General features: G+C 36.1%; 1 protein-coding gene across 1 annotated transcript; it reads left to right on the forward strand.

Annotated features, from left to right (window-relative positions):
* Positions 1-1,288: 1,288 nt before the first annotated feature.
* On the forward strand, positions 1,289-95,019 carry LOC105994397 (phosphorylase b kinase regulatory subunit beta). Its single transcript, XM_013027880.1, has 19 exons — positions 1,289-1,472; positions 13,523-13,617; positions 43,504-43,559; positions 44,049-44,142; positions 49,552-49,635; positions 50,062-50,166; positions 56,508-56,590; positions 56,786-56,876; positions 68,182-68,243; positions 68,334-68,496; positions 70,818-70,899; positions 72,650-72,707; positions 74,919-75,009; positions 77,990-78,192; positions 85,990-86,124; positions 89,381-89,510; positions 91,508-91,615; positions 93,463-93,603; positions 94,233-95,019. The coding sequence occupies exons 1-19, from the start codon at positions 1,289-1,291 to the stop codon at positions 94,368-94,370; spliced, it is 2,103 nt and encodes a 700-aa protein (XP_012883334.1). The 3' UTR covers positions 94,371-95,019.
* Positions 95,020-103,666: the final 8,647 nt, after the last annotated feature.

A 103,666-nucleotide genomic window follows, 5' to 3' on the forward strand; every position in this document is an offset into this window, starting at 1 on the left:
CACTGTTCAAAAGGAAATATACTCATTACTTGACTGATGTAACTGTATATTGCCATAACAGTAATTTGTTTAAATCATAAGAATTTATATCCATTTAAAAATGTGAATAAGAACTCAACTGAAATTAGAATGACAAATCTTTATAAATTTCTTTTAATGAAATGCGCTTTTGTAAAAGTTGCTAATTAGGTAAGACAAGAACAGAGATGGATTTAGACAGTTGTGGCTGCAGTAATACTGAGATAATTATGTAAGCAGAGGTTTTTTTTTAACTGTTACTGTGTAACACCTTTACTCTGTAGTGTGCCAGTATTAGAAAATGCCTTATTTTTTATCCAGGTCATCTAAACTTATGTGATCAGGTGAGTACTGCTTCATAACCCAGTAGGCTACTTGCAGAGGCTCTGCTCTCATCCAAAGGCAATAGCATTGCCATGAACTTTCTAGCCTTCTCTTCAGTGTTGCTTCTGTAGGATCATTAGCACTGTATATTGAATGTCTGCCATTGTGTTAAATTTCATCCTTTAAGGATGGATTTAATGTTTTTAAATGGTCAAAATGGATTTATTGGTTTCAGAACAAATATCAATGGGGACAGTAAAAGAATAAAAGTGATTTTTCTGAATAAATTAATCCTCAAAGAAATTCCATGTTCTAGGTATCTTGGGAGCTTGGAAGTAATTAATCAATACACAAAGAAGGAAGCAAATTTTGGGGGAAAATGCATGATTTTCTTAAGAAAATTAGGTTTGCTTTGAGTTGATATTGCAAAATGTCTTCAATAGATTCTATCCTCTACATAATAATTTCCTTTTTCCAAGAAATATTTTCTAATGGGTTGGTCACAAGGAAAGAAGGGCTTTTTCTTTCAGTGATCTTGACTGGCAGATGATGGGCTTAATATTTAAATAGGACTTTTTAGAAAATTTTTTGCTCCAAGGAATGACTTAGAGTTAGAATCACTCACTTAAGATTATACAGTATCCTTTCTGAAGCTTCAATAGATTAATCCTACTAAATATAGCTTGGTTTAAACTGCTAAATATTTGCATATTTGGTGATTCATTTACAGATGTTAAAATGAAATATTAAATAAGATGTGTACATTGCTGAGTAACGTTTAACAGTTAGCTGTTAAGTTTTAAAGACAATATTTATTACAGGAACCAGAAAGCCCATTTTTCAAAAGATTCTCAAATCTGCTAACTCTGGATCACTGTTCTGTGTTATTTAGTCATTGCAGATTTTTAAGGGATTTTTGGGAGGACATTGATGTGTTATATTTTATATGTGCTTATTTTTAAACTCTGTAGGATATCCTGTCGTACCAAAGTACTATTATGTGCCTGCTGACTTTGTAGAATATGAGAAAAGAGATCCTGGTAGTCAAAAACGATTTCCTAGCAACTGTGGTCGTGATGGAAAACTGTTTCTCTGGGGACAGGCTCTTTATATCATTGCACAACTCCTGGGTAAGTGGAGAAAATTGAGAATTTTTTATCTTCCTTTGTTATCAGGTGGTTAGAAGTAAGTATGTCTTTGGTAATGATTTTTTCTTGAATTTAGTTGGTATTTCATGCTGTAAAAAGTTCTTTAGAGAGTTTCGTAGAACTTAGAGGTAAATTAACATATCTATTTACTGAATGATGATGAATGGTTTCTGCTAGTCATATAGGTATGTATGGCCATTGAAAAAACTGCATTCCGCTTAATAGATGGGTTTCTAACATAAGCCTATAAGAATTTTGCGTTACTTTTATGTGCTATAAGACAATTTCTTATTTAATATAGCAGTTATCTTTGAACATTGCTTTAGAAAACTACTTGCCATAAGGAATTGTCATTTTGAAAGTTCTCTTTTTTCCAATCAGAACATGTTAGCAATTTTCTTGGTTAGCTGGGAGTTCAAAAGGGCTATTTATTCATAATTCTTTGAAGATTATTTTTTAGGTTTTTCTACAACTGTAGCTGAATCAGAGTATTCTTATATACATTAAAAATGGCAAATGTGTTAAGCACAAAAAAATTATTATGCATTTTCCTGGCCCATTCCTTGCTAAAAATTCAAGTATTACTAGGATTTTTATGAAGTGGACTATTAGTTTATAATAATCCCTGCATGATAAGTTGATTATTAAACAATCTATCTACCTGTCCTACAAAACAAAACAAAAAGCTGCTTACTGTGTGAGTTACTCTTACTATCTTCATTGTTTCTAGCATTTTATGTATAAATGCTCAAATAATTTTGTGTATTACCAAATCCTTTTTGGTTTCTTTGTACATTCTATTAGGTGAAACATGTTAAAGGCAAACATTTTTATTTAGTCTTTATACAAATGATATATAAGAGCAGACAGACACTAAACAAAGAAAATTAAAATTGTTTCAGTTTGCTCCTTATTATTTTCTAAGTCTCTTTATACATTTAGTGCTAATTATAAAACATATAGACAAGTTTTTTTTCTACAAAAGGATAGCTTTTTGACAAGGAATTAACATTGTATTTTTTAATGAATGGAGGAATAAATACATATGAAATAAAGCCAAATTGGAAAGATTATTACTTACTAGAGTATTATTTCCATCTTACTAACAAACTGTATTTTTGTGTTTTTGTGTGCTGGTACTAAGAGGTTGTCAGGGTTTCATGATTTTTCTGCTCAAGGCTGATGCTTTACCACTTGAGTGACAGGTCCACTTCTTGCTTTGTTGTTGTTGTTAATTTAGGATAAGAGTGTCTTGGATTTTCTTGCCTGGGATGACTTTGAATAGAGATCCTTCTGAGTAGACAGGATTATAGGTGTGAGCCTAGCTCTGTCCTGCTACCTAGCTAGCTAGCTAGATAGAATGTTTGTTATGCAAATAAAATGTATTTTATTTTATTTTTTTAACTAAAGTATAAATTTCTTTTTTATTGTGAAAATACCATACAGAGGGGTTACAATTACATGAGCAAGATAATGAGTACATTTCTTATCAAGCATTGTGGCCTCCTCCTTTGCTTCCCCTTACCATCCCTTCCCATCTCCCCCCTCCCAAAATGTATTTTAGTAGAGATATAGTTAACCTGTGTAAATATAAGAATTTTACTATTATTTTTATACAATTTGCATACATTTTCATACATATTATATACCTATATACATACATTTATATACATTTTATTCATATTTTATACATTTATATAAATTTATACAATTTTATACATTTCCTTTCACTTAGATATTATAAACCTGGAAACTTTTTCTTTGATTCTGGGAGTGAAAAACTGATATCTAGGACCTGAGCTTTGAAGTTGAAGCCTTTTCCTTCCTGTCTTTTGGTAACTATTCAGCCTAGGATTGATACAATCAGAAGAGTGCTGTTATATAAAGCCACTGCATAAAACTGACAAGGTTGATGAGTTAGGAATACACAATTGACTACATTCTCCATTGGCAAGTTGAGCTTTTAAAATAAGGAAGAAGGAATGAAGGATGGAAAGAAGAAAGGAGGAAAAGAAGAAAAAGTGAAGAAAAAGATATGGATGGAAGAAAGCAAGGGTGGAAGGAAGGAAGGAAGGAAGGAAGGAAGGAAGGAAGGAAGGAAGGAAGGAAGGAAGGGAGGGAGGGATAGCACCCAGGCCCAGAGTTCAGGCCCCATGACTGGAAAAAATAATAATAATAAACTTTCGGTTGAAATATTTTTGAATTTAAGGGACTAATGAGATTTAACAAAGTTAGTGATAATTTTACTCTAAAACTTCTCTAAATTAATTATATAACTGTTTTTATTCAGTGTACATATTAGTTGCCTCACTTTTAAGAAATATCACATTTATAGAGATAATCTCATTCAAATATTATTGAAAGATCACAAACCATTGAAGATTAGAACTTACATATTATATAATTTTTATGAAGAGAAACATGGATTTTTAGGGTGGATATTTTTTAAACATAATGAACATCAAGGGTTAAAATAAAACATAATCTGGCTTCCGTGGACTACAATTACAATGGCTCCTGAGTGTTTGGGTAACATACAACGAACTGAATTCAGGAGACCATGAACAGAACCCTTTGAAAATATGACTCCAAATAAGTTTATCCTTTCTTAAATTATATCTGTTAGTTTGTCAGTCATAAAGAAAGGAACTAACACACACGGTTACATGTTTATTGAGTATTAATAATCATTACACAAATCTACAGGAAAATAAATTTGGTCATTAATAATGACTTATCAAAGGTTTTAAGAATCTAGGATATAAAGCAGGGAAATCTCAATGTACATAACACTTGAATATTTTAAAGTATGTCTATATTTAATCACTTTTAAAGCCTCTTTTTAGTGCTCCAAAGAAACTGAATGATAATCATTCCCTAAAGAAAAAAAGATCTTTCATAAATTTAGGAACATTTTCATTTACCTGAATACTTTGCTAGTTTGTATGTTCTGGAATGAAAGCTTGAGTTAATTAGGATTGTTCAATAATTCAATGAAGACTACTTTTCTGACATTACTATGTTTTCTTTTACATCTTTTCCTCAACTTTCACTTCTTTACTTTTTCTTCCTTTTCATTCCTGAAAAATAGTGGGAAAATCAGTGGTTGGCCATCAATGTTTGAATATGAGTTCTACCGCCTACTATCTTTCCTTTGTGACTAGAAGAAGTTTTTAAACTTCCCTATTTTTATGTTATAAAGATTAATTATTAATAAAATAGTACACAAAGCATTCATTTTAGGAGAAATACAAACTGGTCCTCTGTTTCGTTCTCTCTACCCTCCTTCAACTTAATTACAATTTAAGAGATAATATATGAGAACCATTGTTGTACAGCACTTTTCAGGCAGGCAGTCCTGGATACTCCTAGGTTCACCTTGCAGCTATCACCATAACCAAAAAATTCACTACAATGAAAACAAAATTTATGAAAATGTTTTCTTTCTTACTGCTTAACGATTCTTTCCTTCCCTGATTCTATTTGTCTTTGTAGAAACCACCTCTTTTGTGGCCACTGTGATTTTTATTAGCTCTATATTGAAAACTAAAAGTCATACTTCTCTCTTTTTTTGAGAGAAGACTAATTGTTCTGATATAATACGTCCTAATTCCAGTACACCATGGTTCTTGCTGAACAGACCTTAAATATAGAAGCCACTTTTTTTGAAGTCTGGAAATGCTTCAAGTTAGTCATTGTTCAAATGCCTCCTAGCAGTATGAGTATATATGAAACAGAAGTCTTGATTTTCATTGGTCTTTTGACTTCAAATACAATTGACTCCTTACTCAAGATAGCACATGGTTTTGTTTCTACCCCGTTAAAGATAAAATGGGTAGATAAGAATGTACAGATATATTTCTATTTGGCTGTTCCTAAGAGATTTCCTATCTCCAGGCAACTTGAAACATGAAGACATCAATTTCTAAGCATTTTCATCATGTCTGTGTGATTGTTAAGTGACCTAAAGTGCACAGCAAATATTATCAGCATCATGAGAAAACATGTAGTTCTACTCTACAGGCTTCACCTAGGCAGAAATTCTTTCTTAAAGTTATCATACAAATAACTAGTTTTCTCAAAATGAAATATTTCCATTGTATTTTAATAGGGCTAGAAATTTTATGTAAAAACTGACTCCCCCCTCCAAATAAATTAGTAAATTTGAATGAGAAACTGTAATGTTTAATGTCTTAGTAGGTGGTTCTCTCTCTCACACACACACATACACATATATATATGATCATAAATGCTAATAATTAAAATCAAACTTTGTCAGATTCTGCCTGTGCTCTGCCTTTTACAAATATTATCATTAATAATACACCTAAGCTCTCTATGAGACAGTTATGATGTAATACATGTAAGGAACTAAAGCCTAAAAATTTTGTACTTCACCCATAGTCACAGTGCATTACAGTGTGTTGATTTATTCAGGAATATATAAAGTACTACATCATCATTAACATCCATGCCATTAAATATTCTGACCGAAAAAATATTGCTAACCTACTAAGATATTAAATTGCACCTTGCTTTTGTTTATATGCTGCTAAAAATAACTTTTCTGAGGCTTTTTTTCCTATAGTTAAATATGCTCTGCTCATTAAACTCTGGTTTTATGGCTTTTCTTATCAGTGTGTATGAATATTATATTAAAGTATATTAAAACCTCTCTCAAGCTCCATGGGCACACATTTATAATCTTAGCTACTCAGAAAGCTAACATTACAAGTATCAGAATTCAAGGCCAGCCCTGCCAACAAGTTTGTGAGTCTTTCTCAACCACTGGCTGCTGTGACACATAACTGTCATCCCAATTAAAGAGGGAAGCATAAAATAGGAAGATCACAGTGCAGGCTTGGGCCAGCAAAAAGTGAGACACTAGTAGCTCACGTCTGTATTCCTAGCTGCTCAAGAGTCTGAGATCTGAAGATCATGATTCAAAGTGAACCTGGGCAGGAAAAGCCCTAAGGTTCTTACCTCCAGTTAACCACTAAGAAGCCAGAGGAGAGGGAGAGGAAGAGGGGAGAGACAGGGAAGAAGGAAGAGAAATACTATCTGAAAAATATGTACTGTATGAAAAGTCTGGCGGCATTGATCAGCAGTAGAGTGCCTGCCTAAGTAAGTGTTCAAACTGCAAAAAAAAAATAAAACAAAAATGGATACTTTCTACCTTGTTTATGTTTGCTTATGCTACCTTTTAATGAATGAAATTAAAAACCGTTATGGATTCAGATCTTTCAGTGTTTTTCTAAGTAATTTTTGTCTTGGAATTTAATATTCATTCTCAGAATGTCTTTCTCTCTTAACCAACTGAGTCAAATATATCTATTTGTGTGTATGTGTGTGTGTGTTTGTGTGCATGTGTTTATGTATATATGATGCTTATAATTCTTTAGTATAATACATTAGGTTGAGGATCAACATTTTTTCTTCAAATGGCTCATTTTATATGTATTACTGAGTCAACCTAACTGGAAATTGGGTTGCAAAACTCATAATTTTGCTCTGTGAATTATCTACTTGAGACTATTTTATTTTGTGTAATTTTCCTAACAAATAAGAATTAGTTTCTTTTTGCAAATACTCTTGAAGTTTTTATGTTTGAAAAACCCAAATTCTTAATTCTTATTTTAATTTCTTTTTAAAAATATATTTATATTATAAAGATACAGTACAGAGGGGTTACAGTTACATGAGTAAGGTAATGAGTACATTTCCTATTGATCATTTACCCCCTCTTTGTTTTTCCCCTTCCATCCTCCCCACCTCCCCAACTCCTCCCTTCTCCCCAGGTTATAAAGTTCATTTTCAACATAGTGTCTTGTATATCTTATTGTTACAGTGTTTTTAATTTCTTTTGACAATATTGTACTGATTTGTGAGGTACAATACATGCATATATTGAAGACTATTCTAATTCTTTTAATTTTCTTTTGATTCTCAATATGAATCAAGGTAAACTGAGAGAATATTTACTGCTTACAAAATACAGATATTAACAATAACTTTTTTCAAGTTTTAAAGACAGCTACCCTGTTCATAGATCTTTTTAATTATCTTTGAACTTCAAACTAGGACCCTCATATCTCAGCTGAGTTGCTAAGATTACAGAAGTGAGGCACCAGCACCTGCCAGATCCACCAGCACCCAACCTTTAATTTTTTTAAAGATTATACATAGATATTTATATGGAGCTCAAAATAATGTTGAGGCTACATGTCCAGAGATCAAGAATGAAATGAAGATATTTTCATGGAGCCTAAGTGCAGAAAAAAATGCAAATGTGTGCTATCTCATTTTAAAAGAAGTCCATTGCTTTTTTCTTTTTTGTAGTTACCTTCCTACTAATTGGCATGTGCATTTACATACCTTGCTTTCTAGAAGTGGAATTGCTGGGTTGGAGAATATGTCTAGTATAAATTTGCATAGATACTGCTAACTTACACTACAGGATTGTGTGGAGTTACATTTCAGGAGGACTTCCCATCACCTTCTCTTCCAAGCATACTTCCCTCCAGGGCCTCAGAGAAACCCAGATACAATGGCTTCAATTGCCAATGTTTGTCACCCAGGTGTTGGAAAAGATAGCAGAGAACCACTGACTCAAGGCCTTCTCTCCTACCTTCACCCTCATCCTCCTATTTTAATTGACAATTGCTCTATCCTTGGATTTTTATCAAACGTTGCAAAAAGTATTACCACATTTTTTAAAAAAAACTTTTCTATGGGACTCCTCTCAGAAACCTTTTAGCGATTATTGTCAGGACACATCTCTCCTCAACTAACTGGCTTCTTTCCTTAACAGTATGTGCACCTTATTTTTTTAAATGGCTTATATATTTTGTAAAGCTTAAAATGCAATGGTTTTAGTTCATAGAGAATTACATCGCATTTAACATTTTCAATGTCTTTATGAAACTGCTACCCTAGCTGGGTGTGGTGATACACATTTGTAATATCAACACTCAGGAGGCTAAGGCAGGAGAATTGTGAATTTGAGACCACCCTGAGTTATAAGGTTTGACCATGTCAGAAAAGTTCTTAAAAGGAGGATGGGGCTGTTGGAATTGCTCAAGTGGTTGAGCACCTACGTAGCAAACATAAGGTCTTGAGTTCAAATGCCAGTCTTTCCCCATTTTCTTTTAATCCCTTTCTTAGTTCTGTTTTCTCCCCACCCCCACCCTGGCTCAGCACTAAACAGTCCCTGATCTACTTTCTTTTGCCTATGCTAGATGCCTATGCCTATTCCCCAAATCATGCTATGCTAAATACCTATGCCTATGCTCCAAATCAAATAACAAATAACCTTTTGTGTCTGACTTCTCACTTACAGTTTCAAGTGTTATCTACAGCAACTGTTTCATTTTGCCTTCACATCCATGCTAACACTAGTTCTTATCTATTATTTTTAATTATCCTAGTTATAATGGATTCAAATTAATCTCTCAATTGTGGTTTTAATTAGCATTTCCAAGAAATGAGTTGTGGAGCATCTTTTATTTATTTATTTATTTTTGACAGTCATTGGCTTGAACTGGGCATAAACTCTGTCCCTCAGCTCAAGGCTAAAGCGCACTGCCACTTGAGCCACTGTGCCACTTCCCATTTTCTGAGTGGTTTATTGGAGATAAGAGTCTAACAGACTTTCCTGATTTGAACTGCAGTCCTCAGATCACAGACTCCTGAGTATTTTATGTGCTTACTGATAATTTATTTAACTTCTTTGAATTAATATCTAGTCAGGTGGTTTTTGTTTTGTTGTTTGGTGCTATTCTGTGGCTTGAAATCAGGGCCTGTGCACTGTCCCTGAGCTTTTTTACTCATCTAGTGCTTTACCACTTGAGTCACATCTCTACTTCTGGCTCTGAGTGTGTGTGTTGGGGGGGGGGTTTCTATGTGAGTGTCTGTGTATCTGTGTGGGTGCGTGTGTCTGTGTGCTTAGTTGAAGAGTTTCAAGGACTTTTTGGAGTAGCTAGGATTAAAGGCATGAGCTTTTAGCACCCTCAATTGTGGTTATTTTTAAGTTGTTTAAATTAATTTAAATAGTGTACAAAGGCGTTGCCATTCAGCAGAGCAGTTTATGAATACTGTGCCTCTTGATCAATATCATCCCTTTTAAACATTCTTACCCACCCCTCCTGCCCCACCCCTTTCCTCACATCCCACCCTTTCCCTTACTTTTCTTTATTTTTGTTATATATTGAAATTTCTGCAATTTAATGAAGCATTTTCTGTAAACAATGCATCTTGATCTGTGCCATCCCTTCAACCCCTTCAGCCCACTCCTTCCCTTATTTTTCTAAGTTCTGTGGCATGTACAAGGCATTTTTGCCTGCATTCTATTCATTTCCCTTGTTCATTCTTCTCCCTTCTCCCTTTTCCCCCAATCCCTTATAGGTACCCATTTCCTGGCACTTGTTTTGTTGTACTTTTACTTAGTCTTTCTAAGGAATTACACAATTTTCGCTCTCTATAGAGTCTATTATGCTTCAGTTAATTTATAACTGCTTGATTACCACCCAGTGTGTTTACTTCTAGATGTATCAGCACATTCTAGCCCCCACAAAAGAGAGAAACCATGCAAACTGTGTTTCTCCGGCTTACTTCTCTTAATTGTTTCCAAGTCTTTTCCATTTATCTATGAATGGTACAGTAATGTATGTATCATTCTTTTTTGTGGATGAGAACGATACCACATTTTCTTGACCAATTGTCCATGGAGGGGTACCTGGGCTGATGCCGTATCTTGGCTACGGTAAATAATGCTGCAGTAAACATGTTTGTGGTGATGGCTTTAGTGTATCATTGTTTGTTGGGTCTTCATCCATCCCACAAAAGACAGATGGGGTCCGAGGAAAGGTAAGTGCGGGCGCTAGCCCGTTCCCTAGCCTCCCTCAGCCCAGGAGACAATCAGACACAGCAGGGAGCCAAATCCAGCAGGTAGAAAACTCGTTTATTAACAGAGAGCAGCCCCTTTTAAAGACAAAAAGGGTGGGTGGTATGGTAAGGGAGGAAGAGGAACCAATCACTGTCAAGGTCACACCTATCATTCACCTGAGCCTTCAGGGGCTGGTTAGGCACCAATGGGCCGATCAATTGGGCTCTGCCCACTCAACCCTCTCCCAGCGCCATCTTGGCTGCCCATGTGCTCTACAATTGTTTGTGCTCTATTGGATAAATGACAAGGAGTAGAATTGCTGGATCATAGTGTAGTTCTATGCTTCGTTTTTTTTGAGGGTTTTTTTCTTTTTATTTATTTTTATTATAGAGCTGTTAAGAGTTCTTTATGCTTACAAGTTCCTTACAAGATAATGATTTACCAATGTCTTCTCATTCTATAGGCTATCATTTTACTTTCTTGATAGTGACCTATAAGGAATAAAAAGTTGTGATTTGATGAGGACTAGTTGATATTATTTCTTTAGTTATCTATATTATGCTTGAATTTTTAATAAAATCAAATCACAAGATTTGAGGTGGGGAGGAGGAAAGGGATGGTAGGGGAAAAACAATGGGGGGAGTAACAATGCTCAATAGGAAATGGACTCATATTGCTCATGTAACTGTAACCACTCTGTACAGTATCTTTACAATAAAAATATACTTAAAAAGATTTCTCTTAACTCTAACATGTAGTTTTTTAACTAAGTTGTAGTTTCTCTACGCAGTACAACAAATTGATTCACTTAGAATCATTTGCTTTTGAATATACAGTTGTCTTAGTACTACTTTTCTAAAAAGTGTTCTTTTTGTTTTGCCATTCTTGTCAAAATCTATTAGTCATAAATGTACTGCTTTATTTCTGCATTTTCAAGTCAGTCCCATTGTTCTATATGTCTGACAGTAGTACACTATAACTGGTTCCTTTACAATCTGAATGCCTTTATTATTTTTTCTTGCTCAATTTCTCTAGCATCTCAATTACAATGTTGAAAGAAGTGATGGGTATGTCTTGTTTCTGACCTCTGGGGAAAATCATTCATTTTTTCACTATTGAGTTTGATATTAGCTTAGGGTTTTTTTTTTTTAAATAGATCAGATTGAGGAAGTTCTCCCTAGTTTGTAGGATATGCTTTTTGTTATGAAAAGACTTAAATCTTATCAAACACTTTTTCTGTCTGTTGATGTGCTTGTCATAGCTTTTACCTGGTAGACTGTGTTGTAATAATTGATTTAAGATTATTAAGCCATCCTTAACATTCATGGAAAAATCTTTCTTGGTCATGTTATATAATCCTTTTTATACATCACTGGATTTTGTTTGCTAATATTTTCTCAAGAACATATTTTGTCTTCTTTATCTTCAAAAAGTTTGTGAAAGCTTGATTTAAATTTTTTTCTTGGACTATTTGGTGGAATTTGCCAGTAAAGCCATGTGGTCCTGGGCCCTTTGTATGTATACACATGTGAAAAGTTTCAATCATTTTATTTTTACAAATCTGTTATAACTTTCTTTTCATCTTGAGTCAGTTTGGGTGGTCTGTGCCTTTCCAGGATTTTTTTTCTGTTTTTATATATGCTGTACAACATGGGACACTTATTTGTTGAAATTATCCTCTTATAATCCTTAGAAGCATAATAATGTTTCTTTCATTAATCATTTAACAATTTGAGTATTATCCTTCTTTCTCTGTGGTATTTTCCCCATGTGGTCGGTAGGTGGCTTGGGTCTAGCAACTGCGTTTCTAAGTTTAGTTAACTTTTCAAGATCTATTGTTGATTAATATTTTTGATATTTCTTTATATTCTGTTTTATCAACTTTTGCTCTATGTTATTTTTTCTCTTTTGATTTTTTTGTTCTTTTTGACCCACCACCCTAAGGTAGAAAGATAGAATGTTGATTTCGGATTTTTATTGTATTTAATATAGGCATATTTATAGCTATTGTTTACCTATCAGCATTGCTCTATCAAGTGATCATGATTTGATACATTGTTTCTTCATTTTCATTCATCTTATCAAAGTCACCTTCTTGTTCTCTCTCTCCCTCTTTCCCTCCAATTGCCCCCCTCCCTTCCCCAAGCAGAGATATAGGATCACATATATATTAGGCAACTGCTGTACCACTGAACTGTTCCTCTACTCCTGAAAGTCTTTTGTATTTTACTGTTAAATTTCTAACTTGATCTATTGGTTATTTAGGAGTATAGTATTTAATTTCTTTTTTTTTTTTTGAGTCCAGTCATGCCCTGAACTCTGGGTCTGGGCACTGTCCCTCAGCTCTTCAACTCAAGGCTAGCGCTCTACCACTTGAGCCATAGCGCCACTTCCAGCTTTTTTTTTCTGCTTATGTGGTGCTGAGGAATCGAACCCAGGGCCTCAAGCATGCAAGGCAAGCGCTCTACAACTGAGCCATCTTCCCAGCTATTAATTTCTATATATTTGTGAATCTCTGAAATTACTATTACTTCTCATTTTTATCACATAGTAAAACAATGTACTTTTCCTTATTTCAACATTCATTTATCTATTTATTGCTTTAGTTATTTTTTAAATAAGTAGCTGGACACATGACTCAAGAAGTAGAATATCTGTCTAGCAAACACAGAACCCTGAGTTCAAACCCCAGAACTAAAAAAATAGTTATGTTTAATGTTTTTAAAGTTATTTTTAATAATGTCTTTGTGGGTTTTTTTTTTGTGTTGGCCAGATTTGGGCCTTGATCCTCCTACCTAAATCTAGTGCATAGCTGTGTTTATAAATTTGAACCATGATGCCCAGCTTGTTGAGATGGTGTCTTGCTAACTTTTTGCCTGGGCTACCTAGAACTGCAAGTGTCCCAAATTCTATTTTCCAAGTTTCTGAGATTACAGGCATGAATGAACATTATGAGTGCCTCTTTATGTATTTATTCAGGGTTTTTCTGTGCTAGTATATACTGCATTCTGGAGGGTGTTCTATGGGCTCTAAGAATGGATATTCTGCTTTTGTACAGAGGTGTCCTATACATATCTCTTGTCTAATTTGTTTAGAGTATTGTGCTAATATATTTTTATAATGCATATTGCCTTCTTTTTCTTTTCAGCTGATGAGTTAATCAGTCCTAAAGATATTGATCCTATCCAGCGCTATGTCCCGCCACAGAATCAACGTAACGTGAGCATGAGGTACTCCAATCAGGTAAGGAGATACTGTACTTTTTAATTTAGACTAATTTAAAGACATATAGGCTTCATTAAAGAGAAAATTTTATTCTGAAAAAGTTTTCTTGTTCCTGAGGAAAATTTCTCCCTGGTTAGTTAAGATTTAGTTGTTTGTAAAGGGCTACTTGTTAGCTCAGCACCTGTGGTTCACACCTGTAATCCTAGCTACTCAAAAATCTAAGAACTAAGGATCACATTTCAAAGTTAGCTTGAGCTAGAGAATCTGTTACATAGTTATGTCCAGTTAACCTCCAAAAAACCAGAAGTAGAGCTCTGGCTCAAGTGGTAGAGCACTAACCTTGTGGAAAAAAACAACAAAACAAAACTCAGGGACATCATGTAGGTCGTCCTGAGTTCAAGCCTCAGGACCAGCACCACCACCACTACCCCTGCCCCCAAAAGACTTCTTGTTAGTGAGGAAATAAAAATGTGTCTAAATAAAGTGTTTTCCAGGTAAGCATTTTCATCTTCCGAATGATTAAATTTAAGGGGTCAATTATATTTGGGAGGATACAGTTCATGGGCCAAAAGGCTGGTGACAATAGAAGGGATTAGGATCACATGAAATACTTGGTATCTGTCCCCTGAGGAACTGACACACTGGCAAAGTTGCCCTTAGCAGTTGATAACAGGTTAGAGGAAGGAATAGTTTTTGAACATTTAGTAGCTGTGGATTTAGACTGTGTTGTGTCAACAAAATAAGTGTTTGCAGGATCAGCAAGATTGATGTAGACTAGAGTAGACACTCATGTATTAAATGATACCAGTAGCGAGGACTGTTAAAGTGAAAATGTTTTGGATTGTAGAAACTGCTTGAGGAGAAAGGAAATGAACCTGAATGTGTGCCTGGGATTCTAAGTAGTTGACATGCATTTAATAAAAATGGTGTCAGCACTTACAGGGGATATGCTTATAAATGGAATTGTTACTTCATGTGTGTGTGTGTGTGTTTGTGGATGGTCTCTCTCACATACACACGCACACACAGCAGTAAGTTATTTAATGAGAGAAAAAGAAAGACCTTGTATCCTCTATCACACTATTTCTCTGACTCTTGCTGGTCTTCAACAAAACATGTGATTCTTAGTGGTTTCTAGATTAGAAGTAGTTGAGAGACATGTTACTAACATAAAATCTTTTCATTAATATGTTACAGACATGTTCCATGAAAATTGTCCTTTACCTTAGGCCATTTTTAGATGCGCATATAACATTTACATATCATTTCTGTGCTTGTCCCAGTTCTCTAAGATGATGAAACCTCAATACTTTTTCTTAGAAAATTAAGTAATAGGTCACAGACTTGCATTATGGGGACAGATGAAAAGATCTTCAAAGGACTTCATGAGCAAAATTTTTATGAACAAATTTTAACAAAATTTTTATGAACAGTAATTAAGGCATGTGCAAACATCACAGAGAAAAGCTAGGTATTCACTGTAAATCACATTTTAAAAACAAACTGGCCAAAATGGTACCCTGTGACCTCTGGTCTTTAGTATACAAAAACATTCACAGTCCTATGTTGTGAGTCTCTTACATTTTCTTTAATGATTTCTATTTCTTTTATTCTTTTTCTATATTCATTTCTATAATTTTATTTTAATTAAAACTATAATTTTAATTATATTGTTTTAGAGTCATATCTTGCTATAATACAGATATTTATTATAAGAAGTAACATTTAGAGTATCTTCTTTGTGTGTGTGTGCATGTGTGGTACTGGGGATCAGGTGCATTATCATTTGCATTACAACTCTTCTTTAACTTATTGATCTACCTCTTCTGTTGATTTTGTAGTCATAGTTTAATTTCTATTCATTCTTATTTGCCACAGTTAGTTAAAATGTGAGCAGTCAAATATTTACTCAGGGTATATATGTGAAATGAAACTAGGTAACTTTTTTTTTTTTTGTCTGTCGTGGGTCTTGAAATCTGGGCCTGGGTGCTTTCTCTGCTCTCTTCAGCTCAAGGCAAGCACTCTACTGTTTGAGCCACAGCACCACTTCTGGTTTTCTAGTGGTTTACTGGAGATAAGAGTCACAGAGTTTCCTGCCCAGGCTGGCTTTGAACCATGATCCACAGATCTCAGCCTTCAGAGTATTTAAGATTACAGGCATGAGCCACCAGCACCCAGCAGAACTAGGTAACTTAAGGGAGTTGGTGGGGTCAGGATAGATGGGGAGAGAACAATAGAAGAAGCAACATTGACATGTTGAATTGAAATTCCTTTTTATAACTATTTAAAGAAAATTGGGGAGAAGGGAGGAAAGGGTTGGTAGGGGAAAAACAAAGGAGGGGGTAACTGCTCAATAGGAAATATACTCATTTACCTTACTCATGTAACTGTAGCACCTCTGTATAGTATCTTTACAATAAAATTATATCTTAAAAAAGCTTTAAATAAAGTATTATGCATACAAACATTAAAAGAGAAAATTTAAAAATGAATTTAATGGGCTGGGAATGTAGCAATGTTGCTTAGCATAGAGTGCTCGCCTAGCTTGCATGAAGCTCTGATTCAATTCCTCAATACCACATAAACAACAACCAAAAAAAGCCATCTGTGTCACTATTGCTCAATTGATATAGTGCTAGCTTTGCAAAAGAAGCTTAGGGACATTCCCAGGCCCTGAGTTCAAGCCCAAAAAATAAAAACAATGAATTTAATAAAATATATATAAGCCAGGTGCTGCTGGCTCATGCTTGTAATTTTTTCGACTCAGGAGGCTGAGATCTGAGGGTTGCAGTTCAAAGCCAGCCCAGGCAGAAAGTCCCCATGAGATTCATAGCTCCAGTTAACCACTCAAAAACCAGAAGTGGCTTGAATGATAGAGCCCTAGCCTTGAGCACAGGAGACTCAGGGACAGCATCCAGGCCCTGAGTTCCAGCCCCACAATTGACAAAAAAAGAAAAAAAAAATATATATATATATATACACACACATATGAAGTACAGATCAACAGGAAGTTGCAAATAAATGTCTAGGGCATACCCATGAGCCCTTCACTTAGCAAAGAAAATGGAAATTAACATTGGGATAATCCATCTACTTTACATTTTACATCTAATTTTACATAATACATCTAATTTACACATGCCCACAGTGTGTAATTGTGTGTGGGTCTGTACATTTTTGTCATGGGTAGCTTTGTATAGCCACTACCAGAGTCAAGTTACTTACCTGTACTATTACCATGTTACCATAAGTTTACCCTTACACAACCATGCCCACCCCTTCACAGTGTTATGACCTGGGAGCAAAACAATCACCTATTAGTCAGTCTGCAAACCCTCAAACCTCCAAAGGGGCAACCTTGATCTTTATTCTCCCTTCCTCCTTCTGGTCAGGCCTCTCCTAAGGCTTCTTGCCTTCCTGCAGGCCTCTTGCTGCTTCTCTCTCTTCTTTCTTGGACCGGGTCTCTCTTCTGTCTTCTCCACTACCACCACCCCCTTTCCGTGGAGCATGCAGCCTATATATATATATATATATATATAGGCTGTGCCCACGCCCCGACTCCAGCTATTCCTCCTATTGGCCTGCCTCAAGCCTCCCACTGTCCAACTGCTCCTTCCATTGGCCCTGCCCCAAGCCTAATGGCTCCTAAACCAAAGAAGGGGGCAGCCTGCACAATGATGTCAGTGGGGGTAGGCAGGTGGCTTTTGCCCCTGCTGGTTATTACAACCTCAATCATTAACCCCTGGCAGCCACTAATGCGTTTTGCACTTAGAATTCACTCATTTCAAAGTGTTATGTAAGTGGAACTATACAACTCTTTGAGATTAACTTTTAACATTTTTATTCAATATACTGTCTATAAATTTTCTCCAAGTTGTTATTTGTATACATACTCCATCTATTTTTATTGGTGAACTGTATACTCAGTGCTAGCCGAGTATACTATTTACAGTGAAGGACATCCTGCAGGTTAAATGAACATTAACTAGTTTCTATGTGTTCATTAGCAGCAGATTAGATTGTGTGATAATTTTGTTTCAACCATAAACTTTAATTAAAGAAATTCATTGAGGTCAAAGTAAATTTCCTCCAGTTGTTGTTTTTTGTTTTGTTTTAACCATACTATCATTTTTTTCCCTTCTGTATGTCCTAGCCTTCTTGGTTTTTTTTTTTTTTCTCTTTAGAGAACTTCTTTTTCACATTATTTCTTGGTAAGCATGGCAGAAACAAGTTTCTTTGTTTTTCTTTCTCAGAGAATGTCTGTATGTTGCCTTCATTCCTGAAGGGCATTTTTTTTTCTTGGATGTAGAATTCCTGGTTGACAGTTGGTTTTTCTCAGCACTAAGGATGTACCAATTCTGTTGGCCTCATACTTTCAGATAAAAAAATGGTCTATCAGGCTGGGAAGGTGGCTCAGTGGTAGAGCGCTTGCCTTGCATGCATGAGGCCCTGGGTTCGATTCCTCAGCACCACATAAGCAAAAAGAAAAAAGCCGGAAGTGGTGCTGTGGCTCAAGTGGTAGAGCGCTAGCCTTGAGCTGAAGAGCTGAGGGACAGTGGCCAGGCCCAGAGTTCAGGCCCTACAACTGGACCAAAAAAAAAAAATGGTCTATCAATTCAAATTTGTGTTTTACTATAGAGAGTTATACACAATTTCTGTATCTCCTGTGACTCTTGAGTAGGCCAGGAGACACCAAGATCAGCTGACAAGTAAATCTGCCCACTTGCTGGTTCCCCTGAAGAGCAGAAGTTGAGTATACTTGTCATTTCTTCACAGTCACTACAGGTACCAAAATTGTAAAGGACTGGGGGGGATCACAGCTTTTCTGACTAGGGTTGTAAAGCAGATAGTAGGTCAGTTCATTGGGACTTTGAAGTTGCTACCAAACTCAGATTGTCCAACTGGTATCCCAGCTGAAGAACTGGGACTGAAGCTTCCCCTGCAGTCTTTGTTCTGTTTCTATATCCCAGTTGTGTACCCAGAGAGAACTTAGACTTTATTTTATTTCCTTGTCTATGTCTACTTGTTTCATGCTGCAGGCCTTTGCAAGCCTGGCATATGCAGGATCTCAAAAATCTTATTTCAAAGCCATTCCTTAGATCCTGAACTCTATCCATCCCAGCCTACCTTATTTCTAGTTTCTAGTCCTGTCATAGTTATCTTGTGAGAACCTGAGGGGCAGGAAGCCCTTCCCCACACTGACATCATCACCACATACACACTCCAGGCTGTTTGGGGACAGGGTGTCAAAGGGTCACTTGTGGGGCCCCTCAGTCTTGAGGAGACCCGATAACAGCCTGAGGGGAGACTGGGGCTGACAGAGAGGACCAGGGAGGCCCGGGATGGCCTGACAGGGGACCTGAGCCTGCGGAGAGGCCTGTGCAGAGCAGAGAGGCCTACACAGAGCTGAGAGGGCTGTGGAAAGGCCTGTAGAGAGTTGGAGAGGTGTGCAGAGAAGCCTGTGGAGATCCGAGAGGCCTGCAGAGAGGTAGAGAGGCCTGAATAGAGCAGAGATGTCTTGGAGAACCAAGAGGTGAAGCTTGTAGGAAGGAGGAAAAAAACCCTTGCCTTCTTGGAGGTTGCAGTTGCTCTTAGTACTGAGGTAACCTAGGACAGTGTTGTAGACTGACTAATAAAATTCCTTTGTCACCTTTAACTGTGCCTCCGTGGATTTTTTTTTCCCTGGCGATTATTAAAATCTGTCTCAGCTATCTTGTTCCTATTTCTAGGTTTTTAGTTTTAATGGACAGTTTATCTTCAGAAGGCTTTTTATGAGTTGTTCCTTGGCTTTTCAGAGTAATTTTTATAAACAATAATGGCTAGCACTTTTTGAACATTTATTTTAATCAATTACTTTCAGTGTGTTTGCATCAATTTCGTATTTTATCATTCTCCCTTCCTCTCAGTTTTCCCTACTTTTATCTTAGCCCTAAACTTTAGTTTACTTTCTATCTATATAATTTTCTTTATTCTAAACATTTTATATAAATACGTAATTTCATATAGTATGTGGTATTTTTGTGACTGATTCACAATATATTTTCAGTGTTCACACAGAATGATTGTCATATTATTACTGGTTTGCTTTTTTTTTTTGATTTTTGTCAGTACTGGAGTTTAATTGCAGGGCCTTGTACATATATCTTTTCCTTTAGAAATGTGTTATCTAACATTTTGTTTTCTGATGACTTGTCTGTTTTCTTAATTGCTATGGACTTAATATTTTATTTATTTTTTAATCTATATAGTCATTTCCCTAGGATATGGAAAGGAATGAGAATCAAGTGACAATGGGCTCCCTCTTCTGTCTAGTACCAGAAGCCTAGGCTTCTGTATGGCTAGTGAAGATCTTTTCCCAGTCTGTGGGCTTTCTATTGATCTTGCTAACTATGTCCTTTGCCTTGCAGAAGCTCTGCAGTTTCATGCAACCCCATTTGTCCAACCTTTCTTTGATTTGTTTGTGTTTCTGGGACTCTATTAAGAAAATTTCTGCCTGTGCTAAGGAGCCCTAGAGTTTCTCCTATTCCTTCCTGTAGTGTTTTCAGGGAGTCTGCTTTTATTTCGAGGCCTTTGATCCATTTGGAGTTAATTCTAGTGCAGGATGATATATACAGATTTAGCTTTAGTTTTCTACAGGTGTTTAACCAATTTGGCCCGCACCATTTACTGAAAAGACTGTCTTTCTTCCATTCTATTTTTTTTAGCTCCCTTATCGAAGATTAGGTGGCTATAGGTCTATGGGTTCATTTCTGGGTCTTCAGTCCTATTCCATTCATCCTCAGGTATCTTCTGTGCCAGTACCAAGCTGTTTTGGTTACTATGGCTGTACTTTCTGCTAAGGATTGTTTTTGCTATTCTGGTACTTTTATTGTTCCATATGAATTTTAGGGTTACTGCTTCTATTTCATTGAAGAATGACGTTGGAATATTGGTAGGTATCACATTGAATCTGTATATAGCATTTGGCAGTACTACCATTTTTCACAGTGTTAATCCTGGCAATCCAGGAGCAGGAGAGGTTTTTTGCTATAGACTATTAGTGCTTCCTCAGAACTTTGGTTATTCAACACTGAATCAAAGAGGTTCGTTTGCCATTACACAGTTGTGATTACCCTTAATAGTTGCAAGCCTAGTAAATTGACCACCGAAATTATTCATGTTATCTGATAAAGTATTATTTGGAAAAATAGTTTACTCCAAACTGTTCACTGATCCATCTTTTTTCTTAGGAAACTATAACACTTTCCCATGTCACACTTGATAAGGGGAAAATGCAAGAGACCATATTAGCCCATCTTATAAATTATACCTAAAGAACAACTCATGTGGTTTTGGAAGTTGTATCGTTAAGTTTGCTTTCCCAAATCCCTTTGTATATGGCATTTTACAACATTCTTCTTACTGCTGTAGTATTGGTTATATAACTGACAAAAGATCCCAGTAGTAAATACACGTAATTTTTCTCTGTCTTCCCTTAACTTACTTTGATATTCGACACTACACAAGATAAATGAGAAATAAAATAACTGTTGTTAATTGCATTCCTACTTTTTATGCATACTTTATAAAATATTTTATATGCATTGTATCTAATTTTAATGCTTTCCCGAGGTAAATATTATACCCGCTTTACAGATGGATAATATGTGTTTCAGAGAAAATAGTTTCTCCAGCTTCATGTAGTTATCAGATGGCAGAACCAATATATATTCAAGGAAGGAATAGAGGAAGGAAGGGATGTCAAGCATTGGGAAGCATTTATTTTCATAGTTTTATGAAGCATTAACAAGAGAAATACCTGTTTCCTGAATGGCCTAACCCAGTGTCACACTACAGAAAGTATTTTCACATGTGCCTCAGGAAACTGATAGTCCTGAAAAAAATGTTCTGAAAATTTCAGTGCAAAAACATTGTTGTGTCAGTACAGAATATTTGACATTTTTCATATGAAAAGAATCTATTTCATACTGCATATTTGCCTGTTACCTTAGGGTTAGGCTGAATTCATATATTTAATAATTAGTAAATTTATTAGGGATTTTCTTTTTTCTTATCTGAAAAAAAGTACTTTCTGGAAGCTAGCTAGCATTTCTGAATGGTAACTCTCTCCTTTTCCATTCTAACTTCACCTCTTGGGGGTCCATCATTTGCTGTTGCCTAGGTAATTCTGCTGCTGGGTGCCCACTGATTATCTAGAATGAGTCTTCCATTGTTCACACTGCACTGCCTCTGCCATATTAATGTAAAGTAATGGATGCTTGCAAACGATTTCTAGCCTTTGCTGCTCTTTCATGCTTGGAAAAGGTCTGATTGCAGCAGAAACTATAAGCAGCTGACCATGGCATTTCACAAATTCATTATATTTTTGTATTGCAGTTGGTCACCAGGGACATGATGACTGTAGAAGACATACATTTATAGTAATTGGGAGAGAAGATGGGACTTCTTCTACAGGGAATAGACTTTTTGTGTAATATGTATTATCTTAATTAGATTACTGAAGATTTCTGGTTAAATGAAAAAAAATACTCTATACCTATACAATTATTTAGGGAATCTCATCTGAAATTTGTCATTTAACAGACATAAACTTATGTTTTTCTTAATTTTTTATTTTTAAATTACTTTGAGAAAATTTGATCTTTTTTTAAGTTTTTTTATTGTGAAAATACTGTACAGTGGGGTTATAATTACATGGGCAAGATAATGAGTACATTTCTTATCAAGCATTGTAACCTCCTCCTTTGTTTCCCCTCCCCATCCCTTCCCATCCTCCCCCTGTCCCCCCACCCTATACTCCTCCCCTCCCACCAAAGTTGTAAAGTTTGTTTTCAACGACTTGTACATCACATTTTTGCAATGGGTCCACCTGTATCCCTATTTAAAGGATTTGTTTTTTCCCTTCCCCTTCACAAATTATACCAACATCAAATACAGTGAAAGCAGGAGTTATACCGTGGGGGAGGGTGATCTTTTTTCTTGAAATAAATAACAACTTTTATATAAACAAACCATTCTACTATCTAAAACAAGAGTCACAGAAAAAATATGCACATATGAGCATGCTGTTTTAATATCAAGAGTATATGTAGGAGATGCCTTACATTTATGGGTGTTCTGCCTAGCAAAATAACCTTTGATGGCACATAGCATGCTTTTGAATCCACCTTGGGCACATTACCCAACCTCTATGCACCTTTGTTTCCTCAGTAACATCAGAATAGCCTCACAGAGTGTAAGAATTAAATTATTTGATACAGATAAAAAGTTTAGAAAATCCCCTTGCTTATAGTTAAGCTTTCACCAATGTTAGTGATATGATTATTTGTATTTTGGACATTCTAATGGAGATGTTAGAATTAACTGAGGTACATAGTCATTTATATTAAGAAATTGTGCTAGATCATGTGGCTATTGAAATAGATTTATGATCAAAGCTGAAGCTAGAGAGCAGACCATTCTCAAGAGGCCAGCCTTCAAATTAAGTCCTTTCTCAGGATGTCAGTAGTTAACGTGTAGAGAAAGTATTAATTTTGGACAGCAGTTCCCAAAGGCTGACTGTCTAGTTATCTAGGAGGAGGAGTAAACACATGCATAAATCCAGGTTCTCCTTCAGCATAATCTTGAGAAGGTCTCATATGATCTCTGGATTGAGTAAGACCTTGTTAAACCAACACTGCACTTCTGTCCATGGCTTCCATAATCTAGGTTATTAGTAACCTTTGTGTAATTTTTGTGGAATAGTGTACCCACAAACCAAATTGGAGAGAATGAAACAATCCTTTACGTTGGAAGGAGCTATGGGATCACCATTTGAAGCCATCTAATACAAAAGTTGATATGATACCAACTCAACCAATGTCTGGATGAGCCTATCATCCTAGGGATGTGGAGAAACACAAATAGGAAGATCCAAGTCCAAGCCTTCCTGGGCATAAAGAAGATCCTATTTCAAAAAATTATCAACACAAACAGGGATACCAGAATGGCTCAAGTGTTCAAGTGCTTACCTAGCAGATGGAAGACTAAGTTCCAACCCAGTAGCACCAAGAAAAAAAGAAAGGAAACATTATGAAAGAAAGAAAGGGGAAAAAAAGAAAAGTGAAGAGATAAGACCTATCTATTTTGGAAACCTGACTTAAGGTTATATGCCAATTCTACGTTAGTGGATACATTATATAACACTCCTATAATAGGGAACCCAGTAATCCCTTTATACATTCTTACTTCAAATCAATGCAGTTTAAAAAGTTAAAAAGGTTTGTTGAACTTACGTTATTAAAGAAAAATTTGTATGTGGCTTGGTTTTGTTTCAGTTAATCCGAATGTTCTGAAATAGATATCCAATTGGGATTTTTTTTACTTAAACAATTAAAAAAAAACAACAAGAAAACTCAACTCACTTGGCAAAGAAAGTGTTCCTGGGACCAAAAAGCCAAATTTATCAGCAATCCTGCAAGTGAGGTTGAATACGAAACTGGAGTTCTTATCATTGTAATAAAATAATCATGACCTAAAAACTGTGCCTGAAAGCCTAGCCTGAATATGCCACAGATCTGCAGAGGTTATCCTCAGGTAATGCTTTCTGTAATCGTTAAGGGATATGAGACTTTCTTATCTTCTGATATTTATACCATAACCAATTAAAATTAGTGCCTGATCAAAAAAAAAAAATCTCAGAACTGAGAAAAGTTAAAAGTTAAAAAAAAAAGTTTAAGCACATTTTGGAACATCATTATAATTAACCCTTTAACTTAGTAAAATTAAAAGTTCCAATAATAGGCACAATATATAATGAAATATTTCAACTATAAAATGAAAACTTCTTTCAGTCATGGATGAAGTGCAACGTGGAGGAAACAGATCCAAATATGATCAAGGTTTATATTCTAAAAGGGGCATAATATTATGGTAAAGTATAGTTTTAATACATTTATATTCCTGGTGTTTCACTCAGGGTAAATATATATTCAGAAATATAATTAAATTTATTAACCTGGAACCTACTTCTTATTTTTCTTATTTTGAATCTATTTAGTTTTTAAATGTCTATTAATATTCAAAGAAAAACCATCTAGTAAGTATCATTTTAAGCACACGTTGTTTATCAGTCCATAAGGAGCTGCTCTTTTGTTTTTGTTTCTGTATGTATTTTTAATTGTAAACTACTGTAGAGAAGGATTGCAGTTACATGAGTAAGGTGATGAGTATATTTCCTATGGAGTGTTCTTACCTCCTCCTTTGTTTTTCCCTGACCATCCCTTTCCTCCCCAACTCCTCCCTCCACCCTCCTGCAAAGTTGTAAAGTTCATTTTCAACATAATGTCTTGTACATCTCATTGTTACAATGAGTTTATCCTATCCTAGAGCTTATCCTATTCCTTACTGTAATTTTTTCAGTGTGCCTGCTTTGACTTCGAGGTCTTTGATCCATTTGGAATTGATTCTGGTGCAGGGTGATAAGGATCTAGCTTTAGTTTTCTACAGGTGTTTAACCAATTTTGCCAACACCATTTACTGGAAAGGCTGTCTTCCATTCTATTTTTTTAGCTCCCTTATCGAACATTAGGTGACTATAGGTCTGTAGGTTCATTTCTGTGTCTTCAGCCCTATTCCATTCATCCTGTGGTCTCTTCTTGTGCCAATACCAAGCTGTTTTGATTACTATGGCTTTGTAGCAGAGTTTGAAATTTGGAATTGATATTCCTCCTACACTGTTCTTTCTGCTGATTGTTTTTTGCTATTCTGGTTCTTTTATTGTTTCATATGATTTTTTGAGTTGCTTCTTCTATTTCATTGAAGAATGAGGTTGGAATATTGGTAGATATCACATTGAATTTGTATATAGGCTTTCGCAGTATTGCCATTTTCCCAATGTTAATCCTCTTAATCCAGGAGCCTTAGTTCTGTTTTAATTTCTTTTTCAGATTTTTAATGTTTCATTGTAGAGGTCCTTCATTTCTTTTTTTGTTTTTTTAATATATTTTTATTATAAAGATTCTGTACAGAGGGGTTACAGTTACATGTACAAGGTAATGAGTATATTTCCTGTAGAGCATTGTTACCTCCTTCTTTGTTTTTCCCCTACCATCCCTTTCCTCTCTACCTCCCCAAGTCCTCCCTCCACACTCCCACATAGTTGCAAAGTTCATTTTCTTCAACATAGTGTCTTGTACATCTTGTTTGTTACAATGGGTCATCAGTATCCTTATTTCCGCATTTTGTTATTTCCCTTTCTCTCCCCAAATTAGAAAAATATATATACCCAATGCAGGACACCAGAATCAAATACAATGAAAACAGAGGTTATACCATGGGGGAAGAACATACAAAGAAACAAAAAAAAAAATCACATAGTACATTATAAGTACATTAAAAAGAACAAGAAAGATAAAATCTCTTGTGTCACTATCTTGGGGTTCATTTCGACTAGCATCAGGTTATATGGTCATATAACCTGAGGTTATTACAAAAGGAGTTTCTTTCCTGATTTCAGTTTTGCTCTTCTCATTATTTTTATACAGGAAAGCCATTGATTGGGGTGGGGGTTAATTTTATATCCTACTTGCTACTTTGCCAAAGTTTGGAATCAGCTCCAGTACGGCTTGGGAGTAGAGTCCATGGTAGTCCATGGTATTCTTTAAATACAAGAGCATGTCTTCTACAAAGAGGGAGAGTTTTACTTCATCTTTCCCTATGTGGTTCCCCTTTATGTTTGCATCTTGCTAGGCATTCTAATACTAAATTGAAGAGTGGAGAGTGGACATTCTTGTCTCATTCCTGAGTTTAGAGGAATTGGCTATAGCTTTTCACCATTAAGTATAATGCTGGCTGAAGGTTGTCATACACAGCCTTTATTATATTGAGGAATGTTCCATGGATTCCTCATTTTTGGGTTTGTTTTTTTATTATTGTGAAAATACCATACAGAGGGGTTACAATTACATGGGCAAGATAGTGAATATATTTCTTTTCAAGCATTGTTGCCTCCTCCTTTTTTCCCCCATACCATCCCTTCCCCTGTCCACTCCCCACCCCCACACCTCCCTCCCTTACCCACCCCCACCCCACACCTCTCACCCCTGCCAAAGTTGTAAAGTTTGTTTTTCGACATAATGACTTGTACATCTCATTGTTGTAACGGGTCCACTTGTATCCCTATTTAAACAGCTTGTTTTTTCCCTTCCACTCCCCAAATAATATCAACATCAAATACAGTAAAAGCAGGGCTTATATCCTGGGGGAGGTACATCCAAAGCAACAAAGAAATCTTCTTATAAATATGTTGGAAACAATCGCAAGAAAGAAAAAAAATATTGAACCCTTATCTTGGGGTTCATTTCGCCTAACATCAACTTGTCTGACAGTTTCTGTTTGTCTCAGACATGTACTAGTTATTGCAGATAAGGGAAACCATGGGACCTATATTTCTTTGGGCCTGGCTTACTTCACTTAATATAATTTTTTCCACGTCTTTCCATTTCCTAACAAATGGGGCAATGTCATTCTTTCTGATGGAGGCATAGAATTCTATTATGTATATATACCACATTTTCTTGATCTGTTCATCTACTGAGGGGCATCTGGGTTGTTTCCATATCTTAGCTATGGTAAGTAATGCTACAATAAACATAGTTGTGCTGGTAGCTTTAGAATGGTCTTGTTTGTGATCAAGGATTCCTCATTTTTACAGAGCTTTCATTATAAAGGAATGTTGGATCTTGTTGAATGCTTTTTCTGCATCTATTGAGATAATCATGTGGTTCTTATCCTTGCTCTTGTTGATGTGATGAATGATATTGATTTGTGTATATTGAACCAATTTTGCATCCCTGAAATTAATACTGATTGATCATGGTATATGATTTTTTTGTTGAGTTGCTGGACTGGATTGGCCAAAATTTTGTTGAGAAGTTTTGCATCAATGTTATCAAAGAAATGTGTCTATACTTCTCTTTCTTTGATGAGTCTCTGCCTGGTTTTGGGATGAGGGTTATGATGGTTTCATAGAATGAGTTTGGTAGTGGACTTCCACTTTCAATTTCATTGAAGGTTTGGAGGAGTATTGGTGTGCGTTCTGCTTTGAAGGCCTAGTAGAATTCAGCTGTCAATCCATCCAGTCCTGGGTTTTCTTGGATGGACAATTTCTTATTGTTTTTTCTATTTCAATGCTTGATATGGGTCTGTTAACTTGGTTTAATTCATCCTGGTTTAGGTTGGGCATGTCAGTATTTACTAGAAATCTGTGCATTTCCAGATTCTCAAACTTCTTAGCATAAAGGTTTGAGAAGTATTCCCTTACAGTGTTCTGATTCTTGGTTGTTTCTGTGGTGATGTTTCCATTCTCATCTCTGAGTTTGTTTATTTCAGTGTGTTATGTTCTTTTTCTGATAAGATTTGCTAGGGTTCTTTCAATTTTGTTAATTTTTTCAAAGGACCAACTCTTCATTTTGTTGATTCTCTCCGGTTTTCTTTTTCTTTTTTTTTTGGACTCTAATTCATTTAATTCTGATTTACTTTTATTCATTTCCATCTACTGGATTGGGGTTTATCTTGTTGCTCTTTTTCAAGGAGCGTCAGGTGCCTCAGTAAATTGTTGGTTTCAGATCTCTCCAATTTTTTGATGTAGGAATTGAGAACTATAAACTTGCCTCTGAATACTGCCTTTGTTATGTCCCTCTCAAGTATTGTTATGTGTGTTCATTTTTGTTAAATATCACGAACATTTGAATTTCCTTTGTAATCTCTTCCATGATCTACTAGTGGTTCAACAGTGTGTTGTTCAGCCTCCAAGTGTTACAGGATTTTCTTTGGTAGATTTTGGTGTTGATTTCTAATTTTATTCCCTTGTGGTGTGAGAGAATGCAGGGCATAATTTCAGTGTTTCTGAATTCATAGAAATTTGCTTTGTGAACAAAATGTTGTCTATTTTGGAGAATGTTCTGTGTGTTGCTGAGAAGACTATGTATTCTGATACTGCTGGGTAAAATATTCGGTAGATGTCTGTTAAGTCTAGTTGATCTATACAGTTGTTTAGATCTGAAGTTTCTCTGTTGAGTTTTTGCTGGGTTGATCCATCCAACATGGATAGTAGTGTGTGAAAGTTCCCAACAATGAAAGTCTTTGCATCTATGTGTGATTTTAGGAAAAGTATTGTTTCTTGGATGTGAGGGAGATCTGGCTGTGACATGTCACCCCATTGATTGCCAGGGTTGATTTGGCTGATCTGGCTGGCTAGGCAGGTATCCCCTTCCTCCCTCACCACTCCATGTGCGTTCCTCCCGAAGCTGCATGCTCCGTCAAAGAGGACAACCATCCCTGATAGATGAGGACTGGTCTTCGGTCAAGAGTATATGAGTAGCATGCTCCCCTGCTAGAATCTCCAAATAAGCTCTCAAGTATTGTTTCTTGGATACATTTGTGTGCTCTGTTGTTTGTTGAATTGTAATATCGTCCTGAAGGTGAGATCCCTTAATTATTATGCAGTGACCTTCTTTATCTCTTCTCGCTAATTTAATTTTGATATCCATTTTATCTGATACTAGGATTGCAATCCTGCCTGTTTCCATAAACCCATTTCTGTTTGCTTGGTAGATTTTGTTCCAGCTTTTGACTTTCAGGATATGTTAGTTTTTGTTGGCAAGGTGTGTCTCTTGAAGGATCTTGCTTTTTTATTTTACTAGACAATCAATGTCACTTAATTGGAAAGTTATGTCCATTCATATTGAGAGTTAGGTCTGAGAGGTTTTTGGTAGTTCCTGCCATGTTATCCACTTTCATGGGAGCTGTGCCAACTGGGTTCTTCTTATGATTTTTGGATTCTCTGTTTGGGGACTGTTTCTTTGCCTTTATCACAGTCTTGATTTTCTATGTGTAGGACATCTTTAAGTATCTTTTGTAAGCCTGGTTTTGTGGAGATATGTTGTTTCAATTTTTCTTTGCTGTGGAAGGTTTTGATTTGTCCTTCTGTTATGAAGGAAAGTTTAACTGGGTACAGTATTCTTGGATGATAGTTGTTGGTCTTTAGGACATGGCATACATCATTCCAGACTTTTCTTGCTTTCATTATCTCTGCTGAGAAATCTGAAGTTATTCAGATTAGTTTTCTTTTGTAGGAGATTGATCTTTTCTCACTGACAGCTTTAAGGATCCTTTCTTTGGTCTCATTTGATCCTGTGTGGATTACAGTGTGATGGTGGGATGTCTTATCCTGGTCTGGTCTATTTGGGGGTTCTGAAGGTTTCTTGTATCGGAATGGGCCTATCTTTTTGTGAGTTTGGGAAGTTCTCTGCTAGGATCCTGTTAAATAAATTTCATAGACCTTTATCTTCTGTCTCTAAGCCCTCTTGCACACCCATTAGCCTAAATTAGGCCTTTTGATGGTGTGTTCTAAATATTGAATAGATCTATCATATATCTTGTCATATATCTATCATATATCTTGTATATCATATATCTTGTCTTGAATAATTGTCCTTTCTCTTCAGTACCAGAGATTCGATCTTGCGCATGGTCTCACCTACTGTCAAGACTTTCTTCTTTGTTTTTCATTTCCTTTCCTTCTAATTGGCTAGATTTGATTACTTCAAATTCTTTGTGGAGCTTTGTTTTAGATCTTGTATGGACTTCTTTTCTTCCTTTATTTGGTTTTCAGTGTTCATTCTCCAATCCCGTAGTTGAGAGTCTCCCTTTCCTTCTGTTGGGCTTCATTCAGCATTCCCTTTGTGGTCTCCATGGGGTCCTCCAGCTTTCTGTTTGTAGATTCCCTGAATGCCTCTACTAATTTTTGTTTATTCTCATCCCACTCACGCAATTCCTGTATTAATATTTTATTAACTTCCTCATGCTCATGAAGTTCTTACATTACTCTTTGGTTAGCCTCACCAGGCTCACAAAGTTCCTGTTTTAATTTTTGGTTAGCCTCATCATGCTCACGTATTCACCTATCACTGTCATTCAGCATGTTTACCAATACTGTTTGTAAAGGATATTGGGAACTCTCCTCTGGATTATTCATTAACTGCTCTGTTTCCTGATTATCATGAGTGGAATTTGAGATTCCTGGACTTCCCATTTTTCTTGTACTTCTCCGGTTTGTTCTGCCTATTTGGGTATGAGAGCAAAAGCAATTCTGTACTAGAACACTAAGGCAAGCATCAGCCAGAGCCCTGGAGTTGCACAGAATGTTTGATGCAGTCAAAATGAGTATAGATACAATCTAGTTTAACAGGTACAATCTATTCTATAGCATACAACTATGGATAAATGGATAAGAAAGTCAAAGAAGGAGTTAGCAGACCAGAAATCAGTAGGTTTAGGGAGAATTATGGGGAGAAAATAAAATTATAGGAATGTGTGTAGGGAGAAGGAGAGAGGAATTCAGAGAGAGGGGAAGGATAGAAGGAAGGGAGAGAGAAAAAAGGAAAAATGAAAAAATAAAAATTTTTTTTAAAAACTTAAAAATCTTATAAGTATAAAGAAATAATACTATAATTAAAGGAGTTAAGCCTGAACATTTGTGAATTGAATAATTTATATCTGAATTAAGTGTGCACACAATGCAGGATAAGGTCTAATTATCTAAGATGGGTATATATCTGGGGATGAACAGAATAACAAGTCACACACACACACACACACACACACACACACACACAAGATCAAAAGGGAAAAGAGTAATACGAATTTTTAAAAAGACACACACCTAAAATTAAAATGATGTAAAAATAGGAAAAATATTAATTTTTTTAAAAAACCAAATTAGGTAGACAAAAGTGTTCTTTGATTTTTTTTTTTTGGGGGGGGAGGGATCTTGAGTCTTCCCTGTGTCCATAACCAGTCTCTTGGTGGAGTCTCTGTTTGCTTGTGTGTTTTGTTTTCCTGTGGCTTGATTGCTTTCTTAAATCAGTTTGTTCAAGCAGGCAGAAAGAAGCTCTGCCTTACCAAGGGCCCTCCTGCCAGGCTAGTTCAGTGGGAGGGAGATCTGCCTTGAGTATCACAAAGGAGGGAGATGGATAGCTGTTTCCTCACTTGGAGTTGCTGTGATGGGGCTAGGTTGTGGGTAGGGTTGAAACCTTTCAGCAATCAGTAGCTTTTCTCTGAGGGGCTAGCTCTTGAGGCATTCATAGCCCAGCCTTGAACCATTCCCAGGAATTATGTTTACTGAGTTTCCATTGTTTTTCTTTTACCCCTTCTGCAGCTGGATCTGCTGCCTATGCTGCAGTGGGGAGGTAGCATCTAGTTCTGTTTACCTAGTGAAGAAAGCCACTCCTCTGGGCAGAGCTTCATCTGCCTGGGAAGGGCAACTTTCCCCTGGGTATAGCTGAGCCCCGAAGGTTAGGTTCCTTTGACCTGTTGAATGACTCCTGTTGTCTTCTTCCACAGCCTGAGTTACATGCTAGCTGGGTCTTTGACAGTATCAAAGATGGAGTTCTTCTCTGGTGGTTGGGGAAGGGCTGCTTTTCCACCACTGCTCGGTGAGAAGGAGTGATGATGTCTTGGGGGTACTCACACCCTTCCCTTGGTTTCTGGGCAGTCCATGGTCTCCGACTGTATGTCATAAGCAGGATGAAGATTTCTGTTCCTTGTCAGTTCTTGCTTGCGGTGAGTAAAATCAGCTCACAAACTGCCTCTGGTGCCTTGGTCCCAGGCACTCTCTGTTGATATGGCAGCCAAGGCAGCTGCCACCACCTCTACCGCCAAAGCCGCCACCACTGCCATCGCGGACACCAGCAAGTACTTGAATCTGTCTCCTTAATCAAGCTTCCTGGATATTTCCTCTGTGGTCAAACTCTCTGTACTATGATGGTACAGTTGCTGTGACTCTCTAGCCTTTGACTTTTCACTGGAGCACTAAAACTGGTTTCTGTGCAAGAGCTTGCTTAGCCCTCAGCTTCTCCTCTGCCATCTTCCTCTGGACTCTGAGCTGCTCTTTTTGAATCCAGAAGATTGTGTGTGTGTGTGTGTGTGTGTGTGTGCGTGTGTGTGTGTGTGTGTGTGTGTGTGTGTGTTACTGAATTCAGAGCCTCACTCTACAACTTGAGTTATGCCCCAGTCCTTACTTTGGCTTTAGTTGATTTTCAGATCAGTTCTCATGCATTTTGCTCTGGGATGGCCTGAGCCTTATGAGCCACTTATTTCTACCTTCTAAATATCCAGGATTATAGCTGTAATCCACCATTCTCAGCTTGTTTTAGAGATCAGATTTCAGTTAACTTTAATTTCACTGGCCTCAAAGTATTGTCTTTCTGATTTCCCTCACTGAAGTATCTGGGATTCCAGGTTTGCATGCCACTACACTCAAGTATCAATATTTCTTCATAATCATACTGTATGCCAAGTGCCCATGGTTCACACATATATTCCTAGTTATTCTAGCATGGAGATTAGAGACTAGCCTAGACAGGAAAGTCCATGGGATTCTTATCTTCAATTAACAACCAAAGAATGTAAAGACAGGAAAGGAGAGGAGAATAGAGGGGAGGGAAGGCAAAAAAAAAAAATCTAGAAGTGGATATGTGGCTCAAATAATAGTGGACTAGCCTTGAGTAAAAAAGCTTAGAGACAGCACCCAAAACCTAATTTATAGCCTCAATACTAAACTTAAAAATGATATCAAATCAGAGAAAGGTTGGACAAATGAGATTGCATGAAACTGCAGAGCTTCTGCATGACAAATGACATAGCTAGCAAGATCAACAAAAAGCCCACAGACTGGGAATACAATGGATAAGGGTCTCATATCTAAAATATATTTAGAACTCAAAAAACTAAATCCCCCAACAAATCCTCAAAGAAACAACTTCCCAATTAATAAGTGGGCTAAAGACTTGAAGACAGACTTCTCTGAAGAGGAAATCAGAATGGCCAATAGACACATGAGGAAATGTTCAACTTCTCTAGCCATAAAAGAAATGCAAATCAAGACAACATTGAGATTCCACCTCACCCCAGTTAGAATGGCTATAATCAAAAATTTAGTAACAACAGATGCTGGAAGGGATATGGCCAAAAGGGAAACCTACTGTATTGTTGGTGGGAGTGTAAAGTTGTTCAACCACTGTGGAAAGCAGTGTGGGTTCCTCAGAAGACTCCACATAGAGCTCCCTTATGACACAGCAATTGCACTTTGGGACATTTACCCAAACCATCACAAACAAGGTCATACCAAAGCTACCAGCACAACCATGATTATTGCAGTATTATTTACCATAGCTAAAATATGGAACCAACCCCGAAGAGACTTGGAAAAAATTATATTATGTGAAGTAAGCCAGGCCCAGAGAAACATAGGTCCCATGGTTTCTCTTGTTTGCAGTGACTAGTACATGTCTAGGACAAGTAGAGGAGATCAAAGCTTATGTACATATGACCAAATGAGATAATGTTAAGCAACATGTACTCCAAGACAGGAACATAAGTGGTTTTTTCTTTCTTGCTAGTGTTTTGTTGTTGTTGTTGTTGTTTGTTTTTTGTCAGTTGTGGGGCTTGAACTGATTTTATAAGAATGTTTTTAGACTCTTCTCTCAAGGGCCTTTCAGTTCCCTCAGTCTTAGAAAAACACTGTACCTTCTCCTTTCATCAATTATTATTCATACCTTGTAGTGCAGAGTCTGGCTGGTTATACCACCACTCTACTAAAACAACATGTAAAATGTTATTAATGACTTTAAATTGACAAGTCCAAGCAGTCTCTTTTTGCATCTTAGCTGTTTAAACTAAAAGACATTTAACATTGCTTTTAAGTATGTCACACTGTGTTTCTTTCTGACAAAAGTGTTTGTTACTATGCTTACATAGCCCTTTTTGTCATTGAGATCTCTAATCCTACATCTTAAGGACCTTATATTCTGACTGTACAATAGTCTGACTTAGTGGGAAATCTCTAGATCAAGTCAGTAAGAGACCTCAATTCCATTTCTTTGTCTACTTAACTATTAGGTCTGGTCTATTTATTCTCCCTAGAACTCAGTCCTCCTCATCCATCACATAAATTGCTGTTTGTCAAGGAAACCTATCTTTCAAACAAAATCCCTGGTAGTATTACATCATGAAAAATAGTTCAGAGGTGTGGAGACTTCTCCTATCTCTTCATTTGTCCATTATTACCCATTTTTGTTACCAGATAATAAAAATGGTCTCCTCCATCTGTGATATTTTCAACTCAGCCACTTAACCAATCAGTGCAGGCACCAAAGTGTGTGGAGAGGGGAAACATTTGTATAACAAGCAGCTTTACTATACGCCCCTATTTTTCTCCCTCATGACTCTAAGTCCTGATTCCTTTTTCTATCTCTATGGGTCCCTTCTTGGTACTATCCCGTGACCTGAGATCCTTTCAAATGACACAGAAACTCTTACGAATGACATGAATCAGTTTTTGGAACCTACATTTTCCCTGTGTGCTTCCTCCTCCTCTGTCTTACCTTAATGAATTTTTCCTGAAGTTGCTCTTTACTATTGTGTTTGTATGAGTTTTTCATTATTTCTTCCTCTCTTTATCTGTACATACCATGGGTCCAGGACTCCACCTGGCTTGTATAATTAGCATATCATTGTTTCTGGGAAGTAGGAGAGACCTTGAGCACTGTTATTTCTTTAAGACAAATATATAGAGGCAGCCAGTTACAGCAAGTGTTTTAGAAAGGAGTAAAATAATTTGAAAAATCAATTCATTGTGGCATAGTGAAAGCATTCTCTTCCAAGATAATTGGAGTCATTAAAACAATTGCTGTCAAAAAACATTGCCTGGTTTATTTAAGCATTTAGAACTGCATATTTGAGGTCTAGGATTTTTTTTTAATTCATTCACTTTCCTTTTAAATGTAAAGCCTAACTTGGGGTAAGGGAGCCGAGAGGGAAAAAAACTTGGAGAAACTGAGGGAGAGCATGACATTGTTCAAAAAGAAATGTACTTAACACATGACTTACATAACTGTAACCGATGTATACACCACCATTATAATAAAAATAAAAATATCAAATGCAAAGCCTATAAAGATCACTAATCCATCATATTAATACATAGACCCTAAAGGACCATTCTCTCCCTGGCCAGCTCTACTACCCTTGAGCCACATATGGCTTTTAACCATAACTGATATGTTATTCTTCTGATATTTCTACTTAATTTCTTCTGCTTTCCTATTACTTTTCTTCATATCACTGCTTTGGGTAGGTTGGAAATGTTAGAACAAGATGCCAGGGCATCTCTGTTAGGATATGCATGTGTTCACACTGTAGCCTGTTACTTAGTTCCTGAGAAGTACTGTTGGTGTGTTATCTCCAATAGGAATAGAGATATATAAAGCATTTGCCTAGTTTCTTCAGCTAATGAGGTTTTACTGAAAAATGAGTGTAATGAAAAAAATGCTGAATGTTGACAAGACCTACTATAGAAGGGTAATGAGCATAAATGAGTTATGTAAAGCCCCAAAAGCAGAGACACAGAATGTTTCAAATGCATTGCCCTTGAGACAAGACCCTTCTCCAGTGAGGTATGAACCCTATTTTTTGCTTCCTTTTTTCTTTTTTTTTTCCTTTCTTTCTTTGTCTTCTTCCTCCCTTGCCTTGTTTTTAATAAAAAGCCTATTAAACGGAGCCACAATCCCTTATTTTATTCACCATTGAGCATATTAAAAATAAAACTAATTTGACTAGGACTTAGCAGAATGTTGCAAAAATAAGAATTATTGTATGGATTTTTAACAGATGAGATAAATTTTAAACCTAATTGACAAGAACTAAAGCATTGTGTTCTATCAAAATGCAGAAAATATACATTTGTAGGCAACATCTGAAATGATCTTAAAATCTGATCTCAAATGGATAAAGAATAGTTTGTTGATGGGCCTTTGCACCATTCTTCCCACACATACCAAAGACAATGCTAACATGTTTGTATAACCAAAAAATTGTTAATTTCATATCAAATTAACTGGACCAGAGGTTGCCCAGATATTTGCCTAAAAACTATTCTGGGTATATTTTCATTTCAACTATTTTTATGAATTGCTTCCAACATTAACATTTAAATCAATACTGAACAAACCAGATTGTCCTCTCCAATGCAGATGGAGCTCATCCAGTCAGTTGGAAGCTGACTGACTACTCAGTAGAAGGAAGATTCTCACTGTAAGACTACCTTCAAACTCTGACATTGGCTTTTTTCTTGCCTCTTGACTTGAAGAGCCAGTTCTTCCTGGCTCTTAAGTCAGCCTAATGTTAGACTAGATCTACCATTACCTCTAAGGGTTTCTGGCTTTCAGATTCAGACTAGTTCTGACCATCAGCTCTTCAGATTCCCTAGATTGCCAAACAATCCTGCACATCTTGGAACTTTCCATCTTCCAGAATCATGTGGGCCAATTCCTTTTAATGAATTTCTTTCCAACTCTCCTTCCTTCACCTCCTCACCTCTCCCTCTCCAAACACACACACACACACACACACAGAGTTTCTTTTGAGAACTCTGTCCAATACATACCACATAGCAGCAAAATGAAATAAAAACACATTGTGGTATCTGTCATTTTAACTGCAGACCTAGACATAACCTACAGGTTAAGCTAAGCTCTAAAACTAAAATGTATAATATTTGCGAAATTATGTAATAGCTCTGTATGTCAGTTTCCTGATTTTTAAAATGAGATCTTTTTGTAAGAGTAAAGGTCAGAGTACACTTGAATAATACATGGCACACAGATTCTCAAGACATTAACATTCGCACCATTCTTCATATTCTAAACCAGACTACAAGACAAAGAATAGTAAAATAATAAGACCAATCTTATCAGTAGGCTGCTGTGTTGTTTCTGTGAATAAATTGTAACTGAACATCTATGTATTTTTTTGCCTTCTTCCTAGAAAAGATTCAGACTCTAACCTCTATCCTTCTCGCCAAATCTAAACCTGCCATTCTTAATTGACAATCTTTCAATAAATCACAGCTAGCAGTGCCTTGAATGAGTTAGGTTAAGTTTTGGTATCGTTGTTCCTATGTAACTATAACCACATCCAGAGATTTCAGTTCCAAAAGTTGACTGCCCTCAAATAATTAAAACAATGAGATGACATTAATGAATATGGTACATCTACAAAATGGAATGTTAAACAAAATGTCTTAATAGACATGGTCTGTGTATTTATAAATGAAAAGAATACCATGATATGCAATAATTAGTGGGAAAAGTGCTAAGTCCTCATTTGCTCCTATAAGCATGAAGAAACTTCAGAAAAGAGGCATGAATAATAATCAGTAAATTACCTAGTTGTTAGCTGATGGTGACTAAATAGATGGGGGGAGACGGCACATTTGAAAAAGACATTCACTGAAAACTTTTTCAGAGCTTTTAATCTTTTGAATTTTTTGACCTCATTAATGAATCATCTATCGGAATACATAGACTTACAAAGAACAAGGAGAAGAAAATATGAGACTTGTTCATATTATAGCTTCTCTATATTCCTTTTGAAAGTTTTTTATACTGTTTTATTTATAGTACCAAGGTACAGATCTCTATCCTTACTACTTTGACCTGATTTGAGTAATTTAAAAACTAGAATCTGGAAATGAACTTGCAATGTGTTAATTATCATAGTTTTAAATCTTAAAATGAGTTGCAGTCTTAAACCAGGTAGTGCCAAGATGATATTATTATACTATGGAAGTGCTTCTTCCATTGAACACTTAAAAATTAAGTTTGCAAATTCATATGAATGTGCTTTATCATAATGCAGAAATTTACTAAACAGATATAGTCCAACATTATTGAAAATGGAAGTTTTGAGCCAGAATATTTCCCATTATATGTTGTTAGTCTAAAGTCATGTGATTATATGGCATTATATAAATGTGTGTACATTTAATTATGCTTATTTCTCTTTTATAAAAACTATCCTGGGGCCCAGAAAGTGGCTCAGTGGTAGAGCACTTGCCTTGCATGCATGAGGCCCTGGGTTTGATTCCTCAGCACCACATAAGCAGAAAAAAAAAAAAAGCCCGAAGTAGTGCTGTGGCTCAAGTGGTAGAGTGCTAGCCTTGAGCTGAAGAGCTGAGGCACAGCACCCAGGCCCAGAGTTCAGGCCCCACAACCAGACCCCCCCCAAAAAAAAACTATCCTAGTTTGTATTTGCAAACATTTGTTGTGTATGTGTGTGAGGGATCTGTAAAGTCTAACCCATAATACAAAGAACAGTTTCTTCAGGCCATCAAATCAGTACCAATTGCCTTCCTTTTAGAAAAAGTTAATTGTGAACAGCCATAGTTGTTTGTTTTTTTAAAAGCAAGCACAAGGAGCCCCTCTCAGAGCTCATTCTGTAGTTAACCCATTCATAAGCATTCCAAAAGCTAAGCCACTTGCAAAGTGAGGGCACCGGGCAGTCCATGACTAGTGTCCAGTGACTCACACATAACATTTGCTCTGGCTAATAGGGACAGATCATATTTGAACACCCTAATGTTTAGATTCTGGATAGAAAAGAAAGTGCAAATTAAATGAGATAGAAACTTCAGGTGAGTGAACTGTACTTACTAGTGGATTCTAAAACAGATAGGAGACAGGCAGGAAGCAGTAGTTTGCACTTACGTGATAAAAGACTCAGGAAGTTTGGAGTTTGAGAACCAGTGGTTCTGGTATAGAGAACGGATGTCCTAAACATTACAAATCTGTCCATCACGCATCATCCTTTCCTGTTCTTCATTCACTCAACATTTTTTTGGCCACCTTTGGCATGCAAATCAATGCTACAAAAAAAATTAATGTGACCCAATATGGATAAAGGTAGGCATGAAGCAAAATCCAAGGAATCCTCTTGCAGGAGACATATGTTTGTTTGTTATTAGAGTTCATGCAAAATCTAATATTTTTAGTACTTATATGCCTGTTTAAATGATTGTGTATGCTTTACTGATCCAATGAAATAATACATATTGTCCTCATTGCTCTATGAAGCATTTTTAGTAGGCAAACTAAGATTTGTTGAAATAGACATAGATAATAACACAACAAATATTAGCATAAATAATCATTTGTGTTGCATATCTTACAAGCCTCTTTTGTTTGATCTTACTCATATGTAGTAGACACGCTTAAGATTCTTATTCCCATTTCACAGTTTTCTCATCAGTAAATAAGAATAATTTTATTAACCTACCTAATAAAAGTGTTTAATGCAGCTTTATGGTGGAAAATCTGTATTGTCAGTGTGCATATTCAACTGTTACTGAGTATAAACCTTGAAAGGAAGGTAAAAAGGATCAAGAATGCCTTGAATATCTGAGGCTTGAACTCAGGGCCTGGGCTCTGTCCCTGAGCTTTCCCCCCCCCTCTCTCTCTCTGTCTCTCTCTCTCTCTCTCTCTCTCCCTCTCTTTCTCTCTCTTTCAAAACTAATGCTCTACCACTTGAGCCACAATTCCACTTCCATCTATTTGGCAATTAATTGGGCATAAACATTTCACAGACTTTCCTGTCCAGGCTGGCTTCAGGCTGGCTTCAAACCACAACCCTCAGATCTCAGCCTCATGAGTAACTACAATTATATGCATGAACCACTGACACCCAGCCCTGACACATTTTTTGTCTAAAACAGATAAATTCATGATGTGTTTTGTATGGATAAAGAATGCTTGACAGTTTAGTGGAATTAAGTATAGAAAGCAATACTTCAGTTGTATCCATGGTAAGTTTAAAACTTCTAGTAGATGACCACAATCATTATCAAAGTAAGTGACAATATGGACTTGTAAATTGGTCTTTCAGTTCCAAAGCCTGCCTTCTCTCCACTCATAAAAGCAGAAGTTAGTGGTTAAGAGTTCAGACTACAGTCAGCCATATGGGTCTGATTCTAGCAGTACTCTTCACTAGTTCTATGTCTTTGAATATGCTACTTCAACTTTCTGAACTTCATTTTTCTTATGTGTAAAATAGAAATAATAATTTGTCAAGCACTTAAATAGTTCCTGGCCCACAGAGGTAAGTGTTTGCTAGAAATGAAAACAGGAAACAAGATTATTGGTGCCTTGTGAAGAAGGGACTCATAGGATTTGGGTGACTGATTGAATGTGAGGGGTAAAATTAAGGTATCAAAGATAATCCTGAGGTTTCCAGCTATTGTGGCCTATTATGAGGTTGAGCAGTGTTAATGAGTTTTTATTTCCTATTTTAAAATTGATAGTTATACAAAGGAATTTCAATTTATGCCAGTTTATTATTACCATGCATCTTGATCAGTGTCACCCCTTCCATCACTCTCCCCCATCTTAACCTAACCCCACATATTCCTCAGGTTACCTCGTTCCATTTTTGCATATGTACATTGAGTTTTAGGACTGTAATTGTCCACAATTCCTCTCTCCTTTCATCAGCCTCTTACTCCTTTAGCTCCATCCATCTCAGACAAAACAAGTTTCAGCTTCCTGGCATTCATTTTGTTAAACTGCCAGTTAATTGTTCAAAGGACTTACACTGTGACAATCCATCCTTGTACATACCATACTTCAGTTAGTTTGATTGTATATATGTGCATATGGCCCTACATGTGGTTTTATAAGTTTAGATTTTAGCTCTAACTTCCACATTTAAGAAAAAACATGTGCCCTTTGTCTCTGAACCTGACTTACATCAGAATTGGATTTTATTTACTTTTTCTTGTTTTTAATTTATTTTTATTATTGTTAGGTAGTTGTACAAAATGATTTTAAACCAGCATATCATTTATGGCTACACATCTTGATCAGTGTCATCCCTTTCATCATTTTGTACCATCTCTCCCAACCCCACCAATCCCCTCAATTTATTTCAATACACTTTCACATATATACATTAAATATTATGACTGCATTATCCCACCCTTAGCTTTAGCCAGCAGTAGTGGTGGTTTGAAAAGAAGGTAGTTGTTGGGCAGAAACTACACATGCCAAATTCTTTCTGAGCAGAGAATGGCTTGAGGAGTTCTACTTTTAGAGTTGAAGGCCCAGCTCCATTATGGTTGATGGTGTATAAATCAGAACTTTCTAAATTGCTGGATTTTTTAAATTTTTTATTTATTTTTTTATTGTGAAAATACTGTACAGAGGGGTTACAATTACATGGGCAAGATAATGAGTACATTTCTTATCAAGCATTGTAGCCTCCTCCTTTGTTTCCCCTTCCCATCCCTTCCCATCCTCCCCCTGCCCCTAAATTGCTGGATTTTTTTTGCTGTTAAAGAGTTCTTTAGGGGCTGGGAAGGTGGCTTAGTGGTAGAGTGCTTGACTCGCATGCATAAGGCCCTGGGCTCAATTCCTCAGCATCACATAAGCAGAAAAAAGCTGGAAGTGGCATTGTGACTGAAATGGTAGGGCATTAGCCTTGAGCTAAAGAGCTGAGGGACAGCACCCAGGCCCAGAGTTCAGCCCCAATGACCGACAAAAAAAAAAAAAAAAAAAGAGTTCTTTAGCCATTAGTTACGAACCAGATGTTCACTGTGACTCAACATGTGTACTGGCCATTTTCAGTCTTAGTACTCTCTCCTGCAAATGGAAACAATATTATCCTAAATAATTGGTCTATGATTCAAAAAGAAGATGCCAATTTTCCAATTAGGTTCTATAAAGTGCCTTATTTATTATAACTGTATTCTATTATGTTTCTACTTGCTTTTTATTTAAGAATCTCTTAATAGTTCCAGAGATTGTGGATAATGGCCCACTCTAAGGTAATCCTCCTCCTGATGAAGTAAATACTAGGTCTAATCAACTTAATTGTTTCATTTGTTGCTAGAAATCTTGATGAGATGGAATAATTAGTTCTTTTCTCATCTTTTTGTGAAACATTTAATTGTAAGGTCTTTATCAGTTAAAATAGAATTTGTAACATTATTGTAATATGCATTTGTTTTCTCTGGTTTGTTATGTTTTATCTTATAAATTTATTTAAATTACATGAAAGTCTGCCTGTTACGGCAATGACTCTGGGAACTGCCCCTTTGACGGTATGATATTTACTGCTGGTATATGGATTGTGGTGTTTCTTGCCTGCCATCATACATAAATTCTGGTGGCAGATTGAATACCATGGAGAGGAAATAACTGATGGTAAATCAAATGTTTTACAATATGCTATTGAGAATTTTGAATTCATTATATAAGGTTATATTTGATAAGTATTTTCAGAGCCCCCATCCTATACTGATACTTCCTTACATTCTTTGTTAATCATATAAAGACTCAAAAGTGAGTTTCTTTTAACAATGCATTAATATATGTTATAGTGAATCTTTTCAACACAAAAATAGAGTAGCAAATATCCAACACTGTTTTTGATTAGAACTATTAAATCTAACAGCTTGTATTTAGTGAACATAATAGTAATTATATAGTCAGCTGAGGAGTTCATTCTCTACCAGAGAAACTACATATTAGAACAAAGCTATTTTGATATATAAAATGCCAAAGGGAAATTGGCTAATAAGAAAGGAAATAACCTTATATGTGGTTAAGATGTCAAATGAACAATTTTAACTCACAATCATTTTTTACAGGGAATACATAAATTGGATTTTTATTTTTAGTTCTTCCTCTTCCCTTCAGAATTAAATGATGGAAAATGACTCTCAGTCCCCAAACTACTCTTATGCATCATTCAAAATAGCCCTGACAGTCTAACCCCTCTGGTAGTGATAAGATTTATGACTTTTCATTCCTTGTGTTCCATTACTCTGTCTACACCATCAAATTGATTAGTAGGCAGTGGCAAGCCAGTAAAGAAAGGCAGCAGCTTAGAGCCAGCTGGTGTCCATCATCTTAATGAACTGCTTAGAGATGGTTAATATTGTCCTTGATCCTCATTGTAGCTGATGATGACCAAATCCTCTGAAATATTCTCTCACACACCACACACACACACCTTTATTCTGTGTTACAGGGACCACTGGAAAACGATTTGGTAGTCCATGTAGCACTCGTAGCAGAAAGTCAACGGTATGAAATCCAAATGGGTGATGTTTTCTTTTGTGGGGAGAGGAGGGTGAATATTTATGCTTATTATATTCTGTATGAGATTAACTTTATAGATTTCTTGCCAGGCTTTCAAGAATGTCATTTTAAATGTTAGCACTACATTCTTTTATGTTTAAAAATATTTTTTGTCTTAGCTGATGTGAATATTAAACTGTAACCAATGCCAGTGCTACCTGGATTATAGTTTTAAGAAATGAGTACAAGAACATTATGGGGATTCCCAACATTAGTACTTAAACTTACTGCCAGCCCTCAGAGTTCCCATCTGATACTCTAGGAAAAATCCAGGAAGACCTGGACTCCAGGGCATATGGTACATTGATGACATTAACAGATTAATATGAATAATATGCTCCAAGTTATCATATTCTCTTCCCTTTTATCCTTCTGATTTGTCATTTCCTAAACTGTATATGATGCATTGTCTAAAAATGTCTCTTTTCTCTTTAGCCTTCAAGTGTTTCTTAACACATATGGTATTCAGACTCAAACTCCTCAACAGGTAGAACCAATTCAGATCTGGCCTCAGCAGGAGCTTGTGAAAGTAAGTCATTTTGCCTCTTTATATTCTCCTTTAAAAAGGTAGCAGAGCATGATGATTGGATTTAGTTTATAGGTGAGATGTATAGTTAAAAATCCAACTCTGAAATAGAATCATTAATCCCAAACTTTCTAATTAAGTTGAGAAATTTGCTTTGTAGGATGTTACCTAAAAGTAAATAATAAAACTGCATTGTGTGTGATGTGTGCATATGTGTGCACACGTTTACATGGACAATGAATATTGCATTCACAGGTCTTATTGATTTCACTCCTGGTAAAGAGCACTTAGGAATTAGTCTTAATTTCAGTTGTCATTTGTAAAGTTATTTTTTTATTTGATTTTAGTTTTTCCAAACTTAAAAAATTCATTTAATTTTTTGATAAATACTACCCCTCTCTTTTTTCCTTTATTTGATGTTTGAAGTATGAAGTATTTCTTATCCCTTAGTTTGCTGCTCTCAAAGAAAGCATAAAATGATGTCCTAGCTTGTATTTGATGTCTAATTGGAGTGAGATTAAAAGGAGACCTTTGTACACACTGCTCTGCAAAAGGGTCAAGAATTGCTATGTTGTGAATATTCTTCCTCATTAGAAACAGGGAATTGTTTGACTCCCACTTGTTGTTCAGAAACTGCCATTTCCTATGGTAATTGTTAAAAACAATCCCGGAACAATCTTCCTTCTTACAAACAGTATTTGTTAAAAAAAAAAAAAAATCTCTCAAGTAATCAAGGTTAAAGTGATTAAATTGATATAAATATTTGTGGTCAAATCTGAGATGCTACAAAGAAGGAAGGAATGACATTGATCAAGAAAGCACTGTATGCTGGGCAACAATGGCTCACACCTGTAATTTTAACTACTTACGAGACTGAGAACTGAGGATCAGTTTAAAGCCAGCCCCAGCAAGAATGTCCATAAGATTTATCTTAATTAACCACCAAAATCCAGCAGTAGAACTGTGGCTCAAGTGGTAAAGTGCTAGTCTTGAGCATAAAAGCTCAGAGAAAGAGCACAGGTCCTGGAAACCCCAAAACTCACACACACACACACACACACACACACACACACACACACATTTTGTACTTACAACCTCTTTGTACAAATTAATAATAAAAATATTTTTAAAAGAATAAGGTCTGAGATAGTTGAGGCACACATGACATGGCAGGAACCCATAATTGCTAATCACCAGGCTAGACCTTACCTCTAGGCAACACAAAATAGATTGTAGGTGTGTCACAAATATGCACAAGCTGTTAAAGGGACCTCATACCTCTCTAAAAATTAGACATTCTCCTTGTACTCCACTTCCGACCCAATGGAGTGCTAAGGCAGAAAGAACAAAGATCTGTTAGAGAAGTAACAGTTTCAAATCGCATATGATGTAAATAATGAGGAGATCTGATTTTTATGGTGGAAGAGAATAAAAGATAATAAGCAAGACCAAGTGGGAACTGAGGAGCTGAAGGCAAGCAGAGGAGGCAATGTAGTAATGAAAAGTATTCCAGTATTCCAAGCCCTAAGGCTTACACACTGCAGATTGTTATTTACATGCAGGTTGTTTCTCCAGAAACACTTTTATGGTCTCACAGAAAGCTCTAAAGAATGGAAACAAAGGTCAGTCTTTGATAAATATACACTTAAAGCAAATTAACCCAAATCTGTTTTTGTTCTTCTCAAGACTAATATGAGCAAATTTTCATCATAATTTTTGTGGTATCTGCCAAATAACATGCAGCCAAGATGTAAAAGGCCAACATGATTAACAAATCACTTGAATGTAGCATTTTATTCATTCCAAATACCTGCTATATTCAGAGCCCCTGGGGCACTAAGGTGACCTCTGAGTCTAACCATAGGAAAATAGTTGATTATAATTCACTCTGATAACAGCTCTGAAGAGATTCCTCTGCTGTGGATCACAGGGGCAGTAGAAAGCATTCTGTTGCACACAAGTAAAGACAGCAGATCCTGACTTTATACTTTTTACATTTTATTATTTTAAAGATTTAGTAAATGGTATACAATTTGGGTATTTGGTTTGGTTAAAGATAAAAGCTGAATCACAAATCCAGCTTCCATGTACCTTTGTGAAGAGCAAGATTGTTCTCTGATTGTTGTTTCAGACTGTATCTCCCAAACTACTGTCCTTTAGAATTCATCCTCTGTATGTGTTGCCTAACATAGTGACCCTTTATAAGCCTTTCTGTTAAAAACAAAGGTGCTCCCTCTAATCTTACCTGATGTAAATATTTTTATGCCTTTTATTCTGAGAACCTGCAACCTATTTCAGCCAGTAAAGAGGATGTGAGTGAGGGTAGAGAGCTAAGAGCGGGCCTTTTGTGTTGTGGTTAATGTTCATGATGTGACTGGTGTGATTTGCTTCAAGGTGATCTGATCCTGTTATACAATGATCTGATTCTGTTATACAGTGCCAATCTAATTAGTATAAAGTACTTCTGTTTTCTGGATAGTTTGGTTGCTTCTATATATTTCAGTCCAAGTTGTATGTATATTATAAAATGGACACAGTAGTATCTCTACCCAAGAATGGAGTGAACATTACAGATTGGCATTACTTAATTGCTGCAGACTTGTCTCAGAAAATGTTTCCATTGTTATAAAGAATAGTGGCTCAAGAAACTTGCCTAGTAATTTGTTCATGGCTGTTTAATATTATTACTGTCTTAAATCCAAGGTAGTTTATGAAATCTGAAATTTTGAAAATATTTGTGGAAAAAGGTGCTCCATCTAGTATTATGTGTCCAAGTTTCAGTGTAGTTATGCAATATAATATTGCAGGAGTACTTTTTTTGGCAGTTAACTTTGTCTGCTATTCCAGAATCAGTCTTCACAGCACATGTGGCTCAGGAGGACAGTTGGTTGCTCCCCCATTCATCCATTTCCTAAGCATTAACTACATGCAGGCACAATGCCAAATTAGGGGATGCTGTTTTCTAAGAATGTTCAATTCAAAAGGAGAAATCAGGACAAAGTTAACTTTGACATGGCAGAATGAACAAATAAATCTAGTACATTAATTTTGTATGTGACAAAGTTGTTGTTTGAAATAAATTCAAATAATCAGCATAGTATAGAAATAGTTGGTTTTATTTTAGGAAAACTTAGGTTAGTATCTACCTTTCATAAATGCAAAAAATAGTAGACACAGTAAACATTTAAGTGCTTTAAAGTTATTAAAATATAAAACCACTAGAAGGAAAATGAGGCAATATTTTTTTTTTTGGTCCAGTCGTGGGCCTGAACTCTAGGCCTGGGCACTGTCCCTCAGCTCTTCAGCTCAAGGCTAGTGCTCTACCACTTGAGCCACAGCGCCACTTCCGGCTTTTTTCTTTTTGCTTATGTGGTGCTGAGGAATCGAACCCAGGGCCTCGAGCATGCAAGGCAAGCACTCTACCACTGAGCCACCTTCCCAGCCCCAAAAAAATTTTAATGCAGATGCTAGGGGTGTTTATTTATAGAAGGATATCAATGTCAAAAGCCTTTAAGAAATGACTGGCTTTATATTTAATCTTAATTAAATATAGTACAAGTAACCTGATACATTAAAAGTATGTTGTCGACCATGGCTGGGAATATGGCAGAATTGTAGAGTGCTTCCTAGCATGCATGAAACCCTTGGTTTGATCACTCAGTACCACATAAACAGAAAAATCCAGAAGTGGTTCTATGGTTCAAATGGTAGAGCACTAGCCTTGAGCACAGAGAGGTTCAGGGACAGAGCCCAGGCCCTCAGTTCAGTCCCCAGTACTGGCAAAATAAAAAATATGTGTAACCCAAAAGTTGGAAGTGGTGCTGTGGCTCAAGTGGTTGATGATTAGCCTGAACAAAAAATTCATAGCATCCTAAGTGGTGCAAGCCCCAGGACTAACACCAAATGATACTGATAACAACAACAACAATAATAATAATAATAATAAAAGTGTTTGTGAAATTTCCTATTAGGAAAATGTTTAGATTGAAGTATGCTGAAATGATGCTTGATCTAGTATGTAGTCTGCTCAGACAATATTCTTATGGTAGGGAAAAAATAAAAAAATTATAATATATAAGTAGACATTTAATATGTTTGAAAATGTTGAGCCACAAATATTTTAGTGCAGTAGTTTTAAGAGTAAAATGAACATCACTTTGACTCAAGAAAGTGACTAAAAGATCTGTGCACTATTAATGCCAGTGTAATAATAAACTAGGGATTATCTTTCAGAGAGAAGGTTCATCCTCTTTGATTTAGCAAGTCTACAGAATTATCCTGCAGATACAATTGCACACAGCCAAAAGTGTTACTGGAATTATTTTAAAATAATAAAATAATCAGCAGCCACTTTCATCATTGCCCAGGTGCTAAATAGGATAAAGGGTCTTCTTGATTGAATTAAGTGCTCAGTTCTGGTATTAACTCCTAATTCATTGCAACAGTATGTTTTTGCCTTATAGAAAATTTAGGCATTTCTATTCTTGTGCTGTACACTTCCCTGTTTTCTACTACTTAACAGTTTTGACTCACAGTTAGACTTTTTCAGTCACTTCAGCATTGGTACACAGAGAAAATGAATGGCCTCATTTTAACATCTTGAAACCATAACACCACAATATTAAGTCATAAAAATATGAATCTGTTTATAAAAACATTAGTATATATCAATAATATATATACATAACCCCTGTTTATGGGGCTTTGAGAATAAACAAGGCCAGCCATTTTTAGAACATACTTTGAATTATTTATAAAATTCATATATTCAGAAAGATCAATAAAGGTGATTCCATTTTGGTGGTAAATACATGAAGATATAAACCCAGTAGAAGGTATATGGGCCTGATTTTTTGAAACTCTTAGATAATCAGATATAAGTCAAGACAGAGCCATACAAGTTGTGCATTTACAATAACATAAGAATAGTGTTGCTGGGCGCCAGTGGTTCACGCCTGTAATCCTAGCTACTGAGGTGGCTGAGATCTGAGAATCACAGTTCAAAGCCAGCCCGGGCAGAAAAGTCCATGAGACTCTTATCTCCAATTAACCACCAGAAAACTGGAAGTGGTGCTGTGGCTCAAGCTATAGAGCGCTCACCTTGAGCTGAAGAGCTCGGATAGTGCCCAAGCCCAGAGTTCAAACCCCATGACCGACCAAAAAAAAAAAAAAAGAATAGTGTTAAATTTTAGGAGGTTGCTAAATGAATATACTGTTTTTCTCTTTAAAAAGCTTGGTAGCTTAAAATCTTAAGTTAATATATTGATTAGCTTGCAGTACTTGGTTCAAGTTTCCCTTGCCTCTTTTTTTTTTGAAAAATCATAAACTAAAAAGCCAATAGGGGAGAGAATATGGTTTTTAAAAAGATATGGATTCTTGTCTGACTCTGATTTACAAATTTGTGTTTTACAGGCTTATTTTCACCTAGGTATCAATGAAAAGTTAGGACTCTCCGGAAGGCCAGATAGACCCATTGGCTGCCTGGGTACATCAAAGGTGCTCGAAAAAGTTCTGCCCAGTGTTTGAATTGTGATAGCACATGTTAAGATGATATTTGACATACTATCCCTCTATTATCATATTTTATTATGGACTAAGGCAAATTATTTGACATTATTTTCTTTAAATCTTACTTATCTTGTTTCATACCACAGAAGCTTTCTGGGAAGAAATGCTTAGGACACTGCTATGTTTTTTCTAAGCCTTGTATACCTTTACAACAAATTTTATGTGGACTTTTCCCATTTATTAGAAATTGTCTACTTTTTATACTGATTTGGCAAGAAACTTTAAAATTAATGTTGTATAGATTTTATTTACCTGTTCAGATTAGCATCTGTTTTAACTTAGTTGAGATTGATAATACTGTTGCTTTGCCTTTAAGTATGTTTTATATTTATTTGTTTTTGTTTCCCATTACAGATTTATCGCATTCTAGGAAAGACAGTGGTTTGTTACCCTATCATCTTTGACCTAAGTGATTTCTACATGTCTCAAGATGTTTTACTACTGATAGATGACATAAAGGTAGTTTCAGAACCCCTTTTGACTGAAATAGGATGACTTTATTTCTAAGATTTTTATCGTATGTTGTTTAATCAAGCACTCCTGCATAGCTGTGCACTGAGATACACAGTGTAAGATATGGAAGTAAAATGAACACCTTTGCAGAGTTTAGCTAACTGGGAGCATTAGAATGAAGGATGAAGTCTGTAAAGTTACTACACTGATTTTTGCACTTTTCTATAAGTGGAGTGAAAAGATAAAGTTTGCAAAAGTGGGTAAACTGTGTTGAAAACTATGTTTATATGAAAGACTTTTTTTAACAAAAGTAGAATTAGCAGAATAATTTTCTTTATAAAGAATATCCAAGGCCAGCCATGGTATTGCACACTTATAATCCCTGCTACTTAGAAGGAAGAGATTTGGAGGCTTCTGGATCAAGGCCAACTGGAGCAAAAAGATAGTGACACCTGTTTGAAAATTAAAGCAAAAAGGGCTGAGGGTGTGATTCAAGTTGTAGATTACCTATCTGGCAAGCACAAAACTAGTTTCAAACATTAACCACCACCAAAAATGAAAATGTCCAGGACAACCTCACCTAACACCTAACTCTATGAGTTGAAATCTCCTCTATTCCCTGTTTTAATTGCAGAGTATAAAACCTTAAAATAATAATACAGAGTATGAAATCTGGAGTTAGATTATATCTTTTAAATTGTAAAGGTGATGTACAGAGGGGATACAGTTAAATAGTTCAGGTACTGAGTACATTTCTTTTTGAACTGTGTCACCTTTTCCCTCACTCCCCTGTCCCTCCCCATCCCCCAGGTTGTAAAGATCCATTTTCGGCATGGTTGTCTAGTGAATATCACTGCTGAATTAGATCACACTTTGTCCCACTATTTCTGGGCTTCCCCTTCCCCTTCCCCAAGCAGATAAACTTACATGTAAGGCAAAAACTACAGAAATCAAAAACAGCGACAAAAGAGGAAAAACAAAAACAAAACAACAAAAAAGAATCACAAAAAGTAAAATAAAAAAAACCTCTTGTTTCCATTTCTTGGAGTTCATTTAGGTAAGCATCATTTTACATTATCATATGCAAACAGCTATTGAGCCTTGGTGATACGCTCTAGAAATATTCTCCTTTGATTTCATTGTGTGAATGCTTAGAGTCTTTATCATATCCAAGTGTAATTTTTTTTTTACCATCCATTGGGTTTACTTGTAGGTTTATAGGCCCAATATTTTTACTACAAATGAGGGAAACTATGAAACCTATGTTTCTTTGGGTCTGGTTTTCCATTTCCTTACGAAGAATGGAGTAATTTTATTCTTTCTGATGGACGCATTAAATTACATTGTGTGTATGTACCACATTTCTTGACCCTTCATCCACTGAGGGACATTTGTATTGATTACATATCTTGTCTATGGTAAACAATGCTGCAGTGAGCATGATTGTGCTGGTACCTTTAGTGTGAACTGGTTAGTGATCAATTGGATAAATGCTTGGAGTGGAATTGCTGGGTCATAGGGAACCTTTATGTTTATTCTTTGGAGGAACTTCCATACTGCTTTCTAGAGTGCTTGAACAAGATTACATTACTACCAACAGAGTAGTTGTGTTCTCTTATAGACACATCCTCTCCAGCATCTGTTATTGTTACGATATCTTGGTAATGGCCATTCTAATTGTGGTGAGATAGAATCTCAATGTTGTTTTGATTTGTATTTCTTTTATGGCCAGGGATGTTGACCATCTGTTCATTTGTCATTGGCTATTTGTACTTCTTCTAAGAAATCTCTCTTTAAGTCTTTAGTCCATTTATTAATTGGGTTGTTGTTTCTTTGAGGATTTGTTTTGGGGGGTTTAATTTTTTGAGCTCTAACTATACTTTAGATATGAGTCCCTAGTAAATAGCTAGTAAATTTCTTTTCCCATTCTGTGGGCGTTCTGTTTATCTTGCTAGCTATGTCCTTTGCCATAAAGAAACTCCAGTTTGTTGTAGTCCCATTTATCTAGTCTTAAAGAAGAGAACACACCCAAATAAATAAAATTAGAGACAAATATTGGAATATCACGACAGAAACGAGCAAGATTCAGAACATTATAAGGAAATACTTGGCAAACCTTTATGCTATCAAATTGTAGACTCTGGAAGCAATGGAAGAATTTGATTATTTCACAAATTCCACAAACATTTGCACTGTTCTGAGCTCCTCAATGACCCACTGCTCATTTAATAATGTTTTGTTCAGTCTCCCTGAATTAGAGAATATTCTGTGATGGCTTTTGGTGTTGACCTCTAATTTTATTCTGTTGTGGTCTGACAGGATGCAAGGAACAATCTCATGTTTTATGAATTTAGTTTTGCTTTGTGACCTAAAATATGACCTATTTTGGAGAATCTTCCATGAGCTGCTCTGAAGAATATTATGATATTACTTGGTGAAATATTCTGTAGATGTCTGTTAAGTCTGTTTGATCAATGTAGTTATTTAGGTATGAGGTTTCTCTTTTAAGCTTTTGCTGGGATGATCTATCAAAAGGTGACAGTGATGTGTTAAAGTTACCAACAATCTTTGTGTTTGGATCGATGTGTGTTTTTAAGGTAAGTAGTAGTTGTTAGATGAAGTTGGGTTGTCTGGCATTTGGTGTATAGATATTTAGAATTGTTATATCCTCCTGTATTATAGATCCCTTCATTAATATAGTATCCTTCCTTGTCTCTTCTCACGAATTTTAATTTGAAGTCTTGTTTATCTGATACTAGAATTTCTACTCTGGCCTGTTTATAGGGCCATTTGCTTGAAAGATTTTATTCCAGCCTTTCAGTTTCAGAATATATTTGTTTTGGGGGCAAGATGTGTCTTGAAGACAGAAGAAGGATGGGTCCTGTGTTTTTGATTCAACAAGACAATCTGTCATTTAATTGGAGAGTTAAGTCTATTAATATTGAAAATCAGAACTGAGAAGTGTTTGGTAGTTCTTGCCATGTTATCCACTTTCTTAGAGTCTGTGCCTTATATTTTCTTACTATAATTATCTGGTTTTCTGGTAAGGAGCCATTCTCTACCACTTGCATGTTCTTGTTAGTTTTCTATATGTGGGGCCATTCTCTACCACTTGCATGTTCTTGTTAGTTTTCTATATGTAGGACATCTTTAAGTATCTTCTGTAGTGCTGGTTTTGTGGAGATAAATTATTTCCATTTTTCCTTGTTCTGGAAAGTTTTATTTGTCCCACAGTTATGAAGGAGAGCTTTTCTGGATACAGTATTCTTGGTTGGTAGTTGTTTATCTTTAAGGTGTGACATACATCATGCCAGGCTCTCCTGGATTTCATGGTTTCAGCTGAGAAATCTGTAGTTATTCTGATAGTTTTTCCTTTATAAGTAGTTAATTTTTTCTCTCTGACAGCTTTAAAGATCCTTTCCTTGGTCTCTGTTGATCCTATGCTGATTATAATGTGTCGATGGGATATTGATTTCTGGTCTGGTCTGTTTGGAGTTTTAGAGGCTTCTTGTATCTAAACGGGCTTAGTGTTTTGTGTGTTGGAAAGTTCTCTGCTAGAATTCTGTTAAATGTTTCCTATCCATTTGGTTTCTTCCTCTTCTTCACTACCAATCAGCCTAAAATTAGGTGTTTTTTTTTTAAGTTCTGAAATTTTTGTAAGCTCTTTCTTGTTTTTTAGATTTTTTTCTGGATAATTGTCTCCTCCTTCTCTATAATATTAATCTATCTTTGATTCTTTTTTTGTATGTTTTTAATTGTAAAAATACTGTACATGGTGATTACAGTTATATCAACAAGGTAATGAGTAAATTTCCTATTTAGCATTGTTGCCTCCTCCTTTGTTTTTCCCCTACCATCCCTTTCCTCCCACCACCCCCCCTCCACCAAAGTTGTAAAGTTCATTTTCAACATAGTGTCTTGTACATCTCATTGTTACAATGGGTCAGCCTGTATGCCTATTTAAGCATTTTGCTTTTTACCTTCCCTTCCCCAAGCTAGAGAAGTGTATATACAAGATGTAGGGCACCAACATCAAATACAGTGAAAACAGGAGTTATACCGTGGGGGAGGAACATACAAAGAAACACAAAAATCACATGGTACCTTATAAATACATTAGAAACAATAGCAAGAAAGAAAAAAATTGTGTCCCTATCTTGGGGTTCATTTCACTTAACATCATCTTATATGGTCATATGTACATAGCTTTTGACCTTTTCTACTTGTTCTGCACAAGTACTAGTTATTGCAAATAAGGGAAATCATGGGACCTATGTTTCTTTGGGCCTGGCTTACTTCACTATCTTCGATTCTTGAGACTGTCTTCTATGTCATCTATTCTTGTCTTTTATGTCATCTATTCTTCTGTCAATAATTTCTACTTTGTTTTTTATTTCTCTGACTTCTAATTGTTAATTTATGACCTCTATCTCTTTATTGAAACTTTCTTTTAGGTCTTGTGTGGACTTCTTCACTCCTTTAATTTATCAGTGTCTTCTCTCATATCTTTTAGTGGAGTGACTATTTTTAATTTGTTCTACCTTTCCTCCTTTTGGACTTCATTTAGTTTTTGTGGATTCCATGAAATTCCTCTAATAAACCTTGGTTAGTCTCATCACACTCACAAATTGACATGTGAAGACTTTCTATCTTTTCATTAACATATTTATCAGCAGTATTTTTAAAGCATTTTAAGAACTGTCTTCTAGGCCCTTCATTGTCTGCTCTATCACCTGGTTATTTTCTGTGAGAGCTGAGCTTCCTTGAATTGCCAGTTTTCTTGTGTTTCTATGGTTTGTTCTGCCCATTTGGAAACAAAAGCAAATCAAATGATTCCCAGTGGTGCTTAGGACCATCCACGATGTGGGGAATTTTCTCTGTATCTGACTGTGGCTGACTCAGCTGTGGGCTCCCATTTATCTTTTTCTCTCTCTTAAAATCTTAATCCATCACTTGTCAGCTTTATATTCTTGGGCAAGTTATTTAAATCTTATATGCCACTGTTTTCTAATCTATAAAAAGTAATCCTAGGGGCTGAGAAGGTGGCTCAGTGGTAGAGCGCTTGCTTTGCATGCATGAGGCCCTGGGTTTGATTCCTTGGCACCACATAAGCAAAAAGAAAAAAGCCAGAAGTGGTGCTGTGGCTCAAGTGGTAGAGCTCTAGCCTTGAATTGAAGAGCTGAGGGACAGTGCCCAGGCCCAGAGTTCAGGCCCCACGATTGGACCCCAAAAAGAAAAAAAGTAATCATAAAAGTAATAGTAATAAAGCTGTTCTGAGGATTAAATTGAATATCTGAACTGGACATAATAAAACATGAGTATGATAGGATAGTGATGATGGTAGTTTGTAATTAAATATTTAAACACATAAAGCATTCCCTCCATATCACTTCAGTTTTAATAGATTTACTTCAATCTCTTCTATCTGCTGTACTGTATTATGGTAATGTAATATACAATTATGATAATTAATCTTGTGAATTTTTTTTCTTCCAAGTATCTTTTTTTTGTCTTTTGTTTTTTTTTTCTTTTTTAATGAACAAGCCAGACTGGCTTCAACTTGAAAGTCTCCTGTCTCATTCTTCCAAGTACTAGGATTACTGGCATGCATCATCATGCCAGGCTTTCTTTGAGACCATTCCTTTTTGTTTTCCCCCTTATGAGTTGTTGGGCTTGGACTCTGGGCCTAGGTACTGTCCCTGAGCTCTTCAGCGCAAGGTGAGCACTCTACCAATTGAGGCACAGCACTACTTCCAGTTTTCTGGTGGTTAATTGGAGATGAGTTTCACAGATTTTCCTGCCCAAGGTGGCTTTGAACCGCTATCTCAACCTCCTGAGTAGCTAGTATTATAGGTGTAAGCCACCAGCACCCCACTGAGACCATTCTTTTTTTTTAAGTGTTTTTATTGTGAAAATACTGTACAGTGGGGTTACAATTAGATGGGCAAGACAATGAGTACATTTCTTATCAAGCATTGTAGCCTCCTCCTTTGTTTCCCCTTCCTATCCTTCCCCGCCATCCAATCCTCCCCCCCCCACCAAAGTTGTAAAGTTCGTTTTTCCACATAACGACTTGTGCATCTCATTGTTGCAGACCATTCTTGAACTGTATTTTTTGAAGCCACCAGAGAGAGCGTACACATGTACAAGATAAAAAGCCTTAAAATTTGGGCAATGTGATTATTTTTAAAAAACAAATTAAAGTAACAGGGTTTCCTTAGTCTGAATTATCTAGGCTTCGAATTCTCATAATGTGAGTTTTGTTGTCTTTTTGCCTCTCATGGTTAAGTTTTCAATCAGCTTAGATACTATGCCATTCTACCCTACATCATCTTCTGTTTTCATAGAATGCACTGCAGTTCATCAAGCAATATTGGAAAATGCATGGACGCCCACTTTTTCTTGTTCTCATCCGGGAAGACAATATAAGGTAGGTTGATTTTTTAAAAAAGGAGTCAGATGCTTGTATCGTACAGCCATTAACACTATGAACCCCTTGGAAGCAGAGGTTTCTTGGTTTTTGTTGTTGTTGTTTTGTGTTGTTCTTATGTAGTGTTGTAGAGTTATTTGAATAGTTATTATTAGACTATTTATTCCCCATTTTGTTTATATGCTTTATTTTTAGGGGTAGCCGGTTTAATCCCATATTAGACATGCTGGCAGCCTTCAAAAAAGGAGTGATTGGAGGAGTCAAAGTTCACGTTGATCGTCTACAGGTAGCCTCTGAATTTCAGTGTGTTTTTGTGTTATAATTATCTGCAACTTAGCTGTTTCTTATTATGTGTTCTGTTTAAGATTTTTATTTTAAAATTTTATTCTGTACTGATCATCCTATTCCTATTGATGTCTCAGGTGCTTAAACTATTGCAGTTGTTTACTAATAAATATTTTAAATCTTAGTAGCTGAATTCCAACCTCATAACTGCATTTGAGGAACTGAGTTGATAAGGGATCAAGTAACCAACTGAATAATCTTGGAATTTTAAAGGCAAATTGTTCCAGTGCTCCTTGTTTTATTCAACTTTAACATTCAGCCATGATATAATTCTATTCCATTTGAACATATCAGCATTGTCTTCACAACTCCTTATTACAGAGAGTTCTCTGTTAGATATAATAGCCTCTTTGTCCACAGCCCTCTCCTATTAAATATTCTATGCATTAGCCAATACAGATTAATTCCTATGTTCTGAATTTTGTTGAGTTCTATCCCTCTGCTCTCACCATTTCTTCTGCTTGGCTCTTCTCCCTTCTGTCAAGATTTTTGGACTTTGAAGACTTCAAAGGACAACTCTGAAAAATGGCTCAGTTTAGAAATGCCATTTCTCTTCTTTGCCATCCTTCTATATCCTTTAATTTCAGCTAGTCACATTGTAGTTCACTAAATTCTTATGTCTTGTAAAATAATTGTGACTATCCCCAAGGGTCTTTCATATAGATAGTGCCCAATATTGAGTAAGAAAGACAAGTTCATTCTGCTCTGGGCTTCTAAGTTCATTCTTGGTTGCCATTCCTTAAATAGACATGTATGTGCGTGCATCAGTATTGGGACGTTAAACTCAGGGATTCTTGCTCTTGCTTCTTTATTTCAATCCTGGCACTGGGGCTCTGCCACTTGAGCCATACCTCTACTTACAGCTTTTTTGTTGGTTATTTAGAGATAAGAGAGATGAGGATTTGCCTATCAAACCTACCTTCTAACTGTGATCCTTAGCTGTTCTACAGACTTTTAAAAGTTTTGTCAAAAATGTTTCTAAAACATCTTGGATGAATGCTACATGTAGCACAGGGGAGGATGGAGCCTAATCCACAGAATACTAGCTGTCTCAGATATGGAGAGTAGAAAGGCTATTTTTGTAGCAAAATTAACTTTCAAACTGAATATCAAAAAGAAGACTGAGCCAGGTACCAGTGGGCCACACTTCTAATCCTACCTACTCAGGAAGCTGAGATATGAGGATCATGGTTCAAAGCCAGCTCAGGCAGGAAAGTTTGTGAGACTCTTATCTCCAATTAAGCACCAACAAGATAGAAGTGGCCCTGTGGCCACAAATGGTACAGCACAAGCCTTGAGCAAGTAAAGCTCAGGGACAGAGCCTATGTCTGGGTTCAAGTCCCAGAACTGGCACCAAAAAAAAAAGAAAAAAAGAACATGAAGAAGACCTGAGAATAAAGGGCAAGCCTGTGGCAGTTCAAGTTAAGATTTTCTGTTTTGATTCATCCTTGCCCCACACCCTTACCTTCTGTGAAAATACAGTGCAACAGGGCATATTTAGCTAACATTTTCTCTAAAGGAACCATCCTAAAAGTCCACTACTCTGTCTCCACATATACAACTCCTTATAATTCAACCCCTTATAAGCCCCTTAAAATAACCCAAGAAGAATAACATATAATAAATATAGGACAAGTATAACAACAAAAGAGAAACTTAAATTATGTAATCACACTTCATTAACTTGTCTGGAATCCTCTGAGTCAGTGCTACTGTATAACAAGCACTTATTTCTTTGGTCACTAGTGTTCCCTCAGTAATTGAAGCCTAAGGACCTTATAAAAAAGAAAGGTGGGGCTGGGAAGGTGGCTCAGTGGTAGAGCACTTGCCTTGCATGCATGAGGCCCTGGGTTCGATCCCCAACACCACATAAGCAAAAAGAAAAAAAAGCCGGAAGTGATGCTGTGGCTCAAGTGGTAGAGTTGAAGAGCTGAGGGACAGCGCCCAGGCTCAGAGTTCAGGCCCCACGACCGGACCCAAAAAAAAAAAGAAAAAAAAGAAAGGTTATGTTAAAACTTAGCTCTCACATAGCTACTGCAGTTAAATACTAAGGCAGTGGTTCTCAACCTGGTCTGCAATTTGAAATCACCTGGAAGCTTCTAAAAGCTCTTATTCTGGGATACCCCCAAAGATTCTAATCTAATCAATCTGGGTTGCAGGTTGGCCATGAGAACATTTTTAAATAGCCCTAGTTAATTCTAATGTGCAGTCAAGGTTGAAAATCTAAGATGTGATTAAAAATAAGTACTCTACAGCCTCCTCCTCCTTGCCTGCCCCTGCAGCCTCTCCCCACCCAATCTCTGTCCATTCTTGTTTAACTTGTGAACTACACTCCCCTAATCTCATTAAAAGGCAGTGTGTGTGTGTGTGTGTGTGTGTGTGTGTGTGTGTGTGTGTGTGTGTGTGTGTTGGCAGGAAGCTAAACTTGGGACAATGCCCTTGTGCTCTACTTGGATGGAACCATAATCTACTTGTAAGAGTGAGAAAGTAACTTTCTCTGATGACTTTAATTCCAAGGTTTTCTTCCTTCAAACTTATTTATTATTACCATACATACTTTTGTGCTGTATTCTAAAATACCAGCATCTCTTTGTTAGGGGAGACTAGTATCTTTATTATAGTCAACACAACTTGGGAAAATCTTGTATAATAATGTTCTCTATGTATTCTCACCAAACATGCTGTACTTATGGCAGTTTTTTATACTTCAGTTTTATTATTATTACACGTACTAATATATGAACAATGAATCTGATGTCTAGGAAATAGCAACAAAAACATAAGAACAGTGGGACACCAGTGGCTCACACTTCTAATCCTAGCTACTCAAGAGGCTGAGATCTCAGGATTGTGGTTCAAAGCTAGCCTGGGCAGGAAAGGCCATGAAATTTATCTACAATTACCCACCAGAAAAATCCTGAAGTGGTACAGTGGCTCAAGTGGTAGAGCACTAGCCTTGAACAAAAAGGATCTCAAGAACAGGGCCACAGGGTCTGGGTCCAGAGTTCAAGGCCCAAAATAAATAAAAAAAAATAAAAGGAAAACAGAGATCTATATAACTAGTGTTATAAATGACATGTTTACATACCCACTTCCTAGTGGTTGTATTTTGCATGTATGATTGATTTTTATGTACATCAAAATCCCCTCCACGTTACCTATTTAATTTTATATTTTAAATGTTTCTGTTTTAAATTTTCCTTACAGTAACCTGCTCTTATTTTGTAGATCTTCTATTTTGTGTTTTTTCTAAGGAAACTAGAATGCAAATTTGTCTGCATTACCGCTTTCAGGTTTTTAATTTTTTTTCCCCTCAGTCTTTCACATTGAAGGTATATGTTCAATATCTGATGATCCTTAGCCTTTTTTCATTTTTTCCAGTCGTTTTTAAGAATGGAGGAGGGGCAGTAGATGAATGGATCAAAAATATGTGGCATATATACACAATGGAATTCTACTTCCATCAGAAAGAATGACATTGCCCATTTGTTAGGAAATGGAAAGACTTGGAAAAAAATATATTAAGTGAAGTAAGCCAGGCCCAAAGAAACATAGGTCCCATGCTTTCCCTTATTTGTAATAACTAGTATATGTCTGAGTCAAGCAGAAAAGGTCAGATAAGTTGATGTTAGGGAAATGAACCCCAACATAAGTATTCAAATGTTTTTTCTTTCATGCGATTGTTTCTAACATATTTATAAGAAGATTTCTTTGTTGCTTTGTATGCCCCTCCGCCATGGTATAACCCCTGCTTTCACTGTATATGATGTTGGTATAATTTGTGGAGGGGAAGGGAAAAAAAAAAACATTTAACTAGGGATACAGGTGGACCCATTGTAACAATGAGATGTACAAGTCGTTCTGTCGAAAAATGAACTTTACAACTTTGGCTGACGGGGGCGGGGGGGGTGTTGGGGAGGTGGGAGATGGGAAGGGATGGGAGGGGGAAACAAAGGAGGAGGCAACATAGCTTGATAAGAAATGTACTCATAATCTCGTCCATGTAATTGTAACCCCTCTATATGGTATTTTCACAATTTTAAAAACAAAATGGAGGAGGGAAGCATTTTGGTGACACACCCTGCGGTCTCACCACTTGGGAGCCTAATGCAAAAGGACTGTGAGTTTGAGGCTACTTGGAGCTATATACCCAGTTTCAAGCTAGTCTGAGCCTCATACTGAGAACCTATCTTTAAAAAAAAAAAAAGAAAGAGAAGGAAAGGAAGGAAGTAAAGAAAGAAGGATAATAAAAGGAATAAGAAAAGAATGATGCAAGGGGTCAAATGTTAGGTATATAGTCTTTCATATACTTAATATTTGATTCTGTTTTCTATGTGTCTTGTGTTTTTGAGACAGTCTTTATCTCCTTTATTCAAGGAGATGCAAACAGATACTGGCTTCTTAGCTATTTAGGGAAAGAAGGACTTTGGGATTAGCCACCATATAGTGTCAGTAAATCTACCATTTTTAGTATCCTCTCCCCTACTCCTTCAGTATACCACACATCCAGAACCTGAAATTCTTCCTGTTCTTTTTATCTGAATAGCTCTATACCTTAAGTTATTTTTTCTACTGTTATTTGAGTGGGACTTGAGGGCAAAATATGTGTGATGGTCACATTAACCAGAAATCCACCATTGCCTTTGCACTGTATCTACATATCCTTACCACTACAAGATCTACCTAGGTATGTTTCTAATCCTTACAAGAAATAATTAGACTTATCATTTTTTAACACACACACACACACACACACAAACACACACACACACACACACACACTAACATTACGCAGGCACCTGTATCTAGTTACTCAGTTCTAGCTACTTAGGAGCCTGAGATTAGAGGATTATGGTTCAAAGCTAGTTTAGGGAAGAGCAGTCTCTGAAACTATCTGAATTAACCAGAGGAATGCTGGACTGGAGGCATGTCTCAAGTGGTAGAGATTGACCATTAGCTTTGGGGCCAAGCCTAGAGTTTGACCACTAGGTGAGCAAGAAAGCTGAATGAGGGTTCCAGTCCAAATAGGGGGGGGGGGGAATAATCAATTACAAACTCTTAGTTTCTCCTAAAATAACATATTGGTGTATTGGAAGCATGGTCAGAATTTCAGTGGTAATCAAACAAGCATTTGGTACTCCCCTAAAGCTAATAGGACAAAAATTGAATTTCATGGCCCACCAAAGACAAGGATTTTTTATCTCTTATTTCCACGTGATACTATCAAAAGGAGTTTGTAGAGTTCACAAGCTTTATGGGCCATGATAATGACAATTTGCCTTGTGAATGTTAAAATGTGTTTGTGACTTTAGCTAAGTATCACTATCCCACAATATTGTGAAATGTATGTATTACTTAATCTCAATAAAGAATTTTTTTTAAAAAGGAAATCCAAAGCAATTCAATTCTCATGAAGAGTAGAAAATAGCATCTGGATTCTAAAAGTATTTCTAAGTGTCATATATGCAATGTCTGTATTGGGTTTGTTTTTTTTTTTGTTTTATTTTTTTGGAAGGTTGTTTTGATGGTGGTAATAATGTATAAGACAATATCTCACATGTAACCCCCATGACAAGACTATATTATGTCTTTTTCATTTAAAAACTAGCCCTCTTGAAAGTATAAGAAGATAAACCCTCTTGAAAGCCTATACTTTAAGAATAAAATGAAACAAGATGACTCAGTCCCCTTACAAAGAGTAGAAAATACCATTCAGATCTTCAAGGTACTGCTATAGTTATTTATGTACAATGTAGGGTTTGTTGTTGTTTGTTTGGATTTGTTGTTTAAGTCAAAATTTCATTATGTAGCCCAGGTTGATTTCAAACTCATGACCCTTCTGCTCCCACCTCCCAAGTGCTTAAAATCACCAGCATTTGTAACCATACCCAGAGCACTGTTTTCTTTTGCATTTAAAAATTACCAGGCAATGAGCTGGGAAGGTGGCTCAGTGGAGAGTGCTTGCCTTGTGTGCATGAGGCCCTGGATTCGATTCCTCAGCACCACATAAGCAAAAAGAAAAAAGCAGGAAGTGGTGCTGTGGCTCAAGTGGTAGAGCGCTAGCCTTGAGCTGAAGAGCTGAGGGACAGCATCCAGGCCCAGAGTTCAGGCCCCACAACCGAACCAAAAAAAAAAATTACCAGGCAAGTTAGGGGGCAAAAGATCAAATACCTAAAAGAAAGAAGAATCAAATATATTAGAAACAGTCTACATGATACATGTATTGGCAAAAATAGGCTTCCATATGGCTATAATCAATATGTTTAGGAAAATAACAGCTGCCTTGGAAATAGGCCCTAAGTTCAAGCCCTAATATCATAGCCTCCTTAAATCAATAACAAGTAGAGAAGTTATTAGAACTTTCAAGCTATTAAATAGAGTAAAATAGAAATTCTAAATAAGCATTTAAGTCATTAAGACTGAGATTTCTATGAACTAGTGGTGCATGCACACTATTATTGTGACATGGTGTGATGCCCTCACAATACATACAGGTGCATAAAACAGGATGTGATCCAAGAACTTGCTTCATACACTGATAGTCTTTTGTAGATATTTTATTCACATTTGATTAAAAATTAATTACATTCATTTTCATATCACACACAAATACATTTCAAGTGGATTCGATGATTTTATATTAAGAGCCATAAAAATTTCTATTATAGTTTGGATGATATATATTTGTGTGTGTTCTGATTCTGTGGCTTGAACTCAGAGCCTGGGTACTGTCCCTGAGCTTTTGTTCCTCAAAGCTAGTGCTCTACCACTTGAGCCACAGCTCCACTTCTGGCTTTCTTAGTGTTTAATTGGAGATAAGAGTGTCATGGACTTTCTAACTTGGGCTGGCTTCAAAACATGATTCTTAAATCTCAACCTCTTCAGGTTCTAGAATTACGGGCATGAGCCACAGCTACCTGGTAATCTATTATAATTTTTAAAAGAATCCAAATTCTTTCAGACTTTCATTTTAGCACATGGTAACTGGCAGTGTTTGATGTTAACAAATCCTATTTCTGAGCTAAATTTAATTTTAAAATTACTTTGGTTTAGAATTTAATATTCTGCCATATCTTAGGGAGTTTACATTTCATTGAAGACTTTTAGACAAATTAAAAAGCAATATAAAAAGTAGTACCTTTTTCTATTAAGGCAATAAATTAAAGATTTCTCATTTTATTTCCTTTTTAATGTCAAGCACAGCATAAAATTTTGAGCTTGGACAGATATTCCTTTTTTCATCTGAAATTGGAAAGCTCTCCACCAATATCAGTATACACAAAGCTCAAGTTGATCAAGACCTTGAGGTAATTTACAAAAGTGTCTCATAAGGTGCAAACTGGAACCCTTTCATTGTCTTCCATCTTAAGACTAGTTACTGCAGCAAGAAGGCTAAACTAATGATTCCATGCTTTTTATATTTGAGCACATGGACTTAAATCACTGCCCTTGAAGCAACGTAGTTGAATGTCCTCTTAATTATTCATCTTTACTTCCATTTTTTGTTGAACTTCAGAAGTTTGAGGAGAGAGAGAGATCAATAGTTCTTCATACTTCTAATAATCTTGCATTTAAAAAATATAAATAGATGTTCACCATCCATGTTCATTTTGCCTTCTTTCCTTTTTAAAAGTTAAAGCCCTTTATCCAGCCAGGTACCAATAGTTCACACCTAAAGTCCTAGCTACTTGGGAAGGAGAGAATAAGAGAATTACTATTCAAGGCCAGATTAGACAAAAGTTTGTGAGCTAGTACATATATGGAATCTCAGTTGTGGTAAGATAAAAAGTTCCAAGGAAGGCTGAGATTAGATAGATTGCAGTTCTAAATGTGTTCCTTGGCAGGAAGCAGGACTTTGTCTCAAAAATGGCCAGCAAAATTTACCTAGATGGTCACAAACAAGACCATACTAAAGCTACCAGCACAAGTATGTTTATCGCAGCATTATTCACCATAGCTAAGATATGGAACCAACCTACATGCCCCTCAGTAGATGAATGGATCAAGAAAATGTGGTATTTCCATACAATGGAATTCTATGTCTCCATCAGAAAGAATGACATTGCCCCATTTGTTAGGAAATGGAAAGACTTGGAAAAAATCATATTAAGTGAAGTAAGCCATAGGTCTCATGGTTTCCCTTATTTGCAATAACTAGTATATGTCTAGGATAAGCAGAAAAGGTCAAAAGCTATGTACATATGACCATATAGGATGATGCTAAGCGAAATGAACCCCAAGATAGGGACACAAGAAGTCTAATCTTTTTCTTGCTGTTGTTTTTAATGTACTATCTGTTTTTTGTTGTTGTTGTTGTTTCTTTTGTATGTTCTTCCCTCATGGTATAACCCCTGTTTTCACTGTATTTGCTTCCAGTGCCTTGCATCTTGTATATAAATTTTTCTTATTTGGGGAGGGGAAATAACAAAATGCTGAAATAAGGATACAGGTTGACCCATTGTAACAATGAGATGTACAAAACATTATGTTGAAAATGAACTTTACAGCTTCAGGGTAGTGGTGGGGAGGAGGAGAGGGAAGAGATGGTAAGGGAAAAACAAAGGAGGGTGTAACAACATTCTATAGGAAATATATCCTTACCATACTCATGTAACTGTAACCCCTTTGTATAGTATCTTTACAATAAAAATATATATTAAAAACTGGCCACCAAAAAAATAAAGGGCCTGGAGGTGCGACTGGTAAAAATACCTGCCTGGCAAGGTCAAAGCCTTGAGTTCAAATCTGAGACCCATCAAAAGAAATAAAAGGTATTTTATCAAAAAGAAAACCATAGCCATCCCATAATATTATGACAGAATATTATGACAATTGTATTGTTAGGCAGTTTAGTGCTATATGAACATCTCAGGATGTACTTTACCCACACCTTTATGGCATATGGTTAAAATGACTTGGCATGACTTCTTCAAGCAAACAGAAGACATTGTATACATGAGGCTATGAGTCTTTCTTTCAGATCTACATTGTAATATTTTTGGGGATAGGGGTAGTGTAGTACTGGATATTGAACTTAAGTTCTGATGCTTGTTAGTAGGACTTTTCTCCTACCAGTTGACAACAGGGTCTTCAGCACTATACTCCATTATTAAATCCTGTTGTCTTGTACCCTCAGTTATATCAAGAATCTGACCACTACCTGTTACCTTAAACAGGATCCAAGCTACCATCATCTCTCACCAAACTTTTCAATCTCCTAAGTTACTATTAAAGACAAGTCAGCTGGCATAAGCAGTTAGATTATGACACAGATTGTAAGTTTCTGTGATTTCTTTCATACAAAGTAGAACCCCAAATCCTTTAACTAGTCTAAGTCCCATAGTCTAAACCTACATCTCTGACCTGCTATATTAGTTGGCTTTTGTCACTCTTGGCCAAAATAGCTGACATAAACAGTTGAAGAAAGTTTCAGAGATCACTTGGCCCCATGTACTTGGGCAAAACATCATAGCAGTAGGAACATGTGGAGCTACTCATGGCAAATAGAAGAAGCAACCAGGGGACTGGTATAACCTTCAAACCCAGGCCTCCAGTGAGCTCCAGCAAGGTTCTTCAGCAAAGGTTTCCATACACAGATGTCCCTTATTAGATGAATGGATCAAGAAAATGTGGTACATATACAAAGTGGAATTCTGTGTTCCCTACCATTCTTATTTTATTTAATACTTATTTTTCTATTTTGTATCATTATCTGAAGAATATATAATTTGCTTTCTTCCCTCTACATGTACCTATAAAGTCAGTTTCAAAAAGGCAAATATTTTTAATAATTTGTACATGTTAATTTTCAACACTGAAGATAGCCAGGCATATGGTAATTGCTTAGTAAATATCTAACAAATTAGTTTACTAAAGAGCAAATGTATAGATGTGAGCCTGATTGTTAGGAACTATCATTTAGCAAACCTCAGTTATGCTCAGCACTACTGTCTACCCAGGCACAGACCCTGTTCCTCAGCTGACCTGACTGTAGCTGAGCCACATGAAACATGCAGGTAGGTTGCATATTTGGCCTTTTTCACTCATACTCTGCATGGAAAGTTTAGAGTAATTGCTGGAATATGTCCATTTTGCCATCTATAAGCAGATATCTTGCATTATTTATGCATTTCTACTCAGAGAAGAAGATAACACACCTCTTAATGGTTTACAAACATAGTCAACTTTCCTATGAGCTATTTCTTTACACTTGAAATAATGGTCTTAATCACAGAATTGTCTGATAATCCTATGGATCACTATATGGTATAGTTCACTTCTCACTATTTAGCCTACCTAACTTAGGATCAAGAACTAATGGAAAATAAAGTGACCAAATACAGATTGCTATGTGCCAGAATGGAGAAAAACTTCAGCTTAAGAATGCATTGCCATCATGATCATGGAAAGGGAAGACTGTAGTATCTCACCATTGAATGGCCCTGAAATAGCCTTCCAAACTAGTAGAAACCAAGTGTAATTGGTATTATCTTTTTCCCAAACTATTTAAGCATCCCAATTATTTTATTCAAATCAACACTGAATTATTATAATTGCAACTTTAAATAAGTAACTATAGGGGTGGCAGTGTATCTCAATGACAGAGCACTTACATAGCATGTACACAAAGGCCTTGGGTTAAAAATCAACATTTATTAAATGCTAAAATTCTAAGAACAGAGAGTTTATCTAATGTTGACCTTCCTTCTTGTTTGTATGATTTGTGGATGTGTTACTTGATGCATATATTTCATTTATAGGTGTATATATTCTATTCGATTTTGTTTGTAGAAGTCTTTCGAGTTTTAGAATGCTTATATTTGTTGTACTCAAGTAACTTTTTTTCCTTTTGAAGTATTACTTGCAAAAAAGTATATATACTCTTAATCTAACTTGTATAACTGTATATCAACTTTATAATAACAATTTTTTTGGTCAGTCATGGGGCTTGAACTCTGGGCTTGGGCACTGTCCCTCAGCTCTTCAGCTCAAGGCGAGTGCTCTACCACTTGAGCCACAGCACCACTTCTGGTTTTCTGGTGGTTTATTGGAGATAAGAGTCTCACAGACTTTCCTGCTCGGGCTGGCTTTGAACCACAATCCTCAGATTTCAGCCTCCTGAGTAGCTAGGATTACAGGCGTGAGCCACCAGTACCTGACCAATAAAAAAAATTTGTTTGTGTTCAGACCACAGAATATGGCCTAATGAATATAAGAATTTTTCATCTTTTCTCCTCACATTTCAGACACTAATATCTGGAGCTGTAGTAGAACAACTTGACTTTCTAAGAATCAGTAACACAGACGAGTAAGTTCCTTTGGTTTAATTTTGTTTTTGCATCTCTTGAGATCACATTTGAAAAAGAAAAAATCTGAAACATTATGTTTTAATTTCTAGGCTTCCGGAATTTAAGAGTTTTGAAGAACTAGAATTTCCCAAACATTCAAAAGTTAAAAGACAAAGCAGTACCCCTGATGGCCCTGAACTGAAACAACAACCAAGCATCACCATTAGTGAATGGAAAAACAAATCAACCCAGGAAATTCTTCAAAAGCTGAATGTGAGAGAGATGCAATTTCCACAAGGCCCTGTGTGAGATTGCCAGACAGGAACAACCAGTCAGGCCTAATATTTTCTATCCTGTCAAAGAAGGTGGCAGGCAATCTAGATGTAGATGGCCACTGTACACTTAGAGCAGAGAGATGCTTTTTTGTCTTAAGTGTGATTGTCTTAAGGAGTAGAGATGAGTGGGATTGTATGTGTTAAGGCAATGACATTGCCTTTGAGGTCTCTGGATTTTTTTTTTTTTTTTTGGTCGTGGGGCTTGAACTCTGGGCTTGGGCGCTATCCCTCAGCTCTTCAGCTCAAGGCGAATGCTCTTCGGCTTGAGTTACAGCGCCATTTCCAGTTTTGTAGTGGTTTATTGGAGATAAGAGTCTCACAGACTTTCCTGCCCGGGCTGGCTTTGAACTGTGATCTTCAGATCTCAGCCTCCTGAATAGCTAGGATTACAGGTGTGAGCCACCGGTGCCCGGCTTCTCCAGATTTTTCTTTCAGTGTCTCTTTTCTTCCTTTCATGTTCCCATCCTGCTTTTACTGTTTAGGTCCCAGGCTTGCTTTTTCTCTCCTGTCACTGAGGAGAGCAGACCTCTGACTGCATCATAAGGATATTTTAGCAATCTAATGTTTTAACTTTCTTAAGATTGTTTACATTTAAAAAAAAGAAGGGTGTGACTAGCATGTAGTACTTATTCAAGGATGTGAAATCCTACTGGTATAAATATGAAAATTGTGGCATCTTATGTGGACCATACAGATTTACACACATAAACTAGGTACATATCCTTCCAGATGTCATCAGTCTTTGGTATTAATCCATAGTATATAGATCTGAGTAAGTGTGAATACAATATAATAGTCATAAAACACATAGCGCAATGCCCTGAAATATATAATACATATATAATACATGTCTCCACCTCTCATGTACATCTCTTCACAATAGGTTGATGTCAGTATGGTCTCCCATTTACAAATAAGTAAAATTAAGAATACAGTAGTAAGATGCCGGTGGCTCACACCTGAAATTCTAGCTACTTAGGTTGCCAGAATCCAAGGATCACAATTCAAAACCAACCTGGGAAGGAAAGTCCATAAGACTCTTTTTCTTCCATGAGACTCTTAGGTCCAATTAACACCAAAAGGTGGGAAGTGGAGCTCTGGCTCAAGTGGTAGAGTGCTAACCTTGAGCAAAAAAACACAGGGATAGCACTCAGGCCCTCCTTGAGTTAAAGCCCCAGGACTAGCACACAAGAAGAAAACAAGAAGGAGGAGGAAGAGGAGATATGATGATGATGCTGATGATGCTGATGATGATGATGATAATAGTGATTTATGATGAGAATAACTCAGGTGACAACTTGATCCCCATCTCTCAAGTTCTGTAACTATATGAAATCCACAAGGCTGACTTGTCTCTTCTCTACCTCCTTGCCCTAACCTCATATCAAGTTTTCAGTGTGCCTCCAGTTTCTTTATGATGCCATTTTAGTCTGTCTTCTATGAGTAAAACAGTTGTTTTCATCTTTATTACACATTGGAGTCACTGGACATGTTCTTCTAAAGACATTTATTGCCTTAATCCCAGCCACTGTAAAGGGAAATCATTGTAGTAGATGAATTTGATGATGTTAACCAGATGACTTTAAAAGAGGAAGATTATTAGATGGGCCTAACATAGTCACAAGGATCATTAAACATGGAAGGGGGATACAGAAGCTCTAATGTCAGTGAAGCAGAAGATTCCACTCATGGTTGCCAGCTTTGCAGGGGGTGTGGAGACAGACACTAGCCAAGGAACATGATGAGCTGATAGAAGGTATAAGAGGTAAGAAAACAGAGGAGGTGTTTGTAGGGAAATGACTTTCCCTAGAAGCTGCCTCCAGGCGGGATGCAGATGCTAACACCTTAATTATAGTCCAGTGAAACTTATTTCAGACTTTTGAACTACATAACTGCAAGATTATAAAATTGTGTTGTTTTTTAAGAAAATGGTAGTGGTTAAATGATTTAGCAAAGTCTCAGAGTATGGCATTATCACTGTTAATGCTTATAGACAGAATAGTTTCTGCCCATTGCTTATCTTGTTTCCTGGGAAAATTGATTATTAAAACCTCCTACCTCATGAAACCAGCTTAGCTAGCTTCTATCTTCAAATCTCTAAATAAATACTTGTGTAACAAGCATCTCATGCTTGTTATCAATGGAGTTTTATCTTCTCTCACTTCTACTCTAAATTATATGGTTTGGGGACTAGTTACTCCCTGAGGATCACCTTAAATTTGTTTCATCCCAGTTCCTCATACTGATTTTTATTTTCAGGACTGTGGTTGTCTGGCCAGCCAGACCATCCTGCTGGGCATACTACTCAAAAGAGAAGGTCCCAACTTCATCACAATGGAAGGTAAGAGTACATGCTCTTCTGGAGAACATTTTCAATAGAACCTATCCCTGAACACTTATCAGATATGCATATAAAATGCCCACTAAAATGTTATTTCCTCCTCCATTAAACCTCCCCCCTTTTTTAATGGAAAATGTTCATTCACACCCTAGAGTAGAATGAACACTTTGATATATGAGCTCCTAAATAGCTTTCATGCAGTGATGCTTGATTGTTTCTCTGATTGTTTCAGTGGTGCTGGAACTTGAATTCTGTCTGTGACTATTAACCTCTGATGACTCCATAGTTGTTTATTGACTGCTTCTATTTCCAGTTTTATTTAATGTGATTTTTGAAGAATAATATTGAGTAGTTATGTCTATAAAAATTAGGTCCTATAGCAACCATTTGGAATGTAACGTGGCATTTAGTAGAATTGTTCTCTGAAGTTAATAAAATAATCATGTATTTGTTCAGTCTGCATTAAGGATGAGACCAAATTATCCCTGAAGTCCACACTTATATGGAGTTACTATTATAAGGAATTTTTGAGGTCTACATCATGATTTTCTTTGGGCATTTAATAGTATAGAATTAACAGAGTATTTTTCAAGTACTTAATTTCTAGCTATCAGATTTTTTGGCTTATCTTGAAATGCTCTGTTCAAAGGAGCATGTTGGTTTGATTGGAATGAAGATATTGTTCTAAATACCAATGAAATTAATAATGTTACAGTTCTAGTAATGAGCTAAACATAGTTATTTATTCAAATGAAGTCCAATAGTTCTTGCATTATTATAGCAGAGGCAACCTTGAAATTACTAAGCAAATTTCAGATACAACCCTTCATGTTTCTAATTATTCTTAAAGCCACATATAAACAGAATAATAATTATACCAGAGATAGTCATTTGATATTTAAACTTTGGCTAAATGAAAACAAAGAATTTAAAAATTAAACATTTCATTAAGGACTTAGAATTCAGATTAATTATTTAATGTTGCTTTTAAACTATATGTGTGTGTATATATAGTTTATATATATGATATGTATATGTATATGATATTTAAGACTCAAAAAGTTATAAATCTGCGAACCTATGCTACATTGAAAATCACAAGCATCTACAGAATATGAACATAATTTTATCTAATTTAATAAGAGGCTGTAAACATTAGTTGAGAGGAAAATGTTAAAGGAATTGTTCTTCACCTTTATTTTCTTATATGCTCTGTCTTGTCACATTGTTTATTTCCTATAAAACCAGTTATAAGAACAAATCACATGTTAAATGTGGCTCAAGAGTGAAGCCCAGGGGTGTAGTTTTGAGATCCAGCACGTAGTACTAAAAGTCCCATAAAGAAAAGGGCCTTAGTACACTTTCATTGGACAAGCACTTGAAGCATCATTATATTTAGAGTCTATACTGTTTTGTTGTATTCTATTTTCCTATTTTCTACAGTAAGTTAAAATAAACTTTTTATTTAAGAGCTTATATTATATTTCTAAATAAGAAAAGAACTAAATTTCAATAAATGACATTTTAATCAAATCATAAATTCAGAGTAAAGAAGTACAGATGCTGGGACATTTACAATGTATAGTTTGGGTTATGTATTAGAATATGTCAGTTCAGAAGATTAATTAAGGGGTAAAGCAGCACTAGAGGAACAAAATGAAAATTTATGAATGATTTCTAAAGGGGAATAAATACTATATGTTTAATTTTAAAGCTTTCCTCAACCAGCACTCTATTGTCCAATGTCTAGGTACTGTTTCTGATCACATTGAGAGAGTCTATAGAAGAGCCGGCAGCAAAAAGCTTTGGTTTGTATTAGTGTCCTTGTCATTATGTTATATTTTTGTATTGTCATATTCATTAACCTGAAGATAACAGTCCAGTCTTAAAGATGATTATTTATCATAAATCAAGACTCTGAGATTAGAGCACTGTGATTTCCTACTTTCTAAGGCTATGCCTATAGCATAGTGTCCAAAGATAATAAAGAAAAATATCTGAGAATAAACAGCCCCAGAGGGATTAAGACTGTCCCAACAAGGTCCTAATATTATAGCTGTCTGTAATTATAAAGGCCATGAAAAGAGACCATGACTAATCTAATTCCAAGGGAAAAGAATACAAGGTAGTTTTTTTATTCACTAAGTCCACAATTGGTGGATGAAACCCAATGGCTTATTTTTTTTAACTAGTCCTGAGGCTTGAACTCTGGGCCTGAGCACTGTTCCTGAGTGGACAGTGGAGCCACAGGTCCATTCCAGCTTTTTCTCTGATTTAATTGGAGATAAGAGTCTCATGGACTGTCTTGCCCAAGGTGGCTTCAAACTTCCATCCTCAGATCTCAGCCTCCTGAGTAGTTAGGAGTACAGCATGAGCCACAGGCACCCAGCTACTGTGGGTTTTTTTGAAAAAATACTTTCTTCTACAGAGGTTATCTCTTCCCAGAGATTTAAAAAAAAAAAAGGAAATTTAGTGAGAGATTTCTAAATTCACAATGAGGAGGAAGGTATGTCTAAATGCACAATCTGCATTTTGATGCAATTCTAACAGTTTCATTAACAGAATCTAACAAATGTTGAAAGTAAGGATATGGTTTTTTTTATTTTTAATGACCACTATTTCCTTAACTTTCTCTAATCTCTAAAATAAGGAGACTAGACAAAACAATCCCTTAATAGTATTTGAGCTCTGTTTTTAAAATAAGCATGCCTTCCCTACCTGGAAGAAATAATATAATAATTTTATGGTTTAAATAACTCATGTTTCTACCCTTAATTTTCAGTACAGCAAGGCTTACAAGCCAATAGATATTTCAAATATATTTCAAATATTGTCTGTAATCTTACTTTTAGCCAAGAAAATCTGTTCTTGCTTTCTGCATTATACTTGTATTTTGGATGAGCCATTAACTAGCAAATACTTAGAATGCTGACTGTTATGTTTAAGAGAACAAATTCCTGCAAGTTTTATTCATTCTATTTTCCCTTTCATGGCTTTCCACTGATACCCCCAGGTTGGCCGTGCGCTACGGGGCTGCATTTACCCAGAAATTTTCTTCCTCTATAGCCCCACACATTACTACTTTTCTGGTACATGGGAAACAGGTAACATAACAGAATTTGGAAACTCAAGCTGCTTGAAATGTGTGGGCTTTGCACTCTACAGGTTTAATGTGGGGATGAAAGCTTTTCTAGAAGTAGAAACTGCTTTCCTAACTGTATCAATGATTGGCTTACTTTTCTTCTAGTCCATTTATGTTAAAATGAAGAAAGAGGGATGCTTTTTATAAGCTCACTTCCATGGATATCCTAAAATGCAATTTTAATACTAATTAAAACATGTACATTATTTTATTTTCTCTACCTAAATGTTTCACATGAATTTTTACTTTTGAGGGGAAATAATGTCTTATTTATTGCATGTGCTATATTTCTTTTAAAATCTGTTCTTCCTACATTCTAAGAGTTTCAGGAATGTAAAAATAGCAGTGTGAATTCTTTCTACTAACATTCTGGCTTTATAAAGAAAAAGAAGCTCCTGGTATTTCATTGGAGCACTTTCTATTATTTAGTACTAAGTGAGTCCTTTAATCTAGTGATTTCATTATCTAGGGACTAAAAAAATCATTATTTAAAGTGGTGGTAGTTACAATTCACATCTACTAGTGATAGATTTATAAATTGATTTGATCATGCAAAATCAAAGGATCCACTTAATTCCTCCGTAGACTCTCCTACCCCATCCCAATGAAAGAAGCTCCCGTTCTTTGCAAATGATGTCACCAGTTGGTAAAGCTTTGTGGCAGTGATGAGGGCAAGGGGCCATCCCTTCTTAATTCTAGATGGTCTTACAATCTGGAATACTTCCAATATTAGGTTCAATATCTTGGACTTAATGTTTCCTCCAAATAATAACATGAAGACCCAGCTGTGTATGTTTGTAAGGCTCTCCAATCAGGGACCCCATTCATCATCTTTTAGATTTGTGAACATCTGGCCTGCTCTCTTCTTTGCCCCCAGGTCGGTTGTACGCCGTGCAGCAAGTCTTTTAAGTAAAGTAGTGGACAGCCTGGCCCCATCCATTACTAATGTTTTAGTGCAGGGCAAACAGGTAAGTTTGTCTGCTTCCCAGACACCCACTCACTCACTCACTCAGTTACAAAGGTTTCTGGTAGGACTCTGAGTTTAAAATTTGCCATACTGCAATATTAGGCCTCTCACAAATTACCATTGATTTGGGCAGTTCTTCAAAAGTCTCCCTCTCCAAACAAAAAATAAAAAATAAATAGATGCACAGGTCTAAAGCTGCACAGTTATTAAATGGGCTATCCTTTTTTCATATTGTACCTCAAAGCTGTAATTTTCAACTCCTTTGTTAAATTTGAGATTATTGCAGATGTCAACATAGAACAATACCTACGCAGTACTCAGACAAGTTTAGGATAGGCAGGGCAAAGGCTGGTGCATAGCAAAGGACACATTTTCCCTCCTTATATTTCACCTTCTCCTGACCCTTCAAAATGCATTGGTGTTGAAGCAGAGCCAGAGTCCACATGTCAGTGCTGCTCCCAGATCCTTCATTCTCCAGGCCATCCCCTGCTATTCCTCATCAGAGATAATTTTGTAACTTCCCTCTTATAGAAGTTTTTCCAGTTAGCCATGGTCAGTTTCCTCTGGACTGAGCACTTTCTCAGTCTGCCCATTTCATTTGAACATGTGTTTCTCAGTTTGTGATCGGCTGTGAGCCCCTAGAGATCAGAGCCTAGGTCTTATCCAATACCCATATCAGTGTAGCCAGTGTGGGGTCTGGCTTGGAGTAGGTTCTTGTTGAAGGTAGGTTAAGTTGAGACTGTGCATGTGGGTATGAGGAGTGGGATGTGACTGTGCATTATTTGTTTTGTGTCCTATAATCTCTAATTTCCTGGCTGAATCATTCTTTGATTAAAATGAAAAGCCATTTGCTTTCTCCTTTGCTTTTACTGTGTTGTACTGACAGCTAACCTAGAATTATTTTTAAAAACTGTAATGTTTATACTTTAACCTGTTTAGTAGAATCAACTAGTTGCTCATATTTGAAGGCTCTAAATTAAGATGAAAATTATTTTATCCTGGTATCCAGCTTTTAGAATGTTAGGTTAATATTTATTTTTATTTTAATATTGAATATCAATAAAATAATTTTACTAATAAAAATCTCCTGAAAAAAAGGTTATTTTTCACATCTATTGTTTTCTTTGTGTTCTCCAAATTATTTAAAGGTAGAATTTTTGGTCAGTGTTAAAGTCTATTTTTATTTCAAATTTTAAAGTTTTTTTATAAAATATGTATAAGTTTTATTATTTTTAACCTTTCTTGTTTTTGGTCCCAGTAATTGAACCCAGGTCCCTTGTACATTCTCTACTATTTAGTAATGTGACTCACAACAGTTTTTGCTATTGTAAGCATATAGTTCATGGAATGAAACACATTCACATTTTGTGTAATTACCATTACCATTACACTCAAAACATTCTCTTTTTCCTTAACCAAAATCCTGTAACTATTAAATAATCTGTCTCTGTGTCTCTTCCCCTGACCATGAAAACTTCCATTCTACTTTCTGCCATGAACTTGACTCTCCTGGAGACATAGATAGATGTTCAATTCCTAGTTGTCAGCAAAAGCAGATCAAGGAACAGGAAGCCAGTAATAAAATGCCTTTTCTTACCAGAATCTTTTTCCCCTAGCCATATAGTCTTATGTTATTCCTATAGACCATTCCAGTTGTGAAAGAAAGTTCAATGATGAGAGACTATTTTCCTTGACTTGAGGTCCCTATCTATGGTCAATCAATTAGTTGCTAGTATTTGAAGGCTCTAAATTAAGATGAAAATTATTTTATCCTGCTATTCAGCTTTTAGAATGTTAGATTAATATTTATTTTTATTTTAATAGTGAATATTAATAAAATAATTTTACTAATAAAAGCCAATTGTCTTTCAAAAGAGCCTTCATGAGGTTTTGGACCTCACACTAGAAGAAGTGGGCAGTTTAGATTGGCCAGGTCTCTTCTGTACAATATCAGCAAGGTGCTTGCAATCTGTATAATGAGGCCCTGATCCTGCAGCTCAGAAGCCTCAGAGCTTGTGGCTGTGTCTGGATCACTGCGCATCAGCACATCTCCAAGGGAAATAATCACTTACTTGCTCGGTAAGCTTGGGGGTGGGGGGGAGGGCAACAGATCAGCTTCATGACCAGTACATAAAGTCCATGCATTGACTATATCTTAGCCCATTACAAGAAAAAAATGGAGCAGTTTGCATTAACTCATTTATGAAATGCCACCCTGAAAACTAAAATACCATGGGTCCTGTGAGAGATTTTCACAAGCACTTTAAAAACATTAGGTACAGTTGTTTCTCCTGCCTCTTATACTGTGCATAAGAGATGGAAAGAAGTGATAAGGTGGAAGGAGCTTGTTGATTCCTGGAAGTCTGAGGAGGAAGAGACCCAAGGGAGAGACCACAGCATTCTCCTCCATGGCACTACTTTGAGTTCCCTTTTCCTGTGAGCAACCTCATTCATTCCTGTGCACAGGTCAGGGATTATGCATCAGGAATTTTAGCCCTCTATACATTGCTGACATTATGCCAGGGGAAGTAAGGGGTATATTACTTTGCACCTGCCTTTGAGCAAGTGGCAGTGTTGTTGAAGAGTAAAAGTTTCTACCTGAGCAACTGTAAAAGTTCAAATACTGAATTGTATAGCTTATGCAGTAAAATAAAACTTTCAGTTATTCTGATTCTCTGGAGAGTTTCTAATACTAAAGTCATTCCAAATTTTTTTGTCTTAATTATTTCCATCCACTCACCTTCACCCCCCTAACACCCTCACCTGCCCTTATATTCTAGTCTAGACTATGAACCACCATGAACTCCAGTGGGAGCCATGCTTTCAAAGCCATTTTAATAAATAGCAGGAGCAGTTATTCAACCTAATTTCCTAGCTGTGTAGGGCAATTTCAGCCTGCCAGTCATCTTGAGGTTTGAATTTTTTTTCTTTTATCTTTCAGTGGTTAGGAAATTTTTACAATAAAATTCTGCCACTTACAGGTAACTCTGGGTGCCTTTGGACATGAAGAAGAGGTTATCTCTAATCCTTTGTCTCCAAGAGTGATTAAGAACATTATCTATTATAAGTGTAATACCCACGATGAGAGGGAAGCAGTCATTCAGCAAGAACTGGTCATCCATATTGGCTGGATCATCTCTAATAACCCTGAGTTATTTAGTGGCATGCTGAAAATACGAATTGGGTGAGTGAGTACTTTGTATTTGCATAAAGAAAATTGTTCAAGCAGTCCTCAAACAAACTTGGCCTTTCCATATGAAGCAGTGTTCCAGGTATCTGGTGGGTATTTCCAAATGTGCCTCTTTCTCCTAAGCCATGAGGCAGCATCTGGTATACAAAGGAATAAATATCAGTTGCCTAAAAACAAAGTATGTTTATTTAATTCCCTCCCCAGCCCTTGTTAGACATATTGAAGTAAATGCTCTCTGGTAAAAATCAACTCTAGTAATATCAGTCTGTAAAGCACTAAGCACAATATTTGTAAATAATATCTATAAATAAAATGGGCAAGCTCGTAAAAGATTCTCAAGTAAAAATTGGTGTCAGCAGACATGCCCAGATGAAAAAAAAATTTAATATTCTTCACTCATTTTCTACTGAAATCTAATGTTTAATTTTTATATCATAATTTTTGAACTAGACTCTTCTTATCCAAGAATTTTGTGAGGAAATATGTGTGCTATAGAGAAATTTAATTGAGCTCTGGCATTGAACAGAACCAAGTCCAGTCTTTTATAGCTACTTATCATCTCTGTAATCTTGGATAAATAATTGAACCTTTCCAACCTCACTGTTCTATGTAAGATAAAAGGAGATCATATGTTTCAAAAATCCTCTGATAACCTAATGAAGTATATTACATTTATCATATCAATGTATCCTAATTGTAAGAGTATGGTAACATCTGAGCTTATAAAATAGCAAATACTTGAATATGCCGGTTTTTGTTGGGTATAAACTTAAGTGCATATGAATGTGAAGTAGGTGTATATATCTTCAATTAAATAATTGGACTTCGATATCATTATTACTATTTTACATGATGCTTGATTGCTGGTATTGATTTCATAATTTCTCAATATTCCTGTGAATATATTGATTTCACCTGGTCCTTTTATCTGTTCTGCTTTATGTATTTAAAACTTAGTTTTATTACCTTTAGTAGTTATACAAAGGAGTTACCATTTAACAAAGCAGTTTATGAATTTATGTTGAGCATTGTCACCCTTTCGATATTTTCATTCATCTTCTCCTACCTACCACTTCCCTTACTCTTCTTCTCTCTCTTTTTTTGAACTTTGCTTAATCTTGTAAGATATACATTAGATTCTTGACTTCATTTTTCCCCCTCTTCTCTTCATTTGCCTATCCCTTTCTCTTTGACCTCACCCAACCCTTTTGAGTACTCAGTTCCTGGTGTTTTATTTTACTGAACTTTGATTTTGCATTTCTAAAGAGTTACACTATTTGAATTCTCTCTTGAATCTACCAAATTTCAGTTAATACATTTGTATACACTTGTATACCACCCATTGTATTTACTTAGAAGGTTATAAGCTAAATCTAGCTTCCACATATAAGGGAATATATGCATCCTTAGTTTCTCTGGGCCTTAACTTAACATAAGACTTCTATATAAGACTTGATAAATGGGACTGCATCAACTGTTTTTTATTTCAACCAAAAGCATAAGGATTAGTATAATAAAGCTAGGAATATCCATACTATCCCCCAGTTTCAACAGAATCATAATGACTTGTTGTTTGGCAGTGTACATACGTTTTAGTTCTTCCTTTTATTTTTCTAATGATAGAGACTAGATCTTGTCTTTCCCATCTATATCATAGTCTGCCTCATTAGAGATGCTCAATGAATATTTGATTGCTTAATATGTAGTATATAAGCAGATATAGGTAGCTCACCTTAAGGTAGTAAAAGGGAATTTAAGAAAAACGAAAGATAGTCTGCCTTTGTGCTCAAATAGAATTAAAGCATGCTTAAGTTAGACAAATATGCTTAGTTTGTGCCACATAATATTGATATTAAGTAGAAGAGATTCAAGTCATGTCTGTCAGGTAATGACCCGAGTTAAGAGGGTGTTGTTTTATGGAAGCCCAATCCTTCATGTAAAATATATCAAGGTGTAGCACATGTCTCTGTTTACTTACTAGGAGAGTGGTGCAGTTAACGATCCCAAAGTATTACAGTACTGCTTGGATCAGATTTTTATGCCACCATGTTTTAGAAATGACAGCATTCACTTGGTAGAATAAACATAAGAAATAAAGATATTTGCTTTTTTATTTTTATTTTTAAAGTTTTATTATTAAGTAGTTGTACAAAGAGGTAACAATTCCATAAATCAGATTGTGAGTTGAATGCATCAATGTTAACCTCTTCACTCATTCTCCTCCATTATTCCCCCTCCCATTCCCACCTCAAGTTAAGTAGTTCAATTTTTACATAATGAACGTTGAATGTAATGACTTCATTTGTTTACCTTTCCTCTGGTACAACAGAATTCCCTATGCACTGTATTCCTTCCTGATTTAACATTTGCATTTTTTGTTTTATTTTGGTGCTGGTCCTAGGACTTAAACTCAGAGTTTAGGTGCAGCTCCTGAGCTTTTGTGCTCAAAGCTAGCACTGTAATGCTTGAGCCACAACTGTACTCCCAGCTGTTTTGGTGCTTAATTGGGCCAGCTTCAAACCATGATCCTTAGATATCAGCCTCTTGAATAGCTAGAATTACAGGCTAGTGCCTAGTTCCTTTGAGTCTCCCCTCTCCCCACTCACCCTCCCCCCCCGTCAATTTCATCATCCATTGCTTCTGTTACTTTTTAAAGCAATAGGACTATGTTGTAGTTGAGTTTTTTCTTTATCCAAGGTTAATCCTGTCAGTTCAATTTCCTCAATTTTACTGCTACCAGGCTCTCCTGTGAACAAAATTAACCTGCTCACAGAAATAGTATTCTAGTCTGATAATAATTTGATTTGCTGTCTTATTATTGATTTGTGTACCAGCTTTCATGTTGAAATAGATAGGTTCTTGACAGGCCCACTACTGTAAAGACTTCCAATCAACTGCTTTCTGCTGCAGGTCTGTCAGTCAGGCTTCAGTAGCAGATAATCCAAGGATGTGTGTTTATCAGGCCTTTTTCATCTGTATTTTTCCTACTGCCAAGTCATTTCTGTAAGCAATTATTATCTAGACGTAGACTGCCCTCTGATGCCCAGAACTTCATCTGTGGCTCAACAGTCACTGATCAGGGAAGGCCATTGATATCAGAGTTACCAACTCTAGTATTGCTTTTTGAGTACTGGAGGAAAGAAGAGGGAAGACAGCTCCAAATTCATTAGCATAGCTCTGATAGTCATTCAGAAGCATTTGCTTTGGACATTTGATAGATGGTTTTACTGTGATTCAGTCAGGGCAGGAGTGAGTCATTGTTCTCTGTTTACCAAACTATAAACTCAGTTTACCTCATCAGCTTGTCACCCTCTATAGAGTAGTGTGCATCAAGCAATATGATCCCTTCTTGCACTTTCTCATCACCTACTGTATAGTATATTAGTCATCATATGAGTTTTCACAACATAATTCCACAGATAATGTGGCTTAAATAATAGAAACTTACTTTTTTTTCTTTTTGCCAGTCATGGGGCCTGAACTCTGGGTCTGGGCGCTGTCCCTCAGCTCTTCAGCTCAAGGCTAGGGCTCTACCACTGGAGCCACAGCGCCACTTCCGGCTTTTTCTGTTTATGTGGTGCTGAGGAATCGAACCCAGGGCCTCATGCTTGCAAGGCATGCACTCTACCGCTGAGCTACGTTAGGTCAAGGTGCCAATGACTTGGTTTCTTCCTGACTTACACTTAGAGGCCAGAGCTTCAGAGCTCTGGCCAGAGCCAGGGTGGTGATATATAATCCAGTTCATAACATTAGTAAAATGTTTGCATTAAGGGCAATAATCAAATCCTACTTCTTATCTTGAAAAAAATATCAAAACTGTTGTTAAAATTTGTTTCCTTCTGAGAATCAGTGCTATTATTTATGGATTTTTTTAGAAACTATCAGCCATTTGGTTTATGAGTGGTGTCAGATTTCTATGCACTTTATTTCATATTCTACTCTTGGCACATATTATAAAGAAAAAGTCTTTTAAAAATGCTGATACATACAACATTATCCTTGCTAACTGTATCACAGGAGAGTTTTAGAAGAATAAATTTATGTCCAGGATTCCACTGAAATTGTTGTCTGTCTCTTTGTACATTTCTTCAGTCTTGAGGAATTTATTGTTCTGTAGTCCAACCTTGATATGTGTGAAGGTTGACTTGGTCAGTGGTGTGTATCGCCACTGTCTTATTTGCTTATTGGCAAGTAGAGCATGTGTCTGGTTCTTTAGACAGACTGAATTTATAAGGATCCTGGTCCAAGGATAACTGTCATTCTTCTGACCTTTCATGCCTCTTCTTTTCTTTCTTCCTCTCTTTTCTTCCCCATTTTTGCATTTAAGTGCTTTTATTCTGTTATTATCAAACCAAGTTTTTGATTTTGTCAGTAGGAATGAGAAAAAGAAGTCAGATTTTACCTTTGCCTTTTTTATTAGTGGTTCTTAAAATGGATAAAATGATTTTGATTTTCTTAACTGTACTCAGTCATTTCCTTTTTCCAGTTTTTGCCACAGCTGTTTTAGTAGCTTATGTCTAATGTTTTGTTCCTTTTAGTTTTTTTAAAAATCCAAGATATAAACAGGCTAATTTGGTCAGTATTTTTAAAATCAGTGAATGTTTTTAATTAGCATGACAAATCATACTTATGTGTGCTCAATAAGTGAAAAAGTTACCTTTTTTCTTTTCTGACGGATGATTACAAAGTTGACTATAATGGTTCACAGAACTGCTGACATTTTACAAATAGAAGGAAGAAGCCCAAGGGAAATTTTTAGATCTCTGATTGTCTTATTTACAGTAGTAAAAAAAAAAATTAAAGATACCCTGCTTTTTGAAAAAAAAAAAAAGTTTTCCCTTGCTAGTACTGGGCTTTGAACTGCATCCTCCCTAAGCTCTTTTTGCTCAAGGCTATCCTCAGACTCAGCCTCCTGAGTAGCTAGCATTACAGGTATAAGCCACTAGCACCTGGCCTATGTTTAGCTTTAACATCTTAAATTATTGGAAACTTTTAAAAACAAAAAACCAGTGTTACTTAATTCATTGTCATACTTAAAAACCTCTAGGACTTGAATTTAAAATTTATAACACAGCCATGCGCCAGTGGCTGAGGATTATAGTTAAGAGCCAGCCTGGGCAGGGAAAGTCCATGAGACTCTTATCTCCAATTAGCTATCCAAAAAAGCTGGAAATGGAGCTTTGGCGCAAGTGTTAGATCACTAACTTTGAGGAAGAAAGCTCTGGGACAGGGTTCAGGCCCTGAGTTCAAGCTTCAGGAACTTGAATTTCAGAAGTCAAATAACAGAAGTTAGCTAATTATTTTGTGACCTTAGAATCTCGAAAGCCTTTTATATGCATTCTCTTCTTTGTTCCTCAAAATAATTTTATAAAGTAAGTTAAATGGTTTAATACTACTTCTATCTGAAAAACAATTTGCTACTGAAACATCGTTGGTGGCAGAAAACAGTAGAATTATTTGATAAATTTCCATATACCTGCTTTTACATGGTATTGGCTATTGATTTACCGTTTATTTATTTTATTGTTAATATTGTTACAAAGCAAGTCCTACATAGTTTGAACTTTACCCCTTAATGTTTTAGTGAGTGTATGTGATAGTATTATGTGTGTGTGTGCTTAATAAGAATATTTTGAGTTTTAGTTATTTTTTCTTTTTTGACAAGGTCCAAGCTGAACTAAAACTCCTGTCTCTAAATTCCAAGTGCTAGGACTATGGGTATGCACCCCATGGTCATCTAAGGTATTTTCTTAAATGATCACAATACTATTATCATACCCAATTACATTAGCAATAATTCCTTAATATCATCAGATACTCAATTCATGTTCAAATTTTTCTGATTGTCTCCAAAATGTCATCTTTTTTTTTTTTCTTCAGTCGTGGGGCTTGAGCCCAGAGGGCGCTGTCCCTCAGCAATTCAGCTCAAGCCTAGTGCTCTACCACTTGAGCCGCAGTGCCACTTCCTGTTTTCTGGTGGTTTCTTGGAGATTAGAGTCTCACAGACTTTCCTGAGCAGGCTGGCTTTGAACCACAATCCTCAGATCTCAGACTCCTGAGGAGTTAGGATTATAGGCATGAGCCACCAGTGCCCAGGGGCATCTTATTTTTTAATAAGAATCTTTTAAAACAAAGCCCATGCATGACATTAGTGGTTATGCTTCTAGAACCCAATTAACTTTAACATCGAAGCATTCAAAATAACTATGTTCCTCCCACTCTTGTGCTGGTGTAACATTTTCGTTAAATACAATCACTGACACTGAGGTTAGCAAGTAAAGGGAAATCCTAATCTTTGCCAGTAACATAGGCTTAGTCCAGCTTCTGTTTTCAGGCAAAAATGTGAGACTATCTGAAAAACAAACTAAAGCAAAAGGATTTCAATCTTAGTATTACAAAAAATTAAAAATGTAAATAGCCAATTTATAAAAAGAGTTTATTTTTAATGGTTTCCTTTATTAAAATTATCTTCAAGAAGTAAAAGGAATTGCCATTCAGCAAAGCAGCTTATAAAAACATCTTGATCAGTGTCACCTCTTTCAGCATTCTTACCCATCCTTCCCAACCTAGTCCTTCCCTCACTTTTCCTGATTTTGTAAGATATACATGATGGGTTTTCACTGCATTCTCCCCGCTCAATGTTTTCATTTATAGCCAGTTAGCAGGAGTGCCTGATGGATACTACTTATGGTTCATTGGGGGAGGTTCAGCATTTTTAATTCCTTCTTTTGCACTAAGGTATTAAATTTACTCAATGGGGATACATCACTGTTGTTCTGCAAACAAATCCTGGCAAAAAGAAAGACTTCAATTTGCTTACTATATATTCTTTATATTTTTAAATCTCTGGGCTTCCTGTGCATTGTCTTTCAAGGAAGTGGGTCAAGAGAGAGAGATACTATATCTGGGTGCAGCCACATTAATTCCTCACTGCTGTAACTAGGTATTTGTTCCTTTATAGGACAGGCAATGTAGATGAATGAAGGCACATTCATTTAAGATGCACTGTTATTCACTGTTCACCAGAGGATTTAAGGCTACAGCATTGCCATATGAGAGTAATTCTCCTGCTTTTCCTAATAGTGTATAGGTTTTTGGTTACCTAAGGCACAATATTATTTCCAGAGTTTCTATGATTTTTATAACGAGTTCTTTCCTCAGAATATAGTACATAAAAGAAATGAGATGGAACTGCATTTTAAAAGCTTCTCAAATTAAAAAATAAACTTGCTTGCACATAAAATAAATATTTTGGCTATTCCAAAATGCATTGGTTAAAGTACATTTCTTAATGTACACTGTAATTAAATTACAACTAATCACATCTTTTTATTTTGGATATAGACACTTCTGTATCCTCTGCCACCCCCAAAGGATGACTTGCAAAGTAAAAGAAATGAGTATTTTTAAATGTCCATTATATTTCTATAATAGCACAGCCTAGTCCATTTTTCATAAAATGCACTGTTTATGTCCCATTTGTTTTTGCATTTTTCTGGTGTTAAAAATATACTGTGGAAGTTACTTTCATATTATGTATTCTATTATACTGAATTGGTAACATCTCACTGGATAAGATCTTGGTACTTATCTATTTTCATGTCTTATATCCACTACTTATGATAAGCAGCTCTCATTTTTAATAAGAGAGTGGTCCTATCAAACAATCTTGAAAGTGATTATATCAGTGGTTCAGGAACTTGATGGATCAGTGTTAAGGGCATTTTTGAAAAAGAACAAGGTGATTTTATTTCCAGAGTTATCTATTCATACTTCCCTGTTTTGTTTCAGGTGGATCATCCATGCTATGGAGTATGAACTACAGATCCGTGGCGGAGACAAGCCAGCCATAGACTTATATCAACTGTCACCCAGTGAAGTTAAACAACTTCTGCTGGATATTCTCCAGCCTCAACAGAGTGGAAGGTAATTAGGTCCTTTTATTATAGACACATCATGATTTTTACCTTGCTATGCATGTGAAACGAATAAGACACTAATAAAGGTTAAAATCCAGCAGGGCTGGGCACCAGTGGCTCACTCTTATGCTCCTGAAGGTCATAGTTCAAAGCCAGGCCAGACAGGAAAGTCCATGAGACTCTTATCTCCAGTAAACAAACCACCAATAAAGCTAGACGTGGCTCTGTGGCTCAAATGGTAGAGCACTAATCTTGAGCAAAAAAGCTCATGGACAGCACCCAGGCCCTGAGTTCAAGCCCCAGGACCAGAATAAAAAGAAAAAAAAAAGAATTAAAATCCAGCAGAGTATCAGAGGCAACCATACTAGACAGTATAGACAGAGAAAATAATTTGCATATTTGCCTTAATTTATAACTTTGTGTTACTTCAAATTTTATACTTTTCTCAGATATAATTTATAAACCTTTCATATTTTTATTATTTTGTGCAAAATGTGACAATACTTACCACTTTTGTCAAATTCCTTTCTGAAACTTTATAGCCTCTTCTCCCAACATTTGGTGAGAAAGAATTATTTCATATGTTGTCTGTGATTCTGTCTCCCTGTGTAGATTGTCATCTTCAAGGCTAAACCCTTTATAAACTTAACTTGTGCTTACCTTGAAATAAGAGCAGAACAAATAATGGATTATCTTGATTTTAATATTTATTTTTTTTAATTCCAGAATGAGCATTGTTACAATTATTTAAGCAAGTATGTACCAAGCACCTGTGTGCCTGTCATTTTCCAAAGTTAGAAAATACTTAGAAAATTCTGCTTGGACTTTTTAGATACCTACAAAAGTAAATTTGAACAAATGGAAAAGTATTCTTGTTCTTAGAACAGCTAATACTATAAAGTTATAAATTTAGTGCAATTCCAATAGCAATTTAGTATAAAATGAAAGTGGCATTTCCAGTCATTGGGTTAGAAATGGACCTCTTAAGTAAATAGTGATAGGACAACTAGGTATCTATTGGCAAAAAGACAAAAGAAAATACTTTATACCACTACAAGAATGAACCCTATGTAGATTAGAGATCTATATGTCAAAATGGAAGTGTACAAATACTAAAAGACACTGGTAAACTTCCTTTTAACCTTGGCATGGGAAAGGCCTCCAACTAGGACTCAAGCCAAGGACAATGAAAGAAAAGATAATAAAATCATATAAGAATGCATACCAAGCACAAGGTCCTGAGTTCAAATCCTGGTATCACCAAACAGAAAAGTTTTGTTTGTTTGGTTTTCTTTTTTGGGGGGGAGGTGTTGTCTGTCTGTTTTGGTGCTAGTACTAAAGGATTGCACTCTGTCTCACCAGGCTTTGTATTCTTACTTGGCTTTTGTGCTCAAGGTTGGTGATCTACCACTTAAAACATATCTCTACTTACAACCTTTCTCTGGTTACATAGAGATAAGAGGCTCATAAACTTTTCTGTCTTGGCTGACTTTGAACCATGATCCTCATAGCTCAGCCTCCTGAGTAACTAGGATTGCAGATATAAACCCCCAACTTAAAAAAAAATTAAATAATGGACATCAATTTGATATATTTTTCCAGGTATTTCACACACACACACTTTATATACATATATTCACAGAATTATTTTTCTTTTATAAAAAGTGGATAATATGTTTGTAGCTTATTTTATTTTGTTTTTTATTTATAAATGCTGGTATATAAAACTTTATTTTGTTCCTTATAATGGCTCCACAGAATTTTATTATATTTTTTAATTATCTAAGAACATACTACATCATGTCTTCTTTAGAAAATTACATAGATTTTGCATCTTTGGAACTTTGTTGTCAATAATGTGTTACATTTTTAGGATTTAATACTTAATTTATTAAAATAAAAGATCTCAATATCACTATGTTCAGTTATTATTATAACATTTAGCATTTTGTATCTGAGCTGTACACAGTGGCTGAGGCCTATAATCTTAACTACTTGGGTGAAATAGATTGAGGGATTGAAGTTTGAGGCAAGCCTAGCACAAAACTTCATGACACTCCATCTCAACCAGTGCTTGGGCAAGGGAAACACAAGCCTGTTATCCCAGCTAGGGAGAGCACAATGGCTGAGCAAGGTGACATAAGCCTATCAGCCCCAGGGAGGACAGAGCACAAGTAGAAGGATCACAGCTCAATCCAGTGCATGTACCAAGCAAGACCCTACCTCAAAAATAATCATACAAAAGGTGTTGAATGAGTAGCGCAAATGGTAGAGCACCTGCCTAGCAAGTATAAGGCCCTGAGTTGACCTAGTACTGCAAATAAAAGTAAGATTCTGTGTCTGGTTTCTCAACAGTGAGAGTTTAACCATATTTAAATAGCAAACTCATAAGGTTTAAAATTGAATGATTTTTTTTCAAGTAACTAAGAAAAACCACTCACAAATACTTTATTTTAGGAAAATTTCATGTTAAGACAAAAGTCAAACTAGGACATGCTTACAATATGTTTAATTGGAAAATAATTAATTTCATATAAAATTACTTTAAATATTCACATTAACAAAAGGAAAAATTATAAAAGGATATAGAGACATAATTTCACAAATAATAGGTTAAAATGAAACTATGTCTAATCTAGGTATCAAACAGGTAAAAATCAAAACAAAAATAGGGTTGTATTTTTACTATAAAACTGAGAAAATAAGAAATGGATCATTTTAAGTACTGTGTGGGAGAGTTCTTACTCTGTTAGACCCTCTTGAATATTGAATGATCTTATAATAATGCTTTTTTTGAGCATTCATTTACTGACCAAATGTTTATTGGGCAAATTTTTCAGAAGGAATGGTCAAGTATATGGCTCCCATGCCTTTATAGAAGTTATGTTTTGTTACATGTCAAAAACACACAGTTGTGAAATTTGGTTGGTCCTGTGGTTATTTTTCCCTGTGTTTTTAAAATAGAACCATTTTGTGTACTAGAAAAGCATTTGATCATGTAGTAAGCCACTCACAGCTTACTAGAGAATAATGTTTTGCCAGATTAATTTTTTAAAATGTTGGAGATTTCCTCTTCTCCTGCAAGCTCTGTTTTCACTATGAAATATTTACTAACCTCTGTAACACATGGCAGATATGCATCATTGATGGGTTTTTGGCTTTTATTGCTCAGCCTATTGGAACAGTTCTGCCATACTGAAAGCTCTGCTTTCTACCAGAACAAGCATGTTTTTCAATGCTAAGGCATTTTTCTTTGTCTATAGATGTTGGCTAAACAGGCGTCAGATTGATGGGTCTTTAAATAGAACTCCTCCTGGGTTCTATGACCGAGTGTGGCAGATCCTGGAGCGCACACCTAATGGTATCATCGTGGCTGGGAAGCATTTGCCACAGGTAAACTTCATTGTTGATACTAGGAAAAGAGACCTAAAAGTGTAGAGAATTCTTTCCCTGTCGGTGCTACAAATAACTTCTCTGCTTTGTTTTTCTCTCTCTCTCTTCTCTGTCTCTCTCTCTCTGTCTCTCTATCTTTCTCTCTGTCTCTGTCTCTGTCTCTGTCTCTCTCTCTCTCACACACACACACACACATTTTTGGTGGTGCTAGGAGACAACACACTCAGAAAATGTGCATTCAAATGAAAAAAATTGATTGGGCCTAAGAATCCAAGTTGCCTGGTAATGCAGATAAGGAAATCACTACTTAGGAATTGCACTGAATATGAAAGATGCAGTAAATTTTTAAGACACTGGAGAGATAAACACTTAACTTCACTTGAGGTATAGCTTACCTGTGGTTACCAAATGAATAAATGCCCTCTTCTCCAGATGATTTCCCAAGTTGCATAAACTGGTGACCCATGTTTACGACTCTGAAGCAACCCTGCCTCCTGGGAGCAGAAAGCTGCTGCTCTTGGTGCCCTCTGCTTCTGCTAGGCCTCATCTGTGTATATCTGGGCAGTGCACTGTTGCAACCTGTCATTAGCATCTGGCTCAGTTTCCACTAATACCTACCAGGTTTCATCTGATTCTGTGACAGTCTCGGCCACTTTCATTTACTATCTTTTTTGCTAACAATAATAACAATAAGTGTATTGTGTTATGCTTTTTATGCTCCAGGGACTTTTTATGTTTTCAGTCCTCTTTAACAGTTTTGTAAAAGAAATACTTTACTGTTCTCATTGTATCTAGCAAGTAGTTGGCCCTGGATGTAGCCCCTGGCAGTTTGGCTCTGAGCCTTCTCTCTTAATTTCTCTGCCTTTTCTTTCAGAGAAGTGTCTTGTCTATAGCTTGTTATAATTGCATTGCATAATTGCATAATATCACATCCTTTAATGTGATATGTATATTGAAAGAAAAGTAATGAGAAATCATGAGTTTTCCTTTTACTTTGAAACCTCACTAATCCCATTGTTAGATGTTTAAACAATTGTGTATTTTGGCAAGCAGGCTTCATTTTTCCCAAATTAAATACTACTTGTAAATATTAATGATATGTTAGATATTACTCACTGAAGTACAATAGATGTATTAAATACAAGTCTGAGGAATTGTTAGCCACTGATGAGCAGCTTTGCTCTCACTTGATCACAAGATAACAATCAAGGGGACCCTTACTTCCTTCTGAATAGCAAGTACATAACACAGTTAAAGAGCTGTGGCTAAGTTCACCACAAACCATTGTGATAGAAGCAAATTAGTGTGTAATATCATCTCTCCATGTCTGGGAAGGATTCTAGTGACCTCATCTGTTTTCTACCTTGAAAACCTAACATTTAGATCTTTCCATTCCATTTGAGACTAACTCACCATGGCCAGATTTAGATTTGAATTCATTTTCTGCTTTCACTTGGTTTGTAAAAAGTGCATGGAAGACTGTATAAATACTTCTGTTTTAAATGAGAGACAAAGATCAGAGTTGAGAAAAATCTTTTAGTCTTGCTTCTTTTTTCTGTTACCTTGCCTTTTCTACATATAATATTGTTTTGACTTACTTGTTTGCATTTTTGCTGTAAGTTCAGAAAGGACCTACCACAAAAATGATGTAAATTCAATAGCAAGTGACTTACATGCTAAGTCTGACAACAAGCTTAACTTCCTGTGTTAATTCTGAAAGCTATTAATTATTTTTTTAGTGTTCCTGTTATGTACTGAAATGGCTTTCTAATGTACGCCTTTTCCCCTAAAACCATTAATATGGTGAGAATAACCATTAAAAATGTGGTAGGCTTCAGTACTTTGACATATATAAAATCCAGTCATGGAGCTACAAATGCTCTTGAAGGTTTTATAGGAGCTTGAAGAGATTATTGATTAGAAAGTGAAATTCCCTTATTAAATGAGAAGTATAGTGTAACATTCAACATTTTAATGTGGTGGTATATTTTTTTCAGCAACCAACCCTATCAGATATGACCATGTATGAGATGAATTTTTCTCTCCTTGTTGAAGACATGTTGGGAAATATTGACCAGCCAAAGTACAGACAGATTGTTGTAGAGGTTTGTATTAAAAGACATGGATGGCAGGAGGGGGGGGAAAGGGGGAGAAGTGGGGGTAGGAGGGAAAAACATGTATGGCTGAAGATACACTTTCTATCTCCTTACTGAAACTAGTTTAGGAAAAATGCTCAGGGATCCAAGAATAATGTCCCACACCAGACTGTAAGCTCCCCTAATGTAGTCTCCAAAGAGCCAGCATTCTTCACTCAAGTCAAGGCACATGTAAAAGTCAAATACCTTAAACTCCTTCCATGTGGAAAAACTAATAGCTTAGCCTTTCAGCAACATGCCATAATAGAGAAAGGGATCATTTTATTTTTGGCATTTTTCTGTTTACAAAAATAATACATATTTATTGCAGAAAGTCTCAATAGTTTGGAAAATTATAGAGAACAAAAATTTCTCCACCCCCTGTAGAACTGTTAACTTTTTTGGGGGGGGTCTGGTCATGGGGCCTAAACTCTGGGCCTGGGCACTGTCCCTCAGCTCTTCAGCTCAAAGCTAGCACTCTACCACTTGAGCCACAGTGCCACTTCCGGCTTTTTTCTTTTTGCTTATGTGGTGCTGAGGAATCGAACCCAGGGCCTTGAGCATGCAAGGCAAGTGCTCTAGCACTGAGCCACCTTCCCAGCCCGAACTGTTAGCTTTTTGAAAGACAGCTTTCCTGGCATCTGTCTGTGGAGAAACAATATTAAGGGTGCTGTGTCATCATTGTTTTGGGTAGAGTTAAGTGCTAAAACACATAAACAAATATACATAAGTGCACACACGCCCTCTGTCACTGTAAAACACTCTATCAAGTACAGTAAAGTCTTTCCTGGGAATGTCTCCATTAGACTCTGTTTCCTGAAGGAAGCTCCCACTGATTCTGCAGATGCTGATTAGTTATCTAGGTCAAACGGTAGACATAGAGGTTTTTGTTGTGGACCAAACTGGCCCTTTGCAACAACAGTTCATCTTCCAGCTGAAGCCTGCCACATGGGTCTCCCTGCATTTTACTGAAAGTGTTTCTTTTGTTTCTTTCAAGTCCTGTTTTGGCAACATTTAAATAAAATCCTGATTCCCAAATTGAGTACTAAAAGGTCTGTTAATTTTTCAGGGTGCAAATGAAAGACAAACATCATCTCAGCTTTTACCATATGTAGCATGTTTAGACACAATTTTCACATGTAAGAATTTGTCATCTACAGTGAATATTACTTATGGTGATAAATGTATAGAAAGGCCAAAAAACAGGTTGATGCTTTAAACCAAAGTAGTTTATTCAGACCAAATAGTACTTATATCATAAGAAAGTCAGAGTTACATGTGTTTTTAAAGCACATAGTCATTCTCTAAGTAATTATAGTTGCATTCATTTTGAGGTGATTAGCTCCAAGTCACTTATCATGACAAGAGCTCCAGAGTCTCTCTTAAATCTATCTCCCTTTTTCAGCTTTGTTTCCTACCACCTCTTCACTGGCAGCTTGCTCAAATGGACACTGTATTTGGTGGCTTTCCAAACAGGATTGATGACTGAAGGTCCAAAAACTCTCAGAGACTTGAAAAGAACACCATGTACTATATACAGAGTTTAAAAATAGACATTTTTATGTTATTAGCATTACTTGTCAGCAAAAATTGTATATAGTTATGGAGATATACACACAAACAAGTAATCATTTTCCAAAGATACTTTACGCAACTAATTTTTAAAATTAGGGGATTTCTATCTGTAGATGCTCCTTAAGCCTCTTGCATAATTCAGAAGACACCATAAAATACCAGCATCATCCATCTGTTGGACTAAAGAATGAAAGCATGTCCAGACTTTGTCAGTAATGGCTTTCAATGTCTGTCTCTTTTAGTTACTAATGGTTGTATCTATTGTACTGGAAAGAAACCCTGAACTAGAATTTCAAGACAAAGTAGATCTAGACAGCCTAGTGAAAGAAGCATTTCATGAATTCCAAAAAGATGAGAGTCGGCTGAAAGAAATTGAAAAACAAGTAAGTGGTGAAAACAGCTTTTTGTAGAATTTTTTCATAATTTCAGGTCTTCAAGATATCCCTAATCTCTTATTTAACTTACAAAACAAGATCACAAAATGTAAAACAGAGTATTGAGAGGCAGTCTGACTTATTTGAGAAATTAATGTTGTTTCTTAGTTGATTACTAGTCAGCTCAGCTATACATTAGTGACAAAAAAATCTAAGAAGGGATGAATTTTCTTTATATAGTTGGTAATTAAATGTGCTTTTTTCAGAGAGGTGCCATTGGTTCCAGAATGCTATAAAGTTAAATTCTAAGGAAGATGGAAATGCGAAACAGGCTATATGCTGCCCAATGGAGTCCCTTCTAGGCTCTCTGTTTAATATTTTATAATCATCTGTGGGAAAGGTTCCCTAAGTAAATAAAAATTACCAGCAAAGAGAAGTATACTAAAAATGTCTGTCTTTGCTTTATACGTTCATAATATGCCTCAGGAAAATGAAAGGAAAGCTTAGGAAGCTCATATTTTCCATGAGGAAATCTTTCTGTGAATTTATTTTCCCCCTAGGCTGACACTGATTCTACCTGTCAACTCTTAACACACACACACAAAATCAAATGTCTTACTTACTGTTTTCCTCTGTAGGATGACATGACTTCCTTTTACAACACTCCCCCTCTGGGAAAAAGAGGAACATGCAGCTATTTGACCAAGGTGGTGATGAATCTGCTGCTGGAAGGAGAAGTCAAAGCAAGCAATGAAGACACCTGTCTGGTTAGCTAGTGAGAAGGGATAAGAGAATCTATCAGAACAGCTTTTCTAAAAGTGTGTTGAAGTTTGTGCTGATGCTTCATCAAGGTAGCCATTAATATATGAACTGATCATGCTAGTAAGGTGATTTTGCAATACCCTAGGCAGAGAGAGTAGAACAGTGCATGCCATTGCTAATGTAATGGTCGGAACTACTTTTAATCAAGTGAGAACAAAGTTTTCATGATTATGCCAACTATCCTGAGAAGCTTCACTGAGCAATAGAAATAGTTTATGAATTGAAATTCATACTACTGCATGTTTTATGGTTAAGTAACCCATCAAAATGAATATGATCTCTAGACTGAATTCTCATCTTCTTTGCTAGTAAAATGAACTTGCAAACTAGTAATCAAGGAATAGCAAACATTTTTAAGTGGTATTGTGCTAGAAAAAGATGCTAATATACATCATACAAGCAAGGTTAGTGGCTGATACTTGATTTTCAGAAACTGCATTACTAATAATATTTCAGTATACGGAGTTATATAATTTTTACCTTGTAAACACAACATGATTTGTATTTGTGCTAAGTGTAGGGTTTGGACTAAAATATTATATAATAAATTTACACTTTAACATTTTCTTTGAACTGCCAAAAAACAATAGGATTATTCAGAAATATATTTAGAGCTACTAACATTGTAAAAGCAAAATAAAGTCATTAAATTTTATTTCTGAATTAATAAATGTATTGGGACATATTCTTTGTTCATGTTTCTCATATTGAGTTTAGTACTCCTGAATATTTTCATTTAATTGACTTGGACACAAAATGAAGGGGAATCTATGCCATCTACCATCACACATACTTTACTACCAAATTACTTAAGCAAATGTTAGTAAAAATAGGAAATATCTCAAATATTTAAATTCTATGGATGTATTCCTAAGTGTTACAGTACTGTCTATTAGTTTAAGCCCTATTCCAGTCATTTTTCTGGCCAGTCTAGAGAGTTTCATCTGAGAAATCATGTTTGTTACACAAAGTATGCATCTTATTTGAAATCTGAAAGTATTAAGGATGGACAGGTAATTGTACTAACAAGTTAGTTGATGTCAGATAAATGGGTATGTGAGCACATGGAAAAAATCAGAAGAGCCAGTCACATTTCTTGTAACTTTAAGGTATGATGCCTAGATCTTATTTTTTTAAATGCATATACATTACTTGGTAAAATGAGAATTTTTTTTTAAAAAAAACTAACTTCCCAGAAGATCTTGAGAAGGATATGACAAAGAGGGGAATTAATTAGTTGGCTGGATATGTGAAGAGAATTCATGAAAAGGTAGACCTGAATAATGAAGCTGGTTTGTTGTAATCTATAGGCATAAATAAAAACAAGCATGAAACCAATGGAAAAAAGAACCTAGTCCTGACACTTATGAGCTGGGGAAAGGAAACAAAACAAAAAAAAAAAACCCACCTTGAAATATTTAGCATGTATTAAAATTCCAAAGAAAGCTAACTGGTATCTTTAAGAATTAAAACGTTGTTTTAAATTATTAGTTGAACTAAATTGCCAGAAAACTGCTGTCTTCATTGAAATCAAACCTCATTTTCAAATGCTGTTTTCTGAATGTGTGTTGCTTCTTGCTTACAACTATTCCATATGCAACATTCTTAAAATTTTCTCTGCTTATGGAAGCATTTGAAATTTGTAACATATGTATCAACTTGTTACTTTGAAGAAATTTAAATTTTATTGCTCTAAAGGACACATTGGGATCAATAAATCATGATTTTTACCTAATCAGATATGTTTTCTACTTAAAAAGGCAGAAAAATCTTAAGAATTAGAACACAGAACTCATATGAAATTTAGAAATTTCATTTGGTCTACAGCTCCTACATGCTTTAACAATTGCATCAGAGACTGACTGAAAATATTAACACATTTATCCAGGCATGACAAGATTTAAATCTGATTTAAAGCTTCTTTTATCACTGTGTATGCTTATTGTACAAGCAACGTCTGTTAGAAACTCTGGACTGAGTAGCAAATTGAACTACATTTCCAGAGCATCATTTTGAGACATATTTTCCAGATTTCCTGCCATTTCACTTAAATCTAAAAAAAGCCATATTTCAGTTTTTAAAAATCAGAACATGGGATCATCTTGATCTCATTTTCCATGTGTGATGAGCTTGTGGTGCCTATGGGCACCAGTAAATGTGTGTGGAACCTGAATATGTTTAACTTTCCACAGAAATTGTGAGAGTAGATTCAGGCATGCTTTAGTGCCTTGTGAGCATACATATTAAGTAGATGGCATATAAAAGTACAAGAGTCAACACAATGTGAAAACAATTCTATTGGCAAGAGAGACTCCATTTAAATCAAGGAGAGTTTGAGAAGCATAGTAGAATGCTGCTAGATCATAAAAGTCCCTTATTTTTCGAAATTAAAAATGTAAATGAAAATAAAGAAGGAAAAGAGGAGCAAACGAACAAACTCTAGAAGCTCAGCCTTGTGTCATAAACTGAAAACAAAAGACCTCCTGGAATTAGTATATGCTTTTGGAGATTAAAAAAAAAAAAGATTTTAAAAAAGGCACTGTAATCCTAGCTACTCAGGAGACTGACAAAGCCAGCCCGGGCAAGAAAGTCCATGAGAGTCTTATCTCCAATTAACCACCAGAAAACCAGAGATGGTGCTGTACTCAAGTGGTAAATTGCTAGCCTTGAGCTGAAGAGCTCAGGGACAGTGCCCAGGCCCAGAGTTCAAGCCCACACCCCACCAAAAAAAAAAGGTTTTATGGCTCAGGGATTAGTAAAACACCCCTTCTGGGGCTTAGTGAGCGAGCACAAAGAAAATGGTTGTTTGAGCACCTACAGCTCATACCAGGACACACAGCCCAGAATAAACTAAATGTCAGTCCTGGCTATCCACCCTCTGACACCCTTGTGTATGTAGTGCATAAATTGACTTCCCCAGCCCAGATCTCTAGTGTTTGGGCTAGGAGGGAGGCAGCTGAGGAGCAATGGTGACCATAATCCCTCAGAACTACATACCTCCCAAAGTAGATAGCCTAAGAGCAAGTGCCCCTTAGCTTTAGGTGGGGCATAAGTCTGAATGGTGACTAGATTTGATCACTATACCTCCACCTGTCCCCTCCTTTTTTTAATGTTGGTACTGGGCTTGAACTCAAGGCCTTGAAGTCCCATTTTGACTGTTTTGCTCAAAGGTAATCTCTCCCAATTGAGGCACACCTCTACTTCTGCGGTTTTTTGGTGGTTAATCAGAGAAATGTACTTGTTCCCTGACTTATGTAGCTGTAAATCCTCTGTACATCACCTTTACAATAAAAATTTACAAAAGAAAAAAGTCTCAAAGATGGTAGGCACTGGTGGCTCATGCCTGAAATCCTAGCTACTCAAGAGGCTGAGATCTGAGGATCATGGTTTGAAGCTAGCCCAGGCAGGAAAGTCCATGAGACTCTTATATCCAATTAACCACCACAAAACTGGAAGTGGTGGTGCTGTAGCTCAAAGTGGTAGAGCACTAGACTTCAGTGAAAAAGCTCAGGGACAGTACCCAGGCCCTGAGTTCAAGCCCAATGACCTACAGGAAAAAAAAATAAAGTCTCACAGACTTTCCTGTTTGGGCTAGCTTTAAACTGTGATCCACAGATCTCAGCCGTCTGAGTACCTAGGATTAGAAACATGAGCCACTGTACACCCTCTGCCTCAGATTTTCAGTTATTTGAAACTCAGACCTAAATTCACTTTGCTAAATTGGATCCTATATTCTGTTTTAAAGGAGAAAGCCTTTACAGTATGCATTATTGCACCAGACAGCATGAATTCGGTTGTTTTGTGTTTTTGTTTTTAAATTCGTAACCTAAATAGTCTAAAAAGCAAAACCCCACTCTCTTTCCTCACTTCTCCCCAGAAGTTGCCCTTTGCTCTTCTCTCCAGCAAAGAAAAATGTGAACCAATAGCATTTTGTTCCTACTCCTCACTGGGAATAGTGAACTTAAGGTAGGGCTTTCCATCACCCCATTTCCCTCAGTTGTTTTGTTGTTTTGTATAGCCTCATGTGCTAGGCCAGCTGTCTGCCAACTGAGCCACACCTATAGGTTGGTTCTTTTTCTGGTACTTTTTGTCCTAGGTTTTTTTCTTTCTTTCTGAGGGCAGAATACTCAGACTTGTGTCTTACTGCCTGAGAGGGCTGTTCTGAGAATCAGCTAGGAGAATTCAGACTGTTGAATAGCTTTCAGGTGGGGATGGGAGAAAAGAGAGCAATAGATAAGGTAAATTATAATATGCACATGTAAATTCCATGATGAAACTCCATTGTGTAATTGATACATGCTAAAATGAAAAATGAATGACAGGAAAGTAATACAGTTGCGGGATAAGTACCCATGGCCAAAGGGGGAGGACCAACAAAGGTGAATAGGGGTGAATATTAGCAAAATACTTTATATGCAAATATGAAACCTTTTGAAATTGTTTTCAAATGTGGGAGGGAAATAAAGGAGTTGAGTCTAGTGAAGCACACTATGTATAAATGGAAATGTTATATTGAAAACTCCCTTGTAAACATATATGCTAATTTCTTAAAGGATTTTTTTAAGTGTTGAGACTGGGTAGGAAGAGGTTCAGAAGGCCACCACATTGTTAACTGGATACCTACAAAGCTGCTGTGTTAATTATGAGGAAGATTTTTTAAGACTACATCTAAAATAGATTTTTTTAACTTTAAAAAACAAAGGATAGATAGAACTCATTCTGAAACAAAATTTAATCCAAGAAATAGCACATCCTCCAGAACAAATATCCTATACTCTAAAAGAAATTAAGGAGAAAAGAAATCAATGGTAAAAGAAATCCAAGGCAATGCAATAAGAGAAAAGAGGAAACAAGTTTCATAAATCAGAAACTTCAGAGAATAAAATATACACTGCTAAAATTGAATTGCTGACACATGGGAAAGCTTGGGATAATTCAGTCAAGTGCTTACAAGTATCTAGTATATATTCCAGACACTGTTCTGGCTCCATGATGGGGAAAAAAAATTATTCTCATAGTGTTTGTATTCTAGTTGGATTTAGGCACATGGGTGGTCAGTTGTGCTTTGAAGAAAAACAAGGTAACACAGAGGTAGCACTGAGACTCAGATATACTACCCCAAAGTGTCAGCATGCTAAAGGCTCTGAAGAAACAGTCCTCAACCTTCCATACTACCCTTCTTTTCCTCTCAAGTGCAAGTGGAGACTTTCTCCAAAGTTTACCTGTCTGTCTACTTAAAGTTTGACTTTCCAGAAGATTAATCCACTGAAGAAAAGGCTAGAGTTGACACCACATGCAGAGACTAAGTTGAACTTTACCCTAAACTGATATATTCTTCAAACTCCTTCCCACCGCCCCCCAACAAGGTCATTTCTTTTCTCCATGAAACTGCCTATATCCACCACTTTCCTCTACTGTAAAGAAGATATTTCAGCTGCAAACATCTATTCTTATTTGAGTTTCATATCTGATGTGACTCCTAGTCACGGCTTGTTACGTGGTTGTACAAAGCTTTTAATAAGGTGAGGCTTGGTCAGCAATATGATCACCATGAACACAGAAAAGAGTAGATAGAGGAAGTGAATAAATTTGATCCAGCATAAAGAAAACCAGTGGAGAAGACTACAATTAGTACAATTAGCACAGACAAAAAAAAATGTGATGAAATTTCCCTAATTAAGTCAGGTGCTCATGCCTGTTTTCCTAGATACCCAGGAGGCTGAGACATAAGCATTACAGTTTGAAAACAGTCTGGGCAAAAAAGTTTAAAATTCTTATTTCTAAGTAACCACCAAAAAGCCAGAAGAAAAGCTGTGGCTCAATTAATAGAGTGCTAGCCTTCAGTAAAAAAGCTTAGGAACAGCACCCAAGCCCTGAATTCAAGCCTAAGACCCATACATACATATGAATATCCATGCATGTGCACACATATAGACATCTAAATAAGAAATTGAAGCCGGGCGCCAGTAGCTCATGCCTGTAATCCTAGCTACTCAGGAGGCTGAGATCTGAGGATCACGGTTCAAAGCCAGCCTGGGCAGGAAAGTCCGTGAGACTCTGATCTCCAATAAACCACTAGAAAACCAAAAGTGGTGCTGTGGCTCAAGCAGTAGAGCGCACGCCTTGAGCTGAAAAGCTGAGGGTCAGCGCCCAAGCCCAGAGTTCAAGGCCCACGACTGACCAAAAAAAAAAAGAAATGAAAGAAAGACATTGAATCTGTAGATAAAGAGAATACATCATGTATCACACACACACCCCCCGCCAGAAAAACAATCTTGATGATGAATGAGGTTGAAACATTTGTGGAAATTCTTGGAAAAACTAAAAATCATAAACAATCAAGCAAAAACAAACCTTAGTTATTTTCTGGTACTTTAGTTCTCCACATCAAGTTCCTACATTTTGTTTCTTGTTTGTTTGTTCTGCTAGCTCCTGGTGCTCAAACTCAGCCTGGGCACTGTACCTGAACTTTTGTGCTCAAGGCTAGTGGTCTGCCACTTGAGCCACAGCTCCACTTCTGGCTATTTGATTCTGAATTAAAGATAAGAGACTCACTGACTTACCTGCCTGGGCTGGCTTTGAACCGTGATCCTCAAATCTCAGCCTCCTGAGTAGCTAGGATTACAGGTTTGAGCCACTGGCACACAGCCACTTTTTTTGTTGTTGTTTTAATCCCAGTATAAAGGCAAATAAAAAAAGTGTTTGCCCCATTTTTTTGTACTACTGTGAATCTTTTTGTGTGTATATACTGGTTTGGGGGGATTTCAAGCACTCACTTGGCTTTTTTAATTAAGGCTGGAGCTCTATAACTTGAGCTATCACTTCCAAAAATACTTATATTTTTGTTTTCTGCCAGTAGTTGTGCCAAGAGCTTTCAATGCAGCATGTCAATTTTTTAGTACATCTTGGTGTTACCTCTTCAATCATTCTCCCCCATCTCTCCCGGTTTCGTTTTCACATATGTACACTGAATATTATGATTGCATTCTTCTGGCCTTCCTCTCTCCATTCTTTTGCCCAACCCCCACTCAGTCTCCCTGCATGCCCCACCACAACATATGTTCCTAGTATTCATTTTGTAAAACAAAGTTATTCAAAGGAGTTGTACCATTGGAATCATCCTCTGCATATATCATACTTTGGTTAGTATGTTTGGGTGTATATGCTTATGACTATATGTGTTTACATATGTGTGTGTGTATATATAATTTAGATCTAACCTCCACATGTGAGGGAAAAAATGTGTCCTTTGTATCTCTGACCTGACTAACATAAATTTTTCCAGGTTCATACATTTCCCTGCAAATGACATTCCTGATAGTTGAGTAAAATCCCATTTCTCGTTTTATATGTGTGTGTGTGTGCGTGTCACATTTTCTCAATCCATTTGTTAAAAAAATCTTAACTACACAAGGACTCAAGAATCATAACAACTGTGAAGCTTTCTTGCAAGCAATGCTTGACTAAACCATTCAACCAAGAGAATCAACGTGAAGCAGACATAATGGAGAGGATGGAATACCCAAGAACTACTTATGAACCACAATTCCATTAAAATGTAAAATTAAATAACAATGATAGTTATAGAAGAAAATGTAAAGATGACTTAGAAGAGGAACTTTAAAAGCTAAGTAACTAATAGACTGGGACAAATCCTACAGCTTATTGACAACGCTGTAAGGGGCTAAGAAGGAAGTGAGAAAATTATCTTTCTCAGCAAGAAGTCAATATTGGTCATTTTCTATGGCTGATAAAGCAATAAAGTTATTTTTAAAATTTATCATTTAAAATACAAAAGTAATTTTAAATCACAAGAATGATAATGGGGCAGAACAGGGGAGCAGTCAGAAATTGGCCATGTAGCTCAAGATGAAAAATAAAAGAAAAATAACTCCCTTGACCCAAGATAACTAAAATTCTCCAATTTATTATCAGATACCATTGAACAAAAATAAACTGTGATTGTCTATACTTAGCATACAAGTGGCCTAACATTGTGTATACAAATTCTATTCCATACTATGCTCCTACAGAGTTGCAGTTGAGCATGGAACAGCTCAAAGATTTCACAGATCCAGTGGAATGTGAGCAGAAGTAGGAGGGCCACTTCTATTCCTGGCCCATAATCCCTGCTGCTCTGCCCCCATTACTATGGGATGGAATAACAGTGATCACATGACAGTGAGCATTACAAGGGGGATTAAAGATGGCCAGATAGCTTCATCCTACCTTCTAAAAAGCTGCAGGGTTGAGTCTGTATCCTCTGCACACTCACTCTAAATACTGGCATGCCTCACTGACAAGTCAGGATTCCATAGACAGAAGCTATCCCAGTTACATAGAGTGAAAAAATTTAAAGATGTAAAGTAGCAAAATGAAAAGATGATGGGGTTAGTTACCAAATAAACATGTTTTGGGTAACCATTACATTTATTTGAAGGCAGGGAGGCAAATATCTATTTGTTTATTCCAAACAGCTGACTCTGAGCAGTATAAGTATCAAATAATATTTGGAAATGAGGAGGAAAATAAAAATACCATCAGACTTAACTATGATAAACACAAATGATATTTATTAATATTAACATTAATATATAAATAATACTAATATATAAATATGTAATTCTATATACAAATTACACAATCTTCTGAAACATTTCTTCAAGAATATTTTGGTCACCAAAGAAGTCTTTGATATAATTTAGATTACATTCTCTATGTCAAGTAAAAGTAAAGAACCTATAATGTAAGAACAAAAAAATTCTCTGAAATTCTGAAATTCATTTCAAACTTTAGATATTCTAGAACTCCGAATACCTAGACTGTAACTATATGGTTAAAACTGTATTCAAAAGAAAATGTATAGCTTTGGGCATAGTACTGAACAAGCTACTCATTTTAAGAAATTAAAAATTATAACAAAATAAGCATAAGGGAAACATGAAAATAAAAGTGATAAAATAATTTAATAGGTGAGAAGCAGAATAAATCCAAGATCTGAATTCACACACACATACACCTTTTAATTTATGAGGTAAAATTTGACAATTAAAAATTGTATATAGTTATGGTATAACATGATGTTTTGGTATGTAAGATGATTAATCAAACTATTATGTTCATTTCCTTTTTTTTAATTTTTATTTTTTTGGGTCCAGTCATGGGGCCTGAACTCTGGGCCTGGGCGCTGTCCCTCAGCTCTTCAGCTCAAGGCTAGCACTCTACCACTTGAGCCACAGCGCCACTTCCA

The sequence above is a fragment of the Dipodomys ordii genome, unplaced genomic scaffold (genome assembly GCF_000151885.1).
Source record: "Dipodomys ordii isolate 6190 unplaced genomic scaffold, Dord_2.0 Scaffold106, whole genome shotgun sequence".
Lineage (NCBI taxonomy): Eukaryota > Metazoa > Chordata > Mammalia > Rodentia > Heteromyidae > Dipodomys > Dipodomys ordii.

What these genes read in the sequence shown, in the direction of transcription:
- LOC105994397 (XM_013027880.1), top strand. Translation starts at nt 1,289, where the DNA reads ATGTGCTTATTTTTAAACTCTGTAGGATATCCTGTCGTACCAAAGTAC. An exon ending in ATGCTGAAAATACGAATTGG is followed by an intron (nt 78,193 to 85,989) that starts GTGAGTGAGTAC and finishes GTTTTGTTTCAG; the next exon opens with GTGGATCATCCATGCTATGG. An exon ending in ACAGACAGATTGTTGTAGAG is followed by an intron (nt 91,616 to 93,462) that starts GTTTGTATTAAA and finishes TGTCTCTTTTAG; the next exon opens with TTACTAATGGTTGTATCTAT.